At 37.6% G+C, this 144179-nt stretch overlaps 1 protein-coding gene and 1 pseudogene across 6 annotated transcripts; both read right to left on the bottom strand.

Moving 5' to 3' along the window:
• Positions 1-5092: 5092 nt before the first annotated feature.
• Positions 5093-7832, bottom strand: LOC132422110 (17S U2 SnRNP complex component HTATSF1-like; annotated as a pseudogene).
• A 740-nt stretch (positions 7833-8572) lies between these two features.
• Positions 8573-72724, bottom strand: SLC27A6 (solute carrier family 27 member 6). Of its 6 annotated transcripts, XM_060006954.1 has the most exons (11): positions 72468-72724; positions 71475-72169; positions 61080-61283; positions 53150-53308; positions 51728-51852; positions 26486-26680; positions 18693-18783; positions 15731-15929; positions 14362-14459; positions 13066-13196; positions 8573-9156 (listed from the first exon to the last, which is right to left on the bottom strand). In XM_060006954.1, the coding sequence occupies exons 2-11, from the start codon at positions 71998-72000 to the stop codon at positions 8980-8982; spliced, it is 1905 nt and encodes a 634-aa protein (XP_059862937.1). In that variant the 5' UTR covers positions 72001-72169; positions 72468-72724; the 3' UTR covers positions 8573-8979. The 6 variants fall into 6 exon arrangements, with proteins under 6 accessions (XP_059862937.1, XP_059862939.1, XP_059862938.1 ...); XM_060006956.1 differs by having other exon boundaries at positions 71505-72724; XM_060006955.1 differs by having other exon boundaries at positions 15731-15902; positions 71475-72724.
• Positions 72725-144179: the final 71455 nt, after the last annotated feature.

The following is a 144179-nucleotide window of genomic DNA, read 5'->3' on the forward strand; positions in this document are numbered from 1 at the left end:
AGATTGCATTGCATCTGTAGATTGCTTTGGGTAGTATAGTCACTTTCACAATATTGATTCTTCCAATCCAAGAACATGGTATTTCTTTCCATCTGTTTCTGTCATCTTCTATTTCTTTCATCAGCATCTTACAGTTTTCAGAGTACAGGTCTTTTGCCTCCTTAGGTAGGTTTATTCCTAGGTATTTTATTTTTTTGATGTGATAATAAATGGGATTGTTTCTTTAATTTCTCTTTCTGATCTTTTGTTGTTAGTGTATAGAAATGCAACAGATTTCTGTGTATTTATTTTGTATCCTGCAACTTTACTGTATTCATTCATGAGCTCTATTACTTTTCTGGTAGCATCTTTAGGATTTTCTATGTATAGTATCAGGTCATCTGCAAACAGTGACAGTTTTACTTCTTCTTTTCTGATTTGGATTCCTTTTCTTTCTTTTCCTTCTCTGATTGCCGTGGCTAGGACTTCCAAAACTATGTTGAATAAGAGTGGCGAGAGTGGACATCCTTGTCTTCTTCCTGATCTTAGTGGAAATGCTTTCAGTTTTTCACCACTGAGTATGATGTTTGCTGTGGGCTTGTCGTATATGGCCTTTATTATGTTGAGGTAGGTTCCCTCTATGCCCACTTTCAGGAGAGTTTTTACCATAAATGGGTGTTGAATTTTGTCAAAAGCTTTTTCTGCATTTATTGAGATGATCATATGGTTTTTATTCTTCAATTTGTTAATATGGTGTATCACATTGATTGATTTGTGTATATTAAAGAATCCTTGCATTCCTGGGATACATCCCACTTGATCATGGTGTATGATCCTTTTAATATGTTGTTGGATTCTGTTTGCTAGTATTTTGTTCAGAGTTTCTGTATCTATGTTCATCAGTGATATTGGTCTACAATTTTCATTTTTTGTGATATCTTTTTCTGGTTTTGGTATCAGGGTGATGGTGGCCTCATAGAACGAGTTTGAGAGTGCTCCTCTGCAATTTTTTGGAATAGTTTCAGAAGTCTATGTGTTGACTCTTCTCTGATTGTTTGATAGAATTTGCCTGTGAAGCCATCTGGTCCTGGACTTTTTTTTGTTGCAAGTTTTTTAATCACAGTTTCAATTTCAGTACTTGTGATTGGCCTGTTCACATTTTCTATTTCTACATGGTTCAATCTTGGAAGATTGTACCTTTCTAAGAATTTGTCCATTTCTTCTAGGTTGTCCATTTTATTGGCATGTAGTTGCTTGTAGTAGTCTCTTAGAATCCTCTTGATGAGTCTGGCTAAAGGTTTATCAATTTTGTTTATCTTTTCAAAGAACCAGCTTTTAGTTTCATTTTTCTTTTCTATTATTTTCTTCATCTCTATTTCATTTATTTCTGCTCTGATCTTTATGATTTCTTTCCTTCTACTAGCTATGGCTTTTGTTTGTTCTTCTTTCTCTATTTGCTTTAGGTGTAAGGTTAGGTTGTTTATTTGAGATTTTTCTTGTTTCCTGAGGTAAGACTATATTGCTATAAACTTCCCTCTTAGAACTGATTTGCTGCATCCCATAGGTTTTTGATCATTGTGCCTTCATTTTCATCTGTCTCTAGGTATTTACTGATTTCCTCTTTGATTTTTTCAGTGATCCATTGGTTGTTTAGTAGCATATTGTTTAGCCTCCACGTGTTTGTGTTTTTTACAGTTTTTTTTTTCTTGTAGTTGATTTCTAATCTCATAGCGTTATGGTAGGAAAAGATGCTTGATATGATTTCAATTTTCTTAAATTTACTGAGGCTTGCTTTGTGGACCAGCATTTGATCAATCCTGGATAATGTTCCATATGCACTTGAGCAGAATATGTATTCTGCTTTTGGATGGCATGCTCTTTAAATATCAATTAATTCCATTTGGTCTAAAGTGTCATTTAAGGCCTGTGTTTCCTTATTGATTTTCTGTCTGGATGAGATGTCCACTGATTTAACTGGGGTGTTAATACTCCCCCACTATTATTGTGTTACTGTCACTTTGTCCTTTTATGGCTGTTAGTATCTGCCTTATGTATTGAGGCACTCTTATGTTGGGTGCCTATATATTAACAATTGTTATATCTTCTTCTTGGATTGATCCCTTGATCATTATGTAATTTCCTTCTTTGTCTCTTGTAACAGTCTTTATTTTCAAATCTATTTTGTCTGATATGAGTATTGCTATTCCAGCTTTCTTTTGGTTTCCATTTGCATGGAAGACCTTTCTCCATCCCCTCACTTTCAGTTTGTATGTGTCCCTAGATCTAAAGTGGGTCTCTTGTAGACAGTGTACAAAATAAGACAGGTCTTATATTTTGTATCCATTCAGCCAGTCTACATCTCTTGGTTGGAGCATTTAATCCATGTATATTTAAGGTAATTATCGATACGTATGTTCTTATTGCCATTTTGTTAATTGTTTTGGATGTGTTTTTATAGGTCTTTTTTCTTCCCTTCCTCTTTTGTTCTCTTCTCTTGTGATCTGATGACTAACTTTAGTGTTGTGTTTGGATTCCCTTTTATTTTGTGTGTGTGCATCCATTACAGATTTTCAGTTTGTAGTTACCATGATGTTTTGATGTGGCCGTCTATATATAAACAAGATTGTTTTCAGTTGCTGGTCTTTTAATTTCAAGTGCATTTCCAATATCCTGTGTTGTGCTTTCCTCATCTCACAATTACTTGTTTTGATATATTTGTGTGTGAATGATTTCCTACCTTTATTGTATGGTTGGCTTTACCAGTGAGCTTTTCTATTCATAATTTTCTTGTTTCTAGTTGTGGCCTTTTCTTTTTCACATAGAGAATTTCCTTTAGTATTTGTTGCAAAACTGGTCTGGTGGTGCTGAATTCTCTTAGCTTTTGCTTGTCTGTCAAGCTGTTGATTTCTCTGTCAAATCTGAATGAGAGCCTTGCTGGGTAGAGTATTCTTGGCTGTAGACTCTACCCCTTCATCACTTTATATTGTGCTGTTCCCTTCTGGCGTGCAGAGTTTCTGCTGAGAAATTAGCCAATAACCTTATGGAAGTTCCTTGTATGTTATTTTTGCTTTTCCCTTGTTGCTTTCAATATTTTTTCTTTGTCTTTATTTTTTGTCAGTTCGATTACTATGTGTTTCAGTGTGTTCCTCCTTGGGTTTATCCTGCCTGGGACTCTCTCTGGACTTGGGTGACTGTTTCCTTTCCCATGTTAGGGAAGTTTTCAGTTATTATCTCTTCAAATATTTTCTCAGGTCCTTCCTCCCACTCTTCTCCTTCTGGGACCCCTATCATGCAATTGTTGGTGTGTTTATCCCAGATATCTCTTAGACTGTCTCCATTTCTTTTCATTCTTTTTGCTTTATTCTGTTCTGTGGAGTGAATTCCCCCATTCTGTCTTCCAGCTCACTTATCCGTTCTTCTGCCTCAGTTACTCTGCTTTTGATTCCTTCTAGTGCAGTTTCCATTTCAGTTATTGTATCGTTCATCTGTTTGTTTGTTCTTTAGTTGTTTTAGGTCTTTGTTAAACATTTCTTGTATTTTCTCTATCTGTGCCTCTATCTTTTTCTGAGATCTTGGGTCATCTTCAGTATCATTACTTTGTATTCTTTTTCCAGTAGATTGCCTATCTCCACTGCACTTAGTTGTTCTTCTGGAGTTTTATCTTGTTCCTTCATCTGGGATATATTCCTCTGCTGTCTCATTTTGTCTGGCTTTCTGTGATTGTGGTTTCCGTTATGCAGGCTGCAAGGTTGTAGTTTGTCTTCCCCTAGTGGATGAGGCTGTCTAAGAGGCTTGTGCAGGCTTCCACTTGGGAGGGACTGGTTCCTGCCCACTGGTAGGTGGAGTTGGGTCTTATCCCTCTGGTGGGCGGCAGGGCCAAGTCATGGAGTGTGTTTATCAGGCAGCTGTGTGCTCAGGAACACTTTAAGCAGCCTGTCTGCTGATGGGTGGGGCTGTGTTCTTGCCCTGTTGGTTGTTTGGCCTGAGGTGTCCCAACACTGGAGCCTACAGGCTATTGTGTTGGGCTAGGTATTGTTGAGAAAATGGTGGCCTCCGAGAGGGCTCACACCAGTGAATATTCCCCAGAATTACTGCTGCCAGTGTCCTTGTCCCTGCAGCTAACCACAGCCACCCCCCCACCTCCACAGGAGACCCTCCAGTACTACCAGGTAGGTCTGGCCCTGTCTCTTATGAGTTCACTGCTTTTATCCCTGGGTTTTGGTACATATGAGACCCTGTGTGGATGCTCCAAGAGTGGAGTTTCTGTTTCCCCCAGTACTGTGGAATTCCTGTGATCTAACCCTGCTGGACTTCAAAGCCAGATTCTCTGGGGGTTCCTCCTCCAATTGCCAGACCCCCAGGCTGGGGAGCCTGACATGTGGCTCAGAACTTTTACTCCTGTGGGAGAACTTCTGTGGTATAATTATTTTCCAGTTTGTGATCATCCACCTGGCATGTATGGAATTTGATTTTATCATGATTGCACCCCTCTTACAGTCTCATTGTGGTTTCTTCCTTGTCTTTGGATGTATGGTACCTTTTTTTGGTAGGCTCCAGTGTTTTTTGTTGATGGTTTTCAGCATTTAATTTTGATTTTGGTGTTTCTGCAAGAAGAGGTGAGCTTGTGTCCTTCTACTCCACAACCTTGTCTCCCAATCTAGTCTCCAGAGATTTTAAAGAGCTATGAATTAGTAAAAAATGTTCATTCAGATTTATAGCATTTTAATCTAAATTAAAAATATAAAGGCAAAACAGTTTTTTAATGGGAAAGGTAAAGAACAGCCAGATCATCAATATAAAAATTAAATGCCAATTTCTTCATTTACTTAATACTTTTTAATAAAGACAATTAATCCATTCTCATTTATATAGTGGTAACATGGATATCCTTAGATTTATTTAACTTTTTCCATTTCTATTCATTTAAAAAATTTCTTTCTCTTAAAATTACAGATTTTTGCAAAACTGATATTATTTCTCTTTCATTTTTTTTTCATTTGAAAGTGTGACCTTTTATTTCTATGCTACTTATGGTTAATCTTTACATTTAAAAAATGTTTTAACTTTATAACACATGTTTTCCTAACAATGACAAAAAGGAACTATCTGCAACTTCTCTTCCCACCAAAATAAACTTTTTAGCATGTGGAGGCAACATGGCAAAGTCAACTTTCCTTCTGGTTGTACAGAGAATTAGGTTTATGGGCAAAGGAGTTTGCTGCTGGGTCCTACTCTACTTCCTCCTTTTTTTTTCATATTAACAACTTATTTTTTATTTTTGAATATCACAAACTTCAATCAGAATACTTTAAAAATATTATTCTGCATGCGCTTAACAAATTTGACAAAGGGCAAGGATCCAGTTGACTTGTATTACGCTATGAAGTTTGAATTGAACAGCCAATTCACATATATTTAAAATTGTTAAGTACAAGTAGCCATGAACATTTCACTGCATTAATCTGATGGCATCCTACCTCTAGGCACACGTTCATGTAACACTACTAGTAATTACCCTGGAGCAGAGGCAAAATGGAGATGGAGGAATTGCCCTACAAAGCAAGTTTAAGGAATTAAACAGCATCATCATCATCATCATCACTACTGAGGACAAAGCTGCTGCCTGTGGACAGAGGCCCTTCCTCCTTAACATTCCCTAAACCACCTGCAGTCCCTCTCTCATCAGAATCTTCAAACAACTTGTCACTGGAATTGTCATCAAACAACTTCTCGTTGGAATCTTCATCTTTGAACATCTTTTCATCTATGTCTTCATCTTCCTTTACATCTACATCTTCCTCATCTTCTTTTCCATCTGAATCTTCAAACACCTTTTCATCTGCATCATCTTCTTCGTTCTTTTCATTTGCATCTCCCAGCCCCTTTTCTTATGTATCTTCTTTGTCCTCTTTTTCATCCGACTCATCATCAAATACTTTTTCATGTTTCTTCCTTCTCATCTGACTCTTCGTCAAATTCCTTCTCAGAGCCTTCTTCATCAAACACTTTCCTGGAGCTGTCATCTTTGAATTCTGATTTTTCAGAGTCATTTTCTTCTAACTCTTTTTCAGAAATGTTTTCATTAAATTCCTTTTCAGAGCCCTCTTCCTCAAAACCTTTCTCAAGGCCGTTCTCTTTTAACTCTTTTTCAGAGTCATCTTCAAATTGCTTTTCTGAGCACTCTTCAGACCCTTGTTCTGAGCTGCTGTCTTCAGCTGCCTTTTGGGGGCTGGCCTCCTCCTCAGACTCCTGCTCAAGGCCATTCTCATCAGGATCCGTTTTGGGTCTCTTCTTTTTGGACTCTCATTCAGGGCCATTCTCTTTCGACTCTTTTTTAGGACTACCCTCTTCATGCTACATCTCGGGGCTGCCTTCTCTGGACTCTCCGTTGGAGAAGTCTTCTTCACGCTCTCTTTTGGGACAGCCTTCCTCAAGTCTCTTTCGAGGCAGCTCTCTTCAGATTCTTTTTGGGGACAGCCTTCTTCAGCCTCTTTTTCAGGGCCACTTCTTTTAGCATCTTTTTCAGAAGCAGCTTCTTCATCTTCTCCCCTATCTTCTGTTTTTTCAAACTTCTTTTCATCTATAAGTTCTTCAAATGCCATTTCAGTTGTGGCTTCTTGAACATTCATTTGAGATGTGCCAGGGTGCTCTGAAAAATGCCTAACTCTAGAAGGCCCCACCCTTCTGGAGCACAGAAGGAATTTGAAAGCTGAAGGCCTCTGTTGGCCTCAGGAGTATTGAGGAAAGCCTCCCATCCTCTCAGCCTTTCCTCCCTTTCTCTTGTGGTCTCCTCCACCTGATAATCTGTAGTCCCATCACACACTTGGGCAGTGATTTGATGGCCACCAAACCACATTCCATTGAGGGTTTGAATACAATAACCAGCTTCCTCCGGGTCCCTATAGGACACAGAGGCCACACCATGAGGGTGCCTATCAAAGAGAAGGAGCTTCCTAATTTGTCCAAACTTTGAACACTCTACTTGAAGGTCTTCTCTGATCTCGTTTGGCACCAGTGGATCATCCTCAAAATCCATATGATGAAACGTATTTTTGATGATGACAACTTGCTCGTGGTGTATTCAGGCTGGGCCAGCTCTTCTCTCAGGTCTCCAATCCAACGGCTTTTGTTGCATAGACAACTTTTTCTTGTAGTCTTTGCACTTCTTCTTCTTCTTTGAGGTGTCATATTCCCCTTTCAGTTGAAACTTTGCCACCTCCATATGTAATTTGTAGTCTCTAATTTCATCTTCATCCAAAAGTTTTAATGCGAGATCCACAGATTCTCTCTTCAAATAACAGCAAAGTCCATCTCCTTTAAGATTTCCTTGATTATCTTTGTAAAGCTTGACCTTAAATTCTTGTTTGAAGATCTCTCATAATAATGCACAACTTGGATATGAGCTGTATAAATTCATCCACTGTAATGTCTGGAGGCATATCAGACACATATACATTTGTATTTCTGTCTTCAACATGAAACCATCCTGATTTAGCCTTTCTTTTTTCTCCCCTCTTTTTGGGATAACTGGGTTTGGGAGTTTTGCTTTGCAGAGGTTCTTCTGTAGTCCTAGCACTGACATCTTGGACACTCGCAGTAGAACTAGATGCACCATCATTAGAAAATCCATAATTGGCCTGATATGTAGCAATAAAATCTTCAGTGATCTTGCAGAACCAAGCCTTCTTGTCCAGGTCCCATTCATACGGGGTGTCAGTCAGCTGCTGCCTGAAAGAATTGGTTTCTCCACTGGGATCTTTCTGGGTATCACAGTCCTTGGTGTCTCCATACAATTCTTGCATTCACAACTGCTCATCAAACTCGTCGTTCGCATCCAAGTTGTTGCCGCTCATGTTGACGACTTAGCCCAGGGGCAGGGTCCAGGTGAGCGAAGAGGCCAAGCTGACACTGGTTCACCCTGCCAGGTCTTGCCGCTGCCGCTCGATCCAGAACACGGCAGGAGCGCACACACGAGCTGCCGCCACCGATCGGGTCTGAGACGACTGCAGCTCCCACGGCAACATCCAGAAACCACTTGAAAATGGAGGCCCACTTAGGCTGATGCAGTCGTCATTGTCCCCTACTCTGCTTCTTAGTCCAACTCCACCACCCCCTCCCATGGAAGTTAGCTCACTTTGGTAAGAGAGTCTCTTATATGTTTTTGGCTTGAGGCAAACACTGGAGGCTGGTGCTTCCACATGGAGATAAGTACCATTGTGCTTATTACACTATCTTTATGATACACTTCCCAGTTAACTACTCAAAAACCTGTTCACACTCAAAGCCTTTATGCCTCTGATCTTAGTGTTAACACATGGGTCCTAGTCTAGTCTATTCTTTCCCTGTATTATTAGTGGTTCCTACAGCTCTGTTGGATTTTAGCATCAATTTGATCCCATTTATGTATCTTCCAAAAATTCCTAAATGCTTTGGGCTTACCAGTTTTTGTGCTTTGTTGTTTCATATTTTTACATTTCTTCTAGCATCTTAATGTGATTTTAGGATAAGGGAGACAGGAGTGCATGCATTTAGTTAGTTACCTTCCTTTGAATGAATATTTACAATTAAAAACATCAAAACAAAACTTCAAAACTCATATTAATAAAGATGGTTTTATTGAGTTATAGGACAGGGCACATAAAAATCAAATATTTGATTAAAATTTAACCCTTTACTCAAAACTAGAAAATTTAATTATTAATAAGTAAATTTTTAGCAGATGTCTAAATTGTTAACCACTTATTAATTATTTAAAAACTTTAAGGCAGATATTTACTTATGCACTGAATCCCAAATAGGTAAAAAGAATAATCACCCAAAGTTTGTTATCAATTAAAACAAATTAAATTTAGTACTTAATTAAAGAAAACTTGTTGCATGTTAAGGAAATATAGCACATGCTTAATGTCAGTTCCCTCTCCCCATTTCATATTAAAGAATCACATACTCTCCCTTTCACTTCTCCTAAGCAGCATAGGAAAATCCCATATATAAAAAAGCTTAAAGTTTAATCTTCCCTAATACTATCTGATCATAAATTTCTTTGGTCAATGGAATGTATGATTTTTTCAACTTATCCATGAAGTAAAGTGGATCAGAAATTTTCAGTGGACTAAATCCTTCTTCCACCAACCGAAATTTCTGTAGTTTGAATGTTCCTGTTGTTTCCATCTTTTCCTATAAAACAGTGACCAGGATTAGTGGAGTCAGTCAATATTATGTATAATATACAAATAAAATATTCAACAATATAGACTATAATATTTAATGAAAGCATTTTTATATCCAGTGACCATCTCTATTTTCACTACTAATAATTTAATATTAGAAATTTTAAAATGCTCTTTAGAACATTTAAATCTTTACCTTGATTTTCCTGTGAGCTTCATTCAACATGTAAGAATTATGAATATAGTTAATAACTGATTACAAATATGTCTAAAACATATAAGTTTATCTCTTCAATCCAATGTCAAGGCAATATTATGTACTAAGAATGCTACTAGACGGCAAGAAGGTAAAAGCTATAAAAGACAGCAATCTATTCCATAAGGCAGAATACTGCAAGAACCAGAGGGGGTAAGGAATGATCTAAAACTTGGGTTCCCAAACTATGCACTGAGGTGCCTCATAGTACCTCAGTGAATTGCCAGAGTCCCCATAGGATATTTAAAATTTTCAAGGTAAACCCAGTGACATCTGTTGTCACACTACCAACTACTTGGTCAAGGTAGTTCAGTTTCAATATTAGTTTATGATACATTGTTTTCAATGATGTCACATCTTTGAGAAACAGGGTTTTTGGTGGTTGCTATGATAAAAAGCAGGTATAACCAAAAGTCAAGGTGGACTATGGAATTAGTCTGGCCCTGTTCAGCACAATCTCATTCCAACATTTGAGGAGCTGTGCAATGCCCAACTTACATCTCCTTAATACATGTGGTTATTTAAATATGAAATAAAATCATTTTTCTTTCCATTTATATGCATTATTTTTTCAAACAGCAACTAATTTATTAGACCTAAATAGTTATTTTGCTTTGCCCTAAGTACTGAATAAATGAATGTTTAGGTATTTGTTTTGGCCCAAGAGTGCCATGAATTAATTACTAAGACACTAAAGACGTTATGAATCGAGAAAGTTTAAGAATCTTTGCTTTAAGAAATTTAAAGGAGACAAGGATATTATCTCTGTGGTAGTTTCAGGCATAGGGAAGCAACCTTGTTTTAAGTCAGATGACATGCAGGGTCCATACAAGGTTCTATGAATAGTTTGGCCATTTTTATGCATCCTTCCAAACGAATGCAACTAAGTCAACCTCTCTTTGAACCTTCTTCCCTGCTCTCATCCTCTACCCAACACTGTCATCACAGAATGAGATGTAACTGTGTAAAAACACATATTCTTTTCTCTTTTTAAAAAAATTAGTTCACATTATACAATTTGACAGTCTGCCTTCTTTAAAAAAAAAAAATTAACCTGGTATGTTTCTCCAGGTTAGGTAATTTTCATCAAAATGGCACTTTTTAATGGTTTCATAGGATCTCATCTAATTATATATGTTAATTAACCTTACTCTTATTCTTGAACTTATATAGAGAATATTAAAAAATTTTACTACATAAATAATAACATTTTATATATAACATTTGTACATCTTTAATTATGTCCTAAGGGTAAATTTCTGGAAATGAAATTACTAAATCAAAATATATGCAAATTCTAAGAGCACGATCACATATTTACCAACTTATTTTCAAGAGAGATGATAACAATTTGTGTTCCCAGAAGCAAAATGAAAGGACCAGTTTAATTTCATCTCAGCCATACTCAGTAATATCACATTTAAAAATTTTTTGTAAATTTATTGCTAAAAAGAATCCTTTTTAAATTTGTGCTAAACAGATCTTTAATAAGATAGTTGTCTTATTCATTTTGTCAGAAGTAACTTATATGTTTGCATTGCTTATATCAGATCATTTATTATAATTCATTAAATAATTTTAGAGCCGGGGCTTCCCTGGTGGCGCAGTGGTTGAGAATCTGCCTGCTAATGCAGGGGACACGGGTTCGAGCCCTGGTCTGGGAGGATCCCACATGCTGTGGAGCAGCTAGGTCCATGAGCCACAACTGCTGAGCCTGCGCATCTGGAGCCTGTGGTCTACAACAAGAGAGGCCGCGATAGTGAGAGGCTCGCGCACTGCGATGAAGAGTGGCCCCCACTTGCCACAACTAGAGAAAGCCCTCACACAGAAATGAAGACCCAACACAGCAAAAATAAATTAATTAATAAACTCCTACCCCAACATCTTTTAAAAAAAAATAATAATAATAATACTTTTAGTGCCAACTAAGTGTCATTCATAGTGCTAACTATAGTAAATACTGTAATAAACGTAACACTCATGGGCCAAGTTCTTGTAGGTGTTTAATGATCCTAAAATATTTTCTAAATTTGTACAAGACTGATTTAATCTTACAGAGGAGTCCTGTGACAAAATATTTCTTCTGCTTAACGACAGTGAATTTTAAGTTGCCCTTGGAGGAAAATGTTTAAAATATTGTTTGATCCATCAACTTTCTACTCTACTAAGAATTAAAATCCATTCTTTCTGGGGCAAGATGGGAGGGGCAGGAGGGAGCTGGGTGTGGTTATAAAAGGGTAACGTGAGGGAGCCTTGTGGTGGTGGAATTGTCCATATCTTGACTATGGTCATTGATACATGAAGCTACACAGGTAATAAAAATGTATAGAGCTTAATACACACATACACACAAATGAGTACAAGTAAAACAGGAAATTTTAATAAGATGAGTGGATTGTATCAATGTCAATATCCTGTTTGTAATCATTTACACAGGATCTCTCTGTATTATTTCTTACAAATGCAGGTGAATCTACAATTATTTCAAAAATTTCAATTAAAACCATGTTACTTCTTTTTCATATGTAGCTACCTTTGTTATTTCAGAGGACTGCTATGAAAATAATGAGACAATATATGTAAAAGCTCTTAAAATATTATGTAAATGGAATATGTATTTATGACAGTTTAGATGATGTGTCTCATTGGCCAAGCAGTGACTTGGCCACAAGGATTACCCAGCAAATGCTTTAAAAAAGAATATTAAGTCAGCTATTGCTCTATCAGGGATGTAACAGTGATATGACAAACATATCCAGAAAAGTTCTATGTGATTGGATGTTAAGAGATGATGAGGACTAGCTTTGGGAAATTATATTTGAGGCACAATATTAAATGAATAAATGGCTGGATAAATGAGCAGGTAGAGTTACCCAGGAGCTGAGAAATTTTGTTTCCTTTTTATTGGACTTTACTCCAGCAGCCTAACAAGAGAAAGCCCAACTCTCAAAACCAGTGAGTTCAGAATTCCTGCAAAATATAAGGTCCCCGAAGGAGACTGGACAGAATGAAGCTAAAAGATTAAAGGCAGGGGCTTCCCTGGTGGTGCAGTGGTTGAGAGTCCACCTGCTGATGCAGGGTACACGGGTTCGTGCCCCGGTCCGGGAAGATCCCACATGCCGCGGAGCGGCTGGGCCCGTGAGCCATGGCTGCTGAGCCTGCATGTCCGGAGCCTGTGCTCCGCAACGGGAAAGGCCACAACAGTGAGAGGTCTGCGTACCGCAAAAACAAACAAACAAAAAATTAAAGGCAAAATTGCTTAAAGCCAATTGCCCTGAGGGTCTACACACATCCTGCAGACACTTTGATGTTAGCTTGGTGGAACCTAATTTTAGGTACACAGCACCAAATGTCTTCACAAAGCATGAAGGCATGTCTAAGATTTGGGTTTGCTTGCCACCATCACTGGGACCCTCATTTATCTGATTGAAGAGGAGAGCAACAAGTAAGACGACGACAAAGACTTCCTAGCATTTTATTGTCCTCCCTTCTACAATTAGGCTTCAAATATGGCATAAATTAGCATCCCAATGCTTTTCACTGTTCTTGAAATTTTCTAATAAAAATAAAATGCACCTATTATCTAAGCGGTAAATATTATTTTATAACTAAACCATCTCCAGATTCCTGGTCTTAAATTTTATGGGTAGGTAAAATTACCTGAATTCTTAAAAATTGTGGGCAGGCATAAGCCGGTAAAAATGTTACAACTTGTTCATAAACTTTTTCCAAGTCTAAAGACATATTTGGTTTTAAAGTTATAGAAGCCATTCCTGCTTTTCCTTCATAATCTGAAAAAAAAAGTTTGTAATAACATCAGTTTTACAAGTGGTAGGTGAACTTTTTAAAAAATCCAGTTAATTACACACTAATTGTTACAAATATAGACATTACATCCATTGCAGTAATAACAATGCAACAGTAGCATAAATGAGCGGGTCTTTCCGGGCATATGATTTACTCCCTAGAAATGATTTAGGAGAAAGGAAGTACAGAGTCTATGTTTAATTGTTTACACTACAGAAACATTTTAAAATAGATGGAATAGAAAACACCATAAGTGACCCATAATATGCATCCTGCCACTATTATTATAAAATATTAAGAGGAAACATTTTTTAAAGGCAAATATATTTTAGAGAAATGTCCATGTTAAGCATCAATGCAAAAAATAAAGGGTATTATTCAATATATTCAAGTTAAGAAACTAGAGGCGGGTATTTCCACAACTAATTCCACAGATTGCTTACTGTTTATCATGCCACCTTTTTTCCAGGGCTTTGGAATCTCTTGTAGCATTTTCCCAGCACCCAGTACCTGTCTATTAGAGTTAATATCCTCTTTCTTTGCCCCCCTATCCAAACATTCCCACACTCAGTGTCCCCTGCACCTACAAACATTAATTGGAAAATACTGTCATTTGTTTAAAAAAAAAAGGCAGTAAAGGGGAATAGCTGTCCTGTGATTTCAAGTTGGTCACTTTTCTTTGCCATTTTCACCAATGTGAGACAATCCTCATAGGCATATTTATAACGATAAATGAGGCCAACCACATTTTAAAATAATTTCTGAAAAAGATTCAACTTAACTACAAGTCAGTGTTATTAAACATTTAAATTAGAACATGTTCCTATTTAGTAGTATGTATAAACTCTAGTCATCAAGAGAAAAATAATAGACCATTGAAAAGCTGTAAATATTCTAGCAGTGAGTCACTGATCAGAGTTTTCAAGATCTGCTTAGAAATACACACATACATTAAAATGCAGTGGGTACCTTTCCCCTGGTGTGACCATGAAGTTTGCTAGCTTGGTCTAGGACATTACTTGCCACCCAAAACTAAGATATTTATTTTAATATGTGAAAAATGAAATGCTGAATTAATAAAATTGTTGTAAAGTGAAAGGAAAGTGGCACATTCTGAGAACCATTTCCAAACCTGAAACATATTCATACCTGGTACAGCCACACCATAGACATTTGTGTCCTGTATGAAATCCAACATTCCAACAATATCGGCAACCTCTGTGGTTGCAATATTTTCCCCTTTCCATCTAAACAAAGAACAAGTTCCAGTTAGTTACCTATACTTGAAGAATGAGGTGCCCAGCTTTAAGTTTTAGTGTCTTGCATTTGGCTCTGTGCAAGCACCTAATAATAAAAAATAATGGCAGTTTTCAAAATGAAAAACATTTCTAAGGAAGAACTTTTTTGAGAAGTCAACAAAGTCGGTATCTATTTTTTATTTAAAATTACATCAGTATCTGTTTTTTATTTAAAATTACATTATCTGTGTCTCATTGGTATCAACTGCTACTGTAAAAGGTTTTTTTTAATATGTCATAAAAAATAAGATAACAATAAATCCCTCTTTGTTTTGTAATATAATAACAGTGAAGTACAAAGAAAGCATTCTCTATCTCTAATGATAGAAAAAACTGAAAGGAAAGCTATAGTTGTCTTTTGGTGTACTGACCCCCTTTAATTTCTAGGAATTAACCCCTTTGGCTCTTTTAGTGCATATGAATGTTTTAATTAAAATGAATTGACGGGCTTCCCTGGTGGCGCAGTGGTTGAGAGTCCGCCTGCCTATGCAGGGGACACGGGTTCATGCCCCGGTCCGGGAAGATCCCACATGCCACGGAGCGGCTGGGCCCGTGAGCCATGGCCGCTGAGCCTGCGCGTCCAGAGCCTGTGCTCCGCAACGGGAGAGGCCACAACAGTGAAAGGCCCGCGTACCACAAAAAAAAAAAAAAAAGATTTTACATAAGGTGACCTCCTAACATGACACAAAGAAGGTGAGGAAATATAATTCATTTATTCATTCAACGTTTTTGGACTGTCTACTGTCTGTCCTCTACTGTTCTATCGTCATTGATTAGTAAAGCAAAATAAATTCATAAGCCTAAAATAACCCTAAGGAATTAAAAAAGCAAATATAAGAAAGGGAAATTTTGCTGTTTGACTATTTTTGCCATTAGGTCAAGAATTAGACCATATTTGATTAAATTGGTTTTCTGTTTTAACCCTACCATTTAGACTTCACATCAGCCTGCCTGTATCATATGCTAAAAAAAAAGGAGCTCACTGATTTGGACCCAAAAGATTCGTTAAGATAATTACAAAAATGACATCAAAATGTAACTTATGTTTCAATCTAGAAACAGATGGGCAGTGAATTTTTAAACTGGGAGACATTATTGAGATAAAAGCTCTCCGTTCCCTGAAGGTAGGCAGCAGGTGGTGTATAATGTTTCCACAGAGCCTCACTCAGAGCAGGGTTCACAATCATGGAGCAAGCTTTGCAACCGACGCTATTTCATACCTGAAAGTGTCTCCAATACGGTCCCAAAAATAAAGGAAATTCTCCTGGTCTTGGACCATTAAATCTCCAGTGTTAAAGTAAACATCTCCCTTCTTAAAAACATCACAAAGCAATTTCTTTTCTGTTTGCTTCCTATTTCCAGCATAGCCAAAGAAGGGATTCTTTGCATTCACTGGAGAAATGAGAAGTCCAGGTTCCCCTGGGAGAGAGGTATTTTCAGTGATTTGATTAAAACTATTATTACACACACCATGCATGTACCTAAGTTACATATGACCAACACATCCAGTGTAGCTTATATTACTTTCCTCTGAACTTATTTTTATTATATTTGACATCAATTACTCTGGGTGCCTAAATCTAACACCATTTCACGGACTGCCAAAGCACAAATCACTTTGGAAAAACTAAGAAAAAGGAAATTGAATATAAAGAAAGGAATATTAAATTTATTTTACATCCTGGGTGGATACAGCAATGGCTACTTTTTTTGAAGATGTAGATTCTAACACTGATAATAATGATAATTATATAAATAACAACTACAATAATAATTTTAAATAAGATTATGATGGTAGCAATATTTATTTATTGGGCACTTACTATGGAGCAAGCCCCAAGAGAAATGCAACTGTCACCTTATTAATTTTTCAAAGAAATCTTTTGAAATTGATCATTATAATCCCAATTTCACAGGGAAGGCACTAGGGTCCAGAAGAAGGAAGTATGTTAGCAAAGTCCAACAGATAAAAAGGAATGGACCTAGAACTCAAATTCAAGTCCCTATGATTTTTCTGTACAATATTATCTCTGATTTAATACATATGTTATTAGAAGCTTAAGAATATGTTTTATTCCTCTGGAATGTTACTCTGGAAATCCTCAATGGACAGGAGATAAGCCATGAAATTTATTCATTTTAATTACATTTAGACACATTATTTAAAATAATTTTTAATCGGACTTTTTCAAGTTAATCAAGATACTGCCCAGCTATCAACAAGGTAAAAAACTACTAAGAGTAGAAGACAAAGGGGACCAGCAATCACTTCCCCAGAAGATTTCAAGGCCATTGCTGACTTGTTTTGGTCACTGTGAAGAAAACTAACATCTATGTGATGGGTTAGATAAGGCTGTATTCCAGCAAACTCTAAAGCGATTTATGTCATTTTAACACTCTCTTTTCCATTCTTATTGCTCCCACTCCTCTGGACATTATGGGTTCCAAGGGCACACATACCACTGGCCAAAACTAGCCTGCCCTGACTCAGCAGGGACCCCTCACTGTCACTGTCATCACGGACACCATCATTAGCATCGTTAGCATAATCACTGCCATTGTTACACTTATTGAGCACTCTCTGGGTACCCGTCACTATTCTGAGCACTTTACATATGTATCCCATCTCATCCTCATCACAAACCTGTAAGACAGGGCCTCATATTGTATTCTTTTTACAAGTGAAATTGAGGAAGAAAAAGTAATTTGCCCAATATTACACAGCTGCAAAATGTTGAAGTTGGAATGTTTTTAACCAGGTCCATCTGACTCCAAAGGCTGTCCTCCCTCGCATATCCCATCCATCTACATCCCCTATATACATTTCAGAATTTTCTAAGCCTCTTATATTTCCCTTAAAATTTATGTTCTTTATTTTTCTTCTTCAGGACACAGGTGATAGTTTCTTCACTGACAAATTAATTATTGCAAATGCTTAAAAAGGTCAGAGTGTATACTTATCTTTCCCTCCCAGGCATACTTTATTAAAGACACAATGCTTTAATGTAAAATAAAATTGAGCAATCCATAATGAGAATTACAAAATTGTAAAGCAGATATTTGGGGACAATCTGTTTTTGAAAAACCCTGAGGTTGCATGAGCAGTTCTGGGATTCAAGTTCCAATATCAGATATTATTGTAATTGTAATAAATAAAACACACTAGAAAAGAGTGTTTAAATAAAGTTCTTTACAATCTCCTTAGAAGTGACTTTTTTCTTAGATGCTGTCTATAGAGTTGAATTAGAGAAAGATATTTGATAAATGCTCTTGAAATTCAGAGGATTGGGAAATTTGCTTTTTAAAAGACAAGGCTTATATTTTTGTCCAATCTTTCAGCTACCAGGAAAACAACCAAAACCCCAAAACCAAAACAAAGAAACCCGGGTCTGTGACCTTTATCTCCATATTTGAAGTCATCTCTGAAATGTAGTTTAAACATATTCTGAGGCAGTAAAAAGTAACTTGGGCCTGATTCTTTCAGACTGGATCTCAAACCAATTCTAAGGGCACATCTCTACATTTAATGTTCTAGATTGATAATATGCAGCCGCACGTTAACTGGGGCACTTGCTTTCATTAAAATTTCTAACCCAAAACTATGAGAAAGACTAGCCTGGTGGAGGGGGAGTGGGAGGAAGAAGAGAAAGGGAGGGAGGTAACTGGCCACATGACAGGCCCTCAGGAGGGCTCTGTATACATCATCTCATTAAACTATCAACAATCACTTCCCGAAAGAAACACTGCTACCTCTACTCTGCCTATGAAGAAAATGAGACTCAGACAGGTTGAGTGACCTACCCAAAGTTGGACAGTTTCTAAGTGTGAGAGCCCACATTTGAATCCAAGTCTGTCTCACTTTCCACTATACGTAGAATCATAAATTGCCATGCATTTTTATATTATATCTTGGTGGTACAGGACATCAGACATATGCCACTGTAAGAGTGGTGGATTAAGAGAACTATAAGCCCACAGTAATCACTTTTAAATTTTCGTAATTACCATCTGAGTGACCCATGTGGGGCCTCTAACTTCTAATAATTAAACCATTCTACCTGAATTAAAATTCCAAATAAGTCACATATTAGAAATAACCACTCTTTCTCTTCTAAATTCAGTAATTAAAGAGAAATTCAAGAACTTTGCCTGAGGAGACATCTTCAAATACAAGAATCTTACCTTTTTTCACACGACTACACCAGCTGTGTTCATTTCTAATGGGTTCATCTTTCTGAAAATCATACTTTATCAAGTCAAAAGCGAAAAAAAGCTGCAAAAAACAGAATGAAACAAAAACAAGATTTAGTTATTTATTTGTGCAATGACATCTCCTGGTAGTAGATTTAAATCTCAGTCAATTGAAATACAGAATTAGAATGTGGATTTATTAAAACAAGTAAGCTTTCCTGGTAAAAAGTTAAATAAATATTTAAAAATCAAAACTGAAGGTGTTAGTAACCAGCGCTCATGTACTGGCATTTACTTTCACTTCTTTTATGTTGCACCTTACCTTAGAAAAGCCTTACTAATTCTAATCTTTTCTTTTTAAGTTTTTTCTTTTTTTTGATGTGGACCATTTTTTAAAGTCTTTATTGAATCTGTTACAATATTGCTTCTGTTTTATGTTTTGGTTTTCTGGCCCCGAGGCATGTGGGATCTTAGCTCCCCGACCAGGGATCAAAATGTTAACCACTGGACAGCCAGGGAACTCCCCTAATTTGAGTACCAGGAAGCAATCCCTGCACGAAATCCATACTCTGCTAACTATAGTTAAGAGGACACTTTCTTGCCTTCTCTTTTTTGCAATCTTTCAAACATCCCTTGAAATGGAAAGTTTTAATAGAACTAAAATGTCAACTATGTGAATGCAAGGATTGTGTTGTGTATTTTAACTTACCATCCCTTGTAAAGGGACTAGATGCCTCAAAAGTACTTGTTTTTGTCACTTACTTAGACCTTTTCCCCAGGCCTTTCAACTTAATGTCCTTAAACTAACCCTCAGTACTTCTGTACACAGTTGTGGTGTAAGATGGAAATTTGTTGGAACATCCTCATCACATCAGGAAACAAGCTAATTGGACATCTCTCCTTGACCCCCAATAGTTCCAGCTCCTCTGCTCTTGTAACGTTCATATTACCATGTCATGCAGATTCACAGATCCTCAAAATCTGACCCTGGGAGAGAACTGCAGGTTGGTTCAATCCAACTCCTTCATTTCATGCATAAGAAAATTGAGGTTTTCCCAATCAATTAAACAAGCAATCTTATTAAGCTGAACCAGCACATACTAAAGTAAAATGGAGGTGATAAAATGAAGTGAGAAAAAATAATTAGGAAGGACAAACAAAGGAGAGAAAGAGAGAAGGAGGAGCATGAGGAGAAGGAGAGAAACAAATAAAGAACAAATGGGAAAATATGAATCAAATTAATGAGATAAATGTAATAGTATAATTTATTATCAAAGACTAAACAAACATCTCAGGAAAGTCAGCATGTAACTACAATCACAATTCATTGTTTGAATTAAAATACAAATGAGAGCAACTAATATATATATATATATAATAAATTTATTTATTTATTATTTTTGGCTGTATTGGGTCTTCATTGCTGCATGTAGGCTTTCTCTAGTTGGGGCAATGGGGGCTACTCTTTGTTGCGGTGTGCGGGCTTCTCATTGAGATGGCTTCTCTTGCCGTGGAGCACAGGCTCTAGGCGCTCAGGCTTCAGTAGTTGTGCCTCATGGGCTCTAGAGCACAGGCTCAGTAGTTGTGGCACACGAGCTTAGTTGCTCTGCAGCATGTGGGATCTTCCCGGATCAGGGATTGAACCCGTATCCCCTGCATTCACGGGCAGATTCTTAACCACTGTGCCACCAGGGAAGTCTGAGAGCAACTAATATTGATTGAGTACTTACTGTGTCTCAGTCACTGTGCTAAGAGCTTTTAATTTAATCATCAAAAACCCTATAAGGTAGAAATTAATATTATCCTATTTTAAGATGAGGGCCAATGAAAGAGACAGCAAAACAAAAAAACTGTTACTCTTGACATAAAGATTCTTATTAAAATGCAAGCTTGCATCTTGTTGGTCTTTGTCTGTAATTGGGCTAACAGGATATTGGCTACTTGCCTAATGACTGGTCAAAAGAAAGATTCCAGAGGTTCCGGAACTGCATTTATCATTTCGGCCAAACTAGAACAGAGTCCTGTTTATTACTCTCTTGTGTTTTAACATGCTTTATATTTTGAAAAATTTGCCCAGCAACTGGTAATATCATCTTTAACATTATTTCTTTTACATTAATTTGGCAACCACACGCATGGGTAAGATTCATTCCACACCAAATCACTGTTCAGTGTGCCTGTTATCAGATACAGGGGACTTGATGGTCAGAAATTGAGTAATTTTATAATACAAATGAAATTTAAATATATCACAGCACCTTCTAGAAGTAGCCTGGATCAGAGCATTAAGTCTCAGCTAGAAGGATTTCTATTTTTTTTCCTGCCTTCAAGAGGACCCATGAGGTTACAAAAACGGTTATGTTACAATAACACAAATAAAGAAACAGATGCCACACTTCAATATCTCCTAAATGTATAGTATACATACACATACAGGTATAGGTATGGGAAGAGGTATACATGGCCAGAACACAGCTGCAGGGGTTCTCATTTGTAACAGTCTAGACAAATGGGTCCCCAGAACTGTACAGCATACATCTATGTGACTGTGCACACTGGCCCTTGGAGTTCCCACACATACCTGTATGCTTTTGCATATTCAGATTTGTAAATTTAGAAGTTAGAAAGGGAACACAAAAATTATTTCCTCTATAAATAAATGAGTAGACTTTGAATCCAGAAGAAAGTGACTTGTCAAAGTCAAAAAGTCAAGTAGTGGCAGAGCTGGAGCTAGAGCCCTAGGTACAGTGATTCGAATTCAGGATTTTTTTGCCTCAGCGTTATACTACATTGCTTTGACCTATACAGTACAGGCTCATTTATCCCTCACCATAGGTAAAGGGTGGTTTCTCTGTTTCCTTAAACAGAAGACCCTTAAAATATACAAACACACACACTCATAAACTTATCATCTCTCTCCCTATCATAAATATACATTTATATACCTATAGTAACATGTAATATTACATAGACTTGGGACATTATGAATACTCATTTCTAGGATGCACTATTATGCAACAGAATAGTTTTCTGAATGGTTTGCAGACTCGTATTTAAAAAATAATCATTTTTTAAAAATCAAGTAAAACAGAAAAATAAGAAGAAAAAGTTAAATTTCCCCAAATTTTAACCAAAAGTAAACCATTCTTAACATGGTGTAATATATTCTCAATACAAAGTGATCCCTGGCCATTCTATCTAAAATTTCAAAAAACGCCTCCCAATACACATGCACATACACACAATCTCCTTTCCCTGTTTAATTTTCCTCTTTTGCACTAATGAGTATGTGCTATAGACTGTATTTTATTTATTGATCTCGTCTGTTTTCTGTCTTCCTCAATAGAGCATGACCTGCACATGGGCAGGAATTTATGTGCGTTTTGTTCACTGTGCTCACTTGTGTCAGGCATACTGGAAACATTATAAATATATATAAAGAAAGTCATTTGATGAACAATCATTACAAATGCATTTAAATCAATAGAGGGAAAGGTATGAAACTGATTAGTAAAATAATTTATGAAAAATGAAACCACACCATTCTAGTAAATGCAATCAATTTAAATTTTCTTGAATTTAACAAAAGAAAATGGAACCAAAGTTAAACTAAAATGTGTGTTTAGCATAACAGATACCAGTCCCTATGGGGTCAAAGAATTTAACTTTAACCACAAATTTAATTAGAGGCCTGGCCTTTGCTCTCAGCTTCTGGGAGATAATCTCTCACAATGTCATGAGGGACAGGACTTTTTATTTGCCTAAGGACCTTGGGCAACCAGATAGTAACTCTATGATTGAGAGTGGGTCTCTGAGCCATGCCAATAATGTTATGCAGGGTTGGGGCTTTGGGTCACCCAGCTTGACCTCCTGAGGGACTGGAGGTGGAGGTTGACCACAGAGGCAGCCAAATAGATTTAAAAGATTGAGCCCCCGCAAAAGACTCTGGACATCAAGGCTGGGTGAGCTTCCTGAGTTGGCAATACTCCATGTATTGTCACACATCAATTCCAGGAGAGTAATATCCTCCTGACTTCACAGGAGAGGACGACTGGAAGCCTTGCATTTGGTACCCTCCTGGATTCTACCCTGGCCTTCCCTTGACTGACGTTCCTTCCCTTGACTGATGTTAATCTATATCCTTTAGGTGTAATAAACTGTAACTATTATATGGCTTTTGGTGAGTTTTGTGTTCCTTCCAGTGAATTATCAAACTTAAAGGTGGTCTTAGGGACTCCCAAGCTGCAACTGATGTTAGATGTGAAGGTGGTCCCACGTGAACTGTTTTTTAACTTCACAGTTGGCTAAATTTCTTAGTCTCTAAAAGATGCCTACTTTAAGACAATAAAAAAAGTTTATACAAATGTGAGCAAAAGGAACCTTTTTAATAAGTCTCATACTTTATCTTTACTTTGTATCTATGGATTTACCACCATAAAAGATGAGATAATCAATACTTATACCTTCTTCTCTCCTCCCACACAATTCTCATTTTTTTTAGTTGTAAGTAGTTTTATAGTGTCAGGATTTATACTTCCATTTGATCTATAAACATAATTCAGAGCCTTTCAATCCTCTATATTTAAGTGGATTCAAGCAAACCTTTCAACTGAAGGTGGTTCCTTCAATTTCTAAACTGCTTTATCTTCAGGTTCACTAGAATTTTTCATTCAATGAATATAAAGAAGTAGTATATTCCTGTAAGTACATGGGAATTATATTCTCTGATTTCTTAAAAGTTTGAGAACACTACTTTGTTGCCTTGGACTTGTAGGACAAGTTTGTTAGAACTAAAATTCTTAGGTGAAAACATTACGCTCTTTTTGGGGGGGCACTGAGTGTAATGTTTTTGTTTTGAAAGATGCCTGAGACATTTCCCATCTTCACCATATACTTTGTACATCTTTTGCTTTTTCTGCCTTAGCATCTTCTTATGGTTCTTCAACTTACGTTCAGTAATTTCACCAGAATATATATATTTCCTGATGATCATTCTGTACCATATTTTTTCCCCCGGAACATAATGTGCTCTTTTGCTAAAGATTCAAATCTTTATTTTCAGGAAGTTTTCTTCTATTAGGTTTCAAATAGTTTTTTTCACTTTGATTTGTTTTCTTCTACCAGAACATGAATGAAGCACATGTCAGATCATTGTCTATGCTTTCAAAATTTACCTTTTTAATTTATTTTATATTATTATTTGCTTATTCTTTACATCTGTGTGACTCCTTAATCCCATCCATCTTGCTAACAATGTTTTCAGTCCTGTTTATTTTTAAGTTCTTCAGTGTGGTGTTCAACTCTGTAATATTTTCATTTTTCCCTTTTATTCTTTTTCCTTTGGGTTGAGCATGCCTACTTTCCAACTCCATTTGTTGATCTATGATTTCCTTGCATTTTCCTTTGAGCTCTTATGTTTAAAGAGAATATTATTACAATTTTTTGAACCTATGGGAAATTGTTGTTCTAAACATTTTCTGGCCATTTGGGGGGACTTATTATTTTGATATTCATTCATATATTTTTAGCTGTTTTTTATTTAAATTCATTTTCTCCCTTTCTTTCAAGTTTTATTTCCTCTATGGATTTCATGTTTGTTCCTTCCCAATTATTATTACTGGGCATAGAAAAGGAGACGGCAGTCCCCAATTTTTACTTGGATTTGTCTCTCAAATGCACTGTCACTAAATTTTTTATATTTTTTGCTTTGGGGGCGTATATGGGACACACCTCCCTTCAGTTTCATGCATTTAAATAGTAAGCATAGCACAGAAGAAGGACATTTGGGTTAGAGGAACTCTGTTGCTGCTTCATCTTTTTCTTTCAGTTTTAACATCCTATCTCCATTTAGAGGCTGATTCCTCTCTCAGATGGTAAGTGTAAGCCTCCAATAAGTTTAAATTTTTGAGAGACGCACTTAAATCTCCTCACATAGTTATGAAACAGTTATTGGTCCAATTTTTTTTCTGATTACCTGCTATGTGATGAAACAACATGTAAATGAAATGATAAAAGACTAGAATTCATATGACATTGCATACTTTTTTTTCATTTTAAACTGAAAAAAAAAAAAAAAGAAAAAAAAATCAGAAGTTGCCCAAATAAATTGGAGACAATCATAACTTCCTGCATTATGGACATTATAACAGTCTGACAGGGACTTTAAGATATTAGAAAATTATAATGAGGTCAAGCCAGTAATACAAAATATAAATCTTCATTGTATTCCTATTACATGATTACTTAGGAATGACTCAGCTTCACCAAAAAGCTTTAATTATGAATACCAAATTTTTAACGGAACCACTGCAATCCATTGAGAAAATTAACTGTAAAGAATGTAATAATACTCGGTAATATCAGCACTTACTTTCCCCCAATTATTTTTGTTCGCAACACACATGTATTTCTGAAATGTCAACAAGACCCTCACAGTCCCATAAAACGCATTATAAAAATAGTTTGTACCTTCTTTAAGTTTCAAACATTAGGGCAATTTATACCAGCTTTGAATCTATTTCTTTACTCTTTAAAAATTATACTTTTATCACTTTTGATAATCCTCACTAAATGTTTCTTTTTACTTTTTTAAATTATGCTTTTTATTACTTCCTTCCTTTTATACTTTTTGAGTTTATTTTAGTTGTTTTTTAAAATTAACTTACAGAAATGGATATTTAGCTCACTAATTTTCAGCTATTCTTATCTGAGCTTTGAAATGTAACATTTTCATTATGATTCAGCTTAAATTATTTTCTATTTCTATTTTTCTATTATGATTTTTTTCGTTGACTCAGAAATTTAGAGATGTTTCATTTCCAAATATATAGGAGATGATCTAGCTGTTATTTTAAACATTTCTATCTTAATTAAACTGTGGTCAGAGAACATAATCCATATATACTCAAGCTTATGAAATTTGCTGGAATTCCCCATGTAGTCCTGTAATCTTTGTGAATGTGTGATAAACGCTTAAAAATAATGGATATTCTGCAGTTTTTAAATGCAGTGTCCTATATATGTTCATTAGTTCAAATAGTTTAGTTATTGTATTATTCTAATACACTATGTCATTGAAAAAACTTTTTGCATGTTCTATCAAATAGTAAAGAGCTAAAATAAAATATTCTACTATGATTCTGGATTTGTTTATCTCCCCTTGAGGTTATATAAATTTTGATACTTTTTAAAAATTTTCATTTTTATTATTTAAAAATATTATTGTTGAATATAAATTCTATTTTGATAATTATTTCCTCCAAACAAGTTGAAGATATCTGTCCACTATATTTTGTCTTCCATGGTTGCTATTGAGAAATTAGCTGTCTTTTACTCCTAAGAAGGTAATTTTTTGGCTACTTTAAAAATTTTAGTGATATCTTGACATAGTTTTTAAGGAAACCATATATTAGAAGCCTACATATAATTTTTGAGTGATATAAAAATGAATGGAAAGTAGAAATAGTGGCTTAAAAACAGAAAATGGAGTCAAATTAATATATATGGGACCTATGCTTGTTTATACATTATATCATTAAATTTGAAAACTGAACAAAAGAACTAACTATTATTATTCCCATATGACAGGGGGAAAAGATGGGAGATAATTGAGGTTTTCATAGTCTATGGCACCACAGTTCATCTAGAGGCCACTATGTTATTTATAGAAGTTCTCAAATTAAAAAAAAGGTGATAATATTTAGCATAATTTACAAGCACAACGTCTAGAGGAGAGGTTAGCAGATCTCAATATATTTCTTTTGTAAAGAAAATATTTTACTTACTTTGTGAAGGAAATTCGCTCTCCCAACTGATCCAATTTTCCCAGTGTGATTCATGAAACAAATGTTTCCTTCAGTAGCTCCATAAAGCTCACACATCTTAATGTTTCCAAATCTGTCTAAAAATTCTCTCCATACGTCACTCCGTATGCCATTTCCAACTGCCAAACGTACCCGATGATCCTTTTCTCCTTCTCTCTGTTAGAAGAAAAGATTTTACTAGTAATTTATTATTTCCAGTTCCCAATTTTTTCTTTCATTGCTATTACTTAAATAGCAACCATCCAGAAGTAAGTTGCATGTGTGCAATAATGCAAAGGAGTAAAAAAAGTATCATGTAAGTCCATGGCAGAACTAAGTCCAATAGCTAATGAAACTAACACTGGTCCAAAGTAATAGAGCTTTATTTCCCTATATCTGGCAAAATCGCTTCCTAAATTTGAGATGCTGAAGTCTTCTTTTTCCTGAAATATGCTTTCTTCCTTACCAGAATGGAGGCTCCTCAAAAAATTAAAAGTAGAACTACCATATGATCCAACAATTCCACTCCTGGGTATTTATCTGAAGAAAACAAAAACTCTAATTCAAAAAGATACTGCACCCCATGTTCATTGCAGCATTATTTACAATAGCCAAGACATGGAAGCAACCTAAATGCCCGTCAATAGATGAATGAAGAAAATGTGGTATATACACAACGGAATATTATTCAGTCATAAAGAAGAATGAAATCTTACCATTTGTGACAACATGGATGGACCTTAAGGGCATTATGCTAAGTGTAATAAGTCAGACAAAGAAAGACAAATCCTGTATGATCTCACATATATGTGGCATCTAAAAAAAACAAACAACAGCCAAAACAAAAACCCAAAACCCTGAGCAGAGAACAGATTGGTGGTTGCCAGGGGCAGGGTGAGGAGTGGGCAAAAATGGGTAAAGGGGGTCAAAAGGTACAAATTTCTAGTTATAAAATAAATAAGTCCTGGGGATGTACTGTACAGCGTGGTGACTATAAATAACAATACTGAATTGCATATCTGAAAGTTGCTAAGAGAGTAGAGTTGACCCTTGAACAACCAGGAATTAGGGACATGGAGATGAAGTAGAAAATCCAAATGTAATTTCTAGTTGGTTCTTAGTATCACTGGTTTCACATCCACAGATTCAACCAACCGCAGATCATGTAGTACTGTGATATTTACTACTGAAAAAAAATCTGCATATAAGTGGACATGCACAGCTCAAACCCATGCTATTCAAGGGTCAACTGTAAATCTTAAAGTTCTCATCACAAGAAAAAGAAAATTTGCAACTATGTATGGTGTTGAATGTTAATTAGACTTATACTGGTGATCAATTTGCAATATATACAGTATATTGAATCATTACATTTTACACCTGAAACTATATGTTTTATGTCAGTTATACCTCAATTAAAAAATTAGAGTAAGAATATAATATCAGCTTAGTCATGGTAAATCCATGATTCCTTCTGAAGTACCTCCAACCTTACAAAAGTAATACAAAATAACAAGAAATAACAATAAATAGACAACAATAATAGAGAAATCAATTGTCCCTGACACAGTTAAAAATGGTCCAATGAACACATTCTTTACCTTAGTTCCTTCTCCGTCTTAAAGGAGATTTTAATCTATTAACTCTCAAGAAAAAAGAGAATGTGAAAGAAAGGTAATTTCACAAACTGAAAGGTGAATAGATAAAAGGCAGGAGACTAAGCAGAGTAGTTAATTCTGAAATCTAAGCCCACAGTTGGGAACGCAACACATGCTCCTAAGAGTGTCAAGGAAACAACAAAAAAATGAGGAAGGCAGAAGACTTGGTTGGAAATTTGTTTAAGAAGCATCTGCACCCCTAGACACCCTGATTCAGATAATACATCTGGGAGTCTGACCTCTGCACACTGGTCAAACACTGGAGACACTCTCTGGAGAAGCCCAACCAGATACCATTTCAGATGCAGGAATCTACTGAAAACAGTAAGTTCACAAATGCAAGCCTGAATACTAAATGGTGAGATCTCAGAGCCAAACTAATCTACAGAGGTAGAAATCAGAATATTGTTCACATTTGGTAGGACAATGACTGATTTTTTTGATGACAACCAGGGGGAATATCTTCAAGAAGAAAATAAATAAAATTGATTAAAAATACTTGAAGTGTTGTTAAATCATATTCAGAAATTTGGGCTATGATGGAGAGATAAATTAGTAACAGGCATTTAGAAAGCAAAATTTAAAAAGTCAATTATTTTCAGTAATAAAAAGTTAAAAATTATTATATTTTAAATACATTATGTGTCAGCTATGAATAATATATATATAATTTTTATAATGAAAAAACTTATTATCAAAGTATTTTAAAATGATCATAATTAGATTGGTGCCATAGAGGGAGAAGAAACATATGTGTGTGAATATCTGAGTAAGAAGCCAGGTAGATGACAGTTAAGACTGAAAAATCAAGAAATAGTAACATACATGTTTTATTAAGAAATATGGAAGTAAATAAAACCCCAAATGTCTTAAAATAATTAAATATGTTTACCTCTAGAGGTCAAGTATTGATAGGAGGGGGTATTGTTTTCTTGAGAGTACTATTTGATTTTTCAGAATTGTAAAAGTACTAATTTAATAAAATAAAAATTAAATTAAAAAAATAAAATAAGAGCCGAGGTGTGGACACATCAGAATCTGACTTGTGGATTTCATTAGGCCCTTAAACCCTTAAGGGTTTAAGGTAAATATTCCACTGATACAAACAAACAAACAAACAAAACAAACAAACAAAAACCTCACTCAATCAAAGTAGCTACTTCCAAGACAGAGGATTATTTTCTACCACTAAATACTACCAGGAGCAATTCTGTCCTGGTTCCAACTCCCACGGGCATGCCCAGTATTGCCGACCTGGCACAGAACTAGCTCTTGGATTTTTCACTGCCATTTTCATATATAAAACAGTAGTGTTGAAAATCTAAGGATTTATTCTGCTTTAACAGAGAACAATCTTTTATTTTTATTTATTACTTTTTTAATTAATTTTTTTTGGCTGCGTTGGGTCTTCAATGCTGCGCGCGGGCTTTCTCTAGCTGTGGCAAGCGGGGGCTACTCTTTGTTGCGGCTTCTCATTTCTCATTGCGGTGGCTCCTCTTGTTGCTGAGCATGGGCTCTAGGAGCGTTGGCTTCAGTAGTTGCAGCACATGGGCTCAGTAGTTGTGGCTCATTGGCTCTAGAGCACAGGCTCAGTAGTTGTGGTGCACGGGCTTAGTTGCTCCACAGCGTGTGGGATCTACCTGGACCAGGGATCAAACCCTGCATTGGCAGGCAAATTCTTAACCACTGCACCACCAGGGAAGTCCAAAGAACAATCTTTTATATGGCATGATCCTTGGATGCTTTTCAGGTTAGAGATGAGTTTTAGCAAGTATTATTTATAAAATGAATTGGCACACTCTGGAAAACCAATAAGAAGGTGGTTGACACACCAAATTCCATAGACTTTAACCTGTGTGGGATATATAGCTATACAAGCTTACTAAATAATAATATTCATCCAAAGTCATTCAACTGATATAGAAAATAAAATCATCAAAACTAGGATAAGGCTTTTGTCTAGAAATTTCAAAGTCATGTATTTAACTCTCAAGATATGTATTTATTTAAAGTATTTAAATATTTATTCTATTTTCCTTTCATTTAAAAGAAAGCCCAGAGTATCATGCTTTGAGGAGTAGGAAGAAAGATCAACAGATTCATTACTTAGTGTTGTGGGAAAAAAGAAAATGCATATTTCTTCTGTTGTTGATATGCATGCACTCCTAAAACAGTAAAATACAAATGACAATTGATATAAGGGATATAAATTAGTTATTCTCAGTTTATTGAGATATAATCTAGTTTCAGTGATATTATTCAGATTTTTGTTTACCAGATTAAAATCATGAGCATGGAAATATATATATACGAAAATAATATGATTCCTTTATCTATAATAATGATATAAAAATTATATGAAGCTCTGTAGCAAGATCAAAATATACAGATATAGTTATTTTTTATTTTTTTTTACATTTTTATTGGAGTATAATTGCTTTACAATGGTGTGTTAGTTTCTGCTTTATAACAAAGTAATCAGGTAAACATATACATATGTTCCCATATCTCATCCCTCTTGCATCTCCCTCCCTCCCACCCTCCCTATCCCACCGCTCTAGGTGGTCACAAAGCACCGAGCTGATCTCCCTGTGCTATGCGGCTGCTTCCCACTAGCTATCTATTTTATGTTTGGTAGTGTATATATGTCCATGCCACTCTCTTGCTTTGTCACAGCTTACTCTTCCCCCTGCCCATATCCTCAAGTCCATTCTCTAGTAGGTCTGTGTCTTTATTCCTGTCTTACCCCAAGGTTCTTCATGACATATTTTTTTTCTTAAATTCCATATATATGTGTTAGCATACAGTATTTGTCTTTCTCTTTCTGACTTACTTCACTCTGTATGACAGACTCTAGGTCCATCCACCTCATTACAAATAGCTCAATTTCATTTCTTTTTATGGCTGAGTAATATTCCATTGTATATATGTGCCACATCTTCTTTATCCATTCATCCAATGATGGACACTTAGGTTGTTTCCATCTCCAGGTTATTGTAAATACAGCTGCAATGAACATTTTGGTACATGACTCTTTTTGAATTATGGTTTCCTCAGGGTATATGCCCAGTAGTGGGATTGCTGGGTCGTATGGTAGTTCTATGTGTAATTTTTTAAGGAACCTGCATACTGTTCTCCATAGTGGCTGTACCAATTCATATTCCCACCAGCACTGCAAGAGTGTTCCCTTTTCTCCACACCCTCTCCAGCATTTATTGTTTCTAGATTTTTTGATGATGGCCATTCTGACTGGTGTGAGATGATATCTCACTATAGTTTTGATTTGCATTTCTCTAATGATTAATAATGCTGAGCATTCTTTCATGTATTTGTTGGCAGTCTGTATATCTTTCTTGGAGAAATGTCTATTTAGGTCTTCTGCCCATTTTTGGATTGGGTTGTCTGTTTTTTTGTTATTGAGCTGCATGAGCTGCTTATAAATGTTGGAGATTAATCCTTTGTCAGTTGCTTCATTTGCAAATATTTTCTCCCATTCTGAGGTTGTCTTTTGGTCTTGTTTATGGTTTCCTTAGCTGTGCAAAAGCTTTGAAGTTTCACTGGGTCCCATTTGTTTATTTTCGTTTTTATTTCCATTTCTCTAGGAGGTGGGTGAAAAAGGATCCTGCTGTGATTTATGTCATACAGTGTTCTGCCCATGTTTTCCTGTAAGAGATTGATAGTGTCTGGCCTTACATTTAGGTCTTTAATCCATTCTGAGCTTATTTTTGTGTATGGTGTCAGGGAGTGATCTAATCTCATACTTTTACATGTACCTGTCCAGCTTTCCCAGCACCACTTATTGAAGACGCTGTCCTTTCTCCACTGTACATCCCTGCCTCCTTTATCAAAGATAAGGTGACCATATGTGCATGGGTTTATCTCTGGGCTTTCTATCCTGTTCCCTTGATCTATCTTTCTGTTTTTGTGCCAGTACCATACTGTCTTGATTACTTTAGCTTTGTAGTATAGTCCGAAGTGAGGGAACCTGATCCTCCAGCTCCGTTTTTCGTTCTCAAGATTACTTTGGCTATTCGGGGTCTTTTGTGTTTCCATACAAATTGTGAAATTTTTTTGTTCTAGTTCTGTGAAAAATGCCAGTGGTAGTTTGATAGGGATTGCATTGAATCTGTAGATTGTTTTGGGTACTAGAGTCATTTTCACAATGTTGATTCTTCCAATCAAAGAACATGGTATATCTCTCCATCTATTTGTATCATTTTTAATTTCTCTCATCAGTGTCTTATAATTTCCTGCATACAGGTCTTTTGTCTCCTTAGGTAGGTTTATTCCTAGATATTTTATTCTTTTTGTTGCAATCGTAAATGGGAATGTTTTCTTGATTTCACTTTCAGATTTTTCATCATTAGTGTGTAGGAATGCCAGAGATTTCTGTGCATTAATTTTGTATCCTGCTACTTTACCAAATTCACTGATTAGCTCTAGTAGTTTTCTGGTAGCATCTTTAGGATTCTCTATGTATAGTATCATGTCATCTGCAAACAGTGACAGCTTTACTTCTTCTTTTCCAATTTGGATTCCTTTTATTTCCTTTTCTTCTCTAATTGCTGTGGCTAAAACTTCCAAAACTATGTTGAACAACAGTGGTGAGAGTGGGCAACCTTGTCTTGTTCCTGACTTAGTGAAAATGCTTTCAGTTTTTCACCATTGAGGACGATGTTGGCTTTGGGTTTGTCATATATGGCCTTTATTATGTTGAGGAAAGTTCCCTCTATGCCTACTTTCTGCAGGGTTTTTATCATAAATGTGTGTTGAATTTTGTCAAAAGCTTTCCCTGCATCTATTGAGATGATCACATGGTTTTACTTCTTCAATTTGTTAATATGATGTATCACGTTGATTGATTTGTGTATATTGAAGAATCCTTGCATTTCTGGAATAAACCTCACTTCATTATGGTGTATGATCCTTTTAATGTGCTGTTGGATTCTGTTTGCTAGTATTTTGTTGAGGATTTTTGCATCTATGTTCATCAGTGATATTGGCCTGTAGTTTTCTTTCTTTGTGACATCCTTGTCTGGTTTTGGTATCAGGGTGATGGTGGCCTCGTAGAATGAGTTTGGGAGTGTTCCTCCCTCTGCTATATTTTGGAAGAGTTTGAGAAGGAGAGATGTTAGCTCTTTTCTAAATGTTTGAAAGAATTCGCCTGTGAAGCCATCTGGTCCTGGGCTTTTGTTTGTTAGAAGATTTTTAATCACAGTTTCAATTTCAGTGCTTGTGATTGGTCTGTTCATATTTTCTATTTCTTCCTGATTCAGTCTTGGCAGATTGTGCATTTCTAAAAATTTGTCCATTTCTTCCAGGTTGTCCATTTTATTGGCATAGATTTGCTTGTAGTAATCTCTCATGATCTTTTGTATTTCTGCAGTGTCAGTTGTTACTTCTCCTTTTTCATTTCTAATTCTATTGATTTGAGTCTTCTCCCTTTTTTTCTTGATGAGTGTGGCTAATGGTTTATCAATTTTGTTTATCTTCTCAAAGAACCAGCTTTTAGTTTTATTGATTTTTGCTATCGTTACCTTCATTTCCTTTTCATTTATTTCTGATCTGATTTTTATGATTTCTTTCCTTCTGCTAACTTTGGGGTTTTTTTGTTCTTCTTTCTCTAATTGCTTTAGGTGCAAGGTTGGGTTGTTTATTCGAGATGTTTCCTGTTTCTTAAGGTAGGATTGTATTGCTATAAACTTCCCTCTTAGAACTGCTTTTGCTGCATCCCATGGGTTTTGGGGCATCGTGTCTCCATTGTCATTTCTTTCTAGGTATTTTTTAATTTCCTCTTTGATTTCTTCAGTGATCACTTCGTTATTAAGTAGTGTATTGTTTAGCCTCCATGTGTTTGTATTTTTTACAGATCTTTTCCTGTAATTGATATCTAGTGTCATGGCATTGTGGTCGGAAAAGATACTTGATACAATTTCAATTTTCTTAAATTTACCAAGGCTTGATTTGTGACCCAAGATATGATCTATCCTGGAAAATGTTCCATGAGCACTTGAGAAAAATGTGTATTCTGTTGTTTTTGAATGGAGTGTCCTATAAATATCAATTAAGTCCATCTTGTTTAATGTATCACTTAAAGCTTGTGTTTCCTTATTTATTTTCATTTTGGATGATCTGTCCATTGGTGAAAGTGGGGTGTTAAAGTCCCCTAGTATGAATGTGTTACTGTCGATTTCCCCTTTTATGGCTGTTAGTATTTGCCTTATGTATTGAGGTGCTCCTATGTTGGGTGCATAAATATTTACAATTGTTGTATCTTCTTCTTGAATCGATCCCTTGATCATTATGTAGTGTCCTTCTTTGTCTCTTCTAATAGTCTTTATTTTAAAGTCTATTTTGTCTGATATGAGAATTGCTACTCCAGCTTTCTTTTGGTTTCCATTTGCATGGAATATCTTTTTCCATCCTCTTAATTTCAGTCTGTATGTGTCTCTAGGTCTGAAGTGGGTATCTTGTAGATAGCATATATATGGGTCTTGTTTTTGTATCCATTCAGCCAACCTGTGTCTTTTGGTGCAAGTCTTTAGTCCATTTACATTTAAGGTAATTATCGATATGCATTTTCCTATTTCCATTTTCTTAACTGTTTTGGGTTCATTATTGTAGGTCTTTCCTTCTCTTGTGTGTCTTGCCTAGAGAAGTTCCTTTAGCATTTGTTGTAAAGCTGGTTTGGTGGTGCTGAACTCTGTCAGTTTTTGCTTGTCTGTAAAGGTTTTAATTTCTCCATCAAATCTAAATGAGATCCTTGTTGGGTAGAGTAATCTTGGTTGCAGCTTTTTCTCCTTCATCACTTTAAATATGTCCTGCCAGTCCCTGCTGGCTTGCAGAGTTTCTGCTGAAAGATCAACTGTTAACCTTATGGGGATTCCCTTGTGTGTTATTTGTTGTTTTTCCCTTGCTGCTTTTAATATGTTTTCTTTGTATTTAATTTTTGACAGTTTGATTCATCTGTGTCTTGGCGTGTTTCTCCTTGGTTTTATCCTGTATGGGAGTCTCTGTGCTTCCATGACTCGATTAACTATTTCCTTTCCCATATTAGGGAAGTTTTCAACTATAATCTCTTCAAATATTTTCTCAGTCCCTTTCTTTTTCTCTTCTACTTCTGGAACCCCTATAATTCGAATGTTGGTGCGTTTAATGTTGTCCCAGAGGTCTCTGAGACTGTCCTCAGTTCTTTTCATTCTTTTTTCTTTACTCTGCCCTGCAGTAGTTATTTCCACTATTTTATCTTCCAGGTCACTTATCCGTTCTTCTGCCGCAGTTATTCTGCTATTGATCCCTTTTAGAGTATTTTTAATTTCATTTATTGTGTTGTTCATCATTGCTTGTTTCATCTTTAGTTCTTCTAGGTTCTTGTTAAATGTTTCTTGCATTTTGTCTATTCTATTTCCAAGATTTTGGATCATCTTTACTACCATTATTCTGAATTCTTTTTCAGGTAGACTGCCTATTTCCTCTTCATTTGTTAGGTCTGGTGGGTTTTTATTTTGCTCCTTCTTCTTCTGTGTGTTTTTCTGTCTTCTCATTTTGTTTATCGTACTGTGTTTGGGGTCTCCTTTTTATAGGCTTCAGGTTCGTAATTCTCGTTATTTTTGGTGTCTGTCCCCAGTGGCTAAGGTTGGTTCAGTGGGTTGTGTAGGCTTCCTGGTGGAGGGGTCTAGTGCCTGTGTTCTGGTGGATGAGGCTGGATCTTGTCTTTCTGGTGGGCATGTCCATGTCTGGTGGTGTGTTTTGGGGTGTCTGTGGACTTATTATGATTTTAGGCAGCCTCTCTGCTAATGGGTGGGGTTATGTTCCTGTCTTGCTAGTTGCTTGGCACAGGGTGTCCAGCACTGTAGTTTGCTGGTTGTTGAGTGAACCTGGGTGCTGGTGTTGAGATGGAGATCTCTGGGAGATTTTCACCATTTGATATTACATGGAACTGGGAGGTCTCTTGTGGAGGATGTCCTGAAGTTGGCTCTCCCACCTCAGAGGCACAGCACTGACTCCTGGCTGCAGTACGAAGAGCCGGTCAAGACTTTCCATTGTGATTTCAATGGAACATCAGAACTTCCAGCTTCTGTGATGCAGCAGAATTCCAGGAAGGCAAACGGAAAGTACACAGGGAGGAAGATGAACTGCAGCAAAGCCTTTGTCATATGATAGTGACCTCACGGGTTTGCCGGTCAGCGGCCAGTCAGGGGTTCTCTATGGCAAAGTGGAGAGAGAGGAGCTCGCGGAGCCGCTCTGCCTCTGCTTCACTGTACACTGCTCCACATACAGTACATGCCTATAGTTATTTTTGGCACACAATCACATGTATATACATAATGGAGAGAGAGAGAGATAAACAGAAGTTTTAAAAAAAATAGTTTGCCCAGGAATGGAAACTTTACCTAAAAGATATATAATACACAATAAGGTGTTATCATAAATGTTATAAAGGGTTAGCAGGGGCTAAATCCAGCTTACTTCCTGTTTTTTTTTGGTTGCACTGGGTCTTAGTTGTGGCAGGTGGGCTCCTTAGCTGTGGCTCACGGGCTTCTTAGTTGCAGCTCACTGGCTTCTTAGCTGTGGCATGTGAACTCTTAGTTGCAGCATGCATGTGGGATCCAGTTCCCTGACCGGGGATCGAACCCAGGCCCCCTGCATTGGGAGGGCAGTGTCTTACCCATTGCGCCACCAGGGAAGTCCCTACTTCCTGTTTTTGTAAATAAAGTTTTATTAGGACACAGTCACACCCATTTATATGGATTGTCTACCCTGCTTTTGCAATACAGAGGTAGAAATAAGTAGTTGTAACAGAGACAGCATGATCCACAAAGCCTAAAATATTTACTAATCTAGTGCTTTACAGAAAAAGCTTGCTGACCTCTGCCCTAAATTATAAAAAAAAAAGTAAAAACAAAATCAACTTAATATTTACACGCATTAAGCACCACCAGGTAAACTGGACAACACACTGGTGCTACAAATTGGTGAAGCTTCCTCATCCAGATTCCCATTTAAGTTCATTCTATGTCTTCTTAAGAAATGCTTTATCTCATTGGAAATAAATGCGAGTTGGTTTTATTTGTAAAGCAGGTGTAGAGTTTCTTATACTCATTGAGCATATTGGTAGGAGGGCAAAATATTGTTCAGATGAGCCTTTTAAAAAATCCTACCCAGGTAGTGATGTTGTGAAGCTCTCTTGGTAACCCTGGAAGATGACTGGAAGCCAAGGGAAGGGATCAAGCAGAGCCTGAAGTAATAGCAACATTAACCCAGCATCAACTGGCACGATGGACTGGGAGGTTGGCAGGAGTCAGAGATAGCAGCTAAAATATGATTAGAGGAGGAATCCAGATTATGGTCAGGGAAATGGAAAAGGAGGGTCAGCAGAACGACAAATGTATGGAAGAAAAAAATCATCAAGATTGGCAAAGGGAGCCTTCAAACGTCACCCTGGAGTTTATGGAAATTAAGAGGAGGGTCTGAGGTTGCTAATTATATTTGGTCTTATATGCGTCCATTTTGAAGGTGATTTGTGAAATTAGTGGTAAATCATCTAAAATACAACCAAATCTTCCTAATGCCCATCTATAATTTAAAGAATCTCCTCTCTGTCCATAAGTCTCCTGAAGGCTTCTTTAATTTAATTTTTTTAATAAATTTATTTATTTTTGGCTGTGTTGGGTCTTCGTTACTGCATGCGGGCTTTCTCTAGTTGTGGCGACCAGGGGCTATCCTTTGTTGCAGTGTGTGGGTTTCTCACTGCGGTGTCTCCTCTTGTTGTGGAGCACAGGCTCTAGGCATACAGGCTTCAGTAGTTGTGGTGCATGGGCTCAGTAGTTGTGGCGCATGGGCTTAGTTGCTCCGCGGCATGTGGGATCTTCCCGGACCAGGGCTCGAACCCATGTCCCCTGCATTGGCAGGTGGATTCTTAACCACTGCGCCACGAGGAAAGTCCCTGAAGGCTTCTTTAGAACAAATTCCTATTCCTTTCACTTCTTCCTGAGTTATGAAGTTACTACCTAACTGTCACTGGATATCTAAGCTGTGTTGGGGACAGAATGAGAAGAGCATGCATAAATACATGTACGATTAAATGAACTAATGAACACATAGCACCTTCATATGTACATACACAAGAGAAAGTCACAGAGTGGCAGAGACTAAGACACAGAGAGACAGAGATGGAGAATCTGAGAGAGTGCATGAGAGACAAAAAGACAGATAGAAAGCAGGAAAGGCAGAGAGTGAAAGTGAAAGAGAGAGAGAGAGAATATGAACAAAACAGAGAAAGGGACAGAGTGAAATAGAGATACACAGAAACATAGAAACAGAGTGACATATGCAGAGGCAGAGAGAGACCCACCGCATGTGAGAGAAACACAGAGACACTCAGAGAGCTGGACACACACACACACACACAGAGATGCAAAGTGAGACACATTCACACAGCACAGAGATCCACAACACACACAAAGTGAAAGACAGTGACAAAGAAGCATGCACACAGAGGGATATTCTCTGTCACTCTCTCTCTCACACACACACAAACACACACATACAGAAACACACACAGCAAAAAAAAAAAAAAAGATATAAACTAGACACATATACCAGAAGGCAGAGAGGCACACACATAAAGACACACAGCTGCTCACAGAGACATCAGTATTGAGACACACGGAAAGAGATACATGCAAATAAAGAGACTTACAAACAGAAATCAAGGCAAACAGAGTCCAAGAAAGGGGGAAAAGCAGAAATCCAGAGAGAGTGGGACGGGAACAAAAGACACGTCTGCAGCCATATCAGAAGAAGCAAGGGAGTGAAATATGTCTGTACCTCCATGACCAGGTTATTATATTATCTCATTTTAATCACCATGACAACCTCATGAAATAAGAAGCATTATCCCCATTTTGCACATGGGGATAATGAAGTTCAGGTCCAAAGTCATACACCAGATAAACAAAGATAGAATTTGAACTCATCAAAGTGTAAGTGCTCTGTGGGCAGAGAGGGTGGGAAGGAACGAGGGATGAGAGGAAAGAAGGAAAGAAGGAAAAAGGGGCAGAGGGAGAAAACCAGCTCAAAAACCCTTAACAGCCCCTGCTCTATTTTTCCAAGCCTTTCCGCGTGATTTCAGTAATAGGAAGCAATTGAAACCTGGGTTTCTAATTCAGTAGTAAGTGCTTAAATGTTTATACACTGGCACACACACACAGTAAGCCATTTTACAGTACACAGAAAGGACTCATTTTATTGTCAGCCCTTTAAAATCCCATTTGAAATTTAAGAGAGAATTTGCTGAATGGGTCAGAGCTTTTAATGTAGTGACCCCAGGGTTATGGATTTCAGTAGACAGTCCCTCTGGCTTTCAGTACCACGCATCACAATGGTGTGCGGATAGCAGTGAAGGAGTCATGTTATTTTGTACCAAGGCTCTTGTTTCTTCAAAACATCCTTTGAGAGCTGTTTTCCAGGAGTGTCTGTTGAGCTACTATATTTGAGGCAGTGGTTGAACTACAGTTACCTCCTACCCAGTCACAGATTTATTCACTTGCCAAATATGCAGGTCTCTAACAACACCTCTTAGAAACAAAACCTCTTTCTTCCAGACCATGTGCTTAATCCTACTCAGTGAATCTATAACACACCCAGGCTGAAGAGGCTCTTTGTATGCCTGTGAAAAGTGAAACTCTGGAGGCTCTGTTTCAATACAAGTAATTTTGTGTATCAACCCTGATTTCTCAGGAAACAAAGACGGTTGTTAGATGGAGAGACAGAAAAGAAACATAAACTCATGGGAAGACAGAAGAGAAACATAAACTCAAAGTGGAAAAAAAGGGACAAATCATTTCTGCCTTCAGCCCTGGATAACTAGCAGCTTAATGCACAAAACAAAAGTATGGTCTAATTCCTTTACTAAAACATATTAACAACATGTGTTAGGGATTATGATTCTTCCATCATGATTCTATTTAACAGAAGACCTCTTTTCCCTAACACCCACTGATAATCACATACGCAAATGTATCGCACATGTACACAACCCTGTAATAAGAAGAATATACATTCCAACAGTTTGCTTCTTTCATGGACACTCTACTACTACACACTGGAAAAATAAAGGCAGCAAGCCCAGTGGGTATCACAGAGCAGGGACAAAGAAACCTTAAATGCAAACAGGATATGAGAGAATCCTGTTAACAAGAAAATAGGCACAAAACAGCAGTTTCTTATACTGAAGCAGGAAAGGCACGGTGGAGGGGAGAGGGCAGGGGACTCTTTTGAGAAAGGACATAAGAGGATTCAAAAGGAGAGGCCCCCAACGCTAAGATAGCGTGGGCTCAGCTGCCCGAGTCTTGGTGTAGCTGCCTTTCCAGTCTGGTTACGGGCAGGCCACGGTTTCAGAGATAACAGTCATCAGTTCAACAAACCATTTTAAGTCACAAATAACAGCTAGAAAAGACCTCTGTGATTGCAAATGTTACAGCAGAAAGATGTACCACATAGTGGGCTTATTTCCAATTCATTTTCTAGAAATAATAAGTAATTGAGATTACCATTTGCAGACCACTCCCTCTGCACAGGTGCTTTCTATCCTGGCAGCACTGGTGAGAACTGAAAATGGGAGGAAATCAATGCTTCAGACCAGAGGCATTGCACAGTTGCCTTGTAGAGAAAGACCAGCTCCAGGAGTCTGCAGGACTCACCTCTGACCCAAATGACTGTTTTCACTCACCTAGAAAAAGGCTGTGCAGATGTAAAGGGAGGATGATCTTCCTGGGAAACCCAGAAAGAGGTCACCTGAGCCACAGCTACCACAAGTCACTAATGAATGTTCTGAAAAGTTCAGGGGCCCATTAAAAGTGCAGGATAATTTCTGCTGTGAGCTGGAAGCAGCAATGGCCTGACACCCTTCCCGCAATGATGCTGACTTTGATTTTTCCAAAGTCTCTCCCTGAACTCTGTCCTCCCCAGGAACTCTGACTTTCTCATTACAATTGAGCTTTCCTTTCAGTTCTGGACTAGGCAAAGATTGTGCCCATCATGAACACATAGGTGTCCCAGCAACTGGTCTCATTACATTTGTTACTTTATTTTTTTAAATAATTCAACAAATTTTTATTGAGCACTAATATGGCAGGCACCATTCTGAGTACTGAGGATATAACTAGAGATAAAAATGATAAACTCCCTGCTTTCCTGGAACTTATATAATAGGGTGGGGAGATTAAGTGACAACAAATAAAAATTATCTATAAAATATGTAATGGGGTAATAAGTTCTATGAGGAAAATACAGCAGGGAAAGAGGACTCAGAGACAAACACTGTAATAAAGAGCTGACGCCATTCTTGATGTTTGACTGCTGAGAGCTTTCAAACCACCCCCAATCCCCTTTCCTCTTCTGCCCTATATCTGGGCAAGCTCTTGAGAAAGCCCAGGGCTCCTTCCTTTGGCAGCAACAGGAAATTCAAAGCGCATGAGCAATCCTGCATGCACAAGGCCCCTCAGCCTAGTGCTTGCCTCTTATCACAATAAAAGCTGAACCTGTCTCTTTCCCCTATTTTCTCAAGCCAGTTTTTGGCCTGCTTGGGCCCCTGCCCTACTCTCCCCAGAAAGCCCCATCATAGGAGTGATAAACCTGTTCATATTCTCTTACTGCATGTGTGGCATCGTCATCAGTCTCCACTTTTGAACCAGATTTTGGGTACGGGGTCCACTGGAGTTGGGAAGGTGACCATACCAGACGTTTATAGGGGTTGTCGCCAGAGAAATGCTCTCCAAACAGGAGGAGGAGGGGATTTCAATGGATCAGGGAGTGAGGCATGCAAATATACGGGCGAACACTCAGTGGGAGGAAACTGAGAACCCTGGTGCACTGAAGAAAAAGAGAGGAGGTCAGTGAGGTTGGGGTGGAGTAAACAAGTAGTCTGGTGGGGTGAGGGAGCGGATAGGGGAGGAGGTCCCAGCAGGGGAAGCAGATCACATAGAGCTATGTGACCCATGCCAAGGGAATCTGGACTTTTCCTCCAAGTAAACTATCAGAAGGATTTGAGTAGTGAAGTAACATAATCTGACTTACATTTTAACAGAATCATTCCAATTGCTATGTAAGAATTGAAGTTAGGGGGGCAAAATGGAGTTAAGAAGAGGCCATTGCTGGAATTTCAGGGGAGAAGTAGTGCTGATGGAGATGACAGCAGCAGGTCAGGTGGTAAGAGGAGGTTTGAGTCTGGATATATTTAAAGGTTGAAACTGCAGGATGTGCTCATGGACTGGACAGGAGGTGTGAGAAAAAGAGAAGCTGCAAGGGACATTCTAGAGTGTTTGTGACTGAGTACCTGGAAGAATGGAGTTGTCACTAACTGAGACAGTCAAGATGGAAGCAAGGAGTACATGCTGAGGCGGAAGGTGCTGACAAAGTTCGCCATTTTTTTTTTTTTTTTGCTGTATGCGGGCCTCTCACTGTTGTGGCCTCTCCCGTTGCAGAGCACAGGCTCCGGACGAGCAGGCTCAGCAGCCATGGCTCACGGGCCCAGCCGCTCCGCGGCACGTGGGATCTTCCCGGACCAGGGCACGAACCTGTGTCCCCTGCATTGGCAGGCAGACTCTCAACCACTGCGCCACCAGGGAAGCCCAAAGTTCGCCACTTTTGAGACGAGATGTCAATCAGATTTCTAAGTGGAGATGCCAAGTAGGAATCTAGACACATAAAAGTTGACATCAAGGGAGAAGACAGGGCTACAGATATAAATTTGAGAGTTAAGTTGTAGATGGTATTTGCAGCTGGGAACATGTCCAGAGAGAAAAGGGAAAAGCTTGATTGAGAGTCCTGGACACACTAACAATTAGAGGTCAGGAAGATGGAGGAAGATCCAGCAATGGAGACAACTTAAAGCTATAAACTGGCATTCCTGAACCTGGTTTATATGAGTCTAATGTAAAGACAGGTACTGATAAATGCAGTTCTGAACCTGTCAGGCTGGAGGCTAGAAAAATTTTGGCACATCTGCTATGATAACAAAACTGTTTTGCAAGGCCTCTTGGGAGAAGGCTGTCTCCTCTTCCAGAGAGCCCCCAGCATTACGGTCAATCTGTTTTCATTTGTACTTCAGTACTTAATTCATTCATCCTTATGTCAGCTCTGGATGTAATTGTTATTACACTCATTTTATAGATGAGAAAACTGGGGTGGAGGCTGCTCAGAAAAGCAAAAAATTGTCCAAGATCAGAGAGCTTGTAAGACAGGGAAGACAGGCTTGAACTTCAAGCTCCCCAACCCTAGGGGGCAAAGAAATTAAATGCTTTGCCTGATGTCACATGATGAATTAATGGAAAAGATGGAATTAAAACCCTCATCTTGGGCTTCCCTGGTGGCGCAGTGGTTGAGAGTCCGCCTGCCAATGCAGGGGACATGGGTTCGTGTCCCGGTCCAGGAAGATCCCACATGCTGCGGAGTGGCTGGGCCCGTGAGCCATGGCCGCCGGGCCTGCGCATCCGGAGCCTGTGCTCCGGAACAGGAGAGGCTGCAACAGTGAGAGGCCCGGGTACTGGAAAAAAAAAACCCTCATCTTTACATTCATTGTTACTTTTTTTCATTGGGGATAAAATCATCTTTTGGAAAATTCTAGTTGGTAATAATTTGCTAAAGATTCTTGTATTTGCTGGTAAGCCTTACTGGAAGGGCAAAGATCAACCATTTCTGACCTTGACTTCCTATGTCCGTAGCATGAGTATCAGGAACACACAATTAAAGGAATAGGCAATGTGAAAAACAGCAAATAAACAGTAAAATAAATAGTCTTGAAGGTATATTTTAAAATGTTAAATCAGTCTGCGATGTAGGAAAACCTTACTAACATACCACATTTACAGTAACAGCAGGATAAACCCCAAGGGGAAACAGGTATAATGTTTTCAGGGTTTCTTATTTTATTTTTATTTCTAATGTTTTTGTGTGAGAAGTATAATATAAAATTGTTAATATTTTAACATTATTAAAAAGTTTTATTTTAAAATAATCATGATCTAAATTGACTTTTACAATCAATGTTGTATGATTTTTGTTAGTCAAAGGCCAATTATTTTTTAACGCCACAAAAATTACTCTAATTTTATAATGACATTCATGGAAAACATTACCATGTTCTGCATAAAAATAAAATCCTTCCATTTGTATTGGCTTACCACTTTACATTTTTTCACATATATCTCATAACCAGATGGTGAGAATCAAAGGCCGAATTAGGAGAGGTAGGTATTTATATAAAGACAGGAACTATGGCTCAAAGAGAAAAGACCAGCAGAGTCATACAACAAGAGCTTGAAACTGAGCCTGTCTTTTGATTCCACAGCCAACACACTATCTGATGGCTTTCCACATAAAGCTAAATTTGTAGGGAAATTTAATAAATAAAGGATATATGTATTCTTAATGGAAATGACAGCAGGAAAGGTATAAGCAGATAGACAGAAAAAGATATGTATACTTTATATGTACCACTACCCACGAACTACGAATCATTAAGTATTAAAATTGGCACTTATAAAAAGTCTTTAATATATACGCAGTTCTAAAACTTTCCAAAACATTAATTCCCTCCTAATTCTACTGACATTTAGGTTGCTAATAGCTATTTTTTTATCTTACTCCCTCATATTTCTTTTTGTTTTTTCCTTCTGCCTTTATTTATTTGGCTGTGTTGGGTCTTTGTTGCTGCGCTCAGGCTTTCTCTAGCTGCAGCGAGCGGGTGCGGTGCGTGGGCTTCTCGTTGCAGTGGATTCTCTTGTGGCGGAGGAAGACGGGCTCTAGGCATGCAGGCTTCAGTAGTTGCAGCACGCAGGCTCAGTAGTTGCGGCACACCGGCCCTAGAGCGCACAGGTTTCAGGAGTTGTGGTGAGCAGGCTCAGTAGTTGTGGCTCACAGGCTCTAGAGCACAGGCTCACTAGTTGTGGTACACAGGCTTAGCTGTTCCATGGCATGTGGGATCTTACTGGACCAGGGAATGAACCTGTGTCCCCTGCATTGGCAGGCTGATCCTTAACCACTGCACCACCAGGGAAGTCCCCTTCATCATTTATTAGTTGGAATTCTTCTGGTTCCTGTCCCCGTCATTTGTGTACCTGATATTCTGAATGAAGTAGAATATAAGCCATGCTGAAGAAATAATCATCAAAATAATGAAGGATATTGACATGAAGACTAGAGAGCCACAGCTGAAGTTCTTTGGCAGCGTTCGAGTTCCAACCGCTATTGTCATTTGTAGAGATGTTTTTCTCCAGGTAACTCAAAATATCCTTACCTCTCAATTCTGTAATCATGACAGCAATAATATGTCAAGTGCCTGGATGAGTCATGGTGACTGGCTTCTCTTTGGATTTATTATTGTAGATAAGCACAGCAACTGCATTGTGGAAAGCAGCCTGTGATATTTTCTCTTTAAAGGTGCAATTTCCCCTCTGCAGCAAGGAAATTCACTGTTTGATGTTAGGAGGGACAAAGAACCATGTTTGAGGATCACAGCTCAGATGATCAGCAAAGTTCTGAAGGCCAGAATCTTAAATCAAGGTTGTTGGCAGGGCCATCTTCCCTCTGAAGGTCCTAGTGGAGAATCCTTGCTTGCCTCTTCCAGCTTCTGGTAGCTCCAGGCGACCTTGGCTTGTGGCTGCATCACTCCAACCTCTGCCTCTGTCTTCACATGGCCTTCTCCTCTGTCATCCCTCATATTTCTATATTTGCAGTTTCTAAGCAGAAAAGAAAGTTCTGGTTCCTTGCTGACTTTTCTAAATGCTTTCATATTTAGTGTGAGAATAGTAAACACATCTTTGATTTATTTAAGAAAAACTGGGTTTTAAAAGAGAGTTGATTTTCTCAACCATGTAATAATATGCTTCAAATATTTGGGGAAAAGAAAAAATTTAAAAATATCTTTAAACGACTAGGTCTTGGAGGTAAAATCAATTGTTTTGAGTGTTGTCGAGAAAACAATGGTAATGAAACTAAATCAGAACATCTTAATAACAAATAAAATTCACAATAGTTTTAAAACGGCATTCCTTAGAGGTTACTATGTGTGATGAAAAAGTTTCCACAGCTTAATGCTTTGAGAAACTACATCTTTCGCAAGATGTGAAATGGGGAAAACATAATGGTAAAACACTTGAAGTTATATAGAAACTAAGAAAATGAAAACATGATAAAAAGAACAAATGCTTTAAAAATATCCATTTTCAATTAGAAAAGAAAAGAATAAATGGTAATGCCCTGAATCAGGGACAAGGTAATGCCACTGCACTTAGCCTTTACCTGTCTTCAGACCCATTCAAAACATAACTGGTAAAACAAACAAACAACAAATTCAAGAGATTTAGGTTAAGTCAGCATCATTTAGTCTCCCCTACTGGAATTTTATTCTCTGGTACTGTTGCATTGTCTTTATCCTTACATCTTATCTAAATATAACAAGGAAACCTCTTAAAGCTTGAAAGAAATGATAGACTTTCTTTGGAGAAAATAAAGTAGGTGTCCTTTCATGTTGAAGTCTGAAAAAAACCTCACGTCATCAATTTCAACATTTTCATTTTTTTACCCTCAAAAAACACTTAGGGGTTCACTGTAGGACTGTCTAAACATTACTAGTGACATATTTAGTACAATCCATATGGAATTTAATGAACAATATTTAATGAAAAATATTTAATAAATATTCATCAAACATTCAGGTGTTTAAAAATGTCTCTTTTCATGATGGGAGTTGAGCATAATCTGTTTTGTCGAAGTTTTAATATATTTGCACTACAGTATCCAGAATCATAAGTATACTTTCTGGCTCCCAATAAATATCTTAGATTTTAAGAAAATAGAATAAAGAAACAGGATATAATTAATAGAAAACATATATACAAATATATACTAAAGAATATAAGCTATGCCTTGAGAATGTCAAAACGTGGGTGTTCCACATTGAGAGCTATAGACAAACTATATAGTGTAAATGATAAACTATAATGTTAACTTGAAAAACAGGCATCATACTTATGCATTATAACATAGGTCTTTGCTAACTAGGTCCCATCCCTTGCACTCTTTGGGCTCCAGATTCTTGCATCCAACTGCCTATTTTACTTCTTACCCTGGATGTCTAATTAACACACCAAACTTAACAGGTCCAAAAGAAATTTAATTTTCATTCCCCAAATCTCAGTTTTCCTTATCTCAGCAAATGGTTTGCAATTTGCCTAGACATTTGAACCAGAAACCTGGGACGCATCCTTGATTCTATCCATTTCTTCACTCTTCACTCCCTATTCTTGAACTAACAAGTCTTGTTATCTTTCCTTCAAAACAGATCCCAAATTGGTATAGTATTTTCCAGTTTGCCTTCATCTTTTTCCAAATACTCTGATGGGAAGAAAATCAAATTTCTCCTCCAGGGTCTACTGAGCCCCATAAGATCTGGTCTATGGATGACCCAGACCCTTCTCTTTAAACACTCAGGCTATGTCCTCTGTGGGCTGCTCCGTTTTCAGTTTATTCCATCCAGACTGCAGTCCCCCAGCTTTTCCATGGCTGGATCCCACCTGTCATAAGGATTCCTCAGCTCACAGGTCACCATGTCAATGAAGTCTTCCCTGACCATTCAATCTATTATAATTAGCAATGCCCCACTCTCGCCACTCATTGGTCTCCATCACCTCAGCTGGTTTTGTTTCTTCATAATATTTCTCATTATCTGTAATCACTTTTCTTCATGTGTTTGCTGGCTTATTTTCTCTCTCCTCAAACCAGAGTGTAAGTTACGTGAGAAAAGGGGTCTTGTTTGTCTTCTGTGCCCCTTTCAACTCAAACCTACATTACTTGCATGAATGAATGAGTGACATGATCCTATTCCTAGGTAAATCCCTAGGTATGGCAGAGCTATTTAAATAAGATAAACTGTGCAGCAAGAGTCCCCCAGAGGATCACTGATGTCTAGAGTTCCACCACATTCCTCACCTATTGATATTAAATGCAGCATTAATATTAAGAAAATATAGAGCTAGACCCAATCATAAAATGTATGATGGTCTTCGGTAATGTAGAAAATATAGAAGATTGGAAAGTGGGGAAAGAGCTGCCTTCCTAGTCTCAGGGGAAGAGGATAATTGCCCCAACACTCCATGACTAAGAGAAGCCAGTACCTCAGCTTTTTTTTTTTTTTAAGGACAGTGTGGCTGCCAGCAGTTTGGGGCGAATCCAGTGTTTATGCGAAAGGAAATTTTGTAACTGGAGTTTTTAAAAAGAGAAAAAAGATGGGGTTGGGTCGGGGGTGCTAAGTGCTTCCAGCCAGGGAAAACCAACCCTAGGATGTTTTTATACAGCTATATACAAACACTCAACTCAGACTGTGGCTTCTGCCTGCAGGTAAATGTCCTTTGGAATATATTACTTACCTGAGATTGACAACAACTCTGGATATACTTAGGGAATATATGGTTTCGCTTTCTTTTAAAGATTTATATTAAATATCTATGGGGCTTCAAACCACGACTCATGAGACACGCAATTTAATTTCTTTGAGGATGTGGACCATGTCACTTGTTCACTCTGTGGCCCTACTTGAACCCCCTGCTATGCTGGCTGCACAGCAGACACTGACACTTCCTTTCAGGGGAAGTTCACTGAAAGGAATGAACACTGGACAGCAAGAAAGCAAGATCTCCTTGAAGGGATAAGATGTCATAACAAAATGACTTTCTCCCTTTCCCAATCTTTAATGCCAAGAACTGTTTGTACTCTTTCTGTGAGAAATCAACAAAGAGGATTAGGTAATACAACGCATCTCTGCTAAAAAAAATCATTCAGTTTTCCTTTGGCAAATCTATATTTATTTCTCTCTCTCCTCCTCAACTTGTCTTCAGGTAAGTGGTTAGAGATTATTACACAAACACTCGTCTTTCCTCAAAGAACTTTAATTAAGAGTTAGAATACTTAATAACTAAAAGCAACCAGGAGTTCTGCTTTCAATTCTCAGTTCTCTCAAATTCTCTGCAGCTATAGTATTTCCCCCCAAATCAGTGTATTACAAATTCAGAGAGGTGAAAAGACTATTTCATTTCATTTAAAAATGTCAAAGGAAAACACCTTGAAAAAAGACTTGTAGCAAATATGACAAACTGTTAATTCCTTTATTATATGAAATGAGAGCTCAAATGAATAAGATAAAACATTATGTGCCAAAGAGATAAATGAGTAAAAGACTCAGAAGAGGTATTTTAAAAGGGAAATACAGCTAGAAAACTATCCCACCTTGCCAGTAATCTTAACAAAGAAATTAAAAATGTTTGTTTCTAGTCTATAAAATTATAAATAAAATTAGAAATCTTTTCCTCGTTTTTTTTTTTTAAATAAGACATTCTTTGTTCAAACAGAATATCACTACGAAGCCCAAGCAAGTTGGGTTTCATCAACCGTATTTGACAGGGTGGGCCATGGAAACTGGCCTATTCTCCCTGTTCTCCATCCTACAGGGACTTTTGAGGAAGCTTAAAAAGCATAACGTGTTTTAGGTGTTACCCACGTAAGTAAAATGTAAGCGTTATTGACTGACAACAACAACAACAAAAACAACTAGTGTCGGGCTTCCCTGGTGGCGCAGTGGTTGAGAGTCCGCCTGCCGATGCAGGGGACACGGGTTTGTGCCCTGGTCCGGGAAGATCCCACATGCCGCGGAGCGTCTGGGCCCGTGAGCCATGGCCGCTGAGCCTGCGCGTCCGGAGCCTGTGCTCCGCAACGGGAGATGCCACAACAGTGAAAGGCCCACGTACGGCAAAACAAACAAACAAACAAACAAAAACAACTAGTGTCTAGTTTTCCATGAAGGACACTGGAAGACCACTATTTTTAATACCACTCAGTATCGATAAGAGACTGTGCAGTGGGCATACTCCCACATTGTTGATGAGATTCTAAATCACATCCACCACTCTGAACAGCAGTCTGGAAACATGCCATAAAAAAATCACCAAAATACCCATGCCCTTTGACTACCTTCACTTCTGAGGCCCTACATGAAGCTACTAAGTACAGCATCGTTTAAGGTGGTAAAACTTCAGAAAAAAATTAATGCATGAATCCAACCATTCAATAGATACTTACAGAGCAAATGATCTTGCAAAAGTTAATGTTGCTAATAAAGGATGAGAGGAAATAAGAATGGCTGGGGGCATGGTCTAGAAAAGCCATGAAGAAGTTCATTAAGTAGTGCTTACTATGTCCTATACTGAAGGAGGCTTTCATTTTACTGGAGGGCATTAATTCCTTAAATTACATAGTCCAGATATCATATCATCAAAGAATACAATGAAAACTATAAGAGAAAATATGTAGCTTGTGGTATTATAATTATTCTACTGGGAATCCTCAGGTAAGACCACAACTCTGATATTGGCAAAATCTCCTGGAGGAAAATAAAGGTCAAAAAGCTAAAACACTTTTCTGGGACTCCTTGTCTTAGCTAAGGATGTGGGGAATCTTTAGCTATTTGAAGTACTCCTGACCAAAGAAAGAGGAAGGATGGCTTCTCCCACAAGGAGGCAGGTCAGGAGTTAGATGGAAGGTCTCTCCATGGCAAACTCCAAGCTTAAATTTACAGGCATTTTGTAAATAAGATTATCCAGTTTCAGACTCTTCTCTGTGTTATCTCTCCTGTGTAATTCCATATCTTTAATAAAGTCTTATTTAAATGCCTCCAGCCTTGTCTCAGTTGTGCTGTGGGTAAAGAAAGGCAACCTCTGTCACCATCCTTCAAGGGCGGCTGGTTTTGATTTGATTACAGGCTGAGAAACTTCCTTGTAGCCTCAAGAATGCTTAGACAATCAGACAGTGAAAAAATAAGCATCTCAAAATACAAATGAGACCAGGAAAAGGACAACAACTTCTGAGGGCCAAAAAGCAAACGAACTAATAAAGACAAGCTTTAAGCTAATGCAACTGTCTCTGCGGGTCTATTTTCAGAAGGGGGCAATTTATCAAAAGTTCATGGAAATGATTGCTTGAGGTGGTGGGGAGACAAGTGCAAATCAAAGCAAAGTTTCTTTTTAAGTTTACAGCAAAACCAAACAAAAAGATATTCTGATGTAATCACTTATTCAAAAGAAAACAAATAGAAAAACAAGTATAATCATTGTTATTAGTTTTTGTGTGTTATTTAAAGACCAACATTTTAAAAGATGATCTAATTCAACCCTTGGAATAACTGCTTTCTGTAAACACAAAAAAATTTCATAATCAGATGCATGCTATGTTTACAGAAATTTTAATCCGTCTAAACATGAAGTGGACTGGATTGCGAGTCTGTCTTCTCCTGCCTCAATATAAAACACATTAGTACATTCCTGATATCCTCCTTTTATTTTCTCTGACTTGTTTTATACTCATTTTATCTTGGGGTTTTGTATACATCTTTGTAAGTCAGTTAAACTATGTTCTGGAAGAAAATGGAGTATAAGCAAACAAAAACTATTTTCTCTCAATTATTTTCTTTTTCTTTCTGAAGTTACATTTTCTCTCTGACAACGATTACTCTTACCTTAGGTTGTTTGCAAAGGTAGCGACAAAGTTCTCCAATGTACTGAAACACAGTCACATTATACTTTTTGCAGTCGTTCCAAAATTGGCTTGCTGAAAATTTCTTCTTTAACACACAAGTAGCACCTACAAGAAAAGGTATAAAAAGGCAAAAGGGAAAAAAATTCAAGGGCAGAATTAACATAAAACACAAATGATGTTGCTCTGTCTAGAACACTTTTGCTCACTTTCAAGGCTTTTATAATCCATCAGTGGCCATTTATATCAAGCTCATTTGAAAACATTAATCTTACAGTCCAATAAGTCTTTAAAAAATATTCATCTTGTAATTTTATATTCTGACTGTAGATACACTTTTTGCAATATATGGGATGAAAGAAGCAGTCAAAATATGTAGGAGAATTACAAGTATTAGAGCATGAATATAGATAAGGTCATCCTTCTTCACAGAAACCAAGAATATTCACTTGCTTTCAACGTTGAATATATACATATATTCATTTTTAAAAACTTTTAAGCAGTCTCAATATAGTTTGAGATTGAGAGCTGGTAAGGTAGAGTTAGTATGAAAGCACCAACAAAAAAGGTTCATTGATGACTGCTAATTGTAACATCCTAATTTTAATAACAATGTAAGTCATATGAATATGTTCCAAGGAAAATACTAATGTCTTGACCCTCATCTTTATTTATTGTGGACATTGATCATATTTGAAATATACTATTCTATAAGATTACTTTATAGTATTTTAGACAAACATAAATAATGGTGAATTATCTCTGTATATTATTTCTGGGCTAACTAGTAACAGACACATAATCTCAGCACGGTTATGAATGGAATCTACTGAGTCACCAGCTCTACCAACTGACTTCTTGGGTATCTGGGGTACACTGTTTGCAAAGATAGCCTCAACAAGTTCTCCTACGCCCTTACCTTTGCAGTGTGAATTTGCCACCCTTCCCTTCAAGAAGTGGGGTCTCTTTCCCAACTCTTCAAATCTTGAATTTAAACTGGCTTTTGACTTGCTTTGATCAACAAAGTGCAGGTGAAATGATCCATGTTACTTCCGAGGAGGCTAAGACTTAAGAGCTACACAGCTTCTGAGTTCACCCTCTGGGAAGGCTCCTACCACCATTTAAGGGCAGGGGTGGCAATCACTCAAGGGTGAGCAACCACATGGAGAGGGAAGCCCTGTCTACAGCCAGATCCAACCACAAGGCCAAATTACTGCTCTTTCCACTTCAGGCATACACTGAAGTATGTGATGAAATTGTGTCCTTTTAATAAATATTTTTTTATAATTGTATAACATGCACACGATCACTCTGAATTCTACTGATAGAGTTTTGCACTTTAATGAAGGCAAGTTCCAATTATTAGGCATTTTGAGAACTTATGAAACAGAAAATAAAAGCTTACCTAACTCAATACATCCACCAATTCCCAGGAGAGATCCTGCGCTATGATACAGAGGAAGGGATATATAAATGATGTCATTGGAAGTACAACCAAAAGCCCATAATCCAGCAGAACTCTTCATAGCCTGCAGCTGACAAATCACAGCTGCTTTTGGGAGACCTAGAAGAAAAGAAAGAAAGAAAGAAAGAATAGAATAGATACTATGCTGGTATCAACTACAACAGCAGTTGAGACAAAAATACATCAAAATGGTCTATATCCTTGGTAAAAGGGGCCATACAAATGTCAGCTACAACTGTAATTAATCTCTAGAATCTTAGATCTACCCAGAAGGATTAAAACTATAAAATTACATAGAGTTTGAGATCTTGTAAGGTTCAAAGAGCCATATCTGCTATAAAGATGCCAAAAATATATCATTCTTTCTCTGGTTCAACATATTTACTGAATAAAGCCCAAGTTGTCATGGGTTTTTGGTGACAGCACATGTAGCTATGAACCCCAGTCTACAGTGACTTCCAGACACTCACCAGGGTGAGCCTCAAGTCCGCCTTGCTGCTGCACCTGCTTTGATATTTTCTGATAGGCTTTGTCCTCCATTTCCATTAACTGGAAGATCTCATACAGAAAATTGGCATGATCTTGCCTACCATCCTAACCAAAATTCATTTATTACATTTTTTCAAAAGAAGTTTCTGTGGCTTTTCCTGATAGGTTGGCATCTCACACCCTAAAAGAGTTTATTGTCATCCACATGTACTGAGAATCCCTCCAAAATTTCTTCTCAAAGCCATGTATAAAGATTTTGAGTGAGACTAGCATCCTTGATTCTTGATAATGCAATGCCTTTTCTTCTTCATTGAGAGAATCAAATATTTATGCATTTTCTGCTTCCGAGAAGTTCCCACCTACTGTTCTTCAGTCACCATATTCCCTACTTTCCATATTGTTCCTGACCTCATGGCAACCCAGCCTTAAAAATAACTTTTCAGTTGGAGGTATGTCGAAAAAAGAAGGATGCTTTATCTAGTTATTTTCCACCTGTGTGCTTATGTCACTCCTGTAAAGCATTTTAGTGAGCGAATTAGTCATGTTTTCGTTCCTAATTTGGTTAGCTTTAAGTGAATAATGATCTCATTAATTTATTATTAAACCATTCAAGGTACTCAGACTTTTTGATAAATGAGACAACAGATAGGAGCTTATCCAACAAATGAAAGTGATCAAAGGTTCATGGAGTTTAAAGTTTTAAAGAAGGAAAGAAGAACCAACAGAATAAATGAAGCGTGTTAAAACTGCAAGTTAAAGTCCCTTCTTGGAAGAGTTAGAAAGCACATTAACATATTAAAGCTTTCGACAAGCCCAACAGTACAGAAATGTTACTATTTTTTCAATGATGTTTCTCAAGCTCATGTGGTCATAAAGCCCCTTTACAACTTTTATTTCCCTTCTTTGTAGACATGAAGGGACATGCTGTGCCACATGCTTGGAGAAATGCTACCTTAGATGGTCTCTGAAGTCCTTTGTTCTTCTAACCTTCTATGAATCCCTAGCATTGAAACTCCCCACATGTCCGCAGATGTGAGGAGACCACTGCGATAAGGTCCAGGCGTAAAGGTGGGAGTGAGGCTGTGTCCAGTGAATTGGGGATTAGCAGGAAGAAGGAGGAACAGATGATATCTAGAGAAAACCAATTTAGGGGCAGGGATGAAAAAATCTGGGGAATTCGGGGATAATTTTGGAAAAAGGAAAGAATCCATAGGATTAAGGAGAAAGAGGGACAAAAGTAAATAGAGACATAGATGGTGATAGCAACTGGCCCCAGGCGCAGCGTGGAAGGCAGTTCTGTCTTTTTCCCCCTCCCACTACTTACCGGAGTGGCTGAAGGCAAGGCTGCTCTGACCAGGCTTAAATAGCCTTTCCTAGAGATCTTCAGGCACCTAACCAATTTCAGTGAGCAACAACAGAACCAGAAGCTGGCAGACTGAACACATACATACGCCAAAAGAATGGCCAACACAATTTTAGAAAGGCAGATGGGGACTTCCCTGGTGGTCCAGTGGGTAAGACTCTGCACTCCCAACGCAGGGGGTCCAGGTTCGTTGGGGAACTAGATCCCACATGCATACCGCAACTAAGAATTCACATGCCACAACTAAGACCCGGCTCAGGGAGGGAGGGAGGGAAGGAAGGAAGGAAGGAAGGAAGGAAGGAAGGAAGAAAAAAAAGAAAGGCAGATGGACAACTGGTGACTGACACAGCAGACCCAAGAAGATGAAACCGAAGCTGAAGCCTTGAAGAAAGTTGGTTTGCTCCCACAGAACCCCAGCGAGGCTCAGAAACTTGATGACCAGGTACCCCCCCCAGTGGAATATCAATATGGAACTATAAAGAGGGAGCTAAGTGGGAGTTATGTTTAAGAAGCAATTCCATTAGAGTCATAGATAAGGGAATCACCCCTTGTTCATCAAGATCTCACAGAATCTCCCAGGTCAAAGACATGTGAATGGTATAAAAACTGACCTCAATCCTTTCCTTACTCAGAGACATTCTAAGTCTGTTCCTGGGTCCATGGATATAATATTTTGGTGAGCTTGGGTAAACAGAACTTCATAGTAGTAAAATGATTAGGAAAGATTCAATATAATCCAAAATGCTCCCTTATAACCTGCCTGAAAGGGCTTATGAGCAAACTCTACTGCCGTCATCTAACTTTTCCAAGTCTCATTTCTTTACATCACTTCGTAACTTGCACCAACACCTTCATCGTTATCAACATTATAAGATTTTTATGTGAGAATCAAGTGATTTTTATGATAATAGGTGACATACTAATATTAATTCTCATGTTCATTACAATTATCATCACTTAATTCAGCTCTGGGTTTTGAGTTGCAAAACATCAGCTTATATTAGAGAGAGAGAACAAGAGAGATGCTTTTAATAAAAAGTGTCAATGAAGCCTCTAACAAGGCTCAATGTGAGACAGGCTGGGAGCTGGCGCCTGGGATCCTTTATTGGAGTTGCTTCACCTTGAGCAACAGAATACAAAGAAACTATAAGGGACTATAAAAATAACTGTGCACGCATGCACAGTTGAGGCAATTATGAACAATAAAATACAAAAAGGCCACAGCTCAACTGCCATTTCTGAGGTGCCCAGAGCAAAAGCAGGGCACTGCACGTGATCCCTGCACAAAGTACCACCCAGGGGGTGGGCAGAACACCTAAGCCACCCTCCAGCCCAACCCACCAATCCACCCCCACCATTTAAGGAACCAGTCCCTCCTCAGGGAGTAAGGGCACCTGTTACTTGTTTTCACTTCCTCATGTGCAGCACAAGTCCCGATAAAGCCTAGCATGAATCCCTCATCTGACCTCTTATCAATTTCTATTGAGTAGAACTTAATCAATTTCTATTGATTAAAGAGTCCAAGGGCCCTAGTCAGTAAAAAATATGATTTTGTTACATTCTTTGATAGCTTTGTATTTCTAAAGCATGACATCTACTATATGCCTAATTCTGTATGTTGCTCTGCTCTGATCTCTACAAGACCCCATGTTGCTCAGAACTTCAAGCTAACAGGAGATGCTACCTGTATAACTTTCCCTGTATAAGATCATTCACAATCCAAATTTGGAAGAATGTCAATAAATGCTTTTGATATTTTAAAATGCAAAAAATAAAATAAAATTACAGCCCCAGGTTGCTTCCTCCACACTGCTATAAGATCTGATGTGTATTCTCTGGAAAAAGATGAGCCTCTGGAAACACCAGGAAGAAGAGAGGTTGAACAAGTAGGGAGAATAAAAGAAAGTCTGCATCCTTCTCCAGCTCCCTTTTCACACTTGACTAGTTTTCCCTTCAAGATTTTTATCTGAGGAATCTAAGGCACCCAGAAGTAAAAACTGACAGTCACGAATCTCCCAACAAAATGTCGTGAGCAATGAAACTAACCAGCCCACAATCCCACTCAATCACACAGAGCTTCTAGTTAGGATTTGGTTTGTTTTTGTGTGTGTGTGTTTTGGTGGCTGCATTTTAAACATGCACAGCCAAAGGTCACCAGATATTTGAGAAAATCCTCTAGGGTAAAGAACAGAGAGCAACATAAAACAAAAGATAAAAGGATGACAGAGAAAATAGAGACAAGGTAGAGAGGAGAAATTTTCAAAAAATATTAATATTCTGAGAGATATGAGACAATGAAGTATCAATAATACAAAAATAACATGCTACAAAATGAGAAATAGTAAGAGAACACAAGGGTTAAAAGATAAATCTCTCAAAAAGTAAATCAAGGGGTCCCATCAGTGAAAAACAGATTTTTTTTTTGGCTGACTGCTAAAAGCTAAATTATAGAAAGTCATCTCTTGTCAAAAGGTTTACACCTTCCCATCTTGATTTTAAAAGCATGTCAAACAATCCACATGAGATGCCATAAACGTGAACAGCAGGAGGAAATGGTACAATCTTAGTGAATGGGAATTGGAATCAAAAGGATTTGCTGTCCTTCCTAGAATGCTCTAAAATGTCAAGGCAGTTGCTTGTGTTTAACTGTGAACAAATAAAAATTTATTGTTTTGCACTTAAAAAAAAGTAAATCAAAAGGTAAGAGAAGGAAAATAGGATATAAAAGATTAGAAAATTAATAACTAAGTGCAAGGAGGCCAATCTTTAAAAAGTTAGAGTTCCAAAGATAAAAGAACAAACAAGCAAACAAATATAATAGAAGGAGGGAATGGGCAGAAAGAATAGAAATAAAGAAGGAAAAAGAAGATATGTAGACACCTTTAAAAAAAAATTTTCAAGTACCTAGACTTGCAAGACATGAGTTTCTAGATTTAAAAGGCTTGCAAATTTACCAGCAAAATGGATAAGTAAGACTGGTTCCAGTACAAATAATCATGATATCATAGACTACTGAAGGCTAATAAAAGATTCTAAAAATCCCCAAAAAGAAAGAAAGAAAAACAATACCAGGTTGCAAGTAAAGGATTAGAAATCAGAAAGAAAAAGACTTCTCAATACGTGTACTGGAAGACAGAAGATAAAAAAGCAATGCCTTCAAGTCCCTGCATCAACATCATTTCTAATCTAGAATTCTATACAAACCAGTGTAAGGGTAGAAAAAGACACTTTCAGGCATATAAGGACTTAAAACATACCTGCTAAATACTCTTTATCAAGCAGCTAATGAAAGCAGTGCAGTGATAAAATGAAAAGCAAACTAAGGAAATGAATTTAGAATCTAAGAATCAGGGGATCAGAAAAAAAGAAAAGAGTTGAAGGGAATTCTCAGGGTGATGGTGAGGAATGAACCCAGGACAGTAAGAGAGCAACATGTCAAGACTGGAATCATAGGGAGGAAAGCTCTGGGAAGGGTGCAGCCAAGAACGTGGGCTTGACAGAATACAGACTAGCTTTTCAACATCTAAAGGTGAGTTACTTTTTAATAAAGGGATGGGTACAAACCATTTATAGGTGTATAGAAAACTAAACAAGCAAACAAACAAAACCAAATGATTAATCCAAGGTTGGGGAGAGTTTTACACGAAAGGAAATAAATATAATTTTGTTATACTATAGAGCTCAGCAAGAAATAGTATCTACTAAGTTATGATACTGATACCAATCAAACAAAAATTTATGATGAAACAATATTAGGGTGATATTGGGGAGAGAAAGTATCTGCACCAGAGAGAAAGAAATGAGTGGAGGGAGAGAGTGGTAAAGAAAGAAGATAAAATCCTCATCTTCCATTGTGGAAAAGCAGTACATACTTTTTAGTAGGTACCTATTAAGTATCCAGTAAAATACTATTCATAAATCTATTTAGATAAATGGAGGTGATTACAGAAGGAAAGATCTAAAAAATACTGAATGTAATTGGTTTCAGGATGGAGAAATAGAGGGGTAAGCAGGGTACTTTTCTCTAAAATTTTTAAAACTATTAGAATTTTTCATCTCTGTGCTGTATAACTTTAATACAAATAAATATCAAACAGAAAAAATTAATAGCGCTTTTGCTTTCAGCCTGTTGTGCAAATGTATCAAACACTCTGGTTTTAATCTTCAAGAACAAAAGATGTTAATAGTCTGCTCCACACTATTCTCTTTTGGGGTGGGGAGGGGGGTCGGAGGGAGCGGGGAGAGGTAAAGATTGTTTTGAAGACCAGAGTCACTTTCTATTTTTACAAGTACCTTCCATTGGAAGTTTTCAAAGCATATAATTTCCAAAATTTTATTGTCTCTTTCAAAGTCCAAAGTCAGTCTGAATTTATGCTGGCGACTTGATACATATTAGCATTTCCTAGTTTATTTATCAAAGCTGCTGCAAACAAAGTCAAAAAGAAAACCATAGTCTACTCTCCAGTATAGAGATCATTGTTAGCCTCCAAATAGGAAAAAGGAAAAGAAAAAAGTAAGAAAATTTTACTAATGCAATAGTAGTTTTGCTTCCCACTAGCTATCTACCTTACGTTTGGTAGTGTATATATGTCCATGCCATTGTAAAGCAATTATACTCCAATAAAGATGTTAAAAAAAAAAAAATAGTAGTTTTGCTTACAATACTACCTGTGCATAAGAAATTAGTACCAATATTTTTAATATGCCTCTAATTCAAACTCCCAGTCATCTTCAAATTAATTACAAAAGCTTACTTAGACTACCAAAGATATCATTCAATTTTTCTTAAGAATCAATTAAGTTTAACATTTCTTTTGAATTCTCAGGTAGTTTCACATTCTTTGTGTGTGTGTGTTGTTGTTTACCTAAAAAAGGGAAAGTTTAGTGACTTGATTCTATTTTGTATCCTTCCTCAAACCTGCAATGCCTTCAAGATTTCCTGTTTCTCACATGTTCCAATCAACTTATGCAAAACGAGGAGAGCCAGCTACAGGTACTTAAATTGCAGCTACACTTGGACTGTGCTTAGGATTTAACATTTTATACAAGAATTAAGAAAATGGTTTTAAAGTAGACTAATGGATTTTTTAATGCAGCAGGATAATTAGAAACTATTTAAACTAATCTTTTCATTTTATACATTAGGCAACTAAGGGAAGCTAGCAAAGATCCTGCCAAAGAAGCTGGCCAAATTCCACACTCTGAGCAACCGGGTTGGGTCAAGTCTTCACACATTCCTGTGCCATTTGTACTACCAAACTTGAAGAAAATCTTTCCACATGAGACAATGGCCAAGTGAACATGGTGACTTGTCAAGTTAAAGTTAAAACAATTACCTTTTTCATCCAAGTTTGGGAGTTCAAATATCTAAGAACCCCAGGCCTTCTTGGATGCATGCTTTCTGAGATGTATGGTGACTATGAAACCGAGCCCCCCCTAAAACCAAGTTCTCTTACCAACTTTATGATTAATCTCTATACATCCAAAGCTTTGTTCCCTTTCTTGTCCCCTCTGACCTCAATTCTGGGCTAACTGAACAATAATCAACCAGAGTCAGATGACTAAAATTGCTCTTGCGGGTAACATTGTTAATGTACTAAAGTAGCTATTATAGATATCATTAACGTGTAAACTCAGGTTGTTTCTCCAGGGTGAGATGAGCTCACAGACCCTCAAGCCATGAAGCACCTGGTCAGAGAGTTGTAAACCAGAGACAGCCTGACTCCCCGGAAACTGGCACAGAAATGTCACAAGCTGATGATTCACCCTAGCTTCTTTGTTCTTCCCCTTTAAGAAACCCCTAACTCAAAGATCAAGTTGGAGTGGATCTGAGGCTGGGCACCCTGCAATAAATCCTTACTGGGCTGCAGACTCCCACTGTCAGAGTTTGGCTTTCTGTGTCAAGGGCACATGAGTTCTTTGCTCAGCTACAACTACACATGGCAGAGATTTGCCTGAAACTGCTGCTTTGCAAATACGCTGCATTCTTCTTAAGTTTCAAGAACAGATGGATCTTACCTGTTGTTCCAGAAGTGAAAATATAAAGATAAGGAGTCTTGAGGTTTGAGGCAGCATGGTGGCTATGTGGCACCTGACTGTCAGATGCTGTGCTCAGTTTTTCTTTGAGTGAAATTATGCCTTGTGGAACAGACTCTTTCATTGCCCAAACACTGATATCTGCTGGGAGGCTCGGAAGGATCTCTTCTATAGTTTGAAGCAAGTCTGAAAGCCAAAGGGTTAGGAGTAAGTAAATAAGACATAAATCTCAAAGCACTCACCTTGTGTGTTCTTTTGCCTGTTGGAACAGGGATGATATGTAAATACAACGCTTACTTCCTTTTCATGTTGGATAAGTAACATCCCAGCCATTTCATGAGTATGTTTCAACATGACCAACAGAAAGGAAAATCTAGTTATTACCTGATTTAATCAATGCAAATAGCCCAATTCAAATTGAACTTTGGAGATTCCATTATCCGGATAGTGTTTTTTTCCCAATTTTTAAATAAAACTCTATTTTCGTACTTTGCTTTACATTTAAATTCAGGACACTGCACTAAACATTCTCCTTGAAATACAACTCAGTAGCTCATTATTCCAAAAAGCCATCTGTCTGTCACTGTTTAGTTCTACTATAATGTAATGATCCAGGAGAAACACCTGACTGGATTCACAAGATTATGGCTTAGAGACCATTTCAGAGTGAAAAGTTAAATGAGGAGATTCAGAGATGCTCTTTCCTCTGGATTAGAATAATTAAAGGTAAAAGGTCTTTGAAAGCAAAAGGAGAAAAAGAACACCTTCCAGAAAAGGCAGTAGGATCCACGGTGCACAGCAGGCTATGACAATGGCAGGTGAGAGCTGGCTGGTGAAAGCAGAGCCTGTGTCAGCAGCAGTGGGATCCAAGGCCTGGCTAGAACACACGTCAAGCAAAAAAGAAGGCAGAGGAGTAGAAAAGCCAGAAACACGGGTGTCTTCAGGCCTGAAGAGCTTAGGGGTCCTCACAAGGTCAAGGGTCTGGGTTGAAATTCAGACTGGAGAAAGGAAAAGGGATACTTCTCTCGGGAAGCATCTACTGTACACATTAACAAACGAGCAACTGTGGAAGGGAGACTGTGTTGAGTCACTCTGGGAGATTGAATTAGACCTTCTTAATTTGATCTTTAATATAGGAGAAACTGTCGTCTGTCCAGGAGGAGGGTAGTGGTAGAGAAGGAGGGAGATGGAGAGTGGGTGCAGGTCCTGGAGAAGGAAATATTCAGCGTGAAGGTATCTAGCACTCTACGGGGTACAAAAGAAGCAGAGCATCGGCATTCCTTGGATGAGGTGGAAGCGAGCGAGGCATCATTTTTTTTTCCAGAGTAGAGAGACAAACAGTTATTTATATTCTTTAAATTCTTTTAAAATGTGACACTCCTTTCCTTCAACATGGATCTTTAACAGTGAAGATCCACTTTCATGTTCTACATGGGTGCTCCAGTTTTATTTTCGTATTATAATACATCACACTTTTCTAAGATAAAAGCGATTTCTGAGTGCTATATTATTTATCTTAAAATCTACATTAACATCCACGGGGATATTACGCAGGGGCCTTTTAGAGTTAATGTAAGGAATGCCAAAGATTACCAGCAACCACCAGAAGCTAGGAAGAGGTGAGGAAAGATTCTTTCTTAGACCCTTCAGAGGGAGCATGGCCCTGCAGATACTTTGATTTTGTACTTTTAGCCCCCAAATCTGTGAGGGGATGAATTTCTGTCATTTTAAGCTACCCAGTTTGTGTTATTTTATTACACCAGCCCTAGGAAACTAATTCAACCAAGGTCACAAGTTGGTGGACAGAACAGTTAGTCTAACCTAACTCTAAAATCTATATATTACCTCATTAAAGAAATCAATGATAAAAAATATTATTAAATGTAAAATATACCCTGGTCAGAATGATAAGGTCCATGTAAATAAAACCTGTCCATCTAAATAATTACATTTTTAAATAATTTTTAAACAAAAAATAAAAAATAATCGCCAGATATATTCTATTTTGAAGCTGAATTCAGGGTGATGCATTAAACATCTTCCCGGAAATGTAAATCGCTGTCTCGTTATTTCAAAAAGCCATCTGTCAGCCCTTAGTTCTACTATAATACAAAACATTTGAAAAAAACTCATGATTTACCGCCTCAAAATCTATAACCCAAATTGTTCACAAAGAAGCAGCAAGAGAAATACATCAAATAGGACTAGGAAATTCACAATAAAACCTGCAAGAAAACTGCGAAAACACAGAAAAATGATAAGGAGTTGAAATATCAGGGTTGGGGAGGCAAACTGGGGCTTGAAATTTTCTGAGTTAATTTTTATTTCTTTAACAAATCCAAATAAAATAACCTGTAAGATTCCAGAGAAAAATCTACTTGTACTGAGCATACACAGCATGCTGCTGTATACAGATTGCTTTGGTGAGGAGAAGTGAAAAATTACAAGGAATGCCAGGGGAAGGACGAGTCATAAATAAATGAAAAAGCAGGACAAGCACATGATCTGCATTTTGTATCTTCTTTTAATTTTTAGCACTAGATTTTGTTTAAATGATTCTCCTGGGCATTCTGAACATATAAGGTTAAGTCTCTGACTTGACCCATTTCATTACCTTAATTTCAAATTTCTCACCTGGAATTGTAAATTCACAGCACAAACTTTATGTGTTCTTAATAATATGTGTGTCTAAATTGGCAAATTAAGTACAAAGAAAGTTACAATATGATTAACTGTGGTCCCAAATCTTTGTTAGAATTGTAGAGTCCAAAAAATCAGAGTACTTACAGAGTGATGACTTTTACAAGAAAAAGGAAGTGAGTGGATTTCCTAGGAATCAGAGGAGATACAACTTAATCTCCTTCATACATTACAATTAAATTGACTTAGCTGAGACATTTAGAATTATCAAATAGAATTTTATCTAACCAAATTATTTCTTCAATAGTGGTAGGAAGTGTGGATGAGGATAGTGAAAATTGAAATAAAAATTTGAAAAGTCTTGTACGGGATAAAGAATCACTATTTACTTATCACTGTCAATCTTTCTTAATCAAATGGAAAGTTTTAGTGTCATTTTGCAAGTAAATTTTAAATATTAAGTCCCACCACAACATAGCATGTGTTTAAATACTTCATGGAAACTTGTTTGTGTTTCATGAAGATTTACTCTTTAGTGAAGTGTCCTACCATTGAAACCCATAGAACTGTAAGCACCTCAAAATGATGCCTGTCCTACTCCATCCTTTCACTGACTGTGCCTGGCACACACACCATAGGTGCTGGATATGGAATGGAGCTCTGTCCATGGGATCCACTGTAGGTGCAGGTCTTATCAGTAAATTACCATAAGAAAATGAGACAGACGATTTAACAAAGTCCGCACTACAGGAGAAGATTGAATCTCTCTTTTCAAAGCAATAGATTCTTCCAGGAAATATGCATATGCAAGGTACTGTGTTAGGAGGGGTTGCAAGCATAAAAAGAGGTAAATTATGATCTCTGCTTACAATCCTTTAGTACTGTTTGTACAAATTAATTTCTTGTTTCTACATCATTATTATGCCTCTTATTCACATTTCTAAGACTATGAAATCAATGAGTAAAAATGTAATATATTCCTCTAATATGCCATTAGTGTGAATTATGTTATTCATTCTGCATTAAAAACTCTTTTTTTTTGGGCTTCCCTGGTGGCGCAGTGGTTGAGAGTCCACCTGCCGATGCAGGGGACACGGGTTCGTGCCCCGGTCCGGTAGGATCCCACATGCCGCGGAGTGGCCAGGCCCATGAGTCATGGCCACTGAGCCTGCACGTCCGGAGCCTGTGCTCCGTAACGGGAGAGGCCACAACAGTGAGAGGCCCGCGTACCGCAAAAAAAAAAAACAACAACAACAACTTTTTTTTAAAAATTGAGGTATAGTTGATTTACAATGTTGTGTTAGTTTCTGGTGTACAGAGAAGTGATTCAGTTATACATACCTATATATTCTTTCTCATTATAGGTTATTATAAGACATTGAATGTAGTTTCCTGTGACCTTGTTGTTTAGCTATTTTATATATAGTAGTGTGTATCTGCTAATCCGAAACTCCTAATATATCCCTCCCCCCTTTCCCCTTTGGTAACCATAAGTTTGTTTTCTATGTCTGTGAGTCTGTTTCTGTTTTGTAAATAAGTCCATTTGTATTATTTTTTTAGATTCCACATATAAGTAATATCATATGATGTTTGTGTTTCTCTGACTTACAAAAATTATTTTTAAATTATCTTATTCTACATAAAACAAACTAATAGGTATCTCAAATGTATTGCTTGTAGCTCTTAAAACACTGGCAAACATTTAACTTTAAACTTTCATGTGTTAATACAACTAATATGAAATTCATCTGCACAGGGTTAACTTGAGCTTTCCATAATGCAAAGCAATATTCACAGAGAAACCAAAGTGAAGTTGTAGGTCTCATCACATGCTCATAATTACCATCCTACTGCTTAACAGCAGCTCAACAGGTTTCTCAAAGAACACATGGGTAGGCTATGGTGTCTAAGAAAACTGATGCTTAAGTAAGCAACGTATATCATGATGTAGATAACAATACTTCTTATCAGGCCAGAAACTAATTTCATCATCAACAATGTGCCAGCTATTTTTACAAATATTAGTTTATTGATAATCATAACCCTAGGAAGTACACTGGGGCATAAGCCTTTCAACTGTGATAACATATTCTTCCCTGAAGCACCTTTATTAACTGCCCTGAATACGAGCACACAAGTTTGTAAATGGGTTTATGGGTTTTCACTTTCAGCTGTCCCCACATCTTTTGGGGAGTAGACAGTGTATTTATTATTGGCAAAATTGCGTAAGAAAATAAAAAGTAGAATACTTCATTTGACATTATTTCCAACACGTCTCCTATTGCCAGTAAATAATTATTACTCAGATGTGTGTTTCTCCCATTCAGGCTTGCCACTTCTCTGAGATGGCACAATCCCTCTTTAAATTGTTTTTGCTCCTGTCAGTATTCAAGTACCATTCCCTTAAGGTAACACATGTTCAACATATACTGTACATAAGAATCCCAGGGTTGGTATCCTCATGATCACTGAAGAAAATAACACATGCTTAGAACAGTACCGTTTCCAACTAGTAAACCAGGAAGCCACTTAAACTTCCAATCAAAATCAGTTATTTTCTTTTGGAATGGAGGTAATCCTTGACAGAGCTGAGTCTAAAACGGGAAAAAAAAATTGCAAAACGGCCATTCATTCTACTACACATAAAAATTAAAATAGATATGTGAGGCTATCATAGTACATGGATACAATACTACAGGTTCACATGAGCCATGTCTTATCTATCTGAATATGTATTACTTTCTATAGAACTTTCTACAGAATTTAAAGGGTCTTATTTTTCCTCTACCTCTTCCTTTTGGTCTTTGAAAAGAAGATGCCTTTATGGTTGAAAGTCACTTGGAGAATTACAATGGCTTGATTGTTAACTGGAATATTTGCCCTGCACAGTCTGAATGCAACAGATCATAAAAACGAACAGGGCAATGTTGCATGCATTACTGTAAGTTTAGAGAGCTGACATAGGATTGTACTTCTTGTGAATAGAAACACAAAACCCTTCTGAGAATGTGGAGACACAAACTACTACTGAATATAAAGTAAAAAGGTTTGGGATAATATCAATATATATTTTTTAGTTATCCACTTATAATTATAATGATTTAATATGTGATATATTGAGAAAGGAGAGAGTGCAAAATACACACATGCAAGTAAATCTGAGATTCTGTGGATGTTTAGTCTAAACACTAAAGACTACAAAGTCTAAAATGCTTTGACTTTTGGGGAGTCATGATTCTAACATTTAGCGACATTGATATAAAATAACACAACCAGAAATTCCATTGATATATCTACTGCCAAAATCAGCTATCAAAAGAACAGCAGAGGGACAATTCATGGGCAAAAATAGGCAAGTAAGTAAACAGTTAGTGAATGCCCAGATGTACCTTACAGTTTTTCATTAGGTCATTCAATCACCTATTCATTCATCCAGGCAGTAAATATTTATTGACCATCTCCTTTACACTAAGTTCTGAGAATTTAGCAGCAAACAAAACAAACTTCCTTCTCTAAGAGCTTACATCTGAGTTCTTGGCCTATTCCTCAGAGCCACACAAATATCTATACGTGAATTGGCAAACAGATCTTTACCATTCCATTGAGTCACTGGGATAGCCACAGCATACAGTGACTGAGGCAAGAGGATTGGTGGGAAAGTGATGAAACAAAGTAGACGAATGGATGGAAGATGACAGAAGAAGGAAAAGGAGCAGGGCAGAGGGAGGGGTGGAAAGTGAAGGGAAGAGGAAGGGAAAAGATGGAGATGAGGGAATGGGCAGGAGCAGAAATGAGGACAAAGACAAAGGTACACCCAACAGGTTTTGAGATTTAGCATCAGAAAATCCAGGCTCCAGTTCCCATACTGCCTCTCCTAGAAGTAGGAGCTTAACAAGATTACTTGGCCACTCCCAACCATGCTTCCCTCATCTTTAAAACCAGGCTATGGCTGTGGTGAGGATGACATAAGATAATGTGTCTAAAAACAGCTTGTTATTTACACAGTACTTTAAAAATGGAAGAGATTATTATTTATTATTATCATTATTCTTATTATTGCTAAATATGTCAAAGGATATAATTACAAAAACTTTTAAAAGCCATACACAAACATCTCAACATTTTTCTGTTTGTTCCAAGTAAAGAGAAGAGCATATCTAGGTGGATGATAATCTTGGCAGCAGGCACTATTTGCAATATCAGAGTTGAAATATTGGGGGGAAAGAACTAGGTTTAATACAAGACTATTTAATTTTCAGTAAGTGCTGAAATTTTCCAGGGAATGTTGGGATGCCACCTGATACATCTTCTGAATGAAACTATACAGATATAAAGCTTTTTTGCAACTATTTTTGAATCTTCAGAATGAGAAATAGGAATAATAGTTTTATAAACATTTAAATTTTTTCTAGTTATCTGTGCATGAAAAACCTGATGTCTTAATATTGGCAACTTTAATTTTACTATTTTTATATAACTGGAATGCAATTTTTTTCATGGTTATATCAAAAGGGATTAACAGAGCCAGAAACCATTGGGCTATAGTGTATAATACAGCAGAGTCTTAACATCAGATACCAGGTTTTGAGTCTGCTCTGTACCTACTAAGCTGTGTCATCCTAGACACCCTAGATGAATTTCTTTCCCTTTCAGTTTCCAAAATATAGCTCTGTGCCTGCTTCTCAGAATCACTGGGAGTACCTTTCACACAGTCAGCCTTGAATAAATGGCAACATTCGTATTTCTGTTACTGACAATTAGAGCAAGAATAACATCTATTTCCCTGGTGGCTTAGTTGATACAGACAGAACTATCAGACACCTGCCATGATTAAAACGTCACCTATCACCATGGACCACCTTGGACAATATCTGGCCTGCCTATAAAACCTGTTTGACACTGTTTTTATATAATTTATGAAAAATAACATTTTGCTAAAACACAGCAAAGTGAAACGTTAAAGGTCCTATCCCAAACAGATAGTCCGACTTACTAGTCTTTCTTACAGCTAACACCAAATTAGAATGTAGCAGCAAAATCCAAATGAGATCCCTTAGTAAAAGCCCCCGATGAATCTATAATGATAACAGCAATTATGTTAATTCACCAAGGATTTACTTTGTACATACTAGGCACTCAGCTAGTCACTTTACAAAAGTTGTCATTTAATCCTCAGAATGACACTGTGAAGGAGATGGTATTATCACCATTTTACAGCTGAGTAAAGCGAGACTCAGGGCAGCTGATAAACTTATCTTCAATCACACAGCTAAGAAGTGGCAGATCATAAGTGAAACCTGGGACTGTCTGGCTTATCTTGATCTAAACCACTTGACTGGTCTTTCCACCTGATACACTCTCCCTGGGGATATAATGATTTCATAATACATCTCCATTAGAAACATCCAATGAGAATTTAAGACCTCTGAAATGGAAAGTTCTAAAAGCTATATATATAAATTGTTCATGGATGAGACGCAAGATGCCAAGAATACAGTTTTCAGGGTAAGAGCTTCAAATACAAAAAAGTGACCGTGATCTAAGCCATGCTGTTTTACAAAACAAAACTAGTAATTAATAAAAATAGAACTGTCCTACCTTTGAAAAACATAAGCAGTTTATGTATTTTGGAGGTATGCTAAAAAGAACTGTTACTAGGATTTAAGGTTGATTTCTCCAGGTACCTACTTACTGAGCAAAGCAATTAAATGTTTTTGGCTTAAAATTCCAACAAAACCTGACTGGTAGTGGTAAAAACAAGGAAACTATGCAATTAGTTATTGGCAAGCAAAGCAAAAACTGGCACAAGTAAAATTGCAAAATTAATTGGTCCTAATTAGGCAAAAACATGGTCAAGAGAAAAGTTTGAAAACTCTGTTTTGAGAGGTAACCAGCCCTATGCACTTCAAGCCGAGTCAGGAGACAGGATATGGGACGTTTCTCAGGTTGGCCTCAACATCATGGCCACAGAAATCTTTTCAGAGATATCGTGGCCCTTCTAGTTTGCTCTTCTAAAGGGACTTTATGGCTTTACTAATTTTTTCACAATTTAAAGTTTAGATTTGCTCCAGAAACTGCAATCTAAATTAGAATGAGCAACTAAAATGTCAGAATATATCCAGAGATGCACTGTGATAGTTTTCCCTGCTGCATTCATATTATCACTGCCCCTGCACTAGAGGTAAATATTGCTTCACCATGTTATCAAAATTCTGTGTGACTCCTTTATCCTACTTATTGCTACAGTTCAGAGAAATTTTATCATACTAGTTAACTTCCTTCCAAGGTGAAGAGGAGCTGAATTTCAATCTTGGAGGATATTACTGTTGAATGGAAAAAAGAAAAAGAACAAAAATACACAATAGAGGCCTTCTGGCTTCTCCACTCCTATAACATAAGATAAAATCAGTGCTTAAGAGTAATAAGGGATAGATTGGGAGTTTGGGATTGACATGTACACACTGCTACATTTAAAACAAAATGCCTTTCTATGAAAAAAAATATCATCATAAAATAAAAAGAGTAAGCATTTTAGCTATTTCATCATGTCACAAACTGAGCTGGAAGGACAACTGGAACAAGCAAAAGCGAAAGCCTTGAATAACTAACCTTTCTACTATATACTGCCTAATTCATTTTCATGTGATGTGCAATTATTATATAATAAAGGTTACACGGAAGGTACTGTACTTTAGACACCACTGGTGTAGAAATGTAGATTTTTCCCCCTATACTTCTCTGTGAATCTAAAACTTCTATATGAGGTGTCAGTATATATCTATTAACCTAAAATACTTAAATATTTTCACTGAGGTCCTTGCCATGATCCTCCTCATGCTCCACCTTCCTACCCCCATGCAAGAAGCATAAGCATAAACCACTTAGATTATACCAAAGCATCAGTTTTCATACTGCACTTCCACTTTGTTATGCAACCCATCTTACTAGGTCCTTCATTAGTTAGGCACTCAACCAAAGACTTTTCTTTGTAGTTCACTGTCAGTATATTTATGCAAAGCCTAAATCGAAGGGGAGCGGGAAGAAGGTTAGCACTTACTGAAATAAAGAAAATGATGCACAGGTTGGGGTGGGAGAAGGGAGAGAGAGAAGCTGAGAGTCTGCCAAGAGCCCACCACTGGCTGTGAGGTGGGAGCCCAACCTTGCCAGGCAAATCCTAGCTTGCAGGCAGTGCAGAATAAGAGCAGACATGAAGACTGGCATTCATGCACTTGCGATTAAACATGTTTTTTCTGCAAAGGCAGTCAACCCGGATAATGTTACTATTCGAGGCAGTATGTGTTCCACAATGAAATCAGGATCACTTTCCTCCTCGTCAAATAATCTTGTCAGATCTGACAAAATTTAGAACTTACCAAACTCTGTATCTCTGCGTTCTTGCACTCACTGAAGGTATCAAGAAAGGTAAAATGCGCGCCCCTACCCCTCCCCCCTGCCCCCCCCCCCGCCTTCGCTAAAATAATAAGCAGCAGAGATTTCAGAAGTCTTCAAAAGCTGTGCTAATAATTAGTAATTTACAACAGAGTAAGTGATTGAAGTGGGAGAGGGGCAATTAAACCATTGGCATAGAATTATGAAACTATTTTGTACCCTTAACATGCACACTTCATCACACACCCAGAATATTAGTTGTGAATTGGTTCTAACAAAAAAATGAGGGGGTAGGGGTAGGAGGCAGGGTTGCCATTCTGCACAAGCCGACCACACCCCATACTCTACCTGCACCCACCACGAGGGCCCTGGGCTCACAGCTGCGGATGCAATGCAGGAGGGAGACGTAGCGAATGTTGGAGTTGAGGAAGGCCACCACGCAGCCCAGCTTGGCCAGGCCGAACCACACGTGAATGAAATCGGGCTCATTGCTCATCAGCAGAGCCACGGTATCGCCCCTTTTCAGCGTGGAATGGTTCAGGAAGACATGGGCCACTCTACTACTCCTCTTGTCCACATCCTGATAGGTGTAGATGTCTCCCTCATAGATGATGAAAGGTTTCTGAGGCTGCTTCCTGACATGCATCAGGAATTTATCCAGGACAGTGACCAGCTCCCCTTTCAGTCTGTACATCTCCAACCGAAGTCCACAGTGTACCACCTTCAGCAGGTACCAGAAGTCGTCCCAGAAGTAAGGGTACAGGAGTTTCTGCATGAAGCTCAGGAAGACCATTCCAGCCCCTAGTCCTGTTAGCCATGACAAGAGCATGGGGGCCACAGGGCCAGAAGGCAGCTCTGATCCCGGCCCTGCCATTGTCCTCTTCTAGGTGCACCTCTCCTCGGAGACACCTGGTCCGCAACGTGCAAGGCTAGCACCTGCAGCTCGTCCCAACCTTTCCGGGAAGAAGGGAATCTTGCGAAACAGAATCAGAAGTTTGCACAGAAGTCGCCCCAAGGAGTGCCGGGGATCAGGCGTGGGACACCTGGTGGATGAGCAGACAGCCCATGAGATAAGCTCAGGGCCTCGGGATCTATGAATCAAGCACAGCCCCCTCGCCTCCGAACCCCGACGGCCGCCCACGCCCTGCGGCTTTCTCAGGCGCCTGCCAGCCCTCCCCGGGCTGGTTGGGTCAGTCCCCGGTGCCTTCTAAGCCCCTGAGCAAACCCCACCACAGTCAGGGGCAGATGCCCTCCTCGTCGAGGTAGTCTTTCCGGTGCCTGCAACTTGGAGGCTGAATTCGAGCTGAGAGAAGCTGGGGTGGCGACTGCTTAGAAACGCACCGGCTTCCCGGCTTGATCAACCACAAACCGCGCAGGGTGACGCGGCCACACCTCCGTCCCGGGTGTCCCAGGTCTCGTGGGATCCGGGCCCCGCAGCGCCGCCCCGCGCCGCAGCCGCAGCCCAGCGCCCGGGAGCTCCCCTCGGGCACGTCGGGTCCCCGCGGGGCTCCCAGGTGACCGCCGCGCCCTCTGGAAGAGTTGCCTTCTACGCCGGCCGCGGCTCCGCTCCGAGAGTTCTGGAGCCGGTGTAGCTCTCCTCCGAGCCACGGCGGAGCTGTTGCCCGCCTCCCGCCCGCCTCCAGGCTCCCAGCCAACCCCTGCTCAGACCGCGGCCGCTTGAGCGACTCTGGCCCCCTCGCCGGCTCCTCCCTTGGCGCACGGCACGTCCAGCCCCCCGGCGAGTGTGCTGCGATCGGACTCCCAGGAGGGAAAGTCGCATGGCATGGGGTCGAGGGGAACCAGGCTGCTGGAACAGGGTCGGGGAGTTCATTCATTCAATAAATAGTCAATAAAGGAAACTAGGCTAGAGAGGCGAGGGGAAGAATTAAAGAAAAAACCCCAAAACTGCCGTAGGGGGCAGGGGGGAGGCAGGGAACAGGGAGACAGGCAACAACAAAAAAGATATTTATGAATTGGACAGATCAAGCAATATTTGAACTCTTTGTTCATGAAACATCACAAAGTTGGTTTGCCGTTCTACAAAAAGTATTTGTGAAAACTTGTATCAGTAGGTTGGTATTGACATTTATACTAGAATTCTATCCTTAGAGTGCCTTGACAGTGCTTTTTTTTTTTTTCCCGGTACGAGGGCCTCTCACTGCTGTGGCCTCTCCCGTTGCGGAGCACAGGCTCCGGACGCGCAGGCTCAGCGGCCATGGCTCACGGGCCCAGCCGCTCCGCAGCTTGTGGGATCTTCCCGGACCGGGGCACGAACCCGTGTCCCCTGCATCAGCAGGCGGACTCTCAACCACTGCGCCACCAGGGAAGCCCTGATACTGCCTTTTATAAAATTTTCCAGTACTGATTGATGTGGGAGCTTAAGTCCATACCCACATCCATATATTTTTTAAAAGCATAAAATAATTTTTTTCCATTGAAATAATTTTAAAAAATGAACAGAACTTCAAACTAAGGATTCCAAAAGGGGGGAGGGCAAAGAGGAGCTGAAACAGGTAATTGCAAATAACAATAAATTTTAGACAATGGTGAAATTTTACTGAAGATAAACTGAGGGGTGTTTAATTACACATTTTTTTCTTTCACATACCACCATCCCAGCTCTCTGCTTTCAAGAAGTGTATAAATGGTTAATTGCACATATTGAAATGATTAAGCATTGCCTCACTTTGTCAGCTTTTCCTCCTTCAGTCTTATGTTCTGCAACTGGGTTCTAGCTAACCTCAGATTTCCTCATAAAGAAAAAACTGATAACTCCAAGGCAGACTGGTTTAATAACCTGAAAATGATTACTTTGAAGTCACAGTGAAGAGCCCAAAAGAAAGACAAGCCTTTAAAACACTTTTGTGTAGATCAAGAAAATGCTTTCTAAATTTATTTGGAAACTCTGGGCTTTTCAATTCAGAAACACCTTTCCATTTAAAGAAAAGTATTAGTACCCAGTAGTTTACAACTGAGAAGTTAGTTTACAGCTTGAAAAGCATCTTTGACATTCTATGCTTTTCTCTCCTAGATCTAGTCTGAATCAGTCACCTCCAAGAAAACAATATTTGAAGCAGAGAATAGAATATGGAGCAGTTGGTCTCAGACTTTTGAATTCCAATACAAGTAAAATCTGTCCACCTCTACTGGAAAATGAGTAACAAAACATAGGTTTGCCATCTTTTTAATGTGTAAAATTAAAAACATTAAGCACACATTAAAACAATTACCATCTACTGTCACCACTATTTCATAAAGGGAAGAATTTATTTCAGCATTAAAGAAGGAAGGGAATACCATTATAATAAAAGACAGTCTTTGAGAATAAATAAAATTAACTTCCTGAAAAACTCATGTGTTACACTGATTTTTCATATCACGGACCTCCTAACATCATCCCAGGTCATGGAACAAAATTTTTAGCAACTATTGATATAAGTGAGCTGAGAAAATATTTGGCACCATAAATGTGAGACAGTTTGATTTATTAGGAGAACTAAAAACATATGTTGCCAAAATTTATATTGGCTAAGGCCAATTCCATGCCTGAAATCTCACCACAAAGAAGGAATCAATGATCATCTTGGGACAGCTAGAAGTATTGTGTGTATTCCTACATTAGCCCCGTGTAAAAGAAAAATCTTGCTTTATTTTCAGTCCAAATATGCTCTACTCTACCCCTTTCCCATTTCCGATTTGACTTTCCTCTCTAACCCACTCCCACCCCACTCTTTACCCTCAGTTACGTTGGGGATGAATTGTTTAGTGAGTAGATCAAAGTAAAACTGAAACAAAGCATCATATGATGAGCCATGACTTATGCCCATAGGATTTTAGCACTGTAAGTTGAAAATTTTTACTTTGTGAAGATCAGTTACTTGTGTTCATATGTTTTCTGATGAAATCCTACAGCAGTCACATTTTGGATTATGGGAGGTTTGGGGAAGAAGGTAGAGGTTTAGAAAGGCCCCAGATGATGCTACATTGGCACCAAAATACCATAACAGGTATTTGCGCTGGGCCAAGAAGCACTGAGTTCCTACACTGCAGCTGGCACTTGGGGAAGGGGCTGGGGTGGAGTGGAGTATATGAGGAAGAGAGATGGTGAAATGAGAGTGAGAAATGCTGACTGTAAGTAAGACTCATCCACTTTAAAATTCTGTCCAAGAACAGGGTTTTGTTCAGGTTTTAATTACTGTTTTACTCTCTGATCGGAGTTCGGTTTTTAATGGGAAGCTTACTCATCCTACAATCTGTTTGTTTGTATTAATGAACAATTATTGCCCACGATAGTATTCCTCACAAGGACTCATGAAGCGAACTCAACATTAAAGATGAGGCTTCCTGTTAGAGAGTTGGGTGGTATTAACATTACCACATGTCTTAGATACACCAAACACTTCCTGAAATATAAAATTTTTATAGCACCAAATAAGTGATTCAGTAATAATGGTCTGGGTAACAATTCCCAAACAAATTAAATATATAATTATCATTTTTGCCACAGAATACAAACTATGCCTAGAAAGTCATGCCAGTCAGAATTCTGCCAAGACATTTTACACTCATATTTTATTCATGGCTTTTAAAAACAGTTTGCATACATCTGGATACTTCTGTTTATGATAACTTCCCCTTCCTCAGTGCTGGTGACATGTACTATTTGGAAAAGATGTTTATATAAAGTTTTATCACTGACTCTGAGTCCTCAGTGTAAGCCTCATTTCTATTTTATAAGCCACCTATGTGGAGGCAGGTCATCTGATCATTAATGAGATAAATCGAAGAAAGTCTTTGGCAGCATTTATTAGGAATTAACAATGTACTGAATATTGCAGTGAGTTGTTCCATGGGCCCCTATTTTTGCATATCTGATAAGGTCTAAGATTTAGTCTAGAAGGTATGGGCAGGGAGAGTGGGACTTCTGAGATTCAGAGTGTATATCTTATTTCTTGACACATCCTGCAAATTTATAACACTTAAAATTAAAAATTTCCACCAAAGCCTTAATTATAATAATCATTTCTCCCTGGGCAGGTAGGTGGTCCAGAGCTGGCATGACTCTGCAGACTTCAACCTGTGCCTTCTACTTAGAAAAGCAAGGCAGCTGCTACAGCTCTTGCCTGTACCCAGTCATCGACCAAGAGAGGATGGGACCAGGCAACACCTCAGTTGCTGTTTCTTTGTTTAGGTTTCATTTTTTAGCTTTTTATTAAGTGAAAAGTTTCAAACATAAAGATAGAAATAATACAAATATTGCTTCCAAACCAAACTCGGGTCCACTTGCCCAAATGCAGCAAAGCCAATCTACTGACACCTGGTTGAGGTGAGAGAAATTTCAGTATTTATTGCAGGACGCCAAGCAAGGAGAACATGCTCAAAAGACCCAAACTCCCTGTTGACTTTCAGGGAAGGGTTTTTAATGTCGACCTTAGGGGTAAGGGTTGTAGGGTACCTGATCAGCTCATGGACTTTCTTTGATGGGCTGGTGGTGAGGTAACAGGGTGATGTTTTGCAAATCTCAATTATCAGCCTTCTGATTCCGATCAGTCTGGCGTCTACGGCCCGTGGTGAGTGTGTAGTCCCCATCCTCTCCCTGGGTGAGGGTCTTAGGTTCTACAGAACAACTCAAAGATATGTATCAGATTATTACACATATCCCTTCAGGAGGAACTAGGACTCTTTCATTGCTGAACTATTTTTCAAGCTATCATACTTTTCTTGCTTAACTGCTTTTCCTGTGTTTCTGCATTCCCCCACTTCTCTAATTAGTAACTGCTTGAGTCTGCTCTTTGGAACTTGGGGAAGGCCTAGAAGACCAAAGCCTTTTTCTACAAATATAGAGGGGACATGGAGGGGCTTTTTTACCCAGGAAGGCCCTGCAGGGTTCTACTTAGTTTCAATCCTCCCTTTTCTTTGCTACTCCTCAATCCTGAGAGGAACAAGGGCAGGGCAAGAAAGAAAATAAAGTTTTGTTTTGTTCTGTTTGTGGTACGCGGGCCTCTCACTGTTGTGGCCTCTCCCGTTGCGGAGCACAGGCTCCGGACGTGCAGGCTCAGCGGCCATGGGTCACGGGCCCAGCCGCTCCGCGGCTTGTGGGATCTTCCCGGACCGGGGCACGAACCCATGTCCCCTGCATCAGCAGGCGGACTCAACCACTGCGTCACCAGGGGAGCCCGAAAATAAAGTTTTTGATTGAAAGGTTCATCACAGACTTGGCAAGGCAACTTGGTTTTAGGGGACTTGGTTTCACAATATCCTCCCCAATATACTCATCATCTAGGTTTCATGATTGTTAACATTCTGCCCAATTTTTCCAACTATTTTTTTCCTGAAGTATTTAAATTACAGACAACATAGAGTATTTCTACCCTAAATACCTCTGGGTATCTCTGAAAAAAGGATGTTTCCTTACCTACTCGCCATACAATAATTACATCAGATAAAATTAACAATAATTCTTTAGTACTATCTAATACTTAGTCCATAGTTGATTCCTTCCAAAATGTTTTTTAGAGTTGGTTGGTCTAAACCAGGATCAACTCAAGCTCTTTCTCTTTTAATCTGAATAGACCTTATCACAACCACTGTATCTTTTCCCAAGACATTTTCTAGTTAAAGGCCAGTGGTCTTGCAGAGTGTCCCAACTTCTGCACTGGTCTGATGCTTCCCCATGTCTCCTTTAACATGTTCCTTTGTCCCCTGTATTCCAAATAAACTGGGAATTAGACTTAAGGACTTGATGAGGCTCAGGTTAAACATTCGGGGGAGACTATAGGTGATTCTATGTACTTTAGGTTGTAGTACATCAAGATAAACATAATACCTAGTTGTCCTGAAATAGCACATCACTATTGATGATGAAATGTAGCTTACCGTATACACTGATCGGCACCTTGCTTCCTCCACCTAATGTGTCCCTGTGATTACAATCTGTCATTATGCAGAAATCCTCATTTTGTGTGTGTGTGGTTGCATATACTCCATTGTGTGCTATTATCACAACCTACTCTCTGCTGATGGGTTTGTTTTCAGTCTTTTGCCATTACAAATATTGTTACAGTTAATGAGCATGTGCACATAGTATATACTTTTGCCAGTGTAACTTTGGGATAACTTCCTAGAAATGAGATTGCTGAGTGAAAGAGTAAACATATCTGTGATTTTTCTAGATATTGCCAATTTACCCTCCATATCAGCTGTATCATTGGCATGTTCACCATCAATGTATGAAATTATCTGGGAAGTACAAAAGCAGTTACTAACGGCTTTCATTAAATTGGAAATATCAGGGAATATGTATCATATTTACACAAATACGTACAAGTTAGTTCATGTTATATATTGTAAAGGTTTTTGTTCTGTTTTGTAACGCTATTATGGAAGTGTTTCATGCCTATCAAATGTAAATTTTTCTTTTACTTTCCATGATACTATTTAATTCAAAATTCATATGTTTTATGATTTTGATGATACTGAATTTCCAGCCTATATCATACAGTAAATTAGAAAAACATATTTAAAACAAAAGCTAAATTAAATTAACAGACCTTTTCAGAGTTGAGAAATATGGCAGCAATGTGGCCTCTAAAGCCAGGCCACACTTCAAAGAGATACTGTTCTCCAAATTATCATAAGAATGTGTGTTCTTATTTGCTACAGGAGGTACATACAAATTTTGCCTTGTTTAATAGTTGATATCCATGAACTGCATAATATAATACCAAATGAAAACCTACAGATTACAGACAAGGAATTTCTGATGCAAGCCAACAGGAAAAACTTGTCGACTCTTCAAATCAGCTTTTGAACCCTTAGAAAGATTACAAAAGGCCTAATATGGACCTTTCTCAATGTGGAAATTTCATGAATAGAATACAGATTTGATTACGTATTTTACTGTTAATGAAAGATACCCAATAACAGATGTAGAAAGCCTGCTACTCCATCACAGCTGTGAGTTTCCAACAGACAGTCAATGCCAGTTTCTGTGGCTCAGTTTCAACAAAATGAGAACCAGAATAAACACAGTGACGGACACCCTTGTTTAAAGATCAGAATACAAGAGACACGAGTTCTGGCAATGACACGCTGACAGAACCTCTGGCTAGAGGATTTACCCAGGGGAGGGCAGAAGCACGGTTAGCTCTCGCTGCTGCCATCTGACCACATAATTTGTCAAAGCTTAGGCACAGGAGTGCCTCATGCAACTCAGGACCATCTTTGACAAGGCTCTAGAGGGAATGTTAATTAAGTCATTTCTCACCAGGGAAGCTTATGAATGGCGCTCTCCCTGCGCCCTGGCATAATACTGGTAGATCACCAGTGAAATTAAGCATACAATCTGGGCTTCAGGGTCAGCTGGCGATACCCACCTGACCTTGTCATCTAGACCAGGTGAACTAAATAGTTTTCTTACCTGCTCTTCAACCCCAAGTGCACTGGAATCTGGTCTCAGCAGTCTTACATGTAAGTCTTTACACTCATATTAGCAAAGGTTGCCCAATTCAACCCCCTAATATGAAAAATCCTCAGATTGTCACACTCAGGTCTTTATGTCCTCTGGCTTCCAAGATCACATGATAAGACTAAAGAATTCTAATTCATATTCTTCTCTTGGTGGGCCCTTTTCAAAAATTCCATGTACTTATACAGCTCTAAATGGTACCCCCTCCTATGCCAATAACAAATGCAGAGAAAATTGTAAACTGAGGGGTTCCTCAGTGCTGTATCACCTAGTGTATTATTTACTTCAGTGGGACAAAGTTAGCATAGTCTAATTCTCTCCAGGCATTTACTAAGTACATATTCTTCATTGTAACATTTTTTTATCCTTTTCAATGTCATCGAGGCTATTCTAATAGCAGGCCAAGATTTAGAGAAGCTGCATGGCAAATAAAAGGGCTCAAAGTAGGTAAATCAGAAATAGATAACCATAGCCAATAAGGCATACATTCTCCAGGTCCATACACATCAGGGAGTCTTGGTAGGCATAAGCAATAGCTCTCACATCTCCATAACCATCCTACCTGGACCTTCCATTAAATAAAGAAGAGTTTCCTTGGGTGATGTTTAGAGACCAAGCTAATACCCCAGGAAAACTTCTGCCTTCTTTTCCTTTCTCCCAAGACTGAACCCTGGCCTGCACCATTCCCTCCCATCACTACCCCACAGAGTCCTAACTGGTTGCACCTCTCCTTCACCAGCCTCAATATTAAGACTAAAGGATTAGGATATATGATGTGATAATCCTGTATTCACATAACCACAATGGTCAATTGTAGTATCAGGTGGAATGGGAGGGATGTAGGCCCACCTCAAGCATATAAGAAACTTGAGTAGTTCCTTGGCTTCATTTAATCAGCAGAACACCAAGGGGACCAGCCTGCCCTCCTTTAACAGCGAGCACCTACTGGAAGACTGATGAGTGATTCTGCCTGATATCTGAGGGGCCCTCAGCCCACATGTGACAGAAATGTCACTGCTGGCACTCACTGCTGGGCCTCTCCCCTAGAAGTCCTCAGGCTCTAACATCAGCAGGTTGGTAGGTGGGTCTTTCAACTCCTGCAACTGGCCATCCCCCACTGACTCTTACATTTGATGGATCCTGAAACTACCAATGTGCTAAAGGTCAATTTGATGAGTGACACATTCACCAATATTTAATTTACTAAAAGATGATTTGCTGAGCTATTGAGAAGTTCTTTAATGTTTCAGGTTTTTGTTTTTGTTTTGTTTTGTTTTGCCTTTTGCATCTCCCTGTATTGCTACCAATACCTCAAGCTTGCCCTTGTACCTTCCAGAGGCTGTCACACAAATACTAGAATGTGTGTAAGACAATTAATCCAGCAGTATTGCTGCCAGAGGCAGGGAAGGGGCAGATCCAACTGAGGGAGCAGGGCAACATTAAGCTGCAAATAGAATTTAAAGGTCAATCTATCCTTTTAATATAAAACAGGAGAATTAGCACAGGGTCAAGGTGGAGCAGGGGAAGGTGCAGGAGGAGGCAGGGACCTCATTTAGCAAAATGGAAACTTTTCAAAGAGTCCAACGTTTTTCTTCCCAGGCTCAATGCTTGGTATATTTCCTCACACTAGATTAGGAGAAGGGTGGAGTAAATATAGGGATTACTGGAGCTTCATTATGGAGCCAGAATGAGGAAGGGATTAGTAAATATGAATGAGGATTTTTTTCTTAAAGCAACTTAATTATTTAAAAATGCATTTGAGGGTTAAAAGACTGGTTCAACAAATTTTAGAAGATAGAATAAAAGGACTAGAAAATACAAATTATTTTCTTGCTAGGGTTTATTTAAACCACCGGTCGAAGGCTAACCCACCCATTTACTATCCTACTTGCTTCAGCAGCTCCTCTTCTGCTTTAAGCAAAGCCAGTAGATTGTTTTCTGATGTGCTTTCATGAACTGTTTGACACCTGCTCAGACTTGGTTGCAGAAGATTTTGGAAAAAAAAGTAAAAGCATGCTTATTCACTAGACTAAAAATAGAGGTTCATCAACGTGCATATACAGAAGTATCTACAACTGAGGCATTCACAAGTAATATATGGGTTCTTTTTGTTTCTTCTAACTTCATGACAAGGTAAATAATTCAGAATTAGCTTATGTGTGTATATATATATATATATATATATATACACATATATATATACACACACATATATATGTATGCATGTATGTATATTCTTTCACTAATATCAATAATAAATATTATTGTCAAATTTAAATGCTCTTTAGGTGACTCAGAGAGTTTCTTGAGAATATCTTATTTTTCAAACAACTTTACTGAAGTATAATATATAATAATTAGAAACAGTACAAACTCAAAGTGTAAAATTTAATGTCTTGACATATGTATATGCCTAAGAAATCATCACCACAGTCAAGATAATGAACACATCATCAACCCTCAAAGTGTCCTCCTTTGAATCCCTCCTTCCTGCCACTCCCCACCACACCAGCCCTACCCCTGTCCCCAAGCAAATCCTGACAGTTCCTTCTATCATTATATATTAATTTGCATTTTCTAGAATTCCATGTAAATGAATCATATAATGTGCACTTTTGTTTGGTCTGTTTTCTTTCACTCAGCATAATTATTTTTAGATTAACTTATTTTGCTGCAAGTAGAAATGGCTTGGGATTGACATATATACACTAATATGTATAAAATAGATAACTAATGAGAACCTGGTGTATAGCACAGGGAACTCCACTTCGCTGTACAGTAGAAACTAACACAACATTGTAAAAGAACTATACCCCAATTAAAAACAAAAAGAAATGGTTTATTTCTTTATATTGATAAGTAGTATTACATTGAATGGATATACCACAACTTGTTTATCCACACACCTTTTAATGAAATTTTAGTGTTTTCCCAGTGTTTGGTCATTATAAGTAAAGCTGCTATGAACATTATTGTACAAATATTTGCCTGGAAATATTCTTTCAATTTTCTTGAATAAATAGCTGGGGGTGGAATAGCTGAGTCATAGGGTAAGGATCTATGTAACTTTCAAAGAAACTCCCAAAATGTTTTCCAAAGTGCTAGGACAACTTTTTATTCTCATTAACAGTGAATGAGAGTTTCAGTTGCTCTACAGCCTGATCAACACTTAGTAAGCTAAAATATTTTCATTTTAGACATTCTAATATCTGTGTAGAAATATCTCACTGTGGTTTTGACTTTATATCCCTAATGAGTAATAATGAGCTACTTTTCAAGTGCTAATTTGCCTTCATACAGCTTAAATGTCTATCCAAATCATTTGCCTATTTTGCATGGATTTTTTTTGTTTTCTTATAGAGTTTTGAGAGCTCTTTTTATATATATTCTGGACAAAAGGTCCTTATCAATATGTGCTTTGCAAATATTTTCTCCTGGGCTTCAGTTTGTCTGCTTTTCCCCCTCGGATTTCTTAAGAATGTCTTTCAAAGTACTTTATTCTGTTTAAGTCTTATTTACCATTTTTTTCTTTTATGGTTCATGCCTTTTACACCCCATTTAAAAGTCTTTTGCCTGAGGTTTCACAAAAAAAGTTTCCTCCTATACTTTCTACTTGACAAATACGAGTTTTAGGTTTTATATTTATGATCCATTTGAGTTAATAATTTATACAGTGCAGGGTATGGATTTAACTTCATTTTTTGGGTATACTGATATCTATTCCAACACCATTTGTTAAAAAGACTTCTTTCTACACTGAATTTCTTTTGCAACTTTGTTGAAAATCAGTTGTCTATATATGAATGGTTCTATTTTTGTAATCTCTATTATGTTCCATTGATCCATTTGTGTACTGGTACAGAATTTTTTCAGTATCTTCATTACTCTAGCTATAATCTTAAAATACATCATTAATCCTCAAACATTAATTTTCTTTTTCAAAGTTGCTTTGGCTTTTCTATATCATTTGCATTTCCATTTGAAGTTTAAAATAAGTCTGTCAGTTTCTACAAATAAAGTCTGTGAGATTTTTGTTCAAATGCACTGGATCTATAGAATAATTTGGAGAGAATAGACATCTTAACAATACTGATCTTTGAATCCAGTAACACAATATATCTCTCCATTTATTCAGTCTTCTTTAACATCTGTCAACATTATGTTGGTAGTTTTTGTTGCACAGTTACAGCTCAGCTTTTGTCAGATTTATATAAGCATTTGATAATCTTGATACTACTATATACAGTATTTATAAAATTTTTCAATATCTGACTTTTCTTTCTTGGTATAAAGAAATACCATCAATTTGCATATGTTAATCTAATACCCTGGAACTGTTGCTAAACTCATTTATTAGTTACAATAACTTTTTTGCACATTCCATTGGGTTTTCCGTACAGATAATCATGTCATCAATGAATAAACATAGATTTACTTCTTCTTTTCCAGTTTGGATGCCTTTATTATTTCTTTGGTTTTACTTTGCTGTGCTACCAAGAATTTGAAGTACAATATTCGATAGAAGTAGTGAGAGGACAACTCTGTCTCATTTCTGATATTAGGAAGATAACATTTAAGTCTTTCACCATTAAGTGTGATGTTAACTGTAGATTTTTGATTGCTACCTTTCACCAAGTTGAGGAAATTCTCATCTATATCTAGTTCAGCGCAAGCTTTTATCCAGAGGGATGTTAGATTTTGTCAAGTGGGAGGAGAACCAAGATGGTGGAGTAGAAGGACGTGCTCTCACTCCCTCTTGCAAGAACACCAGAATCACAACTAACTGCTGAACAATCATCAACAGGAAGACACTGGAACTCACCAAAAAAGATACCCAACGTCCAAAGACAAGGGAGAAGTCACAATGAGGTGGTAGGAGGGGCGCAATCACAATAAAATCAAATCTCATACAGCGGGGTGGGTGACTCACAAACTGGAGAACACTTACACCACAGAAGTCCACCCACTGGAGTAAAGATTCTGAGCCCCACGTCAGGCTTCCCAACTTGGCGGCATGGCAATGGGAGGAGGAACTCCTAGAGAATCAGACTTTGAAGCCTAGTGGGATTTGATTGCAGGAATCTGACAGGAATGGGGGAAACAGAGACTCCACTCTTAGAGGGCACACACAAAGTAGTGTGCACTTTGGGACCCAGGGGAAGGAACAGTGACCCCAGGGGAAACTGAAACAGAGCTACCTGCTAGTGTTGGAGGGTCTCCTGCAGAGGTGGGGGTGGCTGTGGCTCACCATGGGGACAAGGACACTGGCAGCAGAAGTTCTTGGAAGTACTCCTTGGCATGAGCCCTCCCAGAGTCTGTCATTAGCTCCACCAAAGAGCCCAGGTAGGCTCCAGTGTTGGGTTGCCTCAGGCCAAACAACCAACAGGGAGGGAACTCAGCCCCACACATCAGCAGACAAGAAGATTAAAGTTTGACTGAGCTCTGCCCACCAGAGCAACACCCAGCTCTACCCACTACCAGTCCCTCCTATCTGAAAACTTGCTCAAGCCTCTTAGATGCCTCATACACCTGAGGGCAGACAGCAGAAGCAAGAAGAACTACAATCCTGCAGCCTGTGGAACAAAAACCACATTCACAGAAAGATAGACTAGATGAAATGGCAGAGGGCTATGTACCAGCTGAAGGAACAGGATAAAACCCCACAAAAACAACTAAATGAAGTGCAGGTAGGCAACCTTCCAGAAAAACAATTCAGAATAATGATAGTGAAGATGATTCAGGACCTCGGAAAAAGAATGGAGGCAAAGATCGAGAAGATGCAAGAAATGTTTAACAAAGACCTAAAGAATTAAAGATCAAACAAACAGAGATGCACAATACAATAACTGAAATGAAAACTACAGTAGAAGGAATCAATAGCAGAATAACTGAGGCAGAAGAACGGATAAGTGACCTGGAAGACAGAATGGTGGAATTCACTGCTGTGGAACAGAATAAAGAAAAAAGAATGAAAAGAAATGAAGACAGCCTAAGAGACCTCTGGGACAACATTAAACACAACAACATTCGCATTATAGGGGTCTCAGAAGGAGAAGAGAAAGAGAAAGGACCCGAGAAAATATTTGAAGAAATTATAGTTGAAAACTTCCTTAACATGGGAAAGGAAATAGCCACCCAAGACCAGGAAGTGCAGAGAGTCCCATACAGGATAAACCCAAAGAGAAACATGCTGAGACACATAGTAATTAAATGGCAAAGAAGCAAGGGAAAAACATATAACATACAAGGGAACTCCCATAAGGTTAACAGCTGATTTCTCAGCAGAAACTCTACAAGCCAGAAGAGAGTGGCATGATATACTTAAAGTGATGAAAGGGAAGAACCTACAACCAAGATTACTCTACCCAGCAAGGATCTCATTCAGATTCGATGGACAAATCAAAAGCTTTACAGACAAGCAAAGGCTAAGAGAATTCAGCACCACCAAACCAGCTCTACAACAAATGCTAAAGGAACTTCTCTAAGTGGGAAACACAAGAGAAGAAAAGGATCTACAAAAACAAAAACAAAATAATTAAGAAAATGGTCATAGGAACATACATATCGATAATTACATTAAACGTGAATGGATTAAATGCTCCAACCAATAGACACACTCACTGAATGGGTACAAAAACAAGACTGATATATATGCTGTCTACAAGAGACCCACTTCAGACCTAGGGACACATACAGACTGAAAGTGAGGGGATGGAAAAAGATATTCCATGCAAATGGAAATCAAAAGAAAGCTGGAGTAGCAATACTCATATCAGATAAAATAGACTTTAAAATAAAGAATGTTACAAGAGACAAGGAAGGACACTACATAATGATCAAGGGATCAATCCAACAAGAAGATATAACAATTGTAAATAGATATGCACCCAACATAGGAGCACCTCAATACATAAGGTAACTGCTAACAGCTATAAAAGAGGAAATCGACAGTAACACAGTAATAGTGGGGGACTTTAACACCTCACTTACACCAATGGACAGATCATCCAAACAGAAAATTAATAAGGAAACACAAGCTTTAAATGATGCAATAGACCAGATAGATTTAATTGATATTTATAGGACATTCCATCCAAAAACAGCAGATTACATCTTCTTCTCAAGTGCTCATGGAACATTCCCCAGGATAGATCACATTATGGGTCACAAATCAAGCCTCAGTAAATTTAAGAAAACTGAAATCATATCAAGTATCTTTTCTGACCACAACGCTATGAGATTAGAAATGAATTACAGGGAAAAAAACGTAAAAAAACCCAAATACATGGAGGCTAAACGATATGTTACTAAATAACCAAGAGATCACTGAAGAAACCAAACAGGAAATCAAAAAACACCTAGAGACAAATGACAATGAAAACATGACGATCCAAAACCTATAGGTGCAGCAAAAGCAGTTCTAAGAGGGAAGTTTATAGATATACAAGCCTACCTCAAGAAACAAGGAAAATCGCCAATAAACAATCTAAACTTACACCTAAAGGAACTAAGAAAGAAGAACAAAGAAAACCTAAAGATAGCAGGATGAAAGAAATCATAAAGATCAGAGCAGAAATAAATGAAATGGAAACAAAGAAAACAGTAGCAAAGATCAATAAAACTAACAGCTGGTTCTTTGAGAAGATAAACAAAATTGATAAACCACTAGCCAGACTCATCAAGAAAAAGAGGGAGAGGACTGAAATCAATAAAATTAGAAATGAAAAAGGAGAATTTACAACAGACACCACACAAATACAAAGCATCCTAAGAGACTACTACAAGCAACTCTATGCCAACAAAATGGACAACCTGGAAGAAATGGACAAATCCTTAGAAAGTTATAACTTTCCAAGACTGAACCAGGAAGAAATTAAAAATATGAACAGACCAATCACAAGTAATGAAATTGAAACTGTGATTAAAAATCTTCCAACAAACAAAAGTCCAGGATCAGATGGCTTCACAGGTGTTCTATCAAACATTTAGACAAGAGCTAACACCCATCCTTCTCAAACTCTTCCAAAAAATTGAAGAGGAAGCAACACTCCCAAACTCATTATAGAGGCCACCATCACCCTGATAACAAAACCAGAAAAAGATACTAGAAAAAAAGAAAATTACAGACCAATATCATCGATGAACATAGATGCAAAACTCCTCAACAAAATACTAGCAAACAGAATCCAACAACACATTAAAAGGATCATACACCATGATCAAGTGAGACTTATCCCAGGGATGCAAGGATTCATCAATATACGCAAATCAATCAATGTGATACACCATATTAACAAATTGAAGAATGAAAAGCATATGATCATCTCAATAGATGCAGAAAAAGCTTTTGACAAAATTCAACACCCATTTATGATAAAAACTCTCCAGAAAGTGGGCATAGAGGGAACCTACCTCAACATGATAAAGGCCATATACAACAAACTCACAGCAAACATCATTCTCAATGGTGAAAAACTGAAAGCAATTCCTCTAAGGTCAGGAACAAGACAAGGATGCCCAATCTCACCACTATTATTCAACATAGTTTTGGAAGTCCTAACCACAGCAATCAGAGAAGAAAAAGAAATAAAAGGAATACAAATTGGAAAAGAAGAAGTAAAACTGTCACTGTTTGCAGATGACATGGTATTATACATAGAGAATCCTAAAAATGCCACCAGAAAACTACTAGAGCTAATCAATGAATTTGGTAAAGTTGCAGGATACAAAATTAATGCATAAAAATCTCTTGCATTCCTATACACTAATGATGAAAAGTGTGAAAGAGAAATTAAGGAAACACTACCATGTACCACTGCAACAAAAAGAATAAAATACCTAGGAATAAACCTACCTAGGGAGACAAAAGACCTGTATGCAGAAAACTATAAGACACTGATGAAAGAAATTAAAGATGATACCAACAGATGGAGAGATATATCATGTTCTTGGATTGGAACAATCAATATTGTGAAAATGACCATACTACCCAAAGCAATCTATAGATCCAATGCAATCCCTATGAAATTACCAATGGCATTTTTTACTGAACTAGAACAAAAAATCTTAAAATTTGTATGGAGACACAAAGGACCCCGAATAGCCAAAGCAGTCTTGAGGGGAAAAACGGAGCTGGAGGAATCCCTGAGTTCAGACTATACTACAAAGCTACAGTAATGAAGACAGTCTCCTCAATAGGTGGTGCTGGGAAAACTGGACAGCTACATGTAAAAGAATGAAATTAGAACACTCCTTAACACCATACACAAAAATAAACTCAAAATGGATTACAGACCTAAATGTAAGACCAGGCATTATAAAATTCTTAGAGGAAAACATAGGAAGAACACTCTTTGACATAAATCACAGCAAGATCTTTTTTGATCCACCTCCTAGAGTAATGGAAATAAAAACAAAAATAAACAAATGGGACCTAATGAAACTTCAAAGCTTTTGCACAGCAAAGGAAACCATAAACAAAATGAAAAGACTACACTCAGAATGGGAGAAAATATTTGCAAACGAATCAACGGAAAAAGGATTAATCTCCAAAATATATCAACAGCTCATGCAGCTCAATATCAAAAATACAAACAACCCAATCCAAAAATGGGCAGAAGACCTAAATAGACATTTCTCCAAAGAAGACATACAGATGGCCAAGAAGTACATGAAAAGATGCTCAACATCACTAATTATTAGAGAAATGCAAATCAAAACTACAATGAGGTATTACCTCACACCAGTTAGAATGGGCATCATCAGAACATCTACAAACAACAAATGCTGGAGAGGGTGTGGAGAAAAGGGAACCCTCTTGCACTGTTGCTGGAAATGTAAATTGATACAGCCACTATGGAGAACAGTATGGAGGTTCCTTAAAAAACTAAAAATAGAATTAACATATGATCCAGCAATCCCATTACTGGGCATATACCCAGAGAACACCATAATTCAAAAAGACACTTGCACCCCAGTGTTCATTGCAGCACTATTTACAATAGCCAGGTCATGGAAGCAACCTAAATGCCCATTGCCAGACAAATGGATAAAGAAGTTGTGGCATATATATACAATGGAATATTACTCAGCTATAAATAGGAATGAAATTGGGTTATTTGTTGAGTGTGGATGGATCTAGAGACTGTCATACAGAGTGAAGTAAGTCAAAAAGAGAAAAACAAATATCATATATTAATGCGTACGTGGAACCTAGAATAATGGTACAGATGAACCGGTTTGCACGGCAGAAATTGAGAGACAGATGTAGAGAAGAAATGTATGGACACCAAGAGGTTTGAAAGCGATGGGGAGCTGGGGGTGGTGGGGTGATGAATTGGACGATTGGGATGGACGTGTATACACTGATATGTATAAAATTGATGACTAATAAGAACCTGATTTATATATAAAAAATTGTTTTGCCAATATGACAGGTATAAAATGGTAATTCAGTAAAAAAAAAAGATTTGTCAAGTGCTTTTTTGCATGTATTGAGATGATCTTATGGCATTTGTTTTTAAATCTACTTTCATTGATTTTCTTACGTAAAAACCAACACTGCATTCCTAGGATAAGCTTCACTTAGTCATGATATATTTTCCTTTTTATGTATTTCTGAATTTGATTTTCTAATGTTTTGTAAGGAATTTCTTCACCTGTGTCCATGAGCAATAGTGGTCTCTACCTTCCTTTCTTTCCTTATAGTTTCTTTATCGGTTTGGTATCAGGGTAATACCTTCCTCATGGGATGAGTTAGGAAGTATTTTTTTTTTCAGTTTTCTGGTTATTGTTCTTACATGTTTGATAGAATTCTTCAGTAAAGTGATATTGCCCTGGAAGTTTCTTTATGAGAAGTTTCATAACTACAACTACTCAATGTCTTTAGTAGATATAGGTTTACTTAGATTATCTATTTTTATTCATTATGCCTTTGTAGATTGTTGTTTAAATGAATGTGTCCATTTCATCTAAATTGCCTAATTTGTTGGTATAAAGTTGTTCATAGTATTACATATTGTGGTAGGCACAATTATGGCCCACCAAAGATGTCCAAGTCCCCAATACCCAGGACCTGTGACTATGCTACCTTACATGGTAAAGGGATTTTGCAGATGTCATTAAGTTAAGGATCTTGATATGGGGGAGATTATCCTGGATTATCCAGATGAGCCTATATATGAATTCCTATCTGATGTTTATTATTTTCTTTATTCCATTTATTTGAAGTTTGATTTGGTCTTCTTTATTAGTTTCTTAAGGTGGAACTCAGGGCCTTGATTTTCTACTAAGTACTGCTTTAGTGCATCTCACAAATTTTGAAATGTTGTGTTTTTAGTTTCCTTCTATTTAAAATACTTTCTGATCCCTTTTTATTCTTTGACTCATGGGTATTTTGTAAAGTTGCTGTTTAGTTTCTAAATATTTGGAGATTTTCCAGATACCTTTCTCTTACTGATTTCAAATTTAATTCCATTGTGGTTAGAGAACACACTTAGTATGATTTTAAATTTACTAAGACTCGATTTATGACCCAGAATATGATCTATGAATGTTCCAAGGACACTTGAAAATAATGTATCCTCTGTTATTGGTAGATGGAGAGTTCTATAAATGTCAATTAGGTCAAGTTGATTGACAGTGTTATTCACATCTTCTATGGCATAACGGATCTTCTGACTAATTGTCCTACAATTTATTGAAGAGGGGTGTTGAAATCTTTATATTTGTGCATTTATCTATATCTCCTTGTGATTCTATCAATTTTCACTTCATGTGTTTTAAAACTCTGTTAGTAGATGAATAAACATTGAGCATTGTTATGTCCTCTCGATGCATCAATACTTTTATCATATTAAATGACCTTGATAATATTCTTTCCTCTTAACTCTACTTTGATATTAATATAAACATTAATAATGTTTATATATTTTATATATTTATATATTTACTTAATATACTCAGCCTGTCTTTTAATTTCTTGAATATATGGAATGCAATTATAGTTATTGTTTAACTCATCCTTATTAATTCCATCACTTATGTAATTTCTGTATCAATTTCAATGGATTGATTTATCTCTTGAAAATCAGTCATATTTTCCTTTTTCTTTGCATACCTGGTAATTTTTGATTGGATGCTAGACATTGTGAGTTTAACTTATTTAGTGCTGAATATTTTTGTATTTCTTTAAGTATTGACCTGTTTTCTGGGATGTAGTTAGGAAACACAAATAAAGTTTGATTTTTTGGAAACCTGTTTTAAGCTTTGTTAGGCAGAACTAGAGCAAAGATTATTTTAGTGCTAAGTTTGCCCCACTACTGAGATAAAACACTTTCTCTACCCAATGCCCTGTGAATAATGAGATTTTCCACTCTGGATAGTCAAAATAGGAAGTATTCCTGGTCCTGAGTAAGCTTTGCATATTGCTCCCTCATATCCTTTTGATTGGCTCATTCCCCAACCTCAATACTTTATTCACATGCATTCACTGATCTGAACTCAGCTGAAATTTTAAGTACTACCCTCTACAGATTCAGAGTTACTCTGGGCATCTCTCTCCTCCCTGATACTATGCCTTGCAACCTCTAACCATGTTGGTCTCCCAGGATTCTGAGCTCCATCTCTTCAACTCAGAGAGACGGCCAGATTCCACCTTGCTCTCCCTTCTCATTCTGTGCCCTGGAACTCTTTCCAGTCAATAAGCTGGCACAACTATTGGGCTCATCTCATTTACTCCTTATAACTCAAGGATTACTATTCTTCATTGCTGGATGTCCAATGTCTTGAAAATCATTTTTTAATATACTTTGTCCAGTTTTTAAGTTGTTTCAGATGTGAGATTTAACCCAATCATATTAGTCTATCTTAACCAGAAGCAGAAGTCTTCTTCACAGGATTTCCTTATCACTAAAAATTAGATATACTCTTATTTTTCCCTCTCAAAACCATTTTTATTGCTTTCAAGAAGTACCCACAACTCTGTGTACTAGCTGTTAAATTTTTGATGTACAGAGAGATTAGTACTTATATTATATTGTAATTCCAAAAGATTGTCAGTTTTCCTTTTTTCCAGAATAAAGAGAATATTATATCAAGGAATTAGCTTTGAATGAATAAGAAATCTATTTAAAAACTATTCCAATGAAAATGTTATTATTGAGTGTTATATAACAAAATTACTTTCATAACTACCTACACTTAGTCCTGCTCCTTTTTGCTATATAATTATTTAGCATCTATGGTAAAATTTATTTTTCTTTTCACTTTCTTTGAAAAACTATTTTATGAAAATCCTGCTCTTTACTTTTTTAAAGCTTTTAAGAATATTAACATAATGCTGTATCATATATGCTGACTCCATTATTCAATGGATTTTCTTTTTTTTTTTTCCCTGTAACTAAGAATAAAACTTCCATAGGAGGCAGCTGTAAAGTTTTAAGGAGTTAATGTATCAGAACCTACTTTGTAAAATGTAAACTATTCAGTGAAGGATCAGAAATGTTATTAATGAAACTAAAGTCCATTATCTTTTTCATATTGTTGAAATATGACAATATGAAACAATGAAAGCCTTGAGTCAATGAAAGCTGTAGGTTTGCCATTATATTATCTTTTTTTCTTTCCTGTATATTCCAAATACATTAATAAGTAAGATAAATTACCAAGCTATTAAGCAATTTGTTTCTTATGTATTGTTTAACTTCTCACCTAAATATGATTATTCTTAATATGTATAATTATAAATATATTATCATTATAAAGTAATTTAATTAAACATTATTATTTTATCCACCCTAATGGTAATTCTGTGAGTACAAGCAACTTAAGCTGGAGCAGCAAAATTGCATGCTTCACTCAAATGCATTTCATCTACTGAGGGAAGATTGGCTCTTCTTGAAGAAGATGCATTTACAGGAAAGTATAAATTCTAAGAGAATTAATAAGGGACACTTGACATTGGTGGACCATTTTGCTCAGCAAGTGAAGACATTTCCAAACAAATCTTTTATCTTGAGAAAGAAGTCCACACCTGTCAGGATGCAGACACAGGAGCACTCAGGTTAGCTATGTCTTACTATACTAGGCAGCTCTTAAGAAGAGAAACACATTGCTCTGCTGTTGATTTCACTCATGTATGGTTTGGACTGGCCCAGATGGACTATGTAGCAGCACTCCTCACGCCAGTGCTCAATCAAACTCCTGTCTGCTCTGCTTGTCAAAGCAGAGCCAAGTTATTGGTATTGGGTGACTGTCTTATTTTATTTAAATTGATGGTCAGCCTACTACCTTTTACTTCCATAGAAAAATGTTAAATATGCCATTCATTTATTTAAATGGATATACATTTAGTACCTACTGTGTAGCATATATTGATAGATTCTGGGGATACAACATGAAATATCACAGTCCCCTCTCAGGAAAGAGAGATGGACAGGAAGGAAGCAACTAGTATGATGGTTTATATAATGGATGAAATAATAAAGTGTATTGAGGGGCAAAAGGAAAGATTTCTTGAGCTGCTTGGGAGAGTCAGAGAAATCTTTTTAAAGGAAGTAATATTTGAAGTGAGCTTTTCTGAACTTTCTCATACCAAAGTGTAGGGGATACAACCTGGGTTTCACCTAGGCTTCGCGTCACATGGCAAAGTTACTTGGCTTCTTTGTGTTTTACATTAGACACCTACCACCAAGACTACTATGGACCTTAAATGAGACAACATAAAGAACTACACTGTGTGGCACATCCTAAGTTTCTAGTAAATATGATCCATTCTTTCTTTCTTTGCATTATATTATCAGGTATTGTTTAGTCTTATCAGGTATTAGGGTAACACCAACTGGCTCAGGACTCACAAATGAGGAAAAGCAGACCCAGAGAAGCTGGTTAGCCATAGCCACACAGGTAATTATCTCCCGAAATAATTTCCAAAGTTAATTTATGACTCTTCTAGAAATAGAATTTACTTCATTTTCATTTTTCGTAACTCTAAACAGGCTTAGATTCTGCGCTTACCATTCCTAAAACAGGTAGCACTCAAAAACCTATGAAGATCTTTAAATGTGACAAATGCTTAATTATTTTTTATCAGTTGGATCAAAGATTAAAGCTATTTGTTCTTACTTTAAAATTTTTAAGTATTTTCCTTCTCATTTTTGATTATGTGACTATTTGTGAAGATAAGTTTATCTGTCAGTTTCTGGGAGCTACCTTTAGCATTTGGTTCATGAGCAAGAATTATTCTTTCCAAACTTTAATACTTTACTGAATAAACTAGATGATGTCCCCAAGAATTCTGTCTCTTCACATCTCAGAACAGCGGCAAACATAGGCAGAACAGCCTTAATTATACTCAAGTCCGAAACGACAGGTGATACTTTTTGATAATTTATTCATACTGTTCAAAATCTCTACTGCATGAAAATCCACATGAACAAAATCTGTGCCTTACATCTATATCTCATTATAACAATGCAGGTGAAGAAAAGTCTTAGGAAAAGAAAATTTTCTAAGAAAATAAGTATTTCTAAGACTGTATTTTTCTTAAATAGAAACTCATGAGATGAATGCCAGTAAATATTACCTTTCCAAATTTTTTAAATATTAAAATTGATATTTAGATATTAAAACAATATTTATATTAATTGTACCTATATGTCCACTGCCTGAGATAAATTAGTCAAAGTTGAAATGAAATTATTTGTTACAGCATCTTTTTTTTTTCTGCTTTTTTGTGAATTTATTGGTATTTCATGTTTGTTTCATTAGAAATTTCAAAAGCACTTATTTGCTACAAGAACATATTTGTGCTCATTTAGCTTAGAAGCAAGCATAAAGAGTCATCACATTTACACATGTGCATTAATCCAGTGCAGATTTGGTAGCCCAGTGATATTTGGGGTGTGAATTAAAGTTTTCAACATATTGCACTAGATTTATACACAAAACATTTAGTCTGAAATCTCTTGTGAAATGAGGACAGTTGAAGTGTCAAAACATAATGTTTCAAAGAAGAAAGCAACAATGGAATTTAATGAGTGTTTGCCCTAACAAACCTGCATCTTTGTACTTGGGGTATAGAAATTGAGTACCATCTGGATGAATCAACCAGGAGAATTTATACTGTTAATCTAGCTCTTGATTGGGAAGCATTAAACTGGATATCACAGTGTGTCGACAAAATACTGTAATAATAATTTTAATTATTTATGTTATTTAATAATAATAAATTATACTCAGATAAATGCTCATGGGTAATAATGTATTTTAGCTTCCTGTATAGTTCTCTACTCATACATACCCAGGACTGCCCTCTTGCATGTGAAAGTCTATCTCCAGGAGTGACCATAACAGCTTGCTTTTATTCCCTAATGGGCAACTTGGGTTCCCTTTCCTTTCTTTGCCTATGACTGCCTTTCCTTTCCTCCACTCTGAATCTTGGTATTTTAGTACCCCCCGAGTTTTTGACAATAAGAAGGGATATAATGAAGCTAGTTGGAAAAGAAAAGTGGGTAATTCCAAGATGGGGTCTCCCTCAACTTAATGTCTCACCAGCAAGCCACATTCTCAATCTCCCAATTAAACTTTCACTTCTCAGAATTCCCCAACCTTCTCTTCCCTGGACTTCTAATGCAGATTTTTCAGAGAATTGCCAAGATAAATTTTTTTTTGCATAAAGCAGAGCTAAAATCCCTAATGTTTAATTAAACCTTAGGGAAATGGATTGCAACTGATTGCAAACAAGAGAAATCAACTTACACTATGCAGATTTAAACAGGAGGAGAATTGCTTTTAGCTGGAGAATAAGACACAGACAAAGCAAGAATCGAAGGAACCTGGGCACAATGACCGTGGCTAAAATCCCACCACCAAACACCATGTGGGTGCAGACACTGCTGTCCTTGCAGATGACACTGGATGCAGCCTCTGGCACTAGACAGTGTACACCGTTGTACCATGGTGTCTGCGGTCAAGAGTAAGTTATGCTGCCAGATGAACTCTTGCTCCAGACCAAGGGCCTGTAAGGTTGTACTAAATCCTCACTTCCAGGGGACAGAGAAAGAGGGGGTTTGGATAGTGGAATGGGAGTGTTTTGCAGTAGGAGAAGGGCCCTGCCTCCTCAGGTATTATAAGGTGGAGAATTTTCCAAATGTACGAATGAGTTTCAACACCTAAAGAGGCAAAGCAAACTAAATGTCCAGTAGAGTGAGACTTTTAGAAATTTTGTGAATTTTCCTTTATTCGTTAGTTTAAAATTTTTTTTAATTTTATTATTGGACTCTTTTTTAAAAACCTTAAACTGAGTTCTTCAAACAATGGGATGTAACCTGTAAAACAGTCATGAAATCAATTTAGTGAGCTGTGATTAACATCTTTTAATACACTAGAATGGAACAGAAATTATCATTGAGCATATCACATAGTATGTTGAGTTTTGTTCCATAAAACTTTTGTTTCAGTTAGGTATGTATTTATTTAATTATGGTGTAAAATACTTCTATTACTATGAGTCTTAGTCACACACAAAAAAAATTGAAAACCGCTGCTGCAAAGGACTGTACTTTCCACAGACTTGGAGACTAGAGAGTAACTCTAGTTTTTCATGTTAGTGGCCTGGGAGAGGAGACAAACTGTTGGCAGAACGGACAGGTCAAGGTAGGAGAACTGGGAATATGTGGGCAACTCTCAGGGCCGTATGAGAAATGTAATTAGAAGCTGATGTAGCAGAAAGGACCTCAGAGGACTCTGTGCTCTCTCTCCATTGTCCTTCACCCAAGCCTCAGATGGCTGCAACTCTTTATCCAGGTCCTAATAATTATTCTGTTGAGGAGACAGTATTGAAAGGGTTACAGCAGTAGGACATGGTTCCTGTCATCCCAAGTTAGAATCCATTTTGAATGTCCCCTGAGAGGGCTCGGAGTACGATGCTGGAGTCTACAGCGTTTTTACTGCTATATTTGGGCATGAGTTAGGTAGGCTACAAGTATATTGTTTTTGTAGGAAATCAGTTCGGTTTCTAAAGAACTGACTCAACTTTCTAATGATTTGGTAACTTCCTCTAATAGCTTTAAATAGAAATGGGGGCTGGTGAAAAATCATTAAGATAGTGGAGGAAGTGTCTCTCAGTTTAAACACATGAACAGGCGGTAGAAGCCATGTAGAAATTGCTTTGCTATTTTTTTCATAGTGCAAAAATTCTTTTCCAAAAGCATAGAGGGTACAAGCTTATAATTTGGCATTTGTGTAAATTACAGTAATACTAGACATTTTTAATGTCATATACTGTCATTACTCATTTTCTGGTCTCCCTAAAACTGAGTTATTAACTTGAATGTATTGAGAGCCAGACTTTTTTTCTTTTTCTGGGGACGGGAGGGGAAATCTTATGATACTATCATGTTGATCTCCCTGTGTACGACACCAGGGCATCTATTCCTGGCAATGGAGGATGCACTGAATTGCATAATCTATCTGCTGATTAAACATTGTTCTGTAACTCTCCTTGCTTGGTGTGGTGAGGTACAGGACACAGAACTACAAAGAGATTCATTTCCAAGGAAGCAAACACATTTTCTCTCAAAGAGCACAAGACTGTGAACTGCTAGAGAGTTCCGTGTGAACTTGGAACTCTGAGATGTAATTGATGTACAACACTGTGTTAGTTTTATATATAATACATAATGATTTGATATATGTATATATAGCAAAATGATCACCACGATAAGTCCATTCCCACATGTGGGAATAATAATTTTTCTTGTAATGAGAACTTTTAAGATCTACTCTCTTAGCAACTTTCACATATACAATATTATTACCTATAGTCACCATACTGTACATTACATCCCAGTACTTATTTATTTTATAACTCTAAGTTTGTACTTTTTGACCACCTTTGCCCATTTCACCCCACCGCCACTCCCCACCTCTGGCAATCACCAAACTGTTCTTTGTATCTCTGAGTCTGTGGTCCTTTTTTTTTTTTTTGGATTCACATATAAGTGAGATTATGCAATATTTCTCTTTCTCTGACTTATTTTACTTAGCATAATGTCCTCAAGGTTCATTTGTATTGTCACAAATGGCAAGATTTCATTCTTTTATGGCTGAATAATATTCCACTGTGTATTATATACCATATTTTCTTTATCCATTCATCCATCAGGGGGTGCTTAGGTTGTTTCCATGCCTTGGTTATTGTAAATAATGCTGCAATTAACATGGGGCTGCAGATATCTTTCTGAGTTCTTGTTTTTGTTTCTTTCAGATAAAAACCCAGAAGTAGAAATGCCGGGTCATATGGTAGTTGTAATTTTAATTTTTTGAGGGACCACCATTCTGTTTCCCATTGGCTGTACCAATTTACATTCCCACCAACAGTGCACAAGGGTTCTCTTTTCCACATCCTTACCAACACTTTTCATTTCTTATCTTTCTGATAATATCCATGCTAACAAGAGTGATGTTGTTTAGAGTATGGGGAGAGAAGCAAATACTCTATGAAAGCCTGATCCAGTCATTTCTTCAAAAAAGAACACACTAATGATAATTTTCACCTCACTCTCCAAATGTCTTCTTGGAATTCCTGGATCATTTGGTAACTCTATGTTTAACATTTTGAGGAAATGCCAGATTGTTCTCCAAAATATCTTCCAAATTTCATATTCTCACCCTCAGTGTATGAGGGTTCCAGTTTCTCCACATTCTCACTAAAGTTTGTTAATATTATTGTCTTTGATTATAGCCATCCTAATAGGTGTGAAGTGGTATCTCCTTGTGGTTTTGATTTACATTCCCATGATGAGTAATTAGATTGAACATGTGCTATTGGTATTTGTATATCTTCTTTGAAGAAATATCTATTTAGATCTTTTGCCTGTTTATTTTTTGTATATACAATAAAGTATTGCAGCTTTAATTATTTATTTTTCCAGTCTTCTTGGGATATAATTAACAAATGAAATTGCATATGTTTAAAGTGTAAAATGTGGTGATTTGATAAATGTATGCACTGTGAAATGATTACCATAATCAAGTTAATTTTATAGCTCTATTTTTTTTTTTTTTTTTTTTTTTTTTTGCTGTATGCGGGCCTCTCACTGTTGTGGGCTCTCCCGTTGCGGAGCACAGGCTCTGGATGCATAGGCTCAGCGGCCATGGCTCACGGGCCCAGCCGCTCCTCGGCATGTGGGATCTTCCCGGACCGGGGCACGAACCTGTGTTCCTTAGCATCGGCAGGCGGACTCTCAACCACTGAGCCACCAGGGAAGCCCAGCTCTATTTTTTAAAAAAGGCTTTAACTGACTTAACTTTATGTGCCTAGGATCATGTTTTTTCTTTCTGCTTCTACTTAAAGCATTTGAGTAATCTTTCTATATTTTATATTAGCTAACTCAATTTATTTGGAGTCAAAGTTGAGTATAAATAAAGAAATAATTAAGCCAAGAACTGTATTGACCTAGTTTACAAGTTGTTTGTATAGAATAGAGAATATTTTGACCTTCCTCATGATCACATCACAAATTTTCCTTCGCCACCCCCAACTTTTATATCACTTACATTTTCATGAAGACAAAGTAACTGCACATGTAATCTGCTCCAATATATGCATCTGACATGCACTAAACCACTAAACGGCACATTTTGAAATCTTGTTTTCATTTTACAGTCCCCTAAAACAGGCAGAATAGCTTTTATTACTTAAAACTGTAAACTTTTTGTTTATACTAATTTTTTAAAGTTTTATTTCCCCACAAACAAAAATAATATAATAAAATAATTATTTGTCTGTGAAAACAAGTGTTTTATAGAACAACAGTTTTTTTTAAAATCCTTCTACACGGTGTCTGTTAAAGATCACTTAAGAAAATAGAGTTATTAATAGACAAAGCAGAATATTTTGCTACCTCAAGTACGTATTTCACTTCATTTTGATTATTCTTGAATCTTAGAAATCAAACAACTGTCTTAAGACATTCTGTATTAAACAAGGGTAATTGTTAAGTATGAATTATTTGCCTGAAGTGGTCCTTTCTTTTCAAATTCACATGGACTTTACTTAGCACTAACTAAGTAATTAAATACTATATCTTGTTTCATTTCTGTTTCTGACATTTTATTCTAATTTAGGAACAACTTGTGTTGTTCCTGAAGAAATTTTCCTCCAGTAAGTTCTGGGATGATTACCAAAATTACAGTGACCATGTTCCTATATGTTGAGTGAGTTCTTACATGAATTGTATAACCAGCCAAGAGTGAAGTTGAAGGACAGGGTCCCAGGGCTGGGCCCAGGTGATGGGGCAATTGACCCTGCTCTTCATGCACACTGGTGGTTCTAACCAGGGGAATTTTGCCCTGAGGCATATTTGGCAATGTCTTCTCAACATTTTTGATTGTCGCAACTAAGGCTCCAGGTGGCTCTAGGTGGCAGAGATGGGTGGGGAGAATTGACAGTGAGATGCACTGCTAGCCCCTAGCTGTCGGGCATGTTACTAAACACACTACAATGCACAGAACAATCCTCCACAACAAACAATTATCTGGCCCAAAATGTCAACAGTGCCTGAGCTGAGAAACTCTGATGCAGACAGAAAAGAAACTGCTCTATCCAAATATTCTGCTTCTTCTGCTTCTAAGTAGTAAAGGTCATTTTCTATTGAATTCCAGGAAGCGTGCTAGGTCTTTGACATTGAATCATTTTCTCTTTTAACCCTGGATCTATCACCTAGGCTCACCCTTTCATTATTTATGCAACGTAGATGTTTTTCAGGGTAATTAAATAGTTTTCCTAAGTTTGTAGAACTAGAAAGAGACCAAACCTGGATATGGACCCAAATCCAGACTGACTCCCAAAGTTTCTGCTAGTTTTATTACATTCTACGGCTTCCCTGCTGGCCTATGGCCACAATGCTCAACTAATTAAGTCACGTGTTTCTAGATAGCACAACTTAGAAAATTGGAAAGAAACATAGGAATTCAATTGTAATCTAATTGGATGTAGAAAACAGCCCTTACTCACCAAACCATTGCCATTGTAAGTTTGTCATTTTGAGTTAGAAATTTAAGAGAACACACTAAGATGTGAAAGACTAATACTTCTCTCCAATTTTCTCTGCTAAATGGACTTGAATGATTCATGAATTTCTCTACTGTTAGAGTCATAAAACGGTGTTCAATTTGACATATGCTTTTAGAATTTTCACACATTTAAAGAAATTATTTATAGTATGATTAATTACCTAACACAGATTTCCATTTCACGCTACCTACTAAGTTTATAGATTCAGATGTGATAATGCTCTATACAGCATTTCCCCTCATGAGTCCCAGTAGTTGTATATGGCTTTACCATATTTTAGATGTCCATAAAAATGAAAATACACCTGCTCTGTGGACCACACAGTAAAAATTGCTAGTGACTGCTTTGTTGATGTGGCGAATGAAAGGGACATATCCATTTGCTTTTAAGCATGATCTAGGTTATTCCAGAAGTGGTTTTCTTTCACTTTTCTTAGAAGTTGGTATAGATGGGGAATAAGGTTCTAGAATTCTACCTCTTGAAATGAGCAAGCTCATAATGGAGGAGACATGGAGCTGAGACACATCATAGGCAAGTTAATTTTTGGTTAATTTTTCGTTAGTTTGGTATAAAAATAGGGTGTTAGGAAGGAAGAATATTGGATAACGGCCAGAATACACTGTTAACAAGTGATTCAAATTCATTAAGAATCCAAATATGCACGATGTTTGAAACACTGCTCTAATAAAATCAAGCAATCTTGGTCCATGTTTTAATGAAACATCACCTACATATTAATGGTAAATTATTATCTTAAGATGTAAGGATAAGAAGAAAATATACCACTCTTTTTAATCTCTACTTGAACATTTTCATCTAACCTGAATTTCATGTGATTCCTCCTCTTCAACCCATCAGCATCTATTTGTAGGAAGACTGTCATTGAGGTCTCTCAGTTGGTCTCTTTCAGGAGACGTCTTTCTTGTGATTATGTTCTTATGCATTAATATGCAAAACTAATATGAACAACACAAAAAAATAATATCAAGAAGAGAATAGGGAATTGACTAATATGGAATAAAATAATAACCATGAAAATAATTAGAAATCTTCATTATTAATTTTATCCTCAAGCCCTCCCACCTCTCACTATGTCAAGACCATCTTCAATTTACTCCATCAAATAGCCTTGGTTTTGCTGTAAGGCAAATAGAAATTTAGTCCAACATTTAGGAAAAGTCTTCTGTTTATATTTAATTATTGGCTAGGCATCTATAATTTTCAAATAAAAAATATGAATCTTTTCCTGTGAGCAAAGATATTTCAAATTCATCTAATAAGTGATATTTAATGCTTTTTATTTAGGTTGGACATGGATATTTCTTCTGGTTGCCTAATTGCCCTTCTTTCTGACTAGTGCCTATTTCTATGTACCCCAAACAATTTCTAATTATACACAATAGCAAATACACAAAAATAATTTGTTTTGTGTCATCCATTCTGTGCCATTTCCCACAATTATTTTTCATCTGTGAAAAGTTTTAAATTGACATTTTTGTTTAAAGAACCCATAAATATATTTATTTATACCATGAACCAAAATCTAAGTAATTCTGGGGAAACAAATAACCATCACAAGCAGGGGAAAAGGTAAAAGTAGGAGAAGGACAAGCAAAATATGCAAACATTTTTAGTGGTTTGTTAAAAGGAAAGCTCAAGTTAGAAAACCAACCTAGAGAAAGAAATATGGATGGAAATTTTCTGAGGTGCTGAGAATGAAGGGCTCCTTCTAGCTCAAGCCACGCACATCTGAAGCTAAGAAACACTGAAGTTATATTGCTTTACAACATGCATTTTGTTAAAAAGGTGGGCCATACAATGAGAATCATGCTATATTCCCATTTTTACCAATCAATTAGATGTTTGTACAATTGTTCTAAATAAAAGATTTTACGAAATGAATTGAATATCATGATTATCACCCATATGGCTTCATACATGCCTCCTTGCTAAGTGGGAAAGAGTAAGTTTGGTCCCTGAGCCACCAGGGGCCAAAGAGTATTGAAGAATGGCACATCCTGTCTTGAGGCTATCTGACCACATCTTTAAGATCCTCTTTTCAAAGTCTGAGAGTAACTATAAGACATACAAAGTCACGATGTTCTGAGACAGTCCTTGACTTGTCCTCCACTATCACCAAGGGACAGAGTTCTCCACAGGAAAGTAACAAATATCAAACAAAGTATTCTGTTTACCACAGCCACACACAGGCTAAAGTAAAAATTCACCCCAAGAAAGACTCACATTTTCTGCAATAGAATCATTAAATATGTAATTTTAAGACCCTGGAAGACAGTAGAAATCAGCACAAGTCTGTGTCTCATTCATAACCTAATAATTGAAATAATTTATAGTTTTTATAAAGTCCTCAACACAGACTGTACTTCCGGTATTTTGGCCTTACTTGTGTTCCTTCTATTCCTTTTTTTATTTTTTAACGTTGTTTGATTATATCCAATGTAAAAATGTTATATGTAACATTTTTAGGAAAAAAAAAAAAGAGAGATCACCGAGCCAGCCTGGCAGTGGGAAATGGAATAAGGCCTGAGACTTGAAAGGAATTTCCTGAATGGTTTAGTCTAATTTAAATGTTTGAGGTGCATAGATCCACAGAGGGAAATATATTTGTCTTCACCTACACCAACGGCCCTGGGGCTGTGGGAATCACAGTGTCTTCTCTGAGGTAAATGTTACCTGCTTCTGTGTAGAAAGGTTGCCAAGCCCTACCTCTGGAGAACTACAAGCTTGATTCAGACTTCCTTTAGTGTTTGCCAAAATAACCATAAGTTTGCCAAATGGTGCTTTTCATTTGGTTTGACGGTCCTTTCACCCTCTTGATATGGATATAAAGAAGAATGAACAATTTGGAGAAAATCATGGATGGTATATCAAGGCCAAATTGGCTATAAGATGGCTTTGTTTCCAGTACCCCATTGTTGATAGCCTGAGATGAAAAAAATAATACTACAGCATTGTGATGATAATGATGACATAAACACAAAGCCAAAATATACAGTAAAAAGATTAATACCAGACAAACAAAAAAAAAGCCCAAAAAAGTGCAACACCTTCCTTTCTGAAGTGAGCTGAACAGTGTCCCCCCAAAGAAATGTCTACGCCCTAGTTCTTGGAACCTGTGAATGTTACCTTATTTGGAAAAATGGTCTTTACAATGTAATTAAATTAAGGAACTTGAGGTGAGGAGATCATCCTAGATTATCTGGGTGGGCCCTAAATCCACTGACAAGTGTCTTTATAAAAAACACACAGAAGAGAAGCCAGACATTCAGGGGAGAAGGCAATGTGAAGACACAGGCAGAGATCGAAGTGAGGTAATGATTAGCCAGAAGCTGGATTAGCCAGGGTCTCTAAGCGAGACTCTGTAGGGAGTAAGGTTCTGCCAACACCTTAATTTTGGATTCTGGCGATATATATATATATATAGAGAGAGAGAGAGAGAGAGACACACACACACACACACACATGTGTATACATACACATATGATTATGCACACACAGGTACATGTGTATTATATGTATGCACATGTGTACACACATACTATGTGTATATGTATGTATTAAACATATGTGTGCTCATGTGTATATATTCATAATCAATATATTTATTATATAACTTCCATTAAACAACTCTTAAAAACTTGAAATGTTCTGCCATATTTGGCAAATATCCCCCGGTGTCTGTTATGGTCTAAATGTGTGTATCCCCCCAAAACTTGTATGTTGAAATCCTAACCTCCAGTGTGATGGTAGTAGTAGGTGGGGCTTTTAGGAGGTGTATAGGTCATGAGGGTAGAGCCCTCATGAATGGGATTAGTGTCCTTATAAAAAAAGACATGAGAGAGCTTGCTTCCTCTCTCTCTCCCCCTGCCATCAGATGATGGCCATAATGTAAACCAGGAAAAGTGCCTTCAGGAAGAACCCAACCAGACTAGCACTCAGATTTCCAGCCTCCAGAACTGTAAGAAATAAATGTTTGCTGTTTAAGCAACCTAGTCTATGGTATTTTTGTTATAGCAGCCCAAACTGAGACAGTGCCCCAGGTTCAGCAATTTTTCCTGGAGGATATTATCATGAGTTAAAAATTATACGGTAAGAAGACCTTGAGAATTCTATTATCCTGTCTTTTGCTTTCAGAATGCTTTCCACCTCCATGTCAGATGCCCTATTCAACTTACAGTGCTTAGATATGACCCATTTTCTAAAGGAGATGCTTCCACTGTGGTGAGCCTATCCCTGATGGATCACGTGAAGTTGCACTGAAGCTGTGTGAAATATCTGGTTTTCCGTCTATGACAATCTCCTTAATTAACCTTAGATTACTTATAATCCTATATTTTTGTGCAATTTAAACAAGGGATATTTACTACCAATAAATACTGACAATGAATCCTTTAAGAAAAGTGTGAGAAATGCATTTTCAAACTGTCCATATATGGATGCACATGTCACCGATGAATGAGGGCAAATATAATCTTTCCTTTCTCTTATCTTTTAGAAAAAGTTGCTTTTTTATAACCCATGAAAGTAGATCAGTGTGGTAATTTGGGGCCCCACTCTTGATGGCCCAAGAAGGTTTCTACACTCAGGAATCCAGTGGGGATAAACTCAGGTAATTCATTTTCTGCAAAAGTACAGAGATGAGGCTCAGACACTAAAGAAATGATGAGAAATAACTTACAGAAAAAATTATGTTATGCTCCTTCAGAAAATTATATATTATGTTAATATCAATTATTAATAACAGTAATTTCAAACTTCTCTTGTTCCCCATATTCTCACTTCCAACAATCCATCCTTGCAAGCATGGCCTATGATTGTCAGCCTTTCTTCATATAAAATAATGTGCTTATAAAGTTAGCTTACTTGCCATGCAACCCAATATGGTTGCCCTAAGGTGTGCTTGATCTCCCAACTGAACTGGGTAAGTCTAGGGTTTTAAAAGGCAGACATGGAACCCTGGATGCTTTAACAACATAATCAGTCTCCTGTTTTCTAACGAATGTCTAACAATTCAGTCCCACTGTCTCCGGATGGAGATTCTCCATTACTCTTGCACCTCATGTTGGCAGGCAGGCTCCAGACCTGTCCAGCCCATGTTAGATGACTGGAGATAACATATTTCTCCAGCATTTTGTTTGGTAAAGACTATAAAAGGAGGCTAAAAAAATATTCACTAGGTTAGAAAAGCAGTATTGAAGGAGATACTGCATAATTTTTAAATTTTATTAACTGGAATTTTTAGAACATGTGAAGACAACACCAAATTTCAAGTGTATGAAGGGAGCTCTAACAACAAAAGGATTTAACCCAGATGTCTCTGGACCACTCTAGTACTTGGAAATCCAACCTTCCCTCAACAAAAGGAAACCTACAAGAAAATCAATTCTAAATGTGTTCAATTATAATTGTTACCATGATATTTTTCAAAGAACATGGGAATAATTCTGCGAATCAGAAAAATCCCTGATTTTGTAACAGGGAAGAGCCAAATCCAAATGTTGGATCTGTTTCTTTTACTTTAACCTTTGCTTCCCATTGCTCTTGTTCACTAAAAGGATACTGTCTCTACATAATGGCCTGCCTCGGGGAGCCCTGCCCCTCTGCCTGAATGTTAAACCAAAGTGCCATTGTTCAGGGAAACATCCAGACCCTGTCCACCTGTGGATGGCTGCAAGAAGAAATTAACACGTTCCCTCCCAGAGGCTGGTCATTCCAGGAGATATTTGCAAAACTTATGGTCTTTTTACTTTACTTCCTCATCTCCTCCCCCCACTCTGTGCTATAAAAGAAACTGGCATCCAAACCCCGATAAGACGTTGAGGCATTAGTCTGCCATCTTCTTGGTCTGCCTGCTTTCCGAATGCAGTCGTATTCCTTGCCTCAACACCTCGTCTCCGATTTCTTGGCCTGCCGTGGGTGCACAGAGCAAGCTGGGACTTGGTAACAAATTGAATGATTGTCTGACAGTTTTTCTAATGAGCACTGCTGTACCTCCCATCTTTTTCTTTTTTTCATTGCTTACCAAAAAGTATCATTTTTAACTGAATCATGAATCTCAAATTATAAAAATAATGATCAGGTTTAATGAATACATTTTGTACCAAGAAGGTAATGGTAAGTCTAAGAATTTTATAAAATATTCTTATTAAAAATAAGTACATTAATTTCTTTGGATATGTATAACTATGGGCTCTTTTTAATAAATTATGTTCATGAACAGAGATGAGTCTTTTTAAAATTTACATTTTTAATAGTCAAGTAGTAGACAGAATTAGTTATGGTGTAGACCTAAGATTCAGAGGATGGTCAGAATTCACACTTTTTAAAAACACTGTCTGTGCTAGAAACATTTCATATAGATCCAGGAGACATATGTGTATGCTTTGACTAATGATGACACAAAGCCTAAACATGCATAGTCAGAGCTATAGAGGTTTGGTTGGTTGAGTCAGGCAAGGGCATTTGATGATTTCAGCAACAGCCTCTTATTTGGAATTATTTTTATTTTTTAAAAATAATTTCTCTCTGCTCCAATCTTTTTCTCATTCAACAACCATATTAGTATGTTTAAAACACCAATTCTAGGTCATTCTCTTTCGCAAAAACGCTCAGCTATCTTGTAAGACAGCACTCAAATCTCCCATTCTGCTTACAACATGCTTTCTAAATACACCTTTCCCTCAACTATTCACCTATGTCTTCCATGAATACCTAGTACTGCTCTTTGCCCCAAATTGTCCAGTTCCAACTTTAAGTCTTACCTTGTGCTTTACATGCCACCTGCCCCTTCTCAAACGGCCAGCTATGTAGTTTGAGCCCAATTTCTTTTCAAAATATCTCAGTATCTTTAACACTCATGTATCTGAATTCCTGTAGCACTTATTTTCTCATCTGCTTATTTTAGCATCTAATTATATACTTCTGCATCGCGTTAATTATTATTTTAAACTTCAATCAGGTTTCTATGATTAGGTATTTAAATAATAATCACTGTTGTATATGAGAGAAACCTTACTGTTTTCCAGCTAACAAAATGTTTTGCTCCTATCAGACCCTTTTTACCTGTTGAATGAATGAGTGTCGAGAGAGGAAGTTCAAGTATAGTGATCTAGCAAAACCAAAAGTAATGTGAGGTCTCCTGGTTACATATGTCCAAAAAATATGCAATATATAATAGCAACTAATTTCTCATCTGTGACCACATCAGGAAAGGTCTACCAGCTGGAAATGACTTGGATATGTGGTCAAGACACATCTTCTAGACCTCAATAAAGATTCTGACAAGACTATTTTTTTCTAGTCTGTATTATTTTCAGTATGTCTTCCCCTGATATTGAAGAATATCTAATAGTGCCTGCTACCATCTCACTTTGACTCTTTGGAAATGTGGACTTAAAAAATTATTCACAACCTAAAAGTTGAGAGTTATGTTTTATTTGGCAGGAATTTTTAGGACTCCAAGCCTGGGAGGCAGCATCTCAAGTAACCCTGAGAGAACTGTTCCAAGAAGGCAAGGCGGGGAGCCAGGTTATATAGAAGTTTTGCAACAAAGCGCAGGTAGTCGGGATTATCAAAAGATTATTGTAAATTAAAGAAAACCAGATATCCTAAGTTAAGGAATTTAGTGCTTTTCTATGTATGGGAAGATGCAGGAGTCTGGGCTCACTGAAATCATTCCTTTGCTATGCAACTCAGCTCTCTGGGGCCAGTATCCTGTATTTTCAACATCCTGAGTTTCCTCAGGGCTCACTGTAGGGAGTGGCTGCAGTCTGATGGCTGCTAGATGGCAGGTATTCTTTCCTTCCTGAGTTCCCCCAGGGCTCACCAGCTCACATTGGAGGGCTGCTAGCACTGATGACTGTGACATCCTTTGTTTACTGATATGGCAGGAAATATTTCACTTCTCAGAAAAAATAAGGTTGTTTCAAGATGTGCCTGAAATTCTGTTCCCAACTTTTCAAAAAAGCAAAAATAGATATTATACTTCCAGGTAAGTTTAGTTGGTTGGTTTGTCACATGGTTTCTCTGAAAGACTAGGATTATCTAGTCATCATCATTGAAATATATTTTTAAAATTTATAGTCATAGACAGTTTACAAGTTACATGAGACAAGATAAATTTTACATTATCACCACAACTTGTTTTGGACCCCAGACAATATGCACTGTATTCACTAAATTTAGCTCCAGATTGAGTTGCCCCTAAAATAAATCTACCTTCAAATGATGATTTGACATTATTGATAATATTTTTAAAAAACTGGTTCATACATTGAAGGCAAAGACAAAGGAAATGTTCCCCCCAAAAAGGCAAATTTTGAGTATCTTTTTAACTCCCACGTTGGAATAAGGAAGAACCTTTGTATTCTATTACAAGTTAGTCACTAAAGGAATGTTGCCTATAAGCTTAATTTTCACATAATGGCCCATCTCTGGGAACCCTTCCTTCCGGGTAATGAACAGTAAGCTAAAATACCTTTGTTTAGGTCACCAGGAACATCCTGACCAGACCCACCTGTGAATGACTGCTGGGAGGAAGAAATTAACACATTCCCTCCAGAGGCTGACCAGAACCCAAAAATGTTTGACTTTACTCCCTCCCCTTTCAGTATAAAAGAAGCCTGAATTCTAACTCAGGCAAGATAGTTCTTCTTTGAAGATAAATAAAAAAAGAAATATTCTATTATATGTATAAGTTCTGGTGTGTTTGTTAATATACTGTTACGTTCTAGCCATACGCTATGAATGTGTATGTGTTTTTATATGGTTCCTTTCAGTTAATACATTTACTGACTATCTTTCATCATCCAGGCACCTTGCTGGGGATAGAAATAGAAATAAAATACCTCAAGTGGCTCATATCTAATGAGGAAGACATATACATATATGATTAATTATAACAAAGTATCATATGTAACTGTACCTGGGCATCTCAAATGTTCGTTTTGTGGTTACTCTTGGCAGATGAGGGAAGTCGAGGAACGTAAGCCTTTTCCGTTATCACAAGTGCTCTGTTAAAACACAAGTGACAATTTCCCTTTATGGAGCTTACATTCTAGTAGAGAAAGGAAGACAATGATCAAAACTAACAAGCAAATACACCATGTTAGATAATAGTAGCATGAATTACAGAAAAATGAAGCAGGAAATGGGGATGGTGGTATCGGGGGAGATTAAAATGTAATAGGGTGACCAGAGAGGCCTTTGTGAAAATGTAAAAGTTGAGCATCAGCTTCAAGGAGGTAAGGGTATAGTCACAGCAGGTATTTAGAGAAAGAATGTTCCAGGCAGGTGCAAAGAGCCTGCTGGAGAAGTCTGGTTGGACCGTTTAAGGAAGGGCAAAGAGCCTGTTGTGTGAGAGAAGAGGAGCCGGTGTGCAAACAAGGAGAGGGGGCAGCGGCGGGAGCGGGGAGTGGAGAACTGATATGAGGTGAGATCAGAGAAGTAAGGACGAGGTGCATGTGTCAGAGGGCATCGATGCTCGGTATCACTGATTGAACCATTCTTGAGTGAGATGGGAAGCTATTGGTGTTTGGGAGCAGAAGAGTAATATGATCACACATTTTAACAAAGTCACCGTGGATGTTGGGTTAAAAATAAACTGATGGGACACAGCAGAACCAGGAGACCAGTTAGGAAGCTATTGCACTCATCTACTCCAGGAATGAGAGTACCTTAGACATGGCTGACAATTGTGAAGATGGAGAAAAGTGGTCAGAGTTTGGATCTCTTAAAACAATGAAGCTAAAAGTGTACACAGATAAATTAGAAGTTAGAATATGGGAGAAAGAAGGAGGCAAGAACAAACCCAAGGGTTAGGACCTGAGTCACCAGAAAGACAGAATTGCCAAGAGTTCAGTTTTTAGATGTGAGGAGTCCATTAGACCTTCAAATAGAGACATGGAGTGGGCACTGAGGTCTGGAGTGGAGAGAAGTCCTGGCTGGAGATACAAATCTGGAAGTCATCACATGTTTGAAGATCCAAACCTATGTTGAAATGTGAGTAAAAATGGTTTTATCATCTGTATTGACTAAATAGAAACCCACAAAGTTTGAAAAACAGCACAAGGTGCCTTGTCAGCGGGGCAGAACAGAAATGAAACTTCTACCTCTGTAGTCTTAGATTAGGACTCTTCCATTTACAACACTTGTCCTGTTTAAACACACCTACCATCTTGCTATACTTATTTGTTCCAGCCTCCATGGAAACCCCTTCAGTGCCTATTTCTTGAACACCCACCATGTGCAGGAACTATTCTTGGGACTGCAGATACAACAATGAACAAAGCAACAAAATCTGTCTGTGTGGAGCTTACATCTTATTAGGGGGGACACAAACAAGCAAATACTCAAGTAAATGTATTATAAATTGGGTGATGATAAATGTAAATTTTAACAATAAATCAGGATGGGGGGAAAGGCGTACTACGGGAGGAAGGGGCTTTATGGAGTCATTATTTTTTACAGGAGAGTCATGGAAAACCTCATTGAACTAAACTGAGCATAGACCAACGGAAATTAGAGAGCCCTGTGGAAACTGGTGGAACAACTTTTCAGAGGGAATAGCAGTTTGAGATGTTTCCCCCTCTAAGTCAGTAAGTCAGAAGAGAGGTCAAATAAGATTTGTGATTAAGGATATCGTCTTCTGGCCTAAAAGTAAATAGATTTTTCACCAGGTAGTTTAATTTATAAAAGAACAAATTTAGATTCTGCATCATGGGTGATAAATACACATTGCTCTAGAACTTAAGAATATGAACAATAAAATAAGCAAAAATGTAAACTGGTTACATTATAGAAGGTGGAAGTTCACCTTTGAATCATTCTTTACATGTCCCCAAACCAAAAGATACGTTAACTGTACACTAATACGTTACTGTAAATAGGCACCCTTGCATGTGCTGCCATCTTGTGGCACAATAGAAAAGTGTTCCTAAATGACTACATTAATGACTACATTTATGCTACTACTGGATCACTTAGTTGACCAAATACCTGTCCCAAGAGAGAAAAGTATGCTTTATAACTGATCTTTGAAATTAAATACCTTTGAGTTAAATTAACATTGAATAAAACAACTGAAAAAGTAAAACTTATAAAAACGGAGACTATCAACTTCCCTTAAAAATAATTGCTTTGTTAAATTACTTCACCACACGTAAAGCTTCTTCTCAATACACAATACATACATTTAAGATTAATTTCACTATTCTGTAATCCCCAAGTCAACCTTTTTCTAAACGTAAGCAGATCTTGTCACTCAATCTTTGATGAATTGTTTTCTACATATGCTAGATAACACATACAGGGGTAACTTTCATTCTTCCCCCATGTCCATGACTTTCATACTTTTTAGCTATAAGTGATCTGAACAAATCAGTTGCCTGAGTAGTTATGAGCACTGTGTGGGAAGGAACAGGATTCCCGATGGGGAGCTGCCTGAGGAAGTGAATTAACCTGTCATGGAGAGTAACTCCCTGTCTCCTGGAAGGTTAAAGAACATGAGACATCACCAATGTTATTCTAACCTCATTTGCCTTGAGAGCAAACGTGTGAGAGATCACCCTACCGTAACGAGTCACAGGTTTGACGGTTGCCTCCAAACAGTACTTGTCCATACAGTGTGCTGTGGCCCTGCTCACACCTGATCCCAGATCCATCACTTTTACCTTAAAATGGATTGCTGCTTGGTGGGTCTCACAGACCTATTTCACCTCCCCTACTATATTTTTCATTGAGGTATAATTTACACAAAACAGTATATTGGTTTCAGGTATACAATATAACGATTTGATATTTGTATGTATTGTGAAGTGGTCACCACAATAAGTCTAGTAAACATCCATCACCATAGATAGTTACAGAAACTTTTTCTTGTGGTGAGAATTTTAAGATCTATTCTCTTAGCAACTTTCAAATATGCAATAAAATATTATTAACTATAGTCACCCTGCCATACATTACCTCACCAGGACTTATTTGACAACTGAAAGTTTGTACCTTGTTTCCCCTTTCATCCATTGCCCCCCACCACCCTCCTGCCTATTCTCTCTGTATCTATGAGGTTTGTTTTACTTTTTAAGATTCCACATATAAGTGATATCATATGGTATTTGTTTTTCTCTGTGTGACTTATTTCACTTGTTATTCACTTATTTCACTTGGTGTTTTTATATTGTCAAAAGGTGTGGCATTTACATTTGGTTCTATAGCAGTAACTCCTACAGTTGTTTAACCTTGTTTAAATGTATGTTTAAATGATAATAATAACCATGTTTAAAATGTTCCATGTTTAAATGTATTTGACGTTTATGGCAGAGATGGTCAGTGGCCCTCCTCCTTGTCCATTGTCTATAACAGAAATCTCAATCTTTACCTGCACACTTGGTTGCCCAGAATGAAAACCTCCATTTCCCAACCTAGACAGGGCTATTGGACTAAGTTCTAGCCCATGAGAAGGAAGCATAAGTGCTGAGTGACTCCAGGAATCTTTTCTAAAAGGCAGGTAGTGTTCTATACATTAATTTTTTAAAAAATCAATTTCAAGAAGTATGTGTGTTGGGGGACTTTAGACACATTCTATAAGATGGAAAATAAATAGTACAAAATTTCAGGGACGCAGCACATCAGTTAAGATTTTATGAGCCCAATAGTATGGGGTGTGCCAAGACATCCCCTCCAAAATAAAAGACAAATGATCACTTCTCAATGCCTGGCCCCCTTGGTGAAGAACCATCCAAGCTCTAAACTCCCTGTTAGATTGAATGAGACCTCTGTTGCAATTTCCCTGTCTACCCAATCCTGATTTTCCCACTTCCTTATATGTGACAAGAGAGGAGTATCACCCCACCTCCCCTTAATTAAACTCCTGCACACATAGTCCTTTTTCTTAGTGCTTTTCCAGGAAACCCAACCTAAGACACCTTCTAGTGTCTACCCTATCTCCGCTCAGACCTATCTGATTTACACATTCTTCTGAACCACACAGGATCTGATGTTAAGTGTATTTAACACCGAACTTGAAGCCCCTCTTATACATTTAGGTGTAGTACATACGGTTATACACAATATACAACGTGATCCTATACATACATACATGTGCAGATTTTTAAAATACTGAACAAAGGTCACAAAATGTATATAGAATTATCTCTAGATTGCAGATAACTTTTATTAATCATTTTTTAGTGAATTTTTCCTAAAAAGAAAATTTATTATTTTTATAACAAAATTTTTTTAAGATAAAGTAAAAAACCATCCCATCTAATAATAATAACAACCAAACAGGAATACCAAATATACCAAATAAATCAGATGGAATTCATCATACAAACCCTGCTTGTAGTGACTGATAGGCACATAAATTATCCCAAGTCTATCCCTTTTTCTGCATTTCAAGTTGAGTAGAGATAAACTTTGTAGCTCTGAACAGGAATATTTCAACACTCGAAAAGAATAAAAAACAAGGAGATGTTTCTGCGGTCTCTGTCAAGTGATGTTTCTGCTGCAATCTGCTTTGAGCCAAGTAGAGGATAAGCATTATAAATGTGTGCAGTGAGACCAACATTATAACACATTTGCTTAGATTTGTCCAGGTTAATCAACATGGATGATGTTTGAGGATTTATCGGAGAGGAGGGATTTCTGGTAGTATTAGAAATTATTAGAAATTTCAGAATGGATAGTTACTTTTTGCTGACTATTTGAGATCCTGGCTTACAACCTTAACTCTCTTGAAGTATGTGGTTGGCTTTCCTTTCTTTTTCCTTCTAGTCCCATCCCATGCAGTTTTCCAATTTTTTTTGGCGGTACGCGGGCCTCTCACTGTTGTGGCCTCTCCCGTTGCGGAGCACAGGTTCCGGACGCGCAGGCTCATTGGCCATGGCTCACGGGCCCAGCCGCTCCGCGGCATGTGGGATCTTCCCGGACCGGGGCACGAACCTGTGTCCCCTAGCATCGGCAGGCGGACTCTCAACCACTGCGCCACCAGGGAAGCCCCAGTTTTCCAATTTTTGTTGCACTTCGTATGGGGGAAAACTCATGATCCTTTACAGAGTTAGACCTAATGTTTATTTGGAGAGGGTGCATTTCTTTCTCTGGAGCTATTAGCTACAGAGTTAGATCAATTGTTTCTCAGTATAGATAACATTGGCTTTTTACACCACTTATTTTTGAGGTCTATTTTTTTTTCATATAGTGATAATCATAAGTCAAAGTTACAGTTGAAATGCCCACAATTTGCTGTGTGTGTGTGTGTGTGTGTGTGTGTGTTTGACTCCTAGACCTCTCTAGGACTTCATGGGCCTGACACACAAGTGTCTCTATCTCTTAAGATAACACATTTACACATCCAGATTTGTAAGTCCACCTATATTAATGCCACATTTTACAAATTACATCTTTTTTCTTCTAAAGGCTTTAATTTTAAGTGTAGCTAAAATGTTTTAAAATAAAACTATTACCTAGTCCTAACATTGTATGGTCACTTATTAAAGTATATTACCACAGCTAAATGCCTTGGAATATTAAGAATAAAGACTATAAAATGTTAAATGGGCTTGATACTTATGCATTAATATTATATAATTTTAATAAACAGTTTTTCTGCAATCATAAGTAAGCCTGCATGGACTCTTGAATGGGCACCGGAATCAACTTCCCTATGAAATCACACCCCTTTCTTTTTGATGCTTGTTTGAGAATGGTTACCTTCTTAATAGATTCTTGGCTCTTTAAAGGTTGGAATTTGGGGTTCATGTTTTTACTCCATAGCAGTTAGCACAAGTACCCTTGTCTTGTGTACAGATGGTGCTAATAGTTATTTGTCTGATAGGCAAGAGGTTAATATTATCATGAGACTGACTATAGAAATTTGTGTTGCTAGCTTTCAGTAAGGACAACAGTTAATACTATTTGGTTTAACAGCAAGTGAATGGGTGTGCACAGATATTCCAATGTTATCCTGAGCCCATTGTGACTGTATGTGGCTTATTAAAGATGGCCACAAGCTCTTTGACACTTCATCCATTTGAACTGGGTACAATGTCCCTTCCCTTTGAATGCAAGTAAAACTTTGACCGCTGTGGCCAATGGAGTATTGCAGAAATGACAATATACTAGTTCCAAGTCTAGACTAAAAATGATTGACAACTTTCACCTTGGTTTCTACGAGGCCCAGGCCACCATGTAAGAAGTCTGGCTAGCCTGAGGGACAGAACTAATGGAGAAGCCCTGAGATTACAGTGGAGAAGAAGAAGGAGTGACAGCTGTTCTTGCCAAAGTGTCACGCATGTGAATGAATCCATCTTGGAGCCTCCAAACCAGACCAGCTACCAGCTGAATACCATCCAGTGACCTCAGCTGATGACACATAAAACAGGAAAATTATCCAGTTTAATTCTGCCTGAATTCCTGAATTCCTGACTCACAAAGTCATGAGGTGTAAGGAAAGGATGGTTTTAGGCCATTGCTTTTTGGGGTAGTTTCATACACTGCAATCAATAACCACAACATTCCACATTATGGTTTGCCCAGGACTGTCTCAATTTCTGCCAGTTGTCCAGGCATTCTGTCATGATCTACATTTGTTCAAGCTTCTTCATTTTTCACAAAGTATTATTAATAATTGTGTTAAAATACACCAAGGTAGGTCTGGTAGTTTCTTTCATGGTCTCATGTAGAAGACTGTGAGAATTATGTGGAATGAATAGTTTTGACTTGTTACCTAATTTAAACTGAAAGACAACCAACATAACTCCTTCTCTTTTCCAGAAACCTTCAGATTGAAGAAAACTAACATTTTCCTTTCAAGGTCAGTATGCAGGATGCTTGCTGACAAAGTGATGTTCCTGGGACATAAAATGCAAGAGACAGCCATCTCCTGGTCTTGGATAGGGGTGGAGGAACACTGTACACTCTGCTCTAGCCAGCCACTGGGCAAACCATCCAGTGGTGCTTTCATCCTGCCTTAGTCTATGAGACAGATAAATCTGCCAGGCGACCAGTCCTGCATGAAGACTCTGTTCATGATAGATGGGAGTGAGGTCGGGGGAAACATGAGAAATTATAGGTTTCCTGTAGGCGATTACTGTGTAGGAAATAGATCTGAAGCTGTCCTTTTATGGAGTGAAGAGGGAGTAGTCTGAATTCTTGATGTAGTGGTATTGTCATTATTGTATCATACAAATGTATAATATTTATTGTCTATCAAATTTTTAAATTTTGCCATAGAAGCAATGAGCTAAAATAAAAGTGCCTATTTAAGGAAAATTAGTATTGAATTTTCATTTCTTAAGAAAGTAGGTGATAAAAAGTAACTTGCACAAAATGTTCATCATTTCCCATACACCATGATACCTGTAGTACTGTATCACTAACACATGAAAACCAGAAGGCATAAATCTCCTAAAGAAGCATTAGTATCTACTTCAAAAATTATTTGTTTTAAGAAGATGGTGCCTGGAGAAAACAATTTAGTTCGTGCACTTGCAGAAAATGTGCTTACATATCAACCTGTGAAGTATCACTTGCATTTTTTTCTAAGTTAAATGTGTTCATTTTCAATTCCAAGATTTCTTGTCCATATGTAAAAGTGAAGCAATATCTGTTAATGCATCCATTATTGGCAAAAGAAAAACTTGGTAAATAATTAATTCTGTTTGTCATCAATGTCATTGGGTACTTCAAATAGAAAATCAATTCATTCATATAAGTAATCATTCAAATATCTTTCATTCAATTATTGGAATCAAAGAGAAGTGTTTAGTTCATTTTGCACAATAAAACAGTTGATGGAGTGGATTATATTGTAAAATGTGTTTAAAAGTTCAACACTGAAGATAGAATAATTTGTAGTAAAAATATGACAAATTTAGAACAAAGTTTATGATAAAAACAATAGTCTTAAAAAAAATTGAGAGAATCGTTCACTTGGAATTGGTGGTAGTACACACATAGCTCATAACTGAGTTCAAGCCAGCTTCAAGATTCTACCAATTGAAATGGAATGTGTTAATTGTCCAAATTTGCAATTTGTAAATATTATTACATATATATAGTTTGAATAATGGGTCTAAAATTTTTTGGTGATGAAACTGATATTTAATATTTTAAAAATCACTTCAGCATAGCTGCAGGCACGTCACTACTTGAATATTAACTGAAAATTAGATTTGAGCCTGCCTTGTAAATCAACCTAAGTGTTCTACAATGGCATTGAATATTTCAGTAAATTAGTCCTTTAGCGTTTAGGAGAATTTTCTTTAAAATTAGTTGGAAAATTTTAATCAAAATGTTGCACGAGTTGAGCATTAAAAATCTTTTAAACACTTGCATATTGCACCGACTGAAAGCACTGCTTACAAAATGGAAGAGAATGAAAAATCCCCCTTACAAAACTAAAGAGAAACTGAACAAATTAGATAACACGAACTCAAAGGATGTACATTATTTAAGATAGATGTTCTATAATTGAAATTTGAAATGTCTCTATTTGTGTGGAGAATCTTTAATGGAGCTCGTTTTTTAATAAATTTAAATTTTGTACTGGAGTGGAATAAAATTGAGAAGGCCTACAGTTTTCCAAATTTAAACTTGCAAAACATTGAAAAGAATCATACATACAGAGGATTTTTTGATAAATGTTATCTTGGAGTAATATTTCTCAGAGGCGGCTTCTTGAATGGAGGCAAAAAATACCCAAAATATTAAGCTAAAATTAGGGTTAAGGTTAGAGTTAGAGTTAACAGTTTAATACAAAGTTTAAAATTGAGAAAGTCTTCTATTTAGCAGAACTTGTTCTGAATTTAGAAAGCATGTCAGCATGTGTAGTGACAGCACTTTATCAAGTAAAATAATCATAGTCTACAGTCAAGCTCACTTCAAATTCAGTACCATAAAAGACAATTTTCGAGAAGATAGCAGACAATTTTATGAAAAATTAAAAATAATAATTTATATTGAACATATATTCTCTAGAAAATATTAACGACAATGTATTAAAAGCAGAAATAGCTATAAAACTGATAAAAGTATGTGAATATATATAACAAAAACAATTATTTTGCTTCTATTTTTAATTTTCAGCTAATCAATATTTTACTTTAATGTATACGGGCATAGTCTATTTTTGAAAATGGATATTAACTAGAACAATTTTATAGGTCCATAAAAAAGATAAAACTAATTTGCTGGCTCATAAATATTTCTAAAAGTTATAATATTTTAATGATTTTAGTGCCCATGTTTGCTCTCAAAAGCATCCCAGTTTGAAGGATAAATTATGTGGTCACTTTGCTTATTTCCAATCTGAATTATTTTTCTTTAATTTTTTTTCATTTTTTAAATTGAAGAATAGTTGATTTACAATGTTGTGTTAGTTTTAGGTGTACAACAAAGTGATTCAGTTATACATACATATATATCTTTTTTTTTCAGATTCTTTTCCCTTATAGGTTATTACAAAATATTGAGTATAGTTCCCTGTGCTATACAGTAGGTCCTTGTTGGTTATCTATTCTATATATAGTAGTGTGTATATGTTAATCCTAAACTCCTAATTTATCCCTCCCCCTCCTTTCCCCTTTAGTACCTATAAGTTTATTTTCTATGTCTCAGAATACACAAATATAACCATCTTTAGTCAAATGCTTTTAATTATGACTCACTGAAGAAAGATATGAGAATTGTTTAGTCAAAAAAGATAGAACTGCTGATAATACAAACAATGGAAAATTGTTTGGATTTAATTTGTTTATCAGGAGCTTTTATGTATGCTTAAATATTGACAACAAAATTTAAGAAGCAAATAGAGCAAATGACATAAAACTGTTGTCCATCTCTTACAGCCCTCTGGTAAGCCCCAGTGATTTTCAAATCAGCCAAGAGGACTTGTATTCCTGGTGCCAGACCCCAGGACTGGGGTGCCTGATGTGTGGTTCAAGCCCCTTCCTCTCCAGGGAGGATCCCCAAGCCTGTGACATCTCCCTCCTCTTCTGGGTCACCACTAGGGGTGCAGATACCTTCTCCTCCCCTCCTACCGGACTCTATGTGGTTCTTTCTTTACAGCCCTGTTTGTAGAAGAGCTGCTCTGCTAGCCTTTGGATCTCTCTCAGAGAGAGTTTGTCTATATGTAGTTGTAGTTTTGATGTGATCATGGGGAGAGGTGAGCTCAGGGTCTTCCTACTCCACCATCTTGAGCCACCCCCACCTCCCACCATCCATTAGTTTTGATTTTAATTATTATTCTTTTCAGAATTTCTATTTTGTTCTTTCTAATCTACTATGTCATTTGTCCTCTTCAACAGTGGTAATTATTTATTTTGCATACCACAAAATTCACTATTTTACAGTATACAATACAGTGTTTTTAGTATATTCACAAGGTTGTGCAATCATCACTATATCTAATTCCATAACATTTTTATCACTCCAAAAAGAAACCCCATATCATAAACAGTACCCCCATTACATTTCCACTCAATTCCCGCCAAACCCTAAATTACATTCTCTTTTTATGGATTTACTTATTCCTCATGTTTTATAGAACACAATCATACAATATGCATTTTTTATGTATGGTTTCTTTCAGTTAATATAATGTTTTTAATGTTCATCCATGTTATATAGCATGTATAAGTGCTTCTTTATATTTTATGATTCAACAATATCCATTGAACATATCCATTGTATGGATATGCCACATTTTGTTTATCCATTCATCAGTTGGATACACTGATACAATTTGGATTGTTTCCACTTTTTGGCCATTTGAATAATGCTGTCTTTTGGAGATAGCATATAGTTGGATTATGTTTTTATAACAATTCTTCCAATATCTGCCCTTCAACTGAAGAATTTGGTCCACTTGCATTTAATGTACTTACTAATAAGGTAGGCATTATGTCTACCATTTTGATACTATATTTATTTTCTATATATCTGGAATGCTTTTCCCTCAGGTATCCACAAATTTCACTCCCTCAAGTCTTTATGATCTTTTCTCAAATATCAGCTTCTCAGTTATGTCATTCCTGGCTGGCCTGTTTAAAATTAGAGCATTTCTAACACATACATTTCCTAACTTCATTTCCTGTTTGATGTTTTCTCTCCCGTACTTATCATTATCTAAAATACTATATATTAAATTTATTCATTTTGCTTAATGTATGTATTATGTTGTATAGAAACAAATTTAGTGCATTACATCATAAGCTCTGTCAGGGTAGGGTTTTTTTCCCTGTTTTATTCACTGGTGTATCTCTAGCACCTAGAAAAGTCTTGCCCATAGTAGATAAGGCTTGCCCATAGTAGATGCCCAATAAATATTTTGTTGAATGAATGGTCAAAATAACTGGTCGTCTTTTTCTATGAATCTGTCAGTGGAAGCTGGTTATTTTCTTTTCAGTCAAAAACACTATGAAAATTTCAGAAACTGAGTTTTAAATGCTGTGTTTAGAGAAAATTAAAAGAGAAGTCATTTATGAAGCTTATTATATGTGATACACAAGGCTTGCAGATGCTAACATGGGGGATCTGCAAAATAGAATTCAATAGATACATTGATTGAAGTCTCTGCATAATCAGAAGGTGAAGTTGACCTGGCTCAGGGGGGCTCCTAACTTCAGCATATCTCTTTCTTCTTACAGATGGGGCAAGAAGTGTTAAGCAGCTGCAGTCATCCCAAACATAATCATTTACCTCCAAATCCAGATATCTTTCTGCCACTTAACATTCTGTCTTTGCTATTTCAAGGGCCCTCAAACTCAGCATATCTAAAACCAAAATATATTCCTCTTTACATGGAATTCTTTTCCCAAGAATGCCATTTCAATCATCCTATTACACAACCATTATTGACACATCACTTTCCATTAAGTCCTAATATAAAATCTATCATCAAATACTGTTTCATTCACTATCTAAATAGTTAACAAAATTATCCATATTTTTCCATCTCCATCACTACTATCCTAATCCAGGCTACTATCATCTCTGTTTTGCTTCCTGCAGTAGATCCTTAACTGATCTCCTCTCTGCCACTTTTATTCCTCTTTGATCCATTCTACACACTTCAGCAAACATTGTTTTTATTAAAACTTCTGCTTAAAATATTTTATCATCATCTCTCCTAAGAGAAAGAAAAAAATTCTGAATTTGACCCAAAGCTCTGAATGGTTTGGTCCCTGTCTACTAATTTTGAACCATTCTCCCTCTCCCTACTTATACAGCTGCTATACTGACCATTTCTCATTTCTTGAAATGCATCTTGTTTCCTCCTGCAGTTTTGTTTCTATTTCCTGACTGTCTCCCTCTCTCATTCTTTCTCCATATACATATCTTCTTGTCTACCCACTCAGAGAATTATTATTACACATCCAGCAGATCTAAGGTCAAACCTTTCTTATCAAGAAAGCTTTTCCTACCATCTTCCCCCTCCATAACTCCACATATCCAAATTAGGTATCTCTGTTATAATTCTCCTATAAATCATGTTCCTTTTTCTCATAGCACTTATTTGGTTTGCCATTAAATGCCACTTACTTAAAAGGTTACTTAATTATTATTAATATTTTAAGCTCTGCAATATTGAGACCATGCCTATTTTTGCTCCATATGTTTTGCCCAAATACAGTGCCCAGAGCAATCAATATTTATTCAATGAATATATTATATAGCTTTGTATCGAATAGATCATAACTTGGTGTTATGGTGCCCCTATGACTTCCTTTTTGCATTACCCTCACTAATGTCACCCTACCCCCAACCCCACAGTGACAACTCCACACAGCACACATGGTTATCTCAAGCTCTCAGAACAAATAAAGAAGACAACACTGCTCAATCATGTGATCAAGAACCCAAAATAATAATAAAATTGTAGCAGGCAAATACATGGGCCACCGCATACAAAAAAGATGGTTACGTCAGTACTTGCTGATCTCCATACACTCTTTTATCACTCACACGTGTATAGATTATCATATTTTTGTAAATAAGTAAATGTTTATATATATATATGGAAATGTATATATGTATTGGAAGTACATGTATGTATTGGAAAAGGAGTCATGATCATATATGCAATCATTACTCAAACCCTCCTCTTCTTTAATTACCTGTTGACTCCAGACTCAGCTCCATGAGAACTGTGAAGTCTGCCAACTTTTTTCTTAATGAGTTCTTCCACTCTCCTTTTCAACCACCATTGCCCCTACTCTCATTCTTTTCTCATGATGTATCAGGATACCCTGTGGTTCTCTAGATACCCAGTTTCACCTCTTCCACCTCCCGTCTTGCACTTCCTTCACCTTATTTCCCCTGCTGTTGCATGTGAAGGATATTATCAGGTGATTTGTAAATATCACAAATTGTTGTCCCTCCTGAGGAGGAAAAAAACCCCTCTTCTGGTAGCCTTACATTTACATAAAGTAGACTGGCAGATGATAATTTTGGCAGCAAGAAATATTATACGTGTCTCTTATCCAAAGAATGTAGGTATTCTCTAGCAACCAAAGACAACCCAGATCTTTTCCCAGTGGTGCTGTTCTTAGCTAGTATTAAAAAAAAAAAAAAACAACAGTCAGTGCAATATATAAGGAAATGTATCCTTTTAGAGCTATTCAAATGTTTTAAAAGAAAGAACCACACCCTTAAAACTAAACATTATAGTGCTTCCTATAGCTTTTCTCCATGCCTTTGGAAACTTCCCAACTATTTTCATATGTGCTTAGTAGTACTCCTCCACCCCCTTGATTGATGTGGTTTGAATGCTGTAGTTCCCTTGTCATCCTAAGTTACTTCCCAAAATGATCTGTTTCCTCTCAAACTTCAGACATTTAAACTCACACTCTGACAACAGCCAAGGCAGTTCTTATGAAGATCAAATTAACTTACCATCAAGGACATGTAAAAAAAATTTTCTGGATCCTAGACAGTGTTCTTAGATGTTCCTGGACGTGACTGAAGCTCTAAAACATGTTCTAACTATAATCACTACAAAAAACAAATTATATTTATTTAAAATTAAAGAAGACTGATTTTTAAATGTCCACTTTTCCTCTATAAAATCATTTAAGCTTCATCGTTATTACATGCATCAAACAAAGAGAGGATCTGAAGAAATTTTCCCCGGCCCCTGTATAACAGAAGAATTAGTCTCTTATTCTATCTTTGATGATCTGTGTAGTTCAGGAAAAGAGCCTTATTTTGGCCTGAATTACTTGGGCAATGCCTCAGCTGTGGACATCCTTAGTCAAGTGGGATGGGTGCCTTTGTAGCAGCAAACCTGAGTGTTTCTGACGTTCTCATCAAAGTTTTCAATTAAAATTTAGAGATAAAGTTTCCATTCTGTACAAAAGAGACCAGAAAAAAAGAAAATGTATTCACAAAATCTATGCCTTATAATGATGAAACAGAAGTTTGTAGAACGGTCAGTTATATTGACCTCTGTCTCTACCCATCACCCACCCTTGACCACACCTGCTAAACATAGTCCTCCATTTGCAGCGTGGCCTCAGGAGATGGGGATATCAGCTCCCTGTTGCTTAAATAAGATACCAGGATATAAATGCTTGACTCCAAAGTTCTCAACATTCACAAAAGATAACATGTTCTGTTGTCTTTACCTCATGTTAGTATCTCTAGAATTCCTCCACTTAACATCCCCACTGGTTCTACTTGACTCCACAGCCAGCTCTTGCTAGATTAAGGGAGAACCTCTGCCTGATTTCTTCAGCCGCACCTCTTAACAGTTAGATTTTTCTACCTTCTCCCTCTCACACCCGATACTTCAACAAAGCTAATATATTGACAGGTCCCGGTATATATCACGCTCACTTTTACCCCTGGACGTTGTGCATTCTGCTTCTTTTGTTTGGATGTTTTTCCTGCCTTAACTACTTCTTGTCTTCTATTTTTCCTTCAGGGCTGAGCTCAGTAATTAGCCTTCCTGACTTTTTCCACCACCACAAGTCTGAAGGGTATCCCTCCTCTGTGTCCTTTCATCTAAAAGAAATTTATGACAAACAAAATTAAACTGATGTTTTAACTAATATAGTTTTATTATGACAAAATATATATTTCCCATCAGACTTCATGAATTACTGAAAAATAATGTGCATTTCCTTTTTGGCCACACTCTTGCACCTCAGAAGCTAGGGATGCTGAGATTAGGTCAAAGGAGTGAAGCGGCTAATGCCACAGCACTTTACTAGGGTAACTCAGTGGACAGGTTCTGATTGGCCTGCCTCACACCAGATTCTTGAAGCTTCTTGACATACAGACTTGTTCATAAAAAGTACAGGTCTCTATAATTTGGCATCCTTTCCTTCTCAATTTTATAATCCACAAGAGAATGTGATGATTAAACTCATTAGAGTTGAAGCATTTCCTTCTCTCTGTAAACACCTATCTCTACTATTGTTTTCCTCTCAATCGAAAAGCCTCAGAACTGTGTTATGTTCTATAATTACAACGAAGCTTCAATATATATGGCTCAGTACAGAACATTTTTTCCTTTATGTGTTTTTCTGTCATTACCTAAAATTGCAGTCATTTAAAAATTTTGTGGATGAAAGCAGAGACAAATGAGTTTAAAAGATTTGAATTCTTTCACCAAAAAGGAAAAGTAATTTGCTTTTCAAAATCCCCACATGAGAAGGGTATAAATAAGGTCTAAAAGTAGTCAAAGTTGGGTCTCATACCCACAGGCACTGCCCAAGCTGTGTTGTCTTCCAATCTTAGTGACTCTAAAGGGTCCTTCCAGTCTCTCTGCTTTACCTTAGGAAAGTACACTAGCTCACTCAGATTCACGTAAAAGATGGACCCAGCTTTAAATAGGGTCCTTCTTCCATTTGCATCTGGAGGAGGGGCTTAACTGGGAGTAGTAAGTCTTAGGAGAAGCAAATATGGGGAGGGAGAGACTTCAAGACCCTCAAACTTTAATTGTCTCTGCATGAGGCATGCTCTATCCCAGAGGAGTAGAAGAGTTAGTTTAGAAACTATTCTGTCCACTATTAGATGATGTGAGTTAATAGTCTATATTAGTCAAATATTTAAGTCAATAAAGTTGATACTTACAATAGTATTTAATCATTAAATCATCACTGATTACTTTTAATATGTCTTTGGTTATGAAGGTACTTTAGTGTTTTACAGGACCTCAAGATTCCCATTAAAGGAAAATTCTTGTTGATGTGAATTAAATATATTTTTATTATCTAACTCAAAAATTAAAAGAGCCGATTACTTAATAATTCTGCTAAAGATATGGATTATTTTTTGCCTTTTTTATGCTCCCTCCTAACAGCTGCTGGAGAGCAATGGTGTTGTTTTATGTTCGTGTGCCCATACTCTCAGACCAGATGAGTAGATTCCATTGACCTTGTATGTGTAGATGAATGTTTTTCATCAATTTGAGGAGTTTCCAATCAATATTTCTTCTGCTCCTCTCTGTCCTCTCCTTCTGGTACTCCCACTTTACAAATATTGATGCACTTAATGGTGTCCAACATTTCTCTGAGGTTCTGTTCATTTCTCTTCATTTCTTTTTCCCCCTGTTCTTCAGGTTACATAATGTCTAAAGATTATATTCAAGTTCATTCTGCCAGTTAAAATCTACTGTTCAACCCGCTAGTGAATTTTTTATTTCAGTTATTTTACTTTACAGTAAAAACCAGAATTTCCATTTGGTCCTTTTTAATGATATCTTTATTGAAAAATTTTGAAATTTATTGAAAATGTCATTAATTTTAATAATCTCTTTATATTCTCTATTTCATGAGACACTGTCAACACTTCTCCCTTTGTTTCTTTAAGCATAGTTTTGTTTGGTTCTTTGAAAATATTTATAATGGCAACTTTAAAGTCTTTATTAAATCTAATATTTAATATTAGATTAAATATTAATTTAAAAACAGGCAGTTTTTGTTGCCTGCTATTTCCCCAAACATGTAGGTTTTCCTTTCTTTGTATGTCTTGCATTCTTTTTTTTCCCTTTGGAAACTAGACATTTTAGGTAATATAGCAAGACTAGGTATTGGTTCTCTGGCCCTTCACAACATGGTTTGCTATTGCTTTTTGCTTATTTGTTAAGTGATTGGCTTGATGAGTTTAGTGAAGTCTGTTTTCTCCCCAAATTGTGAAACATCTAACGTTGTTCTTAGATGGAGCAGCCTTGAGCATGCACAGTCACTCTGGGATGGCAGTGATTTTGGCAGGGCTCTCTCTGACTGTTTCTTTCCCTGGCCACAACCAGCTGTTAAGCCCCACTGATTGCCAGCTGACTGCTCTATTGCTTTCAACAATGCTCTGGGGCATACATTGCTCCACAGGCTGATCTAATTAAATTCAGGATCTGTTGTTAGTGATAGTTTTTGAGGTCAGTGTTTCAGAGTTGTTCGATCCCAGAAAGGCTCTTCTTTTTTTTTTTAATTTTTGAATTTAATTTATTTTTTATACAGCAGGTTCTTATTAGTCATCAATTATATACACATCAGTGTATACATGTCAATCCCAATCGCCCACTTCAGCACACCACCATCCCCAGCCCCCATGGCTTTCCACCCTTGGTGTACATATGTTTGTTCTCTACATTTGTGTCTCAACTTCTGCCCTGCAAACCGGTTCATCTGTACCTTTTTTCTAGGTTCTACATACATGCGTTAATGTACGATATTTGTTTTTCTCTTTCTGACTTACTTCACTCTGTATGAAAGTCTCTAAATCCATCCACATCTCAACATATGACTCAATTCCATCCCTTTTTATGGCTGAGTAATGTTCCATTGTATATATGTACCACAACTTCTTTATACATTTGTCTGTCGATGGGCATTGAGGTTGCTTCCATGACCTGTCTATTGTAAATAGTGCTGCAGTGAACATTGGGGTGCATGTGTCTTTTTGAATTATGGTGTTCTCTGGGTATATGCCCAGTAGTGGGATTGCTGGATCATATGGTAATTCTATTTTTAATTTTTTAAGGAACCTCCATACTGTTCTCCATAGTGGCTGTATCAATTTAAATTCCCACCAACAGTGCAAGAGGGTTCCCTTTTCTCCACACCCTCTCCAGCATTTGTTGTTTGTAGATTTTCTGATGATGCCCATTCTAACTGGTGTGAGGTGATACCTCATTGTAGTTTTGATTTGCATTTCTCTAATAATTAGTGATGTTGAGCAGCTTTTCATGTGCTTCTTGGCCATTTGTATGTCTACCTTGGAGAAATGTCTATTTAGGTCTTCTGCCCATTTTTGGATTGGGTTGTTTGTTTCTTTAATATTGAGCTGCATGAGCTGTTTATATAGTTTGGAGATTATCCTTTGTCCATTGATTCATTTGCAAATATTTTCTCCGATTCTGAGGGTTGTCTTGTTTATGGTTTCCTTTGCTGTGCAAAAGCCTTGAAGTTTCATTAGGTCCCATTTGTTTATTTATTTATTTTTTTTCCAGTACGCAGGCCTCTCACTGTTGTGGCCTCTCCTGCTGCGGAGCACAGACTCCGGATGCACAGGCTCAGCAGCCATGGCTCATGGGCCTAGCCGCTCCGTGGCATGTGGGATCTTCCCGGACCGGGGCATGAACCTGTGTCTCCTGCATCGGCAGGCGGACTCTCAAGGAAGACCCTATTTTTGTTTTTATTTCCATTACTCTAGGAGATGGATCAAAAAAGATCTTGCTGTGAATTATGTCAAAGAGTGTTCTTCCTATGCTTTCCTCTAAGAGCTTTAGAGTGTCCAGTCTTACATTTAGGTCTGTAATCCATTTTGAGTTTATTTTTGTGTATGGTGTTAGGGAGTGTTCTACTTTCATTCTTTTACATGTAGCTGTCCAGTTTTCCCAGCACTGCTTATTGAAGAGACTGTCTTTTCTCCATTGTATATCCTTGCCTCCTTTGTCATAGATTAGTTGACCATAGGAGCGTGGGTTTATCTCTGGGCTTTCTATCTTGTTCCATTGATCTATGTTTCTGTTTTTGTGTCAGTACCATATTGTCTTCATTACTGTAGCTTTGTAGTATAGTCTGAAGTCGGGGAGTCTGATTCCTCCAGCTCCATTTTTTTCCCTCAAGACTGCTTTGGATACTCGGGGTCTTTTGCATTTCCATACAAATTTTAAGATTTTTTTGTTCTAGTTCCATAAAAAATGCCATTGGTAATTTGATGGGGATTGCATTGAATCTGTAGATTACTTTGGATAGTATAGTCATTTTTACAATATTGATTCTTCCAATCCAAGAATATGGTATATCTCTCCATCTGTTGGTATCATCTTTAATTTCTTTCATCAGTGTCTTATAGTTTTCTGCATACAGGTCTTTTGTCTCCCTAGGTAGGTTTATTCCTAGGTATTTTATTCTTTTTGTTGCAGTGGTAAATGGGAGTGTTTCCTTAATTTCTCTTTCACATATTTCATCATTACTGTATAAGAATACAAGAGATTTCTGTGTGTTAATTTTGTATCCTGCAACTTTACCAAATTCATTGATTAGCTCTAGTAGTTTTCTGGTGGCATCTTTAGGATTCTTTATGTATAGTATCATGTCATCTGCAAACAGTGACAGCTTTACTTTTTCTTTTCCAATTTGGATTCCTTTTATTTCTTTTTCTTCTCTGATTGCTGTGGCTAGGACTTCCAAAATTATGTTGAATAACAGTGGTGAGAGTGGACATCCTTTCCTTGTTCCTGATCTTAGAGGAAATGCTTTCAGTTTTTCACCATTGAGAATGATATTAGCTGTGGGTTTGTCGTATATGGCCTTTATTATGTTGAGGTAGGTTCCCTCTATGCCCACTTTCTGGAGAGTTTTTATCATAAATTCGTGTTGAATTTTGTCAAAAGCTTTTTCTGCATCTATTGAGATGATCATATGGTTTTTATTTTTCAATTTGTTAATATGGTGCATCACATTGATTGATTTGAGTATACTGAAGAATCCTTGCATCCCTGGGATAAATCTCACTTGATCATGGTATATGATCCTTTTAATGTGTTGTTGGATTCTGTTTGCTAGTATTTTGTTGAGTATATTTGCATCTATATTCATCAGTGATACTGGTCTGTAATTTTCTTTCTTTGTAGTATCTTTTTCTGGTTTTGGTATCAGGGTGATGGTGGCCTCCTAGAATGAGTGTGGGAGTGTTCCTTCCTCTGCAATGTTTTAGGAAGAGTTTGAGAAGGATGGATGTTAGCTCTTCTCTAAATGTTTGATAGAATTCACCTGTGAATCTATCTGGTCCTCGCTTTTGTTGGTTGGAAGATTTTTAATCACAGTTTCAATTTCATTACTTGTGATTGGTCTGTTCATATTTTTTATTTCTTCCTGGTTCAGTCTTGGAAGGTTATAACTTTCTAAGAATTTGTCCATTTCTTCCAGGTTGTCCATTTTGTTGGCAAAGAGTTGCTTGTAGTAGTCTCTTAGGATGCTTTGTATTTGTGTGGTGTCTGTTGTAATTTCTCCTTTTTCATTTCTAATTTTATTGATTTCAGTCCTCTCCCTCTTTTTCTTGATGAGTCTGGCTAATGGTTTGTCAATTTTGTTTATCTTCTCAAAGAACCAGCTGTTAGTTTTATTGATTTTTGCTAATGTTATCTTTGTTTCTATTTCATTTATTTCTGCTCTGATATTTATGATTTCTTTCATCCTGCTATCTTTGGGTTTTGTTTGTTTCTCTTTCTCTAGTTTCTTTAGGTGTAAGGTTAGATTATTTATTTGAGACTCTTCTTGTTATAGCTATACAAGGTCAGCTTGTATAGCTATAAACTTCCCTCTTAGAACTGCTTTTGCTGCATCCCATATGTTTTGGATAGTTGTGTTTTCATTGTCATTTGTCTCTAGGTATTTTTTGATTTCCTGTTTGATTTCTTCAGTGATCTCTTGGTTATTTAGTAAAGTATTGTTTAGCCTGCATGTGGTTTTTTTTTTTTTTTTTTTTTTTACGTTTTTTCCCCTGTAATTGATTTCTAATCTCACAGCATTGTGGTCAGAAAAGATGCTTGATATGATTTCAATTTTGTTAAATTTACTGAGGCTTGATTTGTGACCCAAGATGTGGTCTATCCTGGAGAGTGTTCTGTGCACACTTGAGAAGAAAGTGTAATCTGCTGTTTTTGGATGGAATGTCCTATAAATATCAATTGAATCTATCTGGTCTATTTTGTCATTTAAAGCTTCTGTTTCCTTATTTATTTTCATTTTGGATGATCTGTCCATTGGTGTAAGTGAGGTGTTACAATCCACCACTATTATTGTGTTACTGTCGATTTCCTCTTTTATAGCTCTTAGCAGTTGCCTTATGTATTGAGGTGCTCCTCTGTTGGGTGCATATATACTTATAATTGTTATATCTTCTTGTTGGATTGATCCCTTGATCATTGTGTAGTGTCCTTCCTTGTCTCTTGTAACATTCTTTATTTAAAGTCTATTTTATCTGATATGAGTATTGCTACTCCAGCTTTCTTTTGATTTCCATTTGCATGGAATATCTTTTTCCATCCCCTCACTTTCAGTCTGTATGTGTCCCTAGGTCTGAAGTGGGTCTCTTGTAGACAGCATATATACCGGTCTTGTTTTTGTACCCATTCAGTGAGTGTGTCTATTGGTTGGAGCATTTAATCCATTCACGTTTAATGTAATTATCGATATGTATGTTCCTTTGACCATTTTCTTAATTGTTTTGGGTTTGTTTTAGTAGGTAGGTCCTTTTCTTCTCTTGTGTTTCCCACTTAGAGAAGTTCCTTTAGCATTTGTTGTAGAGCTGGTTTGGTGGTGCTGAATTCTCTTAGCCTTTGCTTGTCTGTAAAGCTTTTGATTTGTCCATCGAATCTGAATGAGATCCTTGCTGGGTAGAGTAATCTTGGTTGTAGGTTCTTCCCTTTCATCACTTTAAGTATATCATGCCACTCCCTTCTGGCTTGTAGAGTTTCTGCTGAGAAATCAGCTGTTAACCTTATGGGAGTTCCCTTGAATGTTATTTGTCATTTTTCCCTTGGTGCTTTCAACAATTTTTCTTTGTCTTTAATTTTTGCCAATTTGATTACTATGTGTCTTGGCTTGTTTCTCCTGGGGTTTATCCTGTATGTGACTTGCTGTGCTTCCTGGACTTGGGTGGCTATTTTCTTTCCCATGTTAAGGAAGTTTTCAACTATAATCTCTTCAAATATTTTCTCGGGTCCTTTCTCTCTCTCTTCTCCTTCTGGGACCCTTATAATGCGAATGTTGCTACATTTAATGTTGTCCCAGGGGTCTCTTAGGCTGTCTTCATTTCTTTTCATTCTTTTTTCTTTATTCTGTTCTGCAGCAGTGAATTCCACCATTCTGTCTTCCAGGTCATTTATCCATTCTTCTGCCTCAGTTATTCTGCTATTGATTCCTTCTACTGTTGTTTTCATTTCAGTTATTGTATTGTTCATCTCTGTTTGTTTGATCTTGAATTCTTCTAGGTCTTTGTTAAACATTTCTTGCATCTTCTCAATCTGTGCCTCCATTCTTTTTCCAAGGTCCAGGATCATCATCACTATCATTATTCTGAATTCTTTTTCTGGAAGGTTGCCTATCTGCACTTCATTTAGTTGTTTTCCTGGGGTTTTATCCTGTTCCTTCAGCTGGTACATAGCCCTCTGCCATTTCATCTAGTCTATCTTTCTGTGAATGTGGTTTCTGTTCCACAGGCTGCAGGATTGTAGTTCTTGCTTCTGCTGTCTGCCCTCAGGTGTATGAGGCTAAGAGGCTTGAGCACCTCTGCAGGAGACCCTCCAACACTAGCAGGTAGGTCTGTTTCAGTTTCCCCTGGGGTCACTGCTCCTTCCCCTGGGTCCCGATGTGCACACTACTTTGTGTGTGTCCTCCAAGAGTGGAGTCTCTTTTTCCCCCAATCCTGTCGAAGTCCTGCAATCAAATCCCACTAGCCTTCAAAGTCTGATTCTCTAGGAATTCCTCCTCCCGTTGCCGGACCCCCACGTTGGGAAGTGTGACATGGGGCTCAGAACCTTTACTCCAGTGGGTGGACTTCTGTGGTATAAGTGTTATCCAGTCTGTGAGTCACCCACCCAGCAGTTATGAGATTTGATTTTACTGTGATTGCGCCCCCCCTACCATCTCATTGTGGCTTCTCCTTTGTCTTCGGATGTGGGGTATCTTTTTTTTTTGAGTTCCAGTATCTTCCTGTCAATGATTGTCCAGCAGCTAGTTGTGATTCTGGTGTTCTCACAACAGGGAGTGACAGCACGTCCTTCTACTCCGCCATCTTGGCTCCTCTCCCTCAGAAAGGCTCTTCTTTATTGTCCTTTTTACTGCTCTTCTCTGGTAAACTAGCTGGCTTATGGTTTAGCTTATATCTCTAATGGAATCTATACATCTACACTTAATTGCTTTTCACTACAACCTCCATTGTTTTTGAGAGTGCCCTTAAGCTTGAACTTCCCCAGACTCTGTTCAGTTGCTGTCTTTTTGACCTGCCTTTATCCTTGGGCAAAATCTCTGATCATCTCTGAATCTCAAAGTGGAGAAAGTAACACACTACTTTTCTCTCAGTGACACCCGTGCTTCAGGATCTGGGGCACTTAGCAGTGAGGTAGAGGTTGCAGACAGTCTCAGTCTCAGTTTGCCACTTTTGACATGGAACCTCTGTCTCATGAACAGGCCAAGTGTGATAGGGCTCCAGTATTCACTACATCCAAGGTGGAGCTCCTGTCCCATGAGAAGAGGCTAGATGGAAGAAGAGAGCCCCCAACTCTTGGCAATACTTAGCCAGAACTTAGCCTTTACAACATGTAGCTGGGAGCAGGATGAGAAATACTGACATCCTGCCCTTCTGGGAAGATGCCATAGCCTCTGACTGGGAGCTGCAGGAAGAAAAAACCCTGCGTTCTTGGCTGCACCCATCTGAAGTAGTTTCCATTACGCTGAGCTGAAGAGGGGGGATGGGGGGAGCAGGTTGTGGTTCAAATGTCACACATTTTTGCTCTTTTCACCAAATTTTCAGAAGGCTTTCTTGAGTGTTTCTTTACTTGCTGTATGCCTTTAGGACTATTTCGAGAAACTTCAAATAATTTGGGTTTTTAAAAATAATTTTCACCGGTTTTGCTGGGGAATGGGTCCATGGAGCTCCTCACATTGCCATGCATTCATTACTAGTGAATGAACATATCTGAACCAGATGATTGGACTTGGGACACCAAGGACCTGCAGCTCTTATTTGGAAGGGCAGATGCCAAAATACTATATCAAGAATTTTTATGAAGTAAAGAGATCTTGGTCTATTCCAATGGGTTACAAAAAGCTGTAGTAAATGGTTACCATGAGAAAGTGAAGATAAGGGGATAATTATTAGAGAAAATGAAAAAGCCAGAGAGAAAAAGAGGAGCTGTGTCTGAGGGACCATGTAGCTTCATTGATACCAATTCTATTTATTGTGAGGTCAGGTACTACTCTACTTATCATCTTGGAGCCTTGAGATCCCTGTTATCCTATTATATTCATACAACTACCTTAGCAATCAAATAAGACTAAAGAAAACAAGAATTCTCTAATAATGAAGCCTTAGGTTTTATTTTCTCTGCTCTCTTGCTTATCTGTCTCAGCAATACATTGGCATACAATAAAAGCCCAAACGTCCTAAGGGTAAGATAATTAGGGAATGTCTGTTTGGGGAAAATTGCAGTTCAAATAGCCTGGAAAATTTTTTGATATAAAACACCTAGAAATACTGGATAAAATGTGTGACAAATATAGTTGTTTTTTATTGTGGCAACACATATGTGTCTGTGTGTGTGTGTGTGTGTATATACATATATATGTAACATAAAATCTACTATTTTAACCATTTTCAAGTATACAGTTCAGTGGCATTAATTACAGTCACATTGTTGTGAAACGGTCACCACCATACATCTCCAGAACTTTTGCATCTTCCAAAACTGAGACTCCATACACATTAAACAACTCCTTGTTCTTCCTGTGCTGCCCCCATCCTCTCTGGCAACGATTATTCTTTCTGTCTCTCTGGATTTGACTACTCTAGATAGCTCATACAAATAGAATTATTCAATATTTATTCTTTTGTGAATGGCTTATTTCACTTAGCATAATATCTTCAAGATTCATCCATGTTGTAGCATGTATTAGAATTTCCTTCCTTTTTAAGGCTGAAAAATATTACATTCTATGTACATTTTTGTTTATCTACTCATCCTTCAAGTGGACACAATGCCTCCACTTTTTGGCTATTGTGGATAATGTTGCTATGAACGTTGGTGTAATAATATCTGCTCAAGTCCCTGCTTTCAATTATTTGGGATATATACCCAGAGGTGGAATTGCTGAATCATATGGGAATTCAATATTTAATTTTTTGAGGAACTGCCGTACTGTTTTCCATAGTGGCTGCACCATTTTATGTTTCTATCAGCCATGGGCAGGGGCTCCAATTTCTTCCCATCCTTACCCACACTTGTTGTTTTCTGGTGTTTTGGTAGTGCCCATCCTAATGGGAAACTGTAACAAACATACTTTTAAACCTGAGCATTCAGGAAGCAACACAAAAAAGGTGAAAGCCAAGGTAGCAGAGTATGGAAGAGGCTTAGGTTTTTGGCAGGGCGTAGGAGACAAATGTTGAGACCGTGCAAGGTGAGGAACTGAAAAAGTATGTGTGTAAAGCCAGGACCATCTAAGAGCCCTACCCTTGGTGTAAAAAAGATGTAGAGGGGAAAAGTCATCTGTCAGTTTATGGAGATGAGCAGAGAAATCTTGCTCATTTTAGTCTGGGGTAGAAAGTACAAGGATCTGGGTAAAAGATCTCTGAGAAATTGTAACCAAAGGTGTACCCTCAAGCATATTTTAAATAAAATGTACCACTCCATTGTGGTCTAAGAATACAGAAGCTAGTATATGAGCACAAAAGTAGTCAGGTCATCCCATCTACTAATGCTCACGGCAGAAGAAAACGTAAAGCAACTTTGGAGATACATCCTCAATCCGATCCCCATAAAGTTTCCTTAAATAAAGTTCCACCACTCCTTTCCAACATAAGCATGTAGTCTGAAACTATAAGACATGAGAGAATATAAGCTATCAAAATCAAGGCTTTAAACACAGCAAACGGTATAGTTACACTCCAAAGTAGACTATGAAAGCATCAGTAAATAATAACAGTAAAATATTACACTGTTTAGAGAAATATAAATGAAATAAAATAAAAAGATATAATACTTTCAAAACATACTAGGTTGATTTGAACAAAAATTAAATAAAATTTTCTACTAAGTGAAAAAATAAAATCACTGAAATTAAAAATAATCAATGAATTGTTAATATATAGTATCAGATACAACTGTCATTATAATTCTAAAGTGATTGAATTAAAGTTCTAAAGTGATTGTCTCTAACACAGTTTGTATAAAATAGAAAGTGGAAAACACACAAAAAAAGAAATTAAAAGACATGGAGGAAACAATGAGAAAGGTCATTATGCCTCTTATGAGAGTTTTAAGAAGAAACAGAGATAACAAATCGAAGGCAATGTTGAAAGATAATGGCTGAGAATTTTCCAGTGCAATGGAAGATGGGTCCTCAGATTCACTAAATGCACTAAGTCACAAGCAAGATAGGACCAAATTCACACCTAAATACAATATAATTAAACCAGAGTATCTTATAGCTATAATGATCTTAATAGCAGCCAGACAGAAAAGATAGCTTGACTAGAAAGAGAAAAAAAAAAAAAAAAACCCAAAACTTAAAAGCAGAAGAAAAATAATAGCCTCAAGCCTCAAAGTGCTGAGGTAAAATAAATGTCAACTAAGACTTTTTATAGCCCCAAAATATTATCTTTAAAGCACAAGGATAAAGTTATGACATATTCAAAGGAAGGAAGACCTGAGACAAAAAAGGAAGGAAGACCTGAGACAAAAATATAATGGAAGACCTGACACAGAAAGGAAGACCTGAGACAAAAAAATAATGATGAGCAATAGAACTGGTAAATTTGTGCTAATATATACATCAGCAATAATTGTATAAACTCTAAGGAAAATGATAGAATAATTTGTTCAGGAACTAATTTAATGGAGATAATCTTCAAAGTTAAAATATTCTAAGTTATTGTTTAGACATAGCAAAAGTAATGACTGACTTTCTTAATTATCTACCTACAAGAAGTAAAATTTTAAGAATAACCATAAAAAAGAGAAATAGAATACATTGCTTCTAAGCCAATAAAGAAGAAGAAAATCTTGATTAATCCAAACAAAATTTATAAAGGAAAAATAAGTATGGGCCAATGGGAAACACAAAATATGATCATAGAAATAAAACCCAATGAGTTTAATTAAGCTAAATTCAATACACATCCACTCAAGAACTGGACTTAAAACATAACAGCACTTAAGGTTAAATGTTTTTAAAAAAACAGGCACATAACAAGTAAACAGCAGTCAGTGTAGCTTTTATAACAGATATTAAGGCAAGAGGAAGTTGCATTTGTCATATTTTTTGACAGGTAGTAGGTACATGATACTACCTTTCTAACTTTTTGTTACAGCAGAAATACTTCCTAATGATAACAAAAGATGATAAAGGAAATGGCCCAGGGTTCAGAGTTAGGAAAAGGTCAAAAGCCATCTAGAAGAGCCCAAGTAGCCTATTAATACAAGGAGGATTTGGCCTCTAGCACTGAAAATGTCACTGCTGTTTTTGTATAATGATATAAAGTGCTAAGAAAACTGTCCATTGTGACCTGTGAACCAGTAACAAAAGAAGCACAAGTGTCATTTTGGCAAAGAGCTATTTTGGTCCCTTAGGACCAAAGCACTGAGCTTGCTTTTGTCTCTCTAGTCACTCCAGGCTTATTTGAACCAAGATCAAATTTCTAATCTACAGTTAGCTGTTAGGGTAACTGTGAGGGGCTCAGGTAGCCACTGGACTTTCCTGCCACCTGAGACAAATCTTGAGTGAGGAAGAGTGTCTTGGCAAACATTTCTAATTTGATGTCAACGAAGAATTGACGGAACACACACCCGCACGCGTATATGCATGTGCACGCTATTTCCCGTAGCTGCTGAGAGATTTCTGGGCAAAGTAGGGACAGCCAGGACAAAGGGGGATGGTGAAGACGAATTGAGTGCCATTAAAGGAAAACATCCAGCTTTTCATTAGAAAGTAAAGGGGGAGAAGGTGGGGAGAAAGAGAGGGAGAGAGTGAGGAGGAAAATAAGGGAGAAAAAGGAAGTGGAAGGAAAGAAGGGAAGAGGGGTGGAGAGGAGGGTGGAGGGGACAGGAAGAGCCTGAGCCAAACGTCAGTGTTTCTCAGAAGTCCACGTAGGTCTGCCGCAATACACCCAACAGTAAGATGAGAGGGAAGGCGGAAGATGGCGGAAGAGTAAGACGCGGAGATCACCTTCCTCCCCACAGATACACCAGAAATACAACTACACGTGGAACAACTCCTACAGAACACCTACTGAAGGCTGGCAGAAGACCTCAGACCTCCCAAAAGGCAAGAAACTCCCCACGTACCTGGGTAGGGCAAAAGAAAAAACAGAGACAAAAGAATAGGGACGGCACCTGCACCAGTGGGAGGGAGCTGTGAAGGAGGAAAAGTTTCCACACTCTAGGAAGCCCCTTCGCGGGCGGAGACTGCGGGAGGCGGAGAGGGGAGCTTCGAAGCTGCGGAGGAGTGCACAGCAACGGGTGCGGAGGGCAAAGCGGGGAGATTCCCACACAGAGGATCGGTGCCGACCGGCACTCACCAGCCCGAGAGGCTTGTCTGCTCACCCGCCGGGGCGGGCGGGGCTGCGAGCTGAGGCCGGAGCGCAGGGAGAGGACTGGGGTTGGCGGCTTGAACATAGCCTGAAGGGGTTAGTGCACCACAGCTAGCCGGGAGGGAGTCCGGGGAAAAGCCTGCACCTGCAGAAGAGGCAGGAGACTTTTCCTTCCCTCTTTGTTTCCTGGGGCGTGAGGAGAGGGGTTTAAGAACGCTGCTTAAAGGAACTCCAGAGACGGGTGCGAGCCGCGGCTAAAAGCGCGAACCCCAGAGACGGGCGCGAGCCGCGGCTGAAAGCGCGGACCCCAGAGACGGGCGCGAGCCGCGGCTGAAAGCGCGGAATCCAGAGACCGGCGCGAGCCGCGGCTGAAAGCGCGGAATCCAGAGACGGGCGCGAGCCGCGGCTGAAAGCGCGGAATCCAGAGACGGGCGCGAGCCGCGGCTGAAAGCGCGGAATCCAGAGACCGGTGCAAGCCGCGGCTAAAAGCGCGGACCCCAGAGGCGGACGGGAGACGTTAAGGCTGCTGCTGCCGCCACCGAGGGGCCTGTGTGCGAGTACAGGTCACTCTCCACACCCCTCCTCCGCGGAGCCTGTGCAACCCGCCACTGCCGGGTTCCCGGGATCCAGAGACAACTTCCCCGGGAGAGCGCACAGCGCGCCTCAGGCTGGTGCAAAGTCACGCCGGCCTTTGCCACCGCAGGCCCGCTCCGCACTCTGTGCCCCTCCGTCCCCGCCGGCCTGAGTGCGCCAGAGCCCCCAACCAGCGGCTCTTTTAACCCCATCCTGTCTGAGCAAAAAACAGACGCCCTCCAGCGATCTACACGCAGTGGCAGGGCCAAATCCAAAGCTTAGCCCTGGGAGCTGTGAGAACAAAGAAGAGAAAGGGAAATCTCTCCCAGCAGCCTCAGAAGCAGCGGATTAAAGCTCCACAATCAACTTGATGTACCCTGCATCTGTGGAATACCTGAATAGACAACCAATCATCCCAAATTAAGGAAGTGGACTTTAGGAGCAAGATCTATGATTTTTTCCCCTTTCCTCTTTTTGTGAATGTGTATGTGTATGCTTCTGTGTGAGATCTTGTCTGTATAGTCTTGCTTCCACCATTTGTCCTAGGGTTCTATCCGTCCATGTTTTTTTTTAAATTTTTTTTCTTAATAATTAATTTTAATAACCTTATTATACTTTACCTTCGTTCTTTCTTTCTTTCTTTCCGTCCTTCCTTCCCTCCTTTAGACAATGAATCATCCCAAATTGAGGAAGTGGTCTCTGACAGCAAGATTTAGGATTTTTCCCCATTTACCTCTTTTAGTGAGGGTGTATGTGTATGCTTCTGTGTAAGATTTTGTCTGTATAGCTTTGCTTCCAACATTTGTCCTAAGGTTCTTTCCGTCCCTTTTTTTTTTTTTCTAAATAAGAAGTTTTTAATTCAATAACTTTATTATACTTTATTTTATTTTTACTGTATCTTCTTTCTTTCTGTCTTTTTTCCTTCTTTCCCTCCTTCCTTCCTTCCTCCCTCCCTCCCTCCCTCCTTTCTTTCCTTCTTGCCTTCTTTCCTTCTTTGCTTCTTTCTTTCTTTCTTCCTTCCTTCCTACCCTCCTTTCCTTCTTTCTTTCCTCATACTTCTACTAATTCCCTCTACTTTTTCTCCCTTTTATCCTGAGCCTGTGGATGAAAAGCTTTTGGTGCTCCAGCCAGGAGGCAGGGCTGTGCCTCTGAGGTAGGACAGCCAACTTCAGGACACTGATCAACAAGAGACCACCCAGCTCCACATAATATCAAACGGCGAAAATCTCCCAGAGACCTCCATCTTAACACCAGCACCCAGCTTCACTCAACGACCAGCAAGCCACAGTGCTGGAAAACCTATGCCAAACAACTAGCAAAACAGGAACACAACCCCACCCATTAGCAGAGAGGCTGCCTAAAATCATAATAAGGCCACAGACACCCCCAAACACACCACCAGACGTGAACCTGCCTACTAGAGAGACAAGATCCAGCCTCATCCTCCACAACACAGGCACTAGCCCCCTCCACCAGGAAGCCTACACAACCCACTGAACCAACCTTAGCCACTGGAGACAGACATCAAAAACAGGAGGAACTACAAACCTGCAGCCTGCAAAAACGAGACCCCAAACACAGTAAGATAAGCAAAATGAGAAGACAGAAAAACACACAGCAGATGAAGGAGCAAGATAAAAACCCACCAGACCTAACAAATGAAGAGGAAATAGGCAGTCTACCTGAAAGAGAATTCAGAATAATGATAGTAAGTTTGATCCGAAATCTTGGAGATAGAATGGACAATAGATTGGACAAAATGCAAGAATCAGTTAACAAGGACCTAGAAGAACTAAAGATGAAACAAGCAACGATGAACAACACAATAAATGAAATTAAAAGTACTCTAGATGGGATCAATAGCAGAATAACTGAGGCAGAAGAACGGATAAGTGACCTGGAAGATAAAATAGTGGAAATAACTACTGCAGAGCAGAATAAAGAAAAAAGAATGAAAAGAACGAGGACAGTCTCAGAGACCTCTGGGACAACATTAAACGCACCAACATTCGAATTATAGGGGTTCCAGAAGAAGAAGAGAAAAAGAAAGGGACTGAGAAAATATTTGAAGAGATTATAGTTGAAAACTTCCCTAATATGGGAAAGGAAATAGTTAATCAAGTCCAGGAAGCACAGAGAGTCCCATACAAGATAAATACAAGGAGAAATACGCCAAGACACATATTAATCAAACTGTCAAAAATTAAATACAAAGAAAGCATATTAAAAGCAGCAAGGGAAAAACAACAAATAACACATAAGGGAATCCCCATAAGGTTAACAGCTGATCTCTCAGCAGAAACCCTACAAGCCAGAAGGGAGTGGCAGGACATACTGAAAGTGATGAAGGAGAAAAACATGCAGCCAAGACTACTCTACCCAGCAAGGATCTCATTCAGATTTGATGGAAAAATTAAAACCTTTACAGACAAGCAAAAGCTGAAAGAGTTCAGCACCACCAAACCAGCTTTACAACAAATGCTAAAGGATCTTCTCTAGGCAAGAAACACAAGAGAAGGAAAAGACCTATAATAACGAACCCAAAACAATTTAGAAAATGGGAATAGGAACATACATATCGATAATTACCTTAAATGTAAATGGACTAAATGCTCCCACCAAAAGACACAGATTAGCTGAATGGATACAAAAACAAGACCCTTATATATGCTGTCTACAAGAGACCCACTTCAGACCTAGAGACACATACAGACTGAAAGTAAGGGGATGGAAAAAGATATTCCATGCAAATGGAAGCCAAAAGAAAGCTGGAGTAGCAATTCTCATATCAGACAAAATAGACTTTAAAATAAGGACTATTAAAAGAGACAAAGAAGGACACTACATAATGATCAAGGGATCGATCCAAGAAGAAGATATAACAATTGTAAATATTTATGCACCCAACATAGGAGCACCTCAATACATAGGGCAAATACTAACAGCCATAAAAGGGGAAATCGACAGTAACACATTCATAGTAGGGGACTTAAACACCCCACTTTCACCCATGGACAGATCATCCAAAATGAAAATAAATAAGGAAACACAAGCTTTAAATGATACATTAAACAAGATGGACTTAATTGATATTTATAGGACACTCCATCCAAAAACAACAGAATACACATTTTTCTCAAGTGCTCATGGAACATTCTCCAGGATAGATCATATCTTAGGTCATAAATCAAGCCTTGGTAAATTTAAGAAAATTGAAATTGTATCAAGTATCTTTTCTGACCACAACGCCATGAGACTAGATATCAATTACAGGAAAAGATCTGTAAAAAATACAAACACATGGAGGCTAAACAATACACTACTTAATAATGAAGAGATCACTGAAGAAATCAAAGAGGAAATCAAAAAATACCTAGAAACAAATGACAATGGAGACACAACGACCCAAAACCTGTGGGATGCAGCAAAAGCAGTTCTAAGGGGGAAGTTTATAGCAATACAAGCCCACCTTAAGAAGCAGGAAACATCTCGAATAAACAACCTAACCTTGCACCTCAAGCAATTAGAGAAAGAAGAACAAAAAAACCCCAAAGCTAGCAGAAGGAAAGAAATCATAAAAATCAGATCAGAAATAAATGAAAAAGAAATGAAGGAAACAATAGCAAAGATCAATAAAACTAAAAGCTGGTTCTTTGAGAAGATAAACAAAATAGATAAACCACTAGCCAGACTCATCAAGAAAAAAAGGGAGAAGACTCAAATCAATAGAATTAGAAATGAAAAAGGAGAGGTAACAACTGACACTGCAGAGATAAAAGAGATCATGAGAGATTACTACAAGCAACTCTATGCCAATAAAATGGACAATCTGGAAGAAATGGACAAATTCTTAGAAATGCACAACCTGCCAAGACTGAATCAGGAAGAAATAGAAAATATGAACAGACCAATCACAAGCACTGAAATTGAAACTGTGATTAAAAATCTTCCAACAAAGAAAAGCCCAGGACCAGATGGCTTCACAGGCGAATTCTATCAAACATTTAGAGAAGAGCTAACACCTATCCTTCTCAAACTCTTCCAAAATATAGCAGAGGGAGGACCACTCCCTAACTCCTTCTACGAGGCCACCATCACCTTGATACCAAAACCAGACAAGGATGTCACAAAGAAAGAAAACTACAGGCCAATATCACTG

The sequence above is a fragment of the Delphinus delphis genome, chromosome 3 (genome assembly GCF_949987515.2).
Source record: "Delphinus delphis chromosome 3, mDelDel1.2, whole genome shotgun sequence".
Taxonomy (NCBI): Eukaryota; Metazoa; Chordata; class Mammalia; order Artiodactyla; family Delphinidae; genus Delphinus; species Delphinus delphis.

Bases quoted from the DNA above. Each gene is read 5' to 3' on its own strand.
- SLC27A6 (XM_060006954.1), bottom strand. From the start codon at position 72,000: ATGGCAGGGCCGGGATCAGAGCTGCCTTCTGGCCCTGTGGCCCCCATG. The intron at 15,930-18,692 runs GTAAGATTCTTG...CCTCTCTCCCAG, and splicing joins GTGTAGTCGTGTGAAAAAAG to GGGAACCTGGACTTCTCATT. The intron at 13,197-14,361 runs GTATGAATATGT...TTTTTTTTTCAG, and splicing joins CTATGGTGTGGCTGTACCAG to ATTATGAAGGAAAAGCAGGA.